We start from the raw sequence: 109,419 nt of genomic DNA, 5'->3' as shown, positions 1-109,419 counted from the left end.
GGGGGGGGGGGGGGCAGAGCGCCGGGGGCCCCCAGGCACAAAAGGCCCCGACATTTAAAAATATATATAATATAAACTATAACACCATATTTTCATTCGGGGGCCCCGACAGTTTTAAACAATAAAAGCTGGGTTCTGATGTTTGACATTTGTTTCTGATTTTGTGGTCAATCTGCTTTGCATTGTATATACGTTCTTAATAAACATGAACATGAACATAAACATGATTTGTTTTTTCAGTATATTCTTTGTATTTATTACATAGAGTATATAGGCCTACTGTAGGCCTATACCAGTTCCGAAAGTTGGCCTATGTAATCTATGTTGGTTTTGTCATAAACTTGTCTGAAATATTTCATCAGTCATTGACCATTCTATGTTCTCTGACAACGAAGCTCATAAATGCCATAAGCCCCTTAGACCCCTCAGGCCCCTCAGACCCTGACCGGGGCCCTACGCGGCCCCTGGCCCCAGAGTCTGTTTGCTCGCTCCGCTCGCAAGCTTAACTCTTTCTTCTCTCGCTTTTTAGGGCCCCAAATAACAGTCACCGCCAGGGCCCCACAAACTCCGTATGTGGGCCCCTCCTTTTCAATCTTTTTTTTTAGTTAATGATCTTTCCTCTATCCATGAGCTCTGTCATTGACATGCTGGCTGACGACACTATCTTTTATGTTAAGGGAATATCACTCGATGAAGTTGATACTAAACTTTCACACGACTTAGAAATAATCACGCAATGGCTTAATTCTAATAAATTAATCCTTAATAGTAAAATAATTTAGGCTTTGTTTTCGCCAGAAAAAAAAAAGTGAATAATCTAATGACTTAGCTGGGTTTCATCACTCCATATCTTGTCCCGAAGTCATATAATAGTTACTTAAAGTTAATTTGACCTCCATCCACATACATAATTTCCCCATTCTCATATCCATTTTTCTTAAAGCCTACTGTTATTTTGTTTAAATTAAAATATATATTGTTATTTACGACGTCATTATATTGCTGTATTAGTTTTATCATTACTACGCATATACTACCGTATTAAAGTATTTATATTGTCTACTGTTATTTTTTTAAAATTAAAATATATACCGTATTATTGTTTACGACGTCATTATATTGCTGTATTAGTTTTATCATTACTACGCATATACCGTATTAAAGTAACCTATATTGTCTACAACATTTGTGTAGAAAAGTTATATAATACAGACAAAACAAGCTAGCGCATACTGCCTTTGTAATACATTTAAATATTTATAATAAATAACAATTATTCTGTATTTTCTCCTTTGAAGATAATTATTTTAGCAAGATAGTCAGTGAAATATGAAGTGTTGCCAACATCGCTTTGACGTTCGGTAAACACCTCCATTACGTCTTTAAGCTCGCGTGGTGCAGCTCTCCTAAAATCAACGATATTTGTCATAAAATCGAGAAGTTCATTTCCCTCTATCGATGATTCATCAAAACAGTTGCTGACGTCAAGAGCAATACTCATACAATCGAACGTGCATGAAAAGTTGTGAGTTTGAAAGTACCGAAAGATGTCATTTCCAGTTAGTTGGTCTGTTCCTCTATTCAAGAACGTTTGCACTTTACTGTACACCTTCCCTACGTCTCCTTTTTCTGTAAAATTATTTAAATTATAAAATCCTTTTTTAATTGAGTATTGAATAGACTTATACAACAGTGTCTAAATTTGCATTCAATGGCTTCTGAATTTTTTGTTTTATTTCTTTCTTTTATTGTCATTGTGTATCATTATAATCAACATCTTTATTAGGTCTTATCAATATTAGGTCTTATCAAAGATGATAATGATTGCAATTACACATCTGAAATTGAATGTTTTGTCAGATATTGTAAGGATAATCTTCTTAAGCTTAACGTTTCCAAGACCAAAGAAATGGTTGTTGACTTCCGTATAAAATATAAAAATGAAACTAGAAATATCGTAATTGATAATAATCCAGTGGCTGTCTCTTATACACATCTAGATGTGTATAAGAGACAGATATATATATATAGCAGAGGCTACTTAGCTTCTTTCCAATGAAAAATAATAAACATAATGACAATGATTATTTTATCGAATGGATAACGATGATGTTTATCAATTTTTGTAATGTTTCACGATTTATCACTTACAGGCATACTGCTATACAAATGTATTTGACTTTAAACTAATGTTTTCGGATGGTTCAGAGGTTATTTGAAAAATAGAAAACAATTATTGCAATACCACAAATAAAAAAATCGATACCACAAGAGAGTGTACCTGCAATAATATTTATACTAATGATAAAAATTTGGAGATAATTTATACTATAGTTAATAATTAATGTATCAGAAATAGCCTGTTCTATTGGTAGTCCTAAGTTTTGGGTTTATTTTTTTATTTTTTTGTGTGTAACCGTATCATATTTTGGAAAGGACAATTGTACATAAATATTTATAATAATATAATAATTTTGATTTAAATAATAATAATAATATTAAATATTTAAAATTTTTATCCTATCAATTTTTTTATTTCTGACAATTGTACATGATTAATTATTATAATTTTTCTGTCTGTCTGTGATGTTTGTGTTTGTCCTTCTGTGAGCATAACTCAAAAACTACTGAACCGTTTTACGTCTTTCACGTTCCCGATTTTGTTGCTCATCAGAAGTAGGATGTAGATTTTAGAACGTTATTTATTTTATAGTTTTGTCGCAACTGACCGAGCCAACTCGAGCGGATCGTTCGATTGAGTCATTTGGCTAGGCCGGGTTGACTCGAGCGGATTGATTACATACCGACTCGTTCGGTGTTGTTGTATTGTAGCGGTATAACATTACTAAGTATGTTGATCAGGTGAAATGTAGCCGAGCGGTAAAGATGCACGTTTTGTGTGTAGAGAAAATAAAGATAATCGAAAGTATGAGGTTCGAGGCTCACTCTTGCTTGTTTTTTTTAAATTTATTTTTTAAAATTTTTATTATTTGTGCATATAGGCCTATATTTAAAGTTAACTAAATTGTGAAAAATAATGAAATAATAATGATAATTTTGAATGCTCCAGTTAACTTTAAAAAATAACAATAATAATAATGACAATAATAACATAATCGAACGTATGGGGTTAAAATCTTACTCTTTTTATTATTATTATTATTAATAAAAAGAGGAAAACTAATCACATTGTTGGTGGACTTGCAGGACTGACCAAGGATTGAACATCCAGGGGAAGTTTATTCTAGAGCTGGAGCAAAGTATTCAAACGACCTGAAACCGTCAAATCGTTTGAGTGAAGGGTGAGGTGTCAGCTAAATGTTGATCGGCGTTCTATGCAGTACAGTGGCGTAGAAAAGTCGTTTTCATTGGTGGGGTTGGGGGGGGGGTGGATTGAAAATTCTTGGAATTGACATAAAATTACTGATGTCGTACACACCCTTCAGTGTGAAAATGTGGCTTGCTTTGCAAGTACATCTAACATCTAAGGAAAGAAGAGCTTAGATTGGTACCAGATAAAATAATTTTGTTATCAACATTAATCGTTATGCTAATTTTCATTTTCATATGCACACAAGAAAATTAGATAGATGAGGTTTTCTTAACATTATTCTTGAAAATTATGAAATAGATCGTAAATTTGAATCTTAAAAAATATCTCTTTTCGGGGTTATCTCACATGTTTTATTGTATTGTTTAAAACTTTGAATTGATCTATACTTGATCATTCTATAACCGTTTTAATGAGGGGGCGCTATATAAATCGACGCTTCCGCATTCTACGAAGACTTGTAGGGGAAAATTTTTTGAAACATGATTTAACGATACGAAAGCCTTAACGCCCTTCTTAATTGTGTGTGGGCACCTGAGAGCCTCCATATAATTTTAAATAGGTGGGTCAATCAAGCGGAAATTTGACGCGTCCATCCTGCCCTGCACAAAAAGTAGGTACCTGTAATGGCATTACCTTTAAAAGTAGGGCACTTTGTGCAGATTTCGACTGCTGATCGCAATGGTTAGTGATTGTTTGTATAATGTAATCTATTATCTTTAATTGCATTCATGTTAGCGCTGAAACACTACTCGATTGCCAACAAAGTAGTCTGTACAAGAAACACTAGGCCTACTACTAGGCGGTAGGCCTAGGCCTACAGTACAGCATTTCACTGCTGGCCAGACAGCAGTGTCACTCATCTGTCAGTGTCAGTGAGCTGTTGTCGAATGATTAATGTTAAGAACAAACATAACAGCAGAGTAGGCCTACTTAGGCCTCTAATATTATATAGGCCAGTTCAAGGGTGCCATTGAGGCCCCGTACTGTAAATAGACACATTCACTTCTACTACTTCTATGATGATACTCTGCGTAGGCCCTAGTCCAATCCAAGGTTTGGATGCTCCGCAGAGGTAGAAAATGACCTGCATATATTCTCCTGGTACACAATTCTGATTATGATAACGAACCGTAATCCGGCCGCATTTTAAGGTGGTCCATATGTAGTCGATATTTTACAGTAACTGTCTCTTATACACATCTAGATGTGTATAAGAGACAGCTAGATACCAGTCATGTGATCGTAACTAACAGCTAACACATCATTTACCAATAATTTTATTGAACTTATCAATCTTCTAACATCACTAAAATCAATTAAATATTTGTTATAAAAACTAATTCCTATGTATCTACTAAACATAAAATATCAATTCAAGTAACATATTTAACGATATTTGTCGTTTTAGAGGCTGAAATTCTATCACGGTCTAGGCCTACCTAGAATTATGGTATACATGACGTCGCGATCATTAGACGCCATTTTACACAAGCGATCGTAAATCATAGCAGATTTGCCAGCTTACAAAAACCACTTGGTTGTCGTCAGAATTTTTTCATATTTGGTCAAAATGTTAATTAATTATTTCTCTAAATTACTATTATAATAATTAGAAAAACCATGTACCGTTTTGACAGCAAAAGTTGATTTTATTCGAGTAGTAACTTCGGACGTCAACTGCAGCGGAAATAAACAATGAATGAACACAAAACAAATGCGTGACTGTTCTTTAACCTTTTGTCTGCCTAAAAATGCATGACATAATCGATTTTTAATCAGAAACGTAATTTTCACGATTTTTTTAAAACCCAACACCGTGAGCCGGAAGTTCAAGGTCGCCGCGAACGTCTAACCAAAACAATCAAGTGTGACGTCACGCTTTGTAACGTACCTACACTAGTACTAGTGCTAGTATTATGTGGCCAGGGAGGAATTAGCAAGCTTTTGTTTTCAATTATGTGAGAGCAGCAACAAGAAATCACCTCACTGTGAACATAATATGTCAGATATTCACAAACTGCTAATTACTTCCTTCTTGGGTAGATGCCCCCATCTTTTAACTATGCAACTATATTCCACATTTCCATTATTTACACCTATCCACTATCCACCTCTATTTATTAAGTATAAGATTTCATATCTATATATTTGATTAATTTCCGACAGGGTACAGTGAGGAAAAACAACCATATCCACGAAGCGGGCATTGTAGTGTTGCAAATAATGGACATCTTGTAGTCTACGGTGGCTATCATCCTGAATATCGATGTTCATTTGAAGAAGATGATGAAGAAAACATTTCACCAGAGTATATTTTTAATAAAGTCTTTAAAGAGGTATATTATTAGTACTATAGACTATCACAACCAATCTTTCGACAAGGCTTATCATAACAGGCCCTCATTGCTACATGATAATTTTATACTAAATCTTTTTTGAAGACTTGGGAAGTAAAGTTTTTCTTTGGTTATGAGAAAAATGCAGAAGATTTTTGTGCATTCAAGGAGTAAATCTCATTGAAATTATACTCTGTTTGGTAATCTTATGGCTTTACTACATTGGTGATTACACTTTTGAGCTCAAATCAACTTGTGTATTTGCTCTGTAACAAATTCTCCTGCAAGTACCCTTTAGGTTAGGGAATGTATACTGTAGGAAATTATATTCAATAATTTCATGCACTGCATCAATATTAGTACACTATACCTTTAAACCAGCAGATGCACTGACTATGTTTAAAAAATGTTAATTCAAATAATGATGAGGCCATCATATTATGACATTAAACAGTAGGAGAAATGACAACACAAATAATTATAATAATGGACTTATTATTAAGCCCTTTATGTGCTTGACATTATCATTACCACGGTCATTGGATTAAATGCCTATGGAACACAAACTCAAGCTCCCTGGGGGAGTATTCCATAACGTTGCAGCAGGTACATCAGCACATTTTGGCATTTAACCCCACCAGGTACCCACATATACTTCTGGGTGGAAAGGAGCAATGCAGATAAAGTTCATTGCCCAAGGACACAAGTGGAATGCACAGCGAGGGATTGAAACCCCAATCTCGAGGTTGGGAAACCAAAGACAAACCACTTCCACAAATGAGGTGTAATTGGATTATGCATTCAGGGGTAGGGGCATCACTCTGCTAAGGTTCTAGCCTAGGTTCCAGACCCTAATTTTGGGTTACTTTTTATTGCGGTTATTACATGCCATACCTAATTTATTTGGTGCCCCATACTTGATATAATAATATAATATATTATTTCATTTCAGCTTTGGTCATTTAATTTAACAACTTGTGAGTGGCATGAAGTTAGTACAAGTGGTCATCCCCCAGCTGAAACTGCATCCATGTCTAGTAAGCAATTTTTTCTATTCAAAGTTTTGAAACTCTCTAAACCATCTATTACCAAAGTATTTATCTTAAGGACAAGTTTATTGATTTTATATAATTTGAGGACTGGTCTAGCATGCTCAGTTACAAACTAGGCCATTTCTAAAACTATGAATCACTTGCATGTTCGTTATGTAGACGCTCTAAACTAAATTTTTGGTGACGTGCCAATGGCACCCTTGAACTGGTCTATATAGTATTATTAGGGGCCTAGGTAGGTCTTGTTTGATATCATTTTTGTTCTTTTATATTTTATACAAATGTAGTAATACAAAGAACTCATCTAGAATCGTCCTAATCCTATGAATTACAATTGCCTATCACTAGCTTAGATGAAGCGATTTACTTGGCACGTCATCACAAATTTAGTTTAGAGCGTCTACGTAACAAACGCGAATGAAATTCGTAATTTCAAAAGTAACCTAGTATGTAACTGAGTATGCTAGATCAGTCCTCAAATTATATAAAATCTGTAAACTGTCCTTTAAAGGGCATTATAAATTCCATTCTCCCTCATTATTGCTCCTCTATATACTCTAAATATTTCATCCAACCCTCTAAGTGTTGTTTTTCCCAAAGACCAAATAAAACCAATCTGTAAACTAATGAGAGAATAGGCGCGTTCAGACGAGTTAAGCCCCTCGCCCCCTATATATATTTTAGCATACGAGTTAAAAGAGTTTGCCGAGTTAGCAATTTGGGAATTCGGGAAGCTTGTGAAGAACTCATACCTACACATAGCAGCTCTGAACTCGTGGCACTAATTTTGAACATGTTCAAAATTAGTGCTACGAGTTGAGAACTCATACTAAACTCAAAGGACTCGTTGGTAACTTGTAGAGTACGCAGGGTACTCCTACGTAATTTGTACACTACTCTCAATGCTCGTTGTCAGTTTTGTGATCCATGAGTTTGATGCAAGCACCCCGAAACGAGTACGAGTTAAGTACAATTGCACCGAATTGGTTACAATCACGAGGAACATTTGATCGGAATGCTCGTACCTAACTCTATCTAATTCCGTACAAACTCATTATGCTCATAATAATCTCGTAAAGCTCGTAGTAAACTCGGTGCTTCGCTCGGCATATTTCGTACATTACTCCTAACCAACTCTGTAAGGTCATAGCTCACTCGTAGCTAACACATAGTAAGCATGTATAGAGGTCCTTTCCCAAGCAAATTAAATCACAAGTTTTTAACTCGTAGAACTCGTGAGACCTTGGATGAAATCAACCTAGGTGGGAGAGGGGCTTTAGAAGTAAGCTTTAACGTAGCAGTTTACTTGCCGTAAGCCCTGGGTAGTGCCTGTGAAGACGCTCTTTTTATTAAGCTACTTCAACCCTACTACAGGCGATTTACTCCTGAGCAGTCTCAGGAGTAAGTGTGCTACTTCTGTAAGGAATACGCGCTCAGAGTAGTGCCGTGTAGACATGTTTAGTTCAGAGCTCACAAGTAAATACGACCTCAAAGTTTTTTAAAAGATAATTACCTACAAAAAGAGTGCCAAAAATAACATTTCCTGTGATGTTTATACATTTGTAAACACAATTTTTCATAACTGCAAAATAATTGTTGAGAGACAGCAATAGTTACTTCTGCAAAATGTGCATACTTCTAAGTTTTGAAGTAAAATTAACATTATGCCCTGGGTAAGCATCGTGTTGTAACTCATCTGTAGTAATGCTCACATAACATCTGTCTGCTGAAACTTTACTTCAGACGGAAGGCTGTCTGAACATAACTATTATAAAGTAACTTTAGTTTATAAATACAGTATTGGTTTGCTCACAGGAAAATATTAATAATAATAATAATATTAATTATAATAATAATAATAATAATAATAATAATTAAAATTTTTTTTTTACAACGGAAGCTCGTTCACCAAGGTGGTGTTCTTCCACGAGGACGTATGTAACTTTTACATGTACATCATGAAAACTATAAAATGTAGAACTAAACAAGAAATTTTTTAGTAACAGAATCAGATATGAAATAACTAAATATCTACCAACTTCCTAGAAAAAATACTAGATGCCAAGTCAAAACCTATCTTAACATTGAGTTCTAGATAACATTAACTCACGTATTCATTACTCAGGTTTGAGTTATGCAAAACAGGGTAGGATTGTTTAAATTAAGCTGAATTATGTACTAGAATAGAATATGAATTAATGAGACAAAAATTTCACTTTGAACCAAATTTATTCTACATAAATCTGCACTCAGAAAATGAAACCTAAGTTTTGATTCATGTGGATTACATTTTTTGGTGGTTGTGGCTCTCCAATGTAAAAATTACCTTATCTGTATTTATCTATGATGAAAATATGTGTTACTTTAAATTACATGTAACTTACTCAACATAAACAAAGTTTTATGCAAATAAACAGAATTAATAACAATAATATATCTTGTTTCAGTGGCAATATCTGGTCAAACTCTTCTCTTGTTCGGTGGCACAGGATTTCCATGGGGCTTAAATAGCAACGACAAAATTTACATGTTCAACTTGAAAACACAAGCTTGGAATGTTTTAAACAGTGGTGGAGAAAGGCCACAGGGCAAGTATGGACAGGTACCTAATATTCATATCGAATGAATTTTATTATTTTATTCACGTAGTTCTTTGTAAACCTTACCCAGCCTAGAAATCGTAGCGTAGTTCGCAGGTTAAAAACTCTTGTGCATACTTAAAGAGGCTATAGATATGCAAGGGCCTAGGCCTAACATTTGTCGAAAAATCTCTATTTCCCAAAGGGGTCCCATCGGTGGTGATTTGGGCAGTACACTGGGAGATAATCCCCTACTTCATTTCAAAAGAGTATACTGCATTCTTTAACATTATTTTTTGGCCTATTTGACAGGAAATTAATAGTCTTAAAATTTCCATACTTTCTCAGGCCATGTGCTTACACCAAGGATGTATTTATGTTTTCGGAGGGTGCCGTCAAGTTTGTCCAGGAGAATTTCACTTCAACTCAGAACTTCACGAACTTAATCTACATACAAACATGTGGACCCATTTGCACGAGAATCTACCCACTGACTTTTCTGAAGACGCCCTCTGTCGGGGAATGTACAGACACTCAATAGCAATTCACAAAAATAAACTGTTCGTTATAGGAAATAGTTGGCATGAACTGCAATATAAATCACACTTTATGAATAAGGTATGGATTCGCAAGGATCATCTATTATTGGCATAATTTTCATGAGAGTACAAACAATTTGCTTGGGGTGAGGGGGAGAAGGGTGAGAGGATTTGTGTTTTTTTTTTATAGAACCAACAGTGCTCTCGTCAGCTTGAATTATATATTTGATGAACTAAATCCTTATATTAAAATTCTCATCTTTATATATTTGCATGGTGGTATATCATTTATCATTATTATTGGCATTAATCTTAATAAGTAGTACTTCCAACATTGTCGTTCATAATTGATGTATTTATAAATAGTTCTTGATTTGTGGATGTGTAAATTTATGTCTATTAATGTCATCAGGATAATATATCAGTTTTATAATGTAGCCAAATCAAATTTTTCTATTTTTAGCTTCATGTTATTACCCCAGTTATTGGATACGTTGCTGTTGCCTGCCTTGATAAAATGATTCGTAATGATATCCCCTTCCGCATCTTTTCAAAGACCCAATTTGCTGTTCGTCATATTAACATGATATAAAAATTATATTGAATGATTTATTTTTGTTCATATCAAAAAGAGCAAACATCAGACAAATAAAATATATAGTGCCCTTTCTGTATTATTAAAATATCTTAGAGTAAATTGAAGATAATATCCAGTGACTTATGCTTGATTCAATTTTTTGTTACTTTATTCTCTTTGTGTGCTGTATAAGTGCAACATCATTCTTATTACCCTAATTGTTACTAATTAATTAATGCTGGGACCCACTGATACATCTGGGTAGACTGAAGTAATGAAGATCAAGTGCCTTGCTTAAGGACACCAGCAAAATGCACAGTGAAGGATTGAAACCCCAACCTCGAGTTTAGAAAACCAAACCGTTTCCACTGCACCAAACCGTCTCTGTTGTAGTACTCTAAATCATTATTAATGTTGTTATTTATCAACAGATACATGCATATGACCTTGGAACAAGGTTATGGGAGTATTTATCAACTAGACCTTGGGAATCTATTGAGCATTCTTACCCAAAGAGAAGAGTTTACCACACCTGTTGCCAATGGAAAGATAGTAAATGTTATATCTTTATTCCTCTTTATACACCGTCTTTCGTAAAAATGGGGAACCCCCAAAACTTAACATTGAATTGCTTATTTAAAAATTATTTAACTTCTATTTTTATATACAAACTAAGCAATTCCAATATTGAATTATATTCTTCGACACAAGCAGGGTGTATCTTACTCCCTCAGAAGTGACTTTAAATGATGCTATACTTAATATGTATGATTGATTGATTGATTGATTGTCTAATTGATTAATTTATTCAATTATGCATGGAGCTATTATTGCGAAGGAGATCACTCGACAAAACTCCGTGCACGCAGCGCTATGCAAATGGTCCAGGAGCAAAGCTGCCGCAGCACGTGAAGTGCATTTGCGTGATGCCTTTGAAGTCTAATATTATTTCTAAAAGAAATATTTTGCGAAATCTTTTCCTTAAATATACACATAACATACTATAAGTTTGAAAAATCCAATCAGGGGAACATTGTTAATTTTAAAGATATTTAATGAGTTAAAATCAAACAGTTTATTGCACAACTGCCATGTTGAAGCATATAAAGGCATGTTGTTGCTAACAAAAAAAAAATGTTAATAATAAGATAGATGCCCGCGCATGATTCAAAGGTGAGGAACACATTGGTTTGTCGCGTCAAAGAAATCTGTTGCTGCGTGATCTCCTTTTCAATAATACCTCCATGATTTATGTATGTGAAACACTAGTAAGGCTTCATGTTCCAATCCTAATGGTCATAAGTTTAAGACCTATGCCAATCTTTTATACATGTACCTAATAAAATGATCAATGTCTTGGAGAACAGCTCTATTGTAACAGTAGCGGTCCAAGGTTGAGAGGAGCCACTTCAGTAAGATCTGGTTTTAATAAGCTTTCTTAACACATCACATTGGAACTAACTGTTTATGCTGATATCCATGGTCAGCTAATTTATTGAGAAAAAAATGAATTATGAAAGTTAAGTAAAAATTGGCAAATATTCAGAGTTTTCTGAAGATTGGGACAGTTTGCAGATTTTTGCTTTCTCATGGGAGTGTGGGTGCCAATTTCCAAGAGACTCCTACTACTCCAAAACTTTTTGGGACCGCGTAGGTGGAAGTGAGTGGCTGAATCCACCAGTGGAGAGTTCAAAACTTGATGCATATCATCTTTCAAAGCATTTCAAGAGCTACTATACAAGCATTGTAGTTGCACGTGGAAAATGAAATGTATTCAAGTACTCAGACTACTATTAAACAGTGGTTGCATTTTGGAGTAGCCATTTTGGAAGAATCAACTTGGATTTCTAAGCATCAAATGCATTGTAGCCTGCACTCTCACATTTTTTTTTTAATACTCTCTGGTGTCTGCACACTTCTCAAAGGACTCCATAGAGAGTTAACGTTTTTGCCGATAATTGCATTTCTGTATCTAATGCAATCTAAGTGTTACACGTCTGAGTGTATGGGAAGATCTAAGTTAATTTAGAACTAGAGAAATACCACACTGTTCAAACTACTAAAATAATTTGCTTTCTCAAGATTTAATTCCTGCTTCAACTTTAAAAAGCACATAGAATGTAAATGTAGATAGAAGACTTACTATATTTTAGTTATTTATAATCATAATACAAATTGTTTTTACTACAGGTATTTATATGTGTGGAGGACATAACAGTAGCTATATATATGATGACCTGTGGAAGTTGAATCTAGAAACATTACAGTGGTCGAAGCTAAGCGTGTCAATGCCTGTACCGACGTTCTTTCATTCAGCGGCTATAACACCTGTAAGTTGTTTTTTCCCCAGTATTTGATAATGACTTGAATTGATTATTTAAAAATTAAGGTGGGGTTTAATTATAGTAGCATCTGTGTTTTCTTATATCTATTTCATGTAAGTCATTAGCTGTTCCATATATTTATTGGATATTAATTGGACATTAGGTTTAGGACACTAGGAAGACATAAGGAAATGTATATTATTTTTATAAAAACTGAAATTAGAACACTTTTCATACGATATAATTTCAATTCAGATAAATTTGCGCCCTCCTTTCCTGGCCTGTTCCAAGGGCGGTTTGAATGGTTCGGCCAAACACTCGTTCGTGCATAACCCCATCCGAAATGAACCATCCCACCTCTTGCTTCAATCAACTACCATCAAGATGTATATTTTGGCCCCATCTCTCGTTGTACCTCTAACAAGTTAGTGCAGGGAAAACTGGTAATTGTTGAAATTGCACATGCCCTTGCTACTTACAATAGTGGTACGTACAATTGCGATATGACCTTGTAATGCAACAAATGTAACTAGACAATGAATCTGAACACAGATACAGTATACAGTTAGAACTTTGAGGTTTCACATATTGGATTCCCTTCATAGAGAAGCTTTAATCGATGTAGCAAACATTTTACTAAATACAGCGCATGTTTACTCATGAATCTATGATTTAATGGCAATGGTATAAGGTTTCTTATGTCCATGAAGGCATACACTACTCCCCAGTGCGCTTGTGTGTAGATGATTGGTTGTATCGAATTGCTAGAATAGGATTTCCAAGAAAATCACCCTATGAACATCATTATTAAATAATAAATTATGTAATTATATAAAAAATGTATGTAATTGTAAAGTGTAGTGAAGTTGAATATAATGATATTGTGGTCTGATTATGATGTAACATAAATTATGTATTTGAATTAAGCAAATATAATATTTTTTTAAAATAATGCTTAATATATCAAGACTAAATATTTTCATCTGTTTTGCTTATTATTGTTGTAAGACTGTTTAATCGTTGATAAACCAAACACAATCTTTGTGCTTGGTTTATTAATGATTAAACAGTCCAACAACAATAAGACCAAAGTTAACAATTTATTTGATCATTTTAATGAGCTATGAGATTAAATTTTGATTATTAATAAATAGTGAAGATGTTAATTTTTCATTATTATATTTGGCACCAACCAAAATTTTGGTAGTTTGGACTTGGACACATAATACTTTAGTATTGTTATTTTAATTATCTTAATTGTTATTTCCTAAATGCAGGCTGGTTGTATGTACTTATATGGTGGTGTAACGTCACTCGGGGACCGCGTAAGAACGTCAGCCATTTTCAGGATTTGGCTGGAGGTACCTAGTTTGTTGGAAATCGCGTGGAACTATCTACACAAATACTTCAGTCATCTTGATAAACTGTCATACATGCAATTATACAGGCTTGGAATTCCACCTGCTTTATTAGATAGGCTGAAACCATACAATAAATAGGCCATAGATCCTTGTGAATAAAATCTTACACCGGGCACACACTGCGCGTTACAACGGTCGGACGGAGAATCCATCTGCGTTGACAGTGAGCGCTAGGGGATGCGTCACCGTCTGCTGATTGCCGGTGGTAGTCTGAGCAGATTGTTAATAAAAACAATCTGTTGCGCTTCGCGTTGGCCGATGGCTGTCGAGCGCTGTGCGTGCCCGGTTTTAGTTCATTAGTTATGCTGCGGCTGTTTTTATCATAATTTTCCAAAAGTTTGAAACAATACTAAATGAAAAAAAGTGTTCTCACTTTCTCTTTAAAACTCACAAGTGATTTTTTATATATATATATATATATATATATATATAAAATATACATAACCTAGGTGTTATTGTGTTTTAATTAAATTTTAATTCGTTATTTATTTTATAAATTTCTTTATAAACATTTTCTGTTTGGATGTACTGAGGTCATTTTAGCAGACACTGGTATTAGTAGTTTTTATGCCGAAATTGAAGATTACAGTATGACAAGCCACGCAATTATAACAAAAAAAATTTACATAATGCACCCATGCAATATGAACCACAATGCAATCTTACAAAGTTTACAGTATTTATTTTCAGTTGTGTGAAAACATTAAAAAAACATGCATAATAATAATAATAATAATAATAAGTTTTACTTATTCACGGAAACTCAATTCAGTCTTTTTACAAAGATTTAAAAGCAAATGAAAAACAAAAGAAAGTACTAATAACTGTAAAATTTAAACAAAAATTATCTACAACATACTGGAAAGAAAAGTTTGACAAAATTTTTTTGAAACTCTTCAGATCTTCAGCATTTTTTCTTCATCTATTGTACTACTGTAGCTAGAACTGATTCTGTTATTATAATTGATATTTTTAAAAATTATTTTTGTTAATTCCCAAGTAACTCATTGTGCTCACAAATATAGCACAAAAATATAAATATGTCTTCTGAGATTTCTATAAGATCTTAACAACCAGATTGTCAAATATTGATGAAATTCATATTTACACTTTGCTTTACAAAAAGTGAATGACCTATCGCTTGCTTCGTCTCTCAGAGTTAGTAGGCCACTACAGGCCAGCGATTTGTTCTTGAACTTAGGTGATTGTTGGGATATTTATGGCAGTTGGACAAACATCTACAGAAGTTGTAAATACATCAGTATATAGAACGATAAAGTATTTCATTTTGAGCAACATTTAAGTGTCAATTGAGGAAGGGGGAGGGTAGATGAGTGTAGTGAGCAATTCAAAATCCTCGTTTGATAGGAATGAATGATTAATACACAGTACCCTGCAAAAGCTTAAAAAATAATCTAAAAATCTGTTAAATATGACACATTAATATTAATTGTTTTAGGTTTGGTTTTTGTGTGTTGCTGTCTCTCCCATATGCAATTTTCTATGTTTGGTATTCATGGCCATAATTTATGATGGCATTTTTAGACAACTTCTCAGCAATACTATTTAAGAATTTGTTGTCTGTAAAAAGTTAATTTTTTAAAGGGTTGAACACAAATTAATACAAACATCCACTCTCCTTTAGATCAAGATATAATGTGTTCGAAAGTTTTTTGAAAACACAATATTCTTTCACTTTTTGATTGGGAATTTGTAATGTAGTTTAGATGTTTTAATCTTTATCATTATTATTGTAGTGAAGTCTGAAACAGCTAAAATTTAGTTCCTTGAAGTTTTGAGAAAAAAGTAAGCAAAATAGTTTTAGAAATTAGGTGTAATTTTATCATGTAGATTTTTAAAGAGATATTATATTACAGAACTTATATTAATTAATAAACTAGTATAATTTGAAAGGAACAACTAAAAAAAGGATGACCGAAAGAGGATGCAGAAAAATGAATTTAGGAATTGTTCAAAGCAGAGACCTCCCGTTTGGGTGATTATATTCAATGGGACAAAAGCAATACTATGTATGTTACGTATCAGTTGATGGTACAAGCCTTTAGGCTGTCACCTAATCGTATATATTTTTTGTACCAAGTCTGAATTTGAGATGTTGAATTATGTTTAGAGCCCTTTAAGCATTTGGTTTAGCATTAGAAGAATAGCTTTCACCTGAAAAGTTTTCTCGCTAATTGACATTTATGGGGCCATTGCTATAGTCTTTGGATGTACCCTTGGGTTTCTGGACGTCAAGTTTAGAAATTTTTGTAGTAGGGCGTGTGGGGTTCATTTGGGATGAGTTTTTTTTTTGATGTGTGTGACTTATTGAACTCAATGATTTTTTAAATTTTAACAATTCAAATTTTTACTTAGATTTGCAGATGTGTCTTGATATTTTAGGGGGTAGTGTCTTAATTTCTTTTAAATCTGATAATTTAAATATCAAATTTCATTCCTGGTATGCATTAAATTGTGATGTGTAACAAAAAAAAAATGTTTCTTTTTCTAAAATGCCTCCGAGGTAATGGTCAATGTCTTCGAACGCGGTCGTGCACTTTTTCTAGCCCTGATGATGACATCACATTATGACCATATATAGGCACATTATGACTATATACGGGCATACAACAGTTTTTTTTTGTCAATTCAAGAAAATTTGATAGTGTGGTCAGTGCATTAAGGAGCCCACTAGGCTAATTGGAACCAGTGGTCCTGTCAAAACAATCCACTTATGTATTGACGTAGGTTAAATTTCACTTCTGATGAGATTCATAGACACAATTGATTTAAATAAATTTATATTAAAGAAATAAGAATATAAATAGACTTTATCACCTTATATATTGGGAAATTATTTCCAATGTTCATTATTGTTAAATTGTTTGTCTAAACTTGTGCAATGCATTATTGTAATCTTCATTAACTGTTATGAAGTAAAAAAAAAAAACATAAATATTATTTGTATTTTCACCATGTTTAACTAATTAAAGATAACTTACTATTTAAATTGAATAATACTATTTATATAATATAGTAATTAGTTTAAGAATAGGCACCCTGGAAATTGAACTCTACTAACAGTCAAGAATGTTTATTCCTCCAACAACATGATTGGCTTCTTCCCCTATGGTTGTCTAGAGTTCCCCGACGGTGGTCCTGTCTTCCCCCCCCCCACAATGAACCCCTATTGGTGCTGCCACTGGCTATCATTAGAGTCTTTGAGTTTTACATGATTGAGTTTAGGGTGTGGTCCATTAATCCATAGATCCACCAATAATTTGATTTTTTAAATAAATATAATAAGTAAAAGCAATGTTTGATTAGCACACCACAAGTTATAATGTCGTTAACAAGAACCTACAGTATATATTTTAAATAAATTTTGAAAATTCTTTAAACCATTATGTCTGTATTATTTTTGTGTTTATTTAATGGTCTTTTTGAAATTAAAATTTGCTTTAAAAAATAAAACACGCTTTCTATCTTGGTGTGTACTGTAGTGTCTGTCAATAAGTTAAATCGCCCTGATAGCTTTCACATAACTTTCCTGAAAAGGTCCTATAAAAATATTATTAGTTTATCACCCTATCTGGGCAGGAAAAGTGATGAGGGAGGGAGATTTTTTTTTTTAATTTTTTAGTTTGCTAAAGCCAAATATCACCCTTGGGTTGTTTGCTGGTGCATTGAAATTCAAAGTAAAACATGATTTAGATAATGCAAACAATATCTACTAACTATTTAATAAAATAAATGAAAAAAATAAATAAAAAAAATTAAAAAAAAAAATTTTTTTTTCAAAAAATTTTTTTTTTTTCAAACATTTTTTTTTTCCAGTACCATAAAAGACATGCACACAAGGGTGATAAACTAATAATTTTTTTTATTGGGCCTAAACTCAAGTATAGAGATGCAAACTGTCAACTTCTAAAGGCATTTTGAGACAGCAGTTCTGACAACTTTGTGGTAAAAATGCTGGTACACTTACCGACATGGACCTACTGTATAATACCAACCAAATATTGCAGTGGTATTGCCTTAATGTAATGCCTTTCTGTATGAATAGATCATGCACATTGAAAGAACCATTGGATAATCTTTTTAGTCATCACAGACTGAGGGCATGCTTTATTGTTTATTGTTTCTATAAAATTTGCTGATAAGCAAGGAGTAATATTGTGGGAATGTGACCTGCTTTTGTTTTCGACACACTCTGGACCTCACTATGACAGGAATATTAGGTATTATTAGGTCTGAGATGGAACGCTGTTTAACACCAACATTGTGGCTGTGGTTAGTTCTGACCTTTTGATGCCATTTTGACCCATTGTTGGTAATATTACCGGTAATATTACCGCATTAGGCTGGTAATGTAGCTCTGTCTGAAAGTGGCTTAAAAGTCCATGGTAAAAACAATGTTTTGTTCTAAGGTAAACCGAACAGATTATGGATATTACAGTACTGCAATCAAACTAACTGTACAAATTGTTACAACAAATGATGTTGAGGATAGGTTGAGATACTATATTACCAAGGTGTCTCTGAGTTTTTTCCAGCTAATAGAGTTACTTTTGGCTACAAAAGAAAATAGTCTGTCAATTTGCAACGAATCTGTCTAATATTCCAGGTAATGTAAACAATGTAATACAAAATTGTAGCGTTTGTTTAAATGTCGGCGATAATATAATTGTCAGGTTATAAATAGCACAGATGTTACTGAGCACCAAACACGTAGAAAAAAGTTCAAAATCATGCCTTCTGTTCACAACCATTGACCTGACCTTGTCCTAATAGCCACTTAAAAGCATATTATTAATTATTCTCATTACTAATGAATATTCATTAAGCTTGCAGGCAATGAATAATTTATGAATGTTCTATTTGATTTGAATTTTATTCCATTCAGAAATACCCTACCACAACCAGTACATGATTTCATAATAAGCATTTAAACCAGAATCCATGTTAGATACACAGTCATAAAGACTTTTTATCATTTTTTTTATTAAGAAAAGACCTACAGTTTAGTGACAACTAGGATGCAGATGTAAACAAGATGATAGCGTATACAATAATAATCAATATTAACAGAAATATACAAAGCCTAGAAAGTACGGTTAACAATAGGTGATGATAATAATGTTAAAATTTTGCCGATCAGGCTCTCAATCTTGAGGTCAGGGTTGGATTTAAGGAGCACCCCCTGCCCCCACCCCTCTTGTCATCTTTTATTTAAAAAAAAAAAAAATACAAAATGACATAGAAATACTTATTGTTACATTATTGTGTGTAATGGACACGAATCATACCATTATTGTATACATATATTGTATCTGTATAAATCATATTATAATACATATCTGCATATTGGTGTCCCCTCGTTTTAAAAATTTTGTGATCCGCCCCTGGATGTCAAAAGGTCTATGAAAGCTCAAACCCTATCTAGAGTAGGATATGAAATATGAGAATGTACTCCTGTACTGTACAAAAGATATTAAATGTATATATGTGCATTTTATCCATTACAATACTAATTATAATAATACCATTCAAATATTAAATAAAAGAGGCTTATTCAAATTATCATTCATCAAACATTTTATACTCTATTTACATTACAATGGATCAATAAAATTCAGTATCATTTTATGGATAGCTCGTGAACAGAATATTGATTGATGATAATAAAAGTGCTATTTCAATGTGAGTTTGTGTCGGGAAAATATAGGAGTGATGTTTTTGCTCTACTTGACGTGTTATCGTACCAAATACTCAGTGATTTGGGTGGGAATTGAACCCATGACCTCCAGATAACTAGTCTGGTGGCATAACCACTAGCCTACCAAGCTTGCGCAACTAGTGTTGAATCTGATCCCCAACAGTAGTATCAGCATGTACTGCAAATGCTATTTTGATGTGAGTTTCCCATCAGGAAAATATAGGAGTGATACCTGAGGTGTTATAGTACTGAATAGGCCTATTCAGTACGTTCCCAAATACTTGAGAAAAAAAATTTGCAAGTGATCTGGGTGGGTATCGAACCCAAGACATCCTGATAACGGTAACCAGTCTGGCGACAAAACCACTGGACTACCAATCTTGAGCTTAGTGACTAGTGGTGAGTCCAATCCCGTAGCAGCGGGTATTGCAAATTTCGACATGTTTTGCATTATTCTTTTGGTTAACTGGGAGGCAAGACATTAAACTGGATGGGAAATCTCATGCCCCCTGTTGTATCGCCACTATGTGTAGTGATATTTTATTTCAATTAGTGGTATTCAATATTTTAAAATAATTATAAATGTAGTAATTCTGTTGCATTATATTTTAGTAGAAATAAAACTGGAGAATATTCTATATATAGTATATTCCAAAACCATCATGTACTGTTTGAACTTCATTAGACTGTGTTAGACTATGGTTTTGATTATCCCACCAAATCTCTTTTTTGGTACTATTATCATCATATTATACTAATTTGAGAAAGGACCAAAAGTTTGTGACAATTTGCTGCCTAGATGCGTGCATACTGTAGATCTGGAAGAAATATATCAGTACCATTCTTTAATAGGTATTTCACATTATTGGCATTTTTTGAGTTCCTATTTATGTCCATTAAAATATCGTCAAAAATAATTTTACACTAACACTAATCTACAAAATATTTGACGAGGACTTGTCACGCAATGAAAGCAACATATGTGAGAATCAGTGGTCGTGCTAGGGGGCTAGGGGGCTACAGTTCAATGTAGGTAAGTGGAATGTACCACTTCTCAGAGAGTGCAAATTTCAGAGTATGTTCACTAAATATAAAATAATATAAAGTGACCAAACCATTAAAATTAGCCAATACGTGATGAATAAGGAATTTCTACAGCTCCAGCATCACAACATTTTAGCATGTATTGTATAATCCAGTTTTTGCTGCAGCATATTCTTTGTCAGTATCTTTCCTGATTTTATCAACATTCATATAAACTCAATTGTTGGCAGTTCTTTATTTAAAAGGTAATTTGTCTTTCATTTGCAAAGGTCTTTCTAAAGTTATTCAATATATATTATGCTTTAGAATATTAATCTTGTAAATGGCAATACTTGCAGTATTTGGCTGACTAGGCTTCACAGTGGGTTGTGGAGGTGGGGTGTCATTTATGAGAATAATTTTCAGTTTTTAAGTCTCCCAAAAGTTGGGAGGGTGACAAGACAGAAGGCGGTTCTCCACACCAAAGGCAGCCTTTTTGCAAGTATTCTTTAATTTCCATTAACTTATTTTTTTTCTTACAAGTCTGTCACAAAACCCCGTTTCCCATTTATACTCCGGAGTAGCATTTCAATACTGAGAGATTGGTTTCATATGTATAAATAAACTTGACATTTCCATCCCATAAATTATATATACTTGACATTTTAAGATAGAATATCTGAGGTAAGCTAAAATTCTGTCCAGATTATAAAATTTTCTTTGACAAAAATCTGTTGTATGCCCATATTTAGTCATGGTGTGCCTATATATGGTCATAATGTGATGTCATGTTACATGTTTTTGTCAAATAAAATTTTCTGGACAGGGAATATCAAAGTGAAGGAAATAATAATAGATGAAGGCAGTTTAATCAGTTTATCATATGAAATTAAAAAAAATGGTAGCACTTTACTTAAACTCAAATTATTTATTACACAAAATTCATTGAAGCCCTGGGCTTCTTTTTTTGCGAACCTTGGATGGGATTCTTTTTGAGATGGGCTTCTTTACGAGGCCACTTTTGCAAAAGTAAAAAGGGGGGGGCTTCTTTTCAAAATGAATGCTGTAAATTTTGGGAATTAGTATTATAAAACAATAAATAGGTCAACTGTAATATCAATCTTTATCATGGAGTGTATTAACTAGCATTAAATCACCTAAACTACTGTAAAAGTCTAGTTTCTTTGAAATTTGTACAGTGTAAATTTCCTGATGATGACATAATTAATGTCGAAATATTGAATCCCAACACGATGGCGTGTATTTCAATACTTGGAGTATGTATTATACTTTCTTATCTGAGATTTGTACAGTGTATGTACTGTACTTTCTTGGAAGAAGCTTAAAGAAGTCCGGGCTAATTTTCGAGGCTTATTTTGCAAACTGATGAGGTGGGCTTCTTCTCGAGATTAAGCCCATTGGGCTTCAATTCGAGGTTTTATGGTCTCATGGACTTAGGCTTTGCAAAAGTTGTCTTTCCACGAGACGATATACTATAGTGTAAGTATGTAGAGTGAAGCTCTGTCCACGCTATCAAATTTCTTTGACAAAAAACTGTTGTATGCCCATATATAGTCATGATGTGCCTATATATGGTCATGGTGTGATGTCATCAGACCATATTTAGGCATGTCACAATAAAATTTGATAGTCTGTTCAGGGTTAGAATAGAACTAAATGGACCTTTCTGCTAAGCCCCGCCCCTTGGATATTGTTGCTAAGGTCCCATAATAATGTTCCGACAGTGTACACATATGCAAACACATGCGTTGTGAGACATGCGCATATTCCTGGTGCTGTTCTGATTGGGCAGTTGTTTAGTTTGATTGACAATCCGGAAAGATCAATTATTTTGGATCTGTGCCTCATCGTAATTCTGAGATTTGCCATGACACATTTATGCTGTACGAATTCAGTGGCCCAAGAAATTGGAAGTTAAGAACTATTAAAATTTCAATTGAATACTGTAAATGAATTATAAACTGTAATAGTACTATATCTAATAAAAAACACCTAAAAGGCATGCATCAAACAGTGTTTTACTAGTAATCTAAGACACTTCCGATTTTCTGTTATTAATCACAGGTAAATACACTATTTGAGTGCACTTAAGATACACTGTAGGTAGTAATAGTTAATTATGTACTTTACTTAAAAGAAAGTAGATGATGTAAGTACTCTCAGCCAATAACCGCAAGCTGAATTACTGCTGTACATGAGCAAGGTCAAAGAAACATTAGCTACAGTCAGTATACATACTACACAATAGATTGTGACATTTAAACAGCTACCATTCTTTAATTAAATATGTATTTCATATTTTATGCAGGAATTAAAATAATTAGTCAATGTACTTCTTATATATAAAATTAGAACAATTAACAGAAATAAAAAGATGTAAAACAGATATTAATTTCTGGGGTTTAAATGTTAAAAAAAAAACCTTATTTATATTGTTGCCCTTATTTTTTTAACAATTCATCAGAGACATTAAATAATTAAAAAGGATGATGCTAAACTGATTAAAATTAACAATTATTAAATCTAAGAAGAGATACTATAACATTTATTATACAGTGTCAATCCAAACATTGCACGTAATTATCCCCAAATCTCATTACCCAAATGGTCTCTTATTACACCTGTGAAGTTGTTATTGATTATATAATTTATTATCATAATTATAATATAATTATCTATTGTATATAAACAATATTAGGTATCAATGTTTGTGAATGTTTGAAAAATGTAGAAACAATTTGCGCAGGTTCAAAACAGCTCCAGCTTTTGTTTTAAAGATTCTAGATTGTACACTCAACATGTATCCCCATCTAAGCAGAACACAAACCTCGTTGTTCAAAATGGATACTGTTCTTATAAACTAGCGGTGCCTCAGTAATTTTTCTTCATTCGGTTGGAAATTTGTGACAAGTTGATTTGAGTACGCTCGTAGTCAATTAAGGGCACGTGTCAGCCGGCATAGCATCGTGATATTTAATCAATATAGTGATTATCATACAAGCACTCTGTATATATTCAGCTTCCAGTATATATATATATATATATATACACTACCTCTTTCATCTTTAGATTTGTCTCACCTATATTATGGTTTTTTTTAAATTTTTTTTTATTTTATTGCCATCTCACTTTGCTTTGATATACTCTACTATTTGACTTTTCCCCTCCTCATTCACTTGCCACTGACCTTGTCTTGTTGGAAAGCACTGGTTCTCTTCAGGCTATTTAACTTAACTGATTTTAAAAAAAAAAATTTCCTTCATATCCAACAGCAAGTATGCTCGCCACTTACAGGATGGAACAATGCTTTATAAACCAAGTGTCTTATTGAGGTCGAGTGGAGTTGTTTTTAGTCATGAGGAAAAGTGCTGCTGTGACAGGAATTCAACCCAGGACCCAAGGATTAGAAAGCAAGCATACTAACCACTAAGCTATTCAACTCCACTCCCAGGCTCAAATTTTGTACTTACTTAGGTTTACTTAGGTGATGTACTGGATGCAGGACTAATGTCCTCTATGTCCAGATTCAAATTTGTTAATCCTGGAATTCTCGATGCTTGTTTTATGGTCAAACTTAACTGGTTGATCCTTCAGAATTTATATAATCTGTTCTCGAACGCATAGAGAGAGGAAGCTGTTTCAACTTCATTTTGGAGTGCATTCCAATTGTCTACAATGCGATTGCCAAAGGAAAACCTTCTTAAGTCCACACAGGAATGTTGCTTTAGCAGCTTAAGAGAGTGTCCACGGGTTCTGTCTGATATATTTAATTGTAAAAAACTAGAGACTGAACTATCATAAAAATTATTTAGAATTTTAAATGTCTCAATCATATCGCCTCTATATTTTCTGTACTTAAGAGTAGGTAAATTTGTTTTTATTTTTTATTTTTTTTGTATTATTGTGTTACAATTGCTTTAAAGTACCAAGCCCCATGTGCCTCCCCCATTGGATCCGCGCCCGTTTATTATTGTATTTAAATGATTTTAGTAAAATTCTAAAGCTATGGCAAGAGATATTTTTTTAAATATAGCTATACTGTAGACATCTCACTCACAAGAATTACTGCAGAGTTCACACTCTAAACATTGTTGTCTAAACAAAATTCAAATATGAAACATGTCATTGAGTAAGCATAGAACATGTTTAATACTAAAATTTATAATAGCAGAGGAAGTAATTATTATATCCAAAGTAGTGATAACATAATGTTTGGGAAATAGTATCAACATGGAATGTATCCACAGTACTAATGCAAATTGTTGCTTCATGATTTATTATCTCATCTTGTTTAGTCTCTCTGTTCCAGCCGCAATTCTAAGATGACGTGAGTACAGTATTTAGTCTCTCTCTTCCAGCAGCAATACCAGATTGAGTAATGACTCTGTATCTTAGCATCATCATGGACTATTTTTATACCTCCATGGCATCATAGACTATTTGCACAGCACTGTACATGCTTTTGTTACACAAGTAATTGAAAGTGCTTTATTGTACATGCATCTTCTGTGATAAGAATATCTCTCAGGTTTTGTGGGGTTTTTAACAAGAAAAATTAGTTTCAAAAATTAGACTCAACATTTTCACAATTGAACCAGATTCCAAGAACAGGCTAAGTTTCAAGCATCATGATTCATTTCCTATTTTGATTTTGTTTAAAATATTCGAAAATAATAATTCAGATTCTGAATTCCAGATAAAATATAAATTATACCATGTTTATACTTGCTACCACATTAAATACAACGGATCTCCATTGAATTTAAAGAACTATAGCTGCTTTTACAAACGGAACTATGAGCTTTTATACCAAGTTGGGAACTCTTTCTTGGATTTTCCTAGGGAAATGTAGACATTATTATGTGAATATTACTGTGAAAAATTGAAAAAAAACACTTGTACTATACAAATCTATGAAATAAGGTTTTCAACACTTAAATCATTAATACATTATAATAGTACATACTGTGGGTATATTTAAAGGAATTGTAGTAAAATAAAATAATACCTTTAGAAAATACCCAAAGTATATACAGTTATATTAACATAGCAATGAAACGTTTGTATCGGAGTGAAAAGTTTGTATCTGAAAAGTTCATTCTTACTTCTGCTACATAATAGTACTGTTGCCCCGGTAAAATATAATGCTGAATATTACATCATCTTATACTGTTAAATAACTCTTTAATCAACCTCTAAAATAACACATTAAACATGAATATCAATACCTACAATAATGTGATAATATTCAAGATGTCTTTATTGTCTATAATAATTAGGGTGGAAAATTAGGCTATGGTGAAGTACCTATTGATTGAACATTATGTTCAATGTAGTAACAACATGCTAATAATAATAATAATAAAAGTAATTATAATCATAATAATAATATTTATAGATATACTGTTTGTATTAAAATTTAATTCAAACATTGGATTGTTCATTAAAACATGTAAAAGTCATCAACTTCTAACATCTGTAAATTTATCCTAGCAGATATAAGGTATACAGCTATTGAAAACGTAAAAGGAAAAAAAACCTTGGAAAATAAAAATAAAAATGTGGATTGCTCATTTTAACGACTGTATCAAAGAGTAGAACTGTAAGTGGTCCGACTCTCAGGGTTTCGTTGGAATGCCATCGTATTTTCAAAAAGTACTAGCTTGAATTCTATTATTAGGGCATCCCCTATCGCATGGTAGTACAGTACTTTTTTTTTAGCGTCTCATTACGTGCATAAATAATCAGGGTTTTCGGATCTCTTACAATTCTATACTCTTTGAATATATATATAGTGCTTTAACATCTGCTATTAATGTAGCCAGGAAACTACTGTTCTTGATATAATTTTCATTTGAAATATCGTTTATTAAAATATACAAGAAAAGCAATTCTACTCGTTTTTACACTTTCAACTTTATGTTAGACTTAGCTGGCAGTGTATGTTTTTGGAAAGAAATTTAGTAACTTAATTAAAATCTTGAATTTTATTGTACCATTAGCTCAAAGCAAACAGTGTATCTTTAATTATTTAATTAATAAACAAGTATAAACATTGTGTAGTTGGTCATTATAATTATAATCATAAGACCATAGACCTTATTAATAGGTCCATGATAAGACTGTAAATAACGTTTTAAGAGTTAGCTAACTAAATATGATATGGTAAAAGATAAATAAATATAGACTACACTGAATACCAATATAAGCATACCTCTGTACATATATAAATACTACAATTAATATTTAAACAAACCAATTACAGTACTATAAACATCAATGACAACATTTAAAATCTGCAGTTTATTCTCGAAAGGCAGTAGCAGCAGTATAGCAACAACAATAACAACATTGATTAAAAACATCACTATATTTACAAGTTACAGATTAAATAGTCAAAATTCAATTTTGAATATTTTTTCTTAAAAGTTTGGTTAACTAATTGAGATACACTAGGCATGTTTAGGCGAGGTGGAAATGAAGGCTAGAATTAAGGTTGTCTTGCAAGAAGTAAACTACTCCAAGATTACCTCTTCTGAACATACTTAGTGATGATTTAAAATTTGGTCCTCGTATAAATGACTTTCATGTATTTCTACAAATGTTCCATTCTTCAGCATTGTTATTTGTTCTTAAAATCTGGACTGCCTTCTGCAAAAATGGGACTGTGAAAGCCTCATATTTTTATGTTTTTGCATTTAATGAATGAATATTGTCTTTTCAATTTAAAGACCAAAGCTGCTAATGACCAGGAAAAACTTGGTCCCAATAGCGGTGTTTAATTGGAGGGAGATCTGTACACTGATTCAACTTACGTTTAAGTACAAGTCTCCCTCTAATTAAAGACCACCTTCAATCTTCAATTAACCACCTCTCTAATTAAAGACCACCTTTCTGCAGTGCAAACTGAATACTTGTCTTTTATCAAAAATAAAAAAATTTCCAAATTAAAGACCAAAGCTCCTATTGACCGGGAAATTCCTAGTCCCAGTAGTATTGTTTAATTTGAGTGAGACCTCTACTTTGTTCTGTATGTAAGCTTATAGAAATAGCAATTTATTGAACCAAAATTCATCCTTTGATTGTATTTTAACACTATTTTAATTTGTTCACAAGTCAGCTCACACCTATCCAAGGATAGCTTTAAATCTCTCCACTCATAATTATCCACAGTGAATGCTCCATAACAGCAACTTTGGTGCACAAAAAAACAGTAATATTATTTTAATGAATTACGTAAATATGCTTTGGGCCTTTACATGTGTGGAAGCCAACACGATACACTTTATCTTTGGTGTTCGCAAGTGAATGGGGTGGCAGGGCAAAGAACGAGTACAATTTTACCTCTTCCAATTGTTGTACTACACAACAAGATTTAACATTATCAAAACCTAGATTTCAAAATTCTTCACCATATATATTTTTACTTCATTTTCAGTTTTCTTTTTTGTTTTTGTTTCTGCATAGTTGGATTTTTATGACAATTATTCACATCCAGAATCAATAAATTGGTTAAATTTAATAGGAGCAAAAGACTCCATTTCAGTTGGTATATTACCGTAATCAAATGTGATTATTCCAAAATTTTGCCATATAAAATTTCTTTCTTGATGTTTACTTTCTAAAATAATGCATTGATTTATTTTTTTATATGATGAAGTGACCAGCATTTCAACATCATTGATGCTTAACCGTTTCTATCTGGAATGATAAAACCTCCCTTTTAACATTCGGGAGTATGAAATTGCTACGTAAAACGATAAGCAGAAATTGCACAGACACAGTAACTCCTCAATCAGTTCCCTTCATCCACCCATCTGCGTGTTCAGGCCAAATGCTCCGATAAATACATTAATTATTAAGATGACAAAGATAAGAGCAGTAGCCCAGTTGTTCAGTTTATCAAGACGGCGTTGGTGATACATGTTGTTGAGGTTGTCACGGCCAAGAAGCAGGAGAATAACGCCGACAGCAATTTGTAAGATAAACGAGAGGATCAACATGGTCATGACAAAGCCATAAAAGTGATATGAAGGGCCTTGTATGATCAAGACTTTGAATTGTGATGCATTGGCAAGGAGTAAAGCGACGTCCAACAAACCTTCTGCAATCGTTTTCTTGGTAGAGTAGGCATTGTAATCAATCGGGCGTGGCTGGGGATTCTGCAAGAACAAGACAATAAAGTGACAGTGAAAGGTTTGGTGTCAATGGTCAATGGTCATCCATGTATTTCTGAAGTGCCTTCCACATAGCTGTCTCAAAGCACTTTTTAGCCACTAAGAAACTACAGTAAATTTGCCAATCTTGTTTAAAACAATTCTTTATTTTCTTTGTAAATTAATGTACTTTATGAATTATGAAGTGGCTATAGCTTGGTGGTTAAGTGCTCAACTTCTAATTATGTTTCTGGGTTCAAATCATGCATTATTCCAAGATTTGTTCTCACAACTAACAACTCACCAAATAATGCGCATATTCAGACAATTACTGTTTTTACAGAGCATTAAAAATTCCTGTAAATGTGGCAAAGGGGGGTTGAAAGACAATGAAATATATTCTGTGAAATATGTTAAAATAAAATATTTAAAAAATACCTCTGAAAAGCCAAGAAAAGAACGAGCTTCCACAAGTCTTTCATACAACACCATGGCTTATGGTTTTAGATACTGCGGAACATTTCCACAAATTCCTCAATGCCTCTCTCTCCCTCTCTAGGCAACATCCAAGATAACTCAAGTTCAAACACACACTAATCGACTGATTAATCAGAAATATTTAAATTCCAAACCACGGCAAATAGAATTAACTGCAGACAATGCAAGTGATTAAGTTGAAACGAAGCAAACATAACAAGAAAACAACGGATGCAAAAGTAACGCCGACCTTAATGAGATCCTATTTACTACAGCCTGATTGGTTCGCAAATCTGATAACAAAAAAGCTTTATTAATAATCAGACAGCTTAAAGACCAAAAGATTCATTAACAAAAGCACATTATTGGTGGTCTGATAATCTTTTAGCGCCCTGCTCTAACTTCTGTACAAAACAACTTTAGCAAAACCAGAATTTTACTGCTGGCACGTATCCCACACAAGGGAAATTAAGCAAATTTCACCTGAAGGTGCTTCATTATTTGCCATTTCATGTCATAAGTTGATGTCAAAATACTTTACTATTCAACCTCAGTGCACTAAAGAAACTTTATTGCATTGTCATTCTATATCACTACTCAGTACATTACCATTATAATCATCACCATCATCATTATCACCATCATTATCATTAACATTAAAATTACCATTAACTTTATCATTAATATTAACTTTATCCTAATAATTTGATTAAATTCATTTGTGTATCTCACCAGCATTTCACATTTCTTTTTAAATTTATTTTATTATTTTTGCCACTTTACGACTTCTTGTCAGTCAGTCAGCTATGTATAGAATATCACGAGATTTTGATGGATATTGGCGCATTAAAAATTCAAATATTCTTATAAGTATCTATATTGTTCATAATATTTACATTTAACATTGTAAAATATTTAAATATATTATATCAGAATGTATAAGGTTGGTATAAAAAATGCAATGTTCTCAGGATGATGGATTTTCTATAAAAATCTGAATTATCATTTAATTTACTAATGTCCGCTCATGTCAGATTTTCAGTTCTTATAAAACAAAATCAACAAACCGGGAGTTGTCACTGTAGACCCAAGAATTATCGGCCCAAAATCTTGAAAATCCAGGGTCCACTTTGATTTCTGCAGAAATACATATAGGCTATTTTTTTTTTAACTAAGAAGGAACCCAAAATACTAAAAGGACACTTTGATACTTAAGCTTTTATTTATCAGCATGCTGTAGAAAGGTTGTATAGTTGCAGCTATATTCAGTGCAGCACAGTGGCAGCTCCAGAAATTTGCAGACAGCTGGGGTCTAACAAGGTCGACTGGGGTCCAAACTAAGTGGGCCTAACACAGCTTTGAACAGGGCCCTGTAATAAAATCTGTAGGGGGATTTCTGGCCACCAAAACTAACCAGGTACCCATTTAACTTCTGAGTGGAGGAGCAATGCAGATTAAGTGCCTTGCCCAAGGACACAATTAAGTAACTGGCCTCAGATTTGAACCCCTAAGCTATTAATTGGATACCAAGAGCCGTACTGCTGTGCCACCTGTCTGAATGAGTAATAAAATAAAAATTAGAATTTCTTTTGGAAAAAAGAGGCTTATCAGCTTTTTGAGATAAATTCAATGTTATGCTGGTAACAACATTTTTTCTACTAGATTCTGGTCTACACAGGCCAATACAGTAAGTACTAGAATATGCAGCTATTCATCAGCAAAATTAGTAAATCACAGAATATTTTGTCTAAAAGGGCTGTGAATTAAATAAATAAGAAAATTAAGGCAGCCGCCAACAAATGGAACTAGCAGTAGGAAACAAATTTTGTTTTACTTTGCCTGTTTATAGAAAATTACATTTAAAAGCTCCAATTAAAAACGACTCCCATTGTGATCAACTCTGAGTGAGAAAACAAGCCGACAGATGGTCTGCAATCTAAGCCTCGTCTTACAATTTCTTATTAAGAAAACCTGAGAATGTAAGTTGACAGCGGTTGTAGTAAGGCATCGAGTAATGCTGCATTCTCCTTTACCCTCTACTAGAAATTTCTACCGGTATAAGAACCAATACTTTACCTCCATGCAGGCCTCGAAGATGTTTGATAGTGACCTATGTAAATGAAGTGACATTACATCCTGTGCACTCTGCTTTTTGAACACGGGTGTTTTTCCCGAATGGAATAGCAATGCCTGTATATGTCTTCCTTTCAATAATGGGCATTGTGTGGATCTTGTCAGGTAGATCCAGCCGCATTGATTAAAAGCATTAGGCCATAATATAATTCGTGCATGCTCAAACAATACTATTAATAATTTTGTTATCAAAATAGACCATACCATTTTTTTTAAAGGGTATCCGTAATATAGATGATGGTATCTGCATGATATTAATGATTTCTCATCATGAATGTCGTTCTCATATGATTCTGGAAAGTTCTTTGTCTCTCAGCATAATTATCTTCGAACACAATTAAACATCATTAGCCCAGAATAAACACTGACAGTTTGAATAACAGGAAGCCAGAGAAATGAAAATGGATTGAAGCCTAGTAATAATACTTCTATGATAGTAAAAAATGTAATAAATGATATAACGATGCAAATATGGCAATAAGCCTAAAAGCAGCACGTATGTTCCTAACGAAATATAAGTAAATATAGACATTAATACGATAAAAAAAATCATACATCATACACAGTTGACGTATTATAGGAACATAATTTTATTAGGCACGAATATCTCGTCCTGTCCCCAGGACTTTCTCAACGTTGATATAAAATCTGTATTCTATTTTAATATATCATAGATCAGGAACAAAAAGTCATTTTTCAATTTTTTACAGATGTTAAATCTTATAATTTCTCAAGGAAATTTAAAGGTAGCTGTATTATTGAAGTACCTGCATTCAACATTAACAACTATGATTCATTTTTTGTATTTTAAGTCGGGCTGCATCGTACGACGCTGTCTGAGTTGGTCTTAACTGACAACCCTCCATCCAAGATAGATTTTATTTATTTATTATAAATTTGGCATTTACAGAAAACATTTAACACATCCTTGTACAAAAATTAAAAAATGCAAAACAATTTATTGTATTATCTTATAATATGTCATATTTTTGTTAATGATAATAATATTGTTCATTGTATAATGCATAATTATATGCATGTTATATATTTAAAATATTTATTTTTTAGAAGGACCAGCCATTGAAAGTTTGCTTGTATTTCTCCCTTTTCCACCAATTTGAAAATTTTGTGTTATTTGTAAGGAAAACAAAAAGATGTGGAATAAAGATTGATTGATTGATTGATGATGCTTTTTATGGAAAATAAATACATTTGATATTTAATTTGACTGCTTTCTTCTTCATTTAATTGTCTTTTTTTTGTTGATTGCTAAATTTGAAATCATTTATGTACAGCATCATGTTTTATAAGCAGCCTGTCAATGATTTATCGTTGTTATTGAAATAAATGATATATACTTGACTCATTGTCCATTAATGAAATGTTAATAGCATGGAAGCTACTCTATAAGTAGACATATTTCATATTACAATTATGGTCATTTCAGCTATTAATCAGGTGCAACTTTGAAAACTGTGACTATATTCTTATAAGATTTTCCATTAAAAAAGTAATTACTATATTAATAAAATTGATTATTCATATTTATAGTAAAATGTGTATTAATATTACATATAATTAGCCCACAAAAATGATTTAAAATTTAAATAAATGAAAAAAAAGTCAGATGTTTAAATCACCGCTAACGAGTAAATAAAAAAAATTTATATAAAATAACCTACCCCTGATATTGGTGTTGCTGGAACTGTAGTGACATCATCCTGAGGAGACATATCTAATACTTCTAGTTTTCTTTGCGGTTTCCTAACGCTACCTTGGTTAGCTATCACAGAGAACGACCTCTTCTTCTCTTTTACTGGTGAATCGGAAGTTTCAGAATACCGGCTTCTGCTGATGTTACATGGTGTGGAAGGACCGTGACGTTGAATAAGGGGTGAGTTCTCTGGACCGTGGACCTCTACTTCATCATCTCGAGGATTTACCAGAGGATGTAATTCTCCAAGTTCAAAACGTCTTCGAATATCTAATGTGGCTCTTCCAGACTGATCATCAGGAAGTTCGATTAGAGGACTGCCGTGACTGCTTCCATGCCCTTCACTACCTTCCATGTTAAAAGGATCTGGATGAGATTCCGAACAAATTTTAAAAAGAGTAAACTCTTCTTTTTATTTAAACTGATATTTACTAAGAGTTAACTTTCAAGCAAATTTCCTTGAAAACCTAGTTACTCCATATGCTGCTCTACTGAATAAGCATTCCTCATATCAAATTGGAAGGTCAATAATTTTTTCACAAGGAATAACCAACGATGCATTTAAAAATAGATCTGGTTGCTTTCTAAAAACTGAAGTATCGTTTCTTTGCGATCCACTGTAAACAGACAATTTCACAGTAGGCCTATTCCTGTTACTGTCTCCTTGCGAGCCCTTGCTACAAACACAGTAGCTCCACAGTGTGAAATCCAATAACACCGAATCAATTTCCACCTCTATGCTCTCGTAAAGCTTGACACATATCTCCACTCTATAATTAACACTTGTGTTTAGCAGAAGCTTAGGAATCTGTTTGCTGCCCTCTGGAGTTTTGAATTTGAAGTTAAATACGCATAAGATATATTCAAATTAGTCTGGCCTGTTGAGCGTTGAGTGGAAGAACAATGCTTGTTGGAACAATTCATTTGTGCTAGATTATTAGAGTGAACAGCTGCCACAGTTAACAAATTGTTTTTACACTTTTGAACACAAGAATACTAAAATGCACTGCATTCAAGTACAGTAAGAAAACCATTATGCCAAAAAATTAAGCATATACTGTACACAATATTTCATCCATGCATGCATTCGGATCCATCGCACACACACCCCACAACAAAACATTAAAATAAAGGCAATTGTTTAAAAAAATTAACAAAGTTTCAATTCTGAGTGCTTTCATTGATCTGGCATCCTCTATTGCCCTTATGCCAGAAAAAATGACGTTCTATATATCGTCCATGGTGCAGATGGAATATAATTCTAGGTCGTAATATTGTTATCTACTAAAAATATCATCACTCTGAAAATTTAAAGTTTAACTCCTGTTTTTACATTTTATTGCTTGTATAATTTTTACTTCACAGTTAACTGTATATTCAAAAGAAGTTTACATTGATTTTCTAATTACTTTTGTAAATTGAAGATTTTAAGGTAAACTTCTGTTTTATTTTGACTTTGCATGTAATGTTAAAATGAAGTTTCTACTTTGAAATTTTCATCTTACTTTATGTACGTTGTACTTAAATTCTGAAACGAAAATTTCTTGTTTTACAATAATTAACATTTATTAATTGGGTATTTTGTTACTTTTACCTAACTGAACTACTTTGGAAACCAGTACATTGTATCGAAAGTGTATTTCAGAATAAAGAAAGAATAAATAATATGTAAATAATTTTATTATGATCTGGCGTCCTCTATTGGACTCATGCCAGAAAGGATGACATATTATAACATCCATGGTGTGGATGTATTACTTGAATTCTAGGAACATCAATTCCAAGAAAATATTTAAACTTTAACCTCTAAAATCTTACATGAAATAAAATAAATTATAAAATTTAATATTTTATTTTTTTTGGAGTAATTTTGAGAAATATGCCCTGGATTTGGAGATAGTTGCACAGTCATGCCTATCAAAAATTGCAGAAATGAGTGATTGAATAATGAATGAATGAATAAAGAAATACATGAATGAACAATCAAATGAACAAGTGAGCAAACAACTGACTGTATCACAGAAAACATGCATTCATAAGAGAGATAGAAATAAATGAATAAATAAACAAAGAAACAAGCAAACAAATGAGAAGGTGAGCAAGCGAGCAAACGACTAAATGAACCAACCAACTTATTAATATAAATAAAAGAACGAACGAACAAATCAGGCTTAAGTGTGACTCTGTAATAGTTTCATTGGGTCAGATGTATCTAGATTGATTATAAATATCATTAATCAACACCAAAAACACAGTAATAAAAAAACAGACATCATCCATAAATCACAGATTTGGATTTATTTTATTGTCATTGCCATTTCAAAACAAGCAAACTCTGGACATTTACTTTATGAAGTTTGATATTGAGGTTGGTAGAGGTGCTTTCAAAACAGTGTACAAAGGTTTAGATTCAGACACTGGTGTAGCTGTGGCTTGGTGTGAAATGCAGGTTAGTTAAATATATTTTATATTTGACATTTCCAATACAATTACAGTAATTTTATTTAGTGAAACATATTAAGAAAAGACAAATTTTGAAAGTGTAAATGAAGGTATGAATGCATACTGGTGATCGAAGATTTAAAAATATCAGTGGCTATAATTACTGCAGCCGTAAGGGCTAATTTGTAATGTGCTTCTGCACACCATACAGTAGGGTTCAGTTCTACTGTTTAAATTATATTTAATACAGATGCTGTAAAACAACCACTATTTTTGTAAAGGAAACGGTGAAGACTACATCTTTCATGTACTGTAATAAATAGTTTTGAGACTGTCTCTTATACACATCTAGATGTGTATAAGAGACAGGTCTAGAGCTAGGTATCACTCCGCAAAATTGCTTGTCCAGACGACAGAGGGCCGAATCTGCGACACGACGATCGCGCTGCAAATTTCAACGTACGTTGGTAGAAATTTATTGTCTTGTTGAATATAGGGATACGTGAGCGGTTGTCAGGAACAAATAAGGAACACGAACAACCGCTCCCAAAGCGGGCAAAGGCGGTAACCGCCCTTTTGACTCCAGTATTTTGGAAAATTTCAGCTAAGTTGTATATAGGTTAATTTTATTGTGGAAAATCAAAGAATCGGAATAAGCTGTTGCCATTGTCAACCCGGAAGTGGAGGTAAGGTCTAGCCTAGATACACGACCTACCTAACCTAGGCTAGGCCTAGGCAAGCGTTAAACATTCATCATCTGGTGCTGTATACAATTATTGTTCAGTTCCTTTGCTCTTCGAATGTGTAAATTGGAGTTTCTGTGATACGGAGACGCAGGAAGGAAGGTTTAACATTGTGTTTGATACAATTTTCTGTGGATTTTTCTTCGTTGAAATATTTTGATATCTGTTTAAACATGTCTTGATTTTCGTTCTGTTTAAATATGGCAGTGGAGGTAGTTGGCTGCTTAGAGGTCAGCACGGTTCACCGTGTTGATAGTGGACTCCCACGTTGGCAGTCCACTTGCGCAAGAATCGTCCTCAACGTTTAGGATTTATTCAGTGACGACTCATATTTTGAGTCTTGTTTTCACGAACGTCACATAGGCCTAATACCAAGACATACTCGAATACCACCATGTTTAATAATATTAAAAATTCAGTTTATTGAATTATCAAATACTAGGCCTATAGGCTAGCAGATAGGCCTAGGGCCCAAGTTACTCTAGACTCTTGCTCTTCTTTTACAAGAGGCAGGGTTGTCATTTTGCCTTTATATTATTAAACAAAATTTATTCTGGAAGTTTGGTACCCAATAGACTTAGTCAAACAGATATAAATATAGTACAGTTATGAATAAAAATCCTATAAAACAGCAAGAAAGTAAAAGCATGTCGAATGGCATTGCTTCAGGAGAGGAAGGCGACATTATTGGGAGGGATCGGAAGGAAGTACCGGTAGTGAACCAGCTACCACGTTTGAATGGCAGTGGAAGTGCACATCATCATTTAAAACTAACTGAAAGTAATGGTGATTCAACGATGGTGCTAGAACACTCAATAGAAAGTGAATTGAAACGTGTCAAATCTTTAACAATGGTGACTAGTGCTCTTCGGAGTGAAAATGGAGCGAGGAAGAATAAATCAGTTATGATAAAAGAGCCTGAGGAGGTAATAGCTAAACGTCAACAAGAAAAGATAGAAAAAGAACAACAGCATTTGAAAGATGCAGAAGTTGAAAAACAGTCTGAGGTTAATTCACTTGAAGAAAGATCAGACAAAGAAAATGGGGAATCAGTGAAAGGATTTGAAAAATTTGTAGAAAGAACTGCATGTCAAATAGATGAAGATGGAACAATCAATTTAAATACTGAAAACAATGGGCAAGATGGGCAGGAGATTGTGAAGTGTGAAGCGGAAGAGGAGGAGGAGAAAGAAGAAAAAGCTGTCGGGGTTTCTCCTTGTGGACGCTTTATGAAGTTTGATATTGAGGTTGGTAGAGGTGCTTTCAAAACAGTGTACAAAGGTTTAGATTCAGACACTGGTGTAGCTGTGGCTTGGTGTGAAATGCAGGTTAGTTAAATATATTTTATATTTGACATTTCCAATACAATTACAGTAATTTTATTTAGTGAAACGTATTAAGAAAAGACAAATTTTGAAAGTGTAAATGAAGGTATGAATGCATACTGGTGATCGAAGATTTAAAAATATCAATGGCTATAATTACTGCAGCCGTAAGGGCTAATTTGTAATGTGCTTCTGCACACCCTACAGTAGGGTTCAGTTCTACTGTTTAAATTATATTTAATACAGATGCTGTAAAACAACCACTATTTTTGTAAAGGAAACGGTGAAGACTACATCTTTCATGTACTGTAATAAATAGTTTTGAGACATGATTGGAATTTTGGATGTGAAATGGGTGTGGACATCCTATACCCAGTAATAATAGAGGTTCACCATTTCTTATTAAGTTTTAATCAGCATATTACATTCATTTCCATTTTATATCATTCCCAGCTTTGGTCAGTTGGAAGTGGTCAGATACATTTATTATAGTCCAACCAAATAGACCACTACGAGAACTTCAACCCAAAGCCACATCCCTTTTGGAATAGAAAGACTTATATTTATACTGTACAAAACCACATCCCCTGCCTGTGGAAAAAGCCAAGACATTTGAACCTAAAAGTCATGTTGTAGAATATTTTTCTGATTTCAATTAATAATATTCACTACCATCAAAACAGTGTGTTAGTAATTTATTTATTATTGTATGATCTTGTGACTTGGCACAAGCTTCCATTTTGTTCCATAATTTCAGCAGCTTAAGGCATTCCACATGTTACATTGTTGGCATATTTGTGGATTGCCTTTGTTTCCAAATCATCAGTATACCCACATTTTTCTCCTCAGTACTTGTATCAAAAATACTTTTATGAACTCTTTTTTTTGTAGGGTTTGTTTTTTGCCTAAAAATATATCTTGGTAAATATGTGTTCAGTCATTTACCAAACCGTATTTTTCTTCCTACAGTATGTTAAAACAACCATGATAAATGTCAATATTGTAAACAACTAGTTACACATGCATAATAAGATTTAAGTTTATTGATGTTGGTCAGGTCATTTGAAGAATTCTGGTGACCTTATTTACCAATCTTATTCAAATGATCTTGAGTCCTAAACCTGGCATTTTTTGTCCACACTGCATCTTTTAAATTGTCATTTACTAAACTATCTATGCATCAATGTAGGAACGCAAATTATCAAAAGCAGATCGCCAACGATTTAAGGAAGAAGCTGAAATGCTGAAAGGACTGAGTCACCCGAACATTGTAAGCTTCTACGATTATTGGGAGGCAGTGTTTGAAACTTCTTCTGGTACGCGGCGCAAGCACATTGTCCTCGTCACGGAGCTAATGACATCTGGCACACTCAAAACGTATGTAGAATAATTTGTAAAAGTTCTTCAACTAATTCCCAATGCTTTAGTTTAGATTTAGAAGAAATTTGTTAATGGTATAATTGTAACCACAAAAATACAATCAGTTTACATTTTCTCATATGGATTCTGTTTAATGAATGAACATATGGTTAATTATAAACAAAGTTTTTTTAAAAATTCTAATTAGAAATACTAGGAATATGGGTTTTGTTTGAGCACTAAAAATATCCAGAAGACAATTAAGCTAGGCATATTCAATCAGATTTGTTTATTTAAGGTGGGCATACAGTAATTATTCTGTTATCAGATTTTCTGTTGGACAACTTTAGCTGGTCATATGTTATCAGATTTTTCTGATTGTCAGATTCAAGAGATGGCCATATTGATAACGTAATGCTTTATTCCATTTCAGCAGACATGTAAATTAGAATGGCAAAATATGTTTGATCAGATTTGACTTAAACTCTGGCCACCCTATCAGATTTTCTTTGAAAAAAAATCTGCTGTCTGTATGCCCATACTGTATATAGTCATGATGTTTCTATAGGCCTATTTGTTCATGATGTGATATGATCATGACCATATTTAGTTCTCACATGTTTTTGTCAAATAAAAATTTGATAGTCAGAACAGGGCTTTAAAAACATTTTCCTCAATCTTACCAATTGTATCTCAAAGAAAGTATCTGCAAAGAAAATCTGATTGTTTATGTCAAGATTGAAGCATGTTCAGCAAAATAAGCTTAATACTACATCCATTTAGATACAAAAGCAGTGATTACTGTAGTTGTCTTTTACTGTACTATCAACATACTAAGCATTGTGTAATATTAATTATTTCATAGATACTTGAGACGATTTAAGGTTCCAAAACCTAGAATGTTACGTGGATGGTGTAAACAAATCCTAAAAGGACTTCACTTCCTGCATACACGACAACCACCTATCATACATCGAGACTTGAAGTGTGACAACATTTTCATCACCGGAACCTCGGGCTCGGTAAAAATCGGTGACTTAGGCTTGGCCACTCTCAAGAAGAACTCTTTTGCAAAAAGTGTTATAGGTAAGATGCTATACTGATTTGTTATTGGATTTGATTTATTCAAAGACATTCAGTACTACTTTAACATGTTTTGTGTTTAGAATTTCCTATATCAGTTACAGGAACATCACCAAAATGGTTATTCTCCATCAAAATAAGAAGGTATGCAATTAGTCCACTAAATTAGTGGTGATTTTTTTTCCCCTCACCTGTAGATTTTAAAGAAATGCTTGGGGGCCAATAGAGTTTGCAAAGTAAATGAATTGTTTCAAATTCAGTAATTTTAATTACTGAATTTAATACAAATTAGCGATTCAAATTCACATTGTAAAGTTAAGTCTGCCATTATCACTTACAACCAAAACAATGTAGTAAAATTTTTACTATATAATTGTTTGTATATTTTTAACAATTTTGTTATTTATTTATTTATTTCAATATCCGTATTCTCGTAGTAGCCCGAGAGTATGGATTTTGCCTATGTCATGTGCGTAGTCTTGCTATTTTGTTTTCCAGCATTTAAACATGTTTTTTAGTCCCTGTCCAAGTTCATTGAGGTGAGTCAAAAAAGGAAGAACCAGGTAGGGATCAGGGTTAACTTCTTTAGAGCAGACAGCTGTACATTGTAGGTGTAGTCTCACAGCTTCAAAACTTACCACAAATAAAGTTGCAGTCCAGATGAGCTGTTTTTGGTTCTTTTACTGGCAATAAGTATTTGTATTTATGTTGTATGTAACCTTTGTATATTCTTGATGAAGGAAATAATTTTAAAATATTCTGTCACTGCCAATTTAATTCATCATTTGATATTTAATCTACTGTAATGCTGGTTAATACTTAACCATTTATAGAAAGATATGTGGACTGTAACTTTAATGATACATTGAATGATGCGGTGATGATTATCCCGTAAGTGTTCAATGATAAAGTTTCAAGTTGAGAGCTAGACCTGCATACGTTGACCACTTCCAATTTAGATCTGTGACAGAGACAGCCGACATCTTGCAAGACTCATCCAGTACTAACCCAGCTCTTTCCTTCTGGCTTCCTGCCATTTCTCTCCCCAGCACTCAAAAGAATCCCACCAATCTTTGTATTTAAGGTACCCCAGAGTTCATGGCTCCTGAGATGTACGAAGAACACTATGATGAGTCCGTGGATGTATACGCATATGGAATGTGCTTACTGGAGATGGCCACCTCTGAATATCCGTACTCTGAGTGTCAGAATGCCGCTCAAATTTATCGCCGCGTAACAACAGTAAGTATTATTATAATTATCTTAATTATGTTTTTTTTTCATTTCTTAAGCCTGCTGCATGCTGCGAGGCAACTCTGTCATGTTTGATCATTTCCGCATGAATTTCTGTAAGACACTAGTCCCCATGGGACACTTAGGAAAAAAAACGTGTTTGATATTTTCTATCACGCGAGGCCAAATCTGAATCGTTATAACACACTTGGAGAAACACCTCATATCTCAGCTTATGTAAACAATCGATTGACCAATTAAATTCCCCCGGTTTCTTTACATGAGTGGTCAGAATACCCATATTAATCACATAATTGCTGTCGTGAGAAACCATCTCGGCACATACTAACCATGTGTAGTGAAGCGTGCAATTAAGTTTCTAGCTAAGCTTACTTTCCCATGAGGTATGCAGCTAAACTTAATTGTCGCACATGGTACCGACTAGCAAAATTCATTTTAATACTTTTTTATTTATATAGTATATATTTGTACTGAAATTACTTTTTCTTCCACCTCAATAGGGCATCAAGCCAGCGAGCTTTGAGAAAGTAAAATATTCCCAGATTAAGGAAATTATAGAAGGATGCACAATGTCGGATCATACGGCAAGGTAAATAAAAAAATTAAAAAAAACCCTAAATACCACACATTCTATACAGATTATTGACATATAAAGCTCTGTCTACCTATCAAATTTCTGTTGTATCAAAAAACTGTTGTAGACCCATGATATATAGTAATGATGTGCCTATATATTATAGTCATGATGTGATGTCATCATGACCATTAGGAATGTCACATGTTTTATCAAATAGTGTGAACAGGGCTTTAGTCTTTCTATATGCTTTGTATGTAGTACAATCTAGGCATGAATTTACATGTTGCATCATACCCAATCACAGAATAGAGATCTCAGGATGTTTATATTTTCAACAGTCATGATTATGAATGTGGACTCACCTAAAATGGTGATGTGTACATGTGGGACTATGATGAAGTAAGCATGCATGACCAGGTTCAAGAACTGCAAATTAGTAGATTCTGATATTATTCCTTTGTAGACAAGCTTATTTTGTCCGTCGTCAACCTCTAGCTGCAAATATTATTAAAGCCGTTACACAGAAAAATACACTAATAAATCTGTTGCCATACTAAGAGAAGTAGAACATCCGTTCACATTGATACATTTATGCAACGATAAATTCAGTTTGTCGGTAGTTCCATGTTGTACGGTCATTCATCTGTAAAATACTCATGAATATTTGTAACAAGTATTTATTTTTGTCTTTCATCCAAAAGCTAGTAATAGAATTACACAATGGAATTGTTTGTTGCTTAGTAAACTACCATAAATTATTGTTATGAGCCCAATTTACATAAGATAAAATGTTACATTGGATGCATGTTAAATGTTACATCAGGAGTTTAGCCAGAAAAATGAAATAGGCTGTCCAAAATTGAAGACGAAGAACTTGTTGCATGGCAACAGTTGAGAGGCGTGACACTGAGAGGTGGTGTGTTTGTTAGGGGGTGACTCCCACCCCCCTTTCTATCTGAGGAAAAAAATAGAAAATTATACTCTAGGTCCTCCAAATTGAGATTTGTTGACTACAGTATTAAAATTTGTGATGTTAACAACAAATCTACTTTACGGTATTTTATGAATTAATTATAACCAGGGGTTACGAACAAGAACGATATCTCGGAACCGAATCTCAAGTACTGTATTTGCAAAAGCCAAGTGCGTGCTTTGTGGGCGACTTAGAACCGTCCATTTTCCAGCGGGGCTTGAATATGTTTATAACACGACATATGCGTGTTGTAAGTGAAATTTTCACCAGATAGACAGTGGTTTAGCCTTACCTTTTTGGGAATCCCCACCGAATATCGTTATGAAAACAGCGTAAATTCAATTAATAAAGGTTGTTTTATCAGACGTAAATACGATTAGCCTTTAGTTGTGATGGCAACATTCAATAGATTCTAAGAATATAAAGAATTTTTTAAAGGTAGACCAAGCTGAGTAGGCCAAGCTGTCCAAGACGTCACGGTAAAAGTGGCCCTTTTGTTACATAGACTTAGATGTTTATTCTGAGATACCATCTTCCTGGACCTTAAATTAAGTCTTTGCCAAAAGTCTGTATGATGTACTGTAGAAAGTGAATATACACGTAGTAGCACCTGAGTAAAAGAAAAACTGCTAGGGGTTGGAGCACTGATTTCTATTATAATAGCTGGATTGCCCATTGGCTGGTTTTAGTGAAGCCACCGATGCCATGTTGGGGGGGCCGAAGTGACGTATCAGTTTAGACAAGTTTCTTTTAGCATTTGTTTAAATTATTGTTAAAAATAACGATTTTTGCAAAATTTTTTAATAATAAATTTGAATTTCACATAATGATTATTTTATGCAGTTTAAGAAAGCACAAGCAAAGTTATTTTGCGTTGTTAGGGATCGACGTCACTATATCGACGTCACTTCGCTCACGCTTTTGAAAACTGCATAAACAGTCGCATCTAGTGGTTAGATGGTTTGGAAAAAATTCCTACGTTAATTATTGAAAAGTTTGCAAGAATCATTATTTTTTAACTGTAAACAGTGTAATTTAAACAAATGCCAAAAATTTTTTTTTCTAAACTGGTACATCCTCCATCATGGCGTCAGAATCTGTACCAAGATTGGCCAATGGGCAATCCTGCTATTATAGTAGATATCAGTGGGTTGGAGGGGTGTCCAATCATGAGAATAATTCTACAGTATATGTTTTATATATGTATATGTTTTTGATTACTGGAATGACTTGACACTACTCCCAATATTTTTTATTATTCTAGATCTCAACAGCAAATTGTTCCATAATTTTGCAATATAGTAAATTGCTACAGAAAACCAACTGTTGATACCATATATTTTAGATGGAAAAGTCATATGATGATAGCAGTATACATTTCCTACATATATACATAAGCTATTGGACAATTTTAAGAATGACCTATAGAGTTCAAGTAAAATCACCTGTTCCAAAAGTACTAAAATTAAACGTACAATGCAAACAATGCTATAGCATGTACAAATTCTAAAATACAGATAACTGTAATGACGCTTCACTGTGTACAGTATGCACTCGAAGCTGCCTCGGAAATTATTCATATCGTTGACATTTATGTGAATATATAAGACAGTATAATTCATTTAATAAATAATGATGGTAATAATGAGTAACTTATTTCTAAAGCAGAACTTGTTGATATATTTAATCTATAAATCAACTGTATATTTAACTTGTGTGTTATTTATTATTTTCTGGCAAATATGATGTTGAAAGTACGATTGCCTTGATAACAATGCCATTGCTCATCTTGTTGTGTATGGTACATGTTGGATTAAACTAATATATAGCAGAGTGACCCTCTAGCTTTATGGCCCAGTTACTCACCTTTGAATCGCAGACCCTAGGCTCAAGTTCACAAATTGGGCAGAATCAGGATTTGTTCCAAAACCTTCATTAAAAAAAGTAATTCTTGTTTAGTTGAACATGTGCCATATGATTAACGGTTTGACCTCCAACTGGATAGTTATAAATTCGAGTCTAATGCTCATGAGGTTGGTTTTGTCTGTAGGCTCGACACTTTACTGTACGTCTTTCCACCCCACATCTCTCTCTCTTCATCCATGTGCCTCTACACCCACGTGTTTGTCTCTTCACCCACATGTCTGTGCCCTCACCCATGGGATTATATTGTAATTATCGTTTAGTTTTTGATGCCAAGAGATGTTTTTATGAAAAAGTCATAAATCTTAAAATCAAATTTGTTTCTTGCTAAAATACTATACTTCAATATAACTATAGAAAACTCGCAGAAAACAGAAGAGGTTCATTCTGCATGATTCATTGTGCTAGCTATACAAGAAAAAAAAAACCAATTCAGATTTAGTCTATAGATTACCTTTTAGTTCTTATGCTGCACTGTTGGATGAGAACGAAAATGAAAGAAATCTTATTAAGTTGCAGATTACCTGGACAAATGAAAAATCAATTTTCTTTTCCTATAAAGATTGTCATTACCTTGCCGCCATGTTGGCTATCTATATGAATGTATGGGTCTGCGTGAACAGCGGTATTTCAAAATTAATGCCGAGCCAGTAGTAATGTTAATTCCGGCTTCAATCAATTACTCAGTTAAACACAACAATGAATGGCTGTCACATATTACACAATGATTTCCTACAGTCTATTGTTTAATAACATTTATTTTCCCTTGCGTAAATGCGTACTTCTCAAAGCATCAAACATTTTAAAGAGTTTGAAACATTGAGAATTCCGAAATCTTGAATTGGAACAATAATTAAGTATGCAGCTCATGCATTTGATGTCTCGTGGCCGATATTCTTAATTTCTAACATCGATCCAGGCAGTTGTGAAAGTACAATTTCAATTGGCTTTTGATGGATATTGCAAAGTTGGTTATATCAGATTGCTATGTTCTGTGCTAGGCTTGTGTCGGGCATACTCACTCACTGATAGGTGTCATTCAATTATGTTGTGTGTGCTACGATTAATCGAAGGTCTGTGTCTGTTTCCAGTGGAAATATCTGACTGAAAGAAATCAATATTTCTGATGAAGGTGTTTTTTTATTACAAATAACAAATAATTAGAATAGCATTGGAATGTATTAGATATTTATGTTCCTGCTTTGTTCAATTGCAGAATTGCAATTCTCCTATTTTTTTTTTTATAAGATCTCAAGTTAAAATGCTGTAAAGTTGGGTTAATATTAGAGTGTTTGCTGAAATCTCAAAGCTGATTTTTACCTTAATTGAAATCTTCTAATTTGTAGTGAAAATACAACCCAGTTGTATGACAGAAGGTGTCTAAGGGTTGTTGTATCTGTAATAATAGGGAACTGTTAGTTGCATCTTGCGGTGTGATGTAGTAATGACATCACTAAAAAGTCATCTACCGCATGCAAAAACGTTGAAGTTCTCATCGCATGGATTCTTCAGTAGGACACAATTTTACTAAATCTAAGCTGTTTTAAGAGAAGGTAAGACGGTCAAACATGAGTGAATCCGTTCTAACGATGGTCGTTGTGCAAAATGAAAGCTTCCTAATATCGTGTGCATCTCTGGTCTACTGTAGCTGTTTACTGTACATGTTACTCGATTTCACATAGAGATTGCTGGCACTATAAATAGGTTTAAAGTTTTTGTGTTATTCTTGTGTTTCCTGGAATTGCATAGTAGGTCTATATTGTTGAATTTTAAATAAACAAAATAAATATATAAAAAAAAAAAACGAGAAGTAGCTATTTTTGTGCTGCCTATCATATGCAAGAAGATTGGTGAATTTGGCACTGTTCCAACAAAACAGCTAGGCTAGTGTAGGCTATGTAGCTCCCAAATGAATTACTGGACCACTGTACAGTGACTGCTTCGAAGTCTAAGACCACAGTGATTGTAAAAAATAAGATCATCAAAATTAAGAAAGATAATTTTAAAGATGTGATCTTAACCCCTCATTTGCTTTTAGATAAAATTCATTATTCAAACTTTTTGTGTAATCATGTGAAATTGTGTCATTGTTTTGTATCATTGATCTTTCATTTCTAACTAACTCAGATCGTCGTTTAGAATGACACAAAAGTGACACATGATGAAGGCAGGAATACGAACATTATGTGCAAAACTCTGCATGACATTAGTGTCAATGTAATGAATGTTAACCCATGAACTGAATGCTAGCTGGAGTCCTTGTAATATTCAACATAATACTATGCTGCAAATTTCAGACTGTATGTATGCCATCTAAAAACCTCAAAAATAGAGACGCTCATTCATCAAATATGTTACTAATTTCCGATGAGGCAGATCAAAACAGTATAGTTTTTTTTTTAAGAAAAAAATTTGATTACATTCCAGTGTGTGAGAAATACAGAAACTGTTAAATGCATCTCTTGCCATAGTATTTACTAATGTTAATTTTCAATTTAAAGCTAATGATTGAATATGTTTTTAAATAACTTAAGTTATTACTTGCTCAAAATAGACTTTATTTAAAGGATTTATATATAGAAGTCTTCAAGGCACTTTTTATATTTTGAAATTCTTATTTGTAACAGAAAGGAAAGGCATACAAATTCTTATTAACTTAACATTAGTAGAGTATATAGGCATACTAATAAACCATGTATGATTGATATTTCTCACATAATTTTAACATTCACTTTCAGAATACAACATGAATAAAATTGTTAGAGAGTAGACATGACATGAGTATGACGCATAATGGGCTCAGGAACATGAGTATTATGTGGAGAACACACAGCATAAAATTACTGTCAAAAGTGATGGATGTTAACCCTTCAACCGAATGTTAGCTAGAGTATTCATTTAATGTTTAACATACTAGGTTGCCAAAGCGTAACATGAATGCTTGTAAAAAAAGCAAACATTGGATATTCATGTAACATAATGTGCAGCTAATGCTCAACATGTGGTGTTTGCATGGAAGTGTGTACTGTAAACCATTGTCTGTGGGATATTCATTAATGCTTAACATACAGTACTGCACAACCCAACGTGATTGTGAAGCACTTGAGACTTTGGACATTATGTACAAATGAGATAAAGCCAAGTAAAACTACCTGATTGGTTGTTATTTGCATTATAAAGCTATTGTGCAATTACAACTGTAGGGTGTTCATTAATGTTTAGAACATACTGGCATGTAAAATTGGCTTGGGTGTTTTGAGCGTGGGAAGCGCAACATAAGTTATGATATAAAAGAGACGAAGCCTAATATAAGAAATTTCACATTAAAAAATGAAAGGAGGAGAACAATTTTAGCCATTGGCAAAATGTCCACTCAATACTATGATTGCCCATGTTACTTACTACTGAATCATGTTTCATCCTAGTTATCCCTTGAACACATACTTATTTGAAGATTTCTGTGAATGTTGACATAGCAAAGTCGTAATTAGTACTCGTAGTATGTAATCAACATACTTACTGTAGCTTACACAACACTATGTACCATCATGTTATTACCATAGCATAGCCTTGATTAGTAGGTTTGTGTGTCGCAACTCCAATAGATATGCTATATTAATCATTCTATGAGTATAAATGTACAGCATGCATAGTCATAATTAAATGCAAAATGTTCTCTCATTATAGTATCTACCATATTTTAGAATGCCAGTTGAATATATTATTTCTATCAACACCAAATTTTAAAATGTACATTTTAGGTGAAATGCTCAACGTTGTATTTTCTTAAGTCTAATTTTCCAGCTGGTCCATAGGAATATAGTGACAAACCTTAGGAAAAACCCATGTACATTTGTTGGCATTTCAAAAATTAATTGTAGCAGACTAAACGATTGAGAATCTGCATTTTAGCCAATTTGTTTATGGTTCTGATCTCAATTCCGTTTTTGGCTTGTCTGTTAAAACTTATCGATGTCCTAAATCTGTTGGTTCCTTATTTAATGTTTAATTTTCTCGAGTTCTACTAAATTTACTTTAAATTTAGTTTTATTGTACGATTACCTAAATTTTATTATTTGCTTGTTCATACAGATGGTTCTATTGATAGTTATTATGATTTGTTTAGAACATTTAAATGTAAAATTAAGTTATATATTTCGATTTTTGACTGTTTTTTATGTGTATTGTACGGTAAATTGATTTTTCTTTTATTGTTCACTTTGTTTTATGTTATTCCATTCTGTAAGTGGTGGGTTCCCTGCTGTTGGATGTGAAATGAAATAAAATAAAATGAAATAAAAATCTCAGGATTTTGCATAAAGAAAAATGCAGTACTGCTAAATATCAAACTAAAAAGTATATTGAAAGCTGTTGGATGTGAAATAAAATAAAATGAAATGAAAATCTCAAGTTTTTGCATAAATAAAAATACAGTACTGCTAAATATCAAATTAAAAAGTATATATTGAAATTATTTTTTTAAGCATAGGTACATGATTTTACTAACTGACTTTAGGAACCTTCGGGAGCTGGTTTTTAAAATGTACTAAAAAAAAGTAGTAAATAACTTCACAAATACTTAACAGGAATGAGCAAACCCACTTACCCGATGCCCGAGACAAGTGTTTTTTACGGTCAAACAACAAGAATTTTAGGGACCACTTGTCCGTGGACAAGCGCTTTTAGAATAGGCTACTTCACCATGTACTTATAAAAAGTCTGCCTCTTGACAATACGCAGCATATTTTATTAACAAATTGTTGGCACACAAAGAGATATCAAACGGAAAACCGACCTGGCCATGGTTAGGCTGTGTGCATCAACTTTGAGTCACAACACCAAAGTAAAAATATAGGCCTAACTCAATATAAAATTGTTATTTTCTGCAGTAAAGATTGAAAATGAATTCCTAATTGTTAAATGTTAGCCAGATCTGTCATAAAACCTACAGCAGGCACACATTTTCGCACGATATCATACCTGTTAGCCATCAGCCGTCTGGGCCTGCTGCACGTTGTCTGTTTACAAAATAAATTCGCACTTTTCTAGTCTATAAATACCAGACATATTTTAGTTGATTAGTTGAGTTGGACGACATGAAATGTCTGGACTTCAAGACTAGTAATTACTTTCGCGTATGAATATGAACAGCAGCCATTAGGCCGACTTAAAAAAAGGCCTAGTCTATTTCGTGTGCGCGTGTAAGGAAGGCAATCTAGACAGGGTAGTTAAATTGGGGTTTACAGTTGTTAAAGTAATCAAGAAATCACTCACTTCTAAGTGATGGCGACAATGTGCATATAAAATCCAAATCTTGTAAAACTGGAGTTAAAAATTTAGGGGTTAGGGCCTATAGTATAAATGAATCATTTTCCCTTCTCAAAAATTTCGCTGTCTGGGAGGGATTCGTCCCCTCGGCCCATCCTCATAGTTATATTAGGCCTACAGTACAGTACTTGTCTTTCATGTGGGGAAGGCAATCTAGACAGGGTAGTTAAATTGGGGTTTAAAGTTGTTAAAGTAATCAAGAAATCATTCACTTCTACAGTAAGTGATGGAGACAATGTGCATATAAAATCCAAATCTTGTAAAACTGGAGTTAAAAATTTAGGGGCTACAGTAGGGCCTCTAGCATAAATAAATCATTTTCCCGTCTCAAAAATTTCGCTGACTCGGAGGGATTCGTCCCCTCGGCCCATCCTCATAGTTATATTAGGCCTACAGTACAGTACTTGTCTTTCGTGGAAAGGTAAGGAATTTTATTTATTTTGCAATAAATGAAATGAGGATGTGTGAGGCTGTAAAGTATTTCCCGCATAAAATATTAGGCTCAGAAATCCTTCGCCGCATTTGGAAAATATGAGCCGATTTCGACAAATATTTTGCAGAAAATTGAGGCCTTCATAGTAGGAATATTTATGATTCTGCGCATCTATTTTTCTAGATGTTTTCCTGTGCAATTTAGATTTGTTTGTATCCTCTGGAATAAAAAAAAAAAAACATTTTGAAGTTAGTATTAGAATTGATTAAGATCTGCAAACGGGTACATACGATATGGCCACCCCCTCGCCCTTTCTCCAAATACCGTCATAAAACACAGTCCTCTCAGCCTTTGGCTGAGAAATCGTGTATCGTGGGAATCAACCATATGCTTGAGAAATGCTTACTTGCAGTTGTCGTGACGACAGCTTTTAAACACGCAATAAGAAAACGATCAACACACTCCTACATACATAGAATACTATTAATAATGTTTATTTCATTGAAATTCTCCATATTATACATTATTGAAATTTTTGCAAATTAAAAAAAGAAAGAAAAACATTTTTGAAATGAAAGCAGTATGCATGTAGGCCTATTAATGTTGTAGGGCATTAGCAAAAATACTTCACTTTTATGTTATTTTTTATGATTATTGCACAATAATATGAGGACAAGTACAATTATCTTGTCCGGGGACAAGTGAAAATTTATGAAATTCCCTCATGCCTGACTTAACCAATTCTTCTTAAATAGAGCCTCATACAGTAATACATTTGGAATATAAAATCTTTAAAATTAGAATTTTAAATATTAATTGGTTTTGTCAGAGCTGGTCATAATTTTTTTATTGATAATTGGCTTTAGGAAGATAATTTCTGTACCACTACCAAAGGCTTCAATTTTCATAACCACTACAATTACCATACATTGTAAACAAGATTACAACATAAGTAGTGTGTGACTACTCATTGACCAACGCGCATGTTGTATTGTAAACACTTTCAGTACAGTTACGTCTAATGGTTGTGTAATGAACATTATAGACTAATACACAGTAATATTCATAAGAGTAATGGAAGCGCATATGATGTCATAATGTATGTAATACAGAAGAACATTAAAAACATGTTGCATGGTGACATCATAATACGTGTCTAAAGCAAGGCATATTTTTCTCAGATAATGCCATAGGTAATCTTTATTAGTCACACTGTGGATTACTTTCAATATCTATGAAAAATTACTATATTTTATAAGACACCATAAAAAAGTACTAAATGAACTTATACTATAGGCCCTACATCATATTAAGAACACAGTGATAGTTATACTAAACACATGGTAATAATAGTGAGCTGCAATAGGTTAGAATTTGAAATGAAAATAGAAAATGGTAGGTCTGTAACAGAAAAAAAAAAGAAATATTAAAAGAGATAATGTTTAATGTATAATATTTTGCATTGTCAGTATCGATGTTTTATAATAACAAACAAAATTTTATGCCATATCCTGTTATGGACGCTGTAAAGTCGCCGTTGGATTTTGGTGAAATAAAATTTAAAAAATTAACATAGTAATCACATTGCATGTAGTAGTAATTGACACAAGATTCTATTCAAAATAAGAGAACAACTTTGAATTATAAATGTTTTAATAGATTGGATGTTCATTTTAGTCTACAGCATTGATTTGTTAATTCTGCATTATTCATTCCATAGAATACTTGCTTGTCAAAACAATGTGATAGCAAGTCTTGCCTAATGTATTCAATATAATGTAACTTCTCGCACATTCGATGCGCATTGCAGGAATATGTGCAGTACTGAAAATTTCTGCCTGGAAGGGACAGAAAATAAATGCATGCTGTCAAAATAATATCCAACATAAAATCTAGTGATATTGAAGGTCAGGAATTTATGAAATCCTAGTGAAATACCTTAAAAAATGTAGTGCAATTGGGATTTGTTCATGCATGATACTTTATAAATAGAAAATTCAAAAATTCATGGATTTCTGGTAAAATATTAAATGTAGATATTGTGGAGACACTGATCTGTTTTGTAGTGAACTATATGAAAGAGAAAGAAATTTTAGCACACACACCACACACTGGTGTGTATAAAAAGTGTGGTGAGATTACCTGCTGGTTGCTTAAAATTAGGTTATTTTCAACAACCTTTCATGACCAACTTGTTGATGGGAATGCTTGGAATACCTCTATCCTGAAAGAGAAATGCATTCTTTTGCCAAGTAGTGGGTATTGACATTGTTATTTGAGGAGAGTACAGTATCTATAAACTGAAAAAAAAAATGATTAGCCCACCTTCTGGTAAATTCTCGCACCTAAATTCTTAACTATATTAACGATGCATCAACTCTGATATGATAATTTTGTATGTCATAAGTCTGTTATACAGAACTGGAGTGCATTATGTCAAGGATTATGTGCTTCACATTTTAATAAGCTAATTTAATAATAATTTAGGGAGCTAATAAACATTAAATTCAATATTTGAATTGCTTAGTAAATAATTAGCTTTAAATTAAATATTCAAACAAGAAAATTTAGCAGGATGCAGTGTATTGTTATGAAAAAAAACTTTTTTTAAATATTTGGATTGTACATTTGTCAGATTATTTTACACTACTAGCCAATAACATTAGGCCAAAGTACAGCTCATATTTTTTGTTGAATATCTGAAATGAATATTTAATAAATACTATGATTCCTAAAATTCTTACATTGTTCTAAATTCTTTAACAGAACCTAAAAAGTTTTTAAATATGTTGTTCAATGACAGTTTCGGTTGATGTACCCAAATACCGTATCGGCAACCAAAGCATTTTGATATTTTTGTGCGTTTTTTTTTTTTTATTATTTGTTTTAAGACAGTAATGGCCTGTTTTATATTTAAATAGAAAGTAATTGATATTGATTCTGAGTTTAACATATGTTACCCAGTAGAATATGTGACACCTATCTAAAGGGCTTATTTCATTATATAATTTGGATATAAGGCTTGTCTAACCATAGTCCAATAATATGGTAATCCCTTATCTGCATCTTGTGAGGGACCGTCTTGAAAAATTTAATTCTGCTTAGTGCCAAAAATAGTAAATATTTGATATTGATTGAATCATTACTTCTTTTATAGAATTTAGTTTCAAATGTTTTATGCAACTTTGAATTCAAAGTCATATCAAATTGTTTGTAAATTATTTAATAAAAGAATTTTTTCAAAGATTATCATGAAAAGATAGTAAATCTGTTTTTGGAAGTTGTTATGGTATAACAACACCCTGTACACACAGAGGCAATAACACTAGCCAAAAAATAACCCAATCCCATCAAAACCCACTCCACCACCTAAAAAAAAAATATAGCAAGAAAGCATAGCTTATCACACCATTTCACTAACCTGCCAAAATGGATAGAGCTGTATTGATTTTACAGTGTCAGAATGATGTGGGCATCCCATGGAGCTATTAAACAACTAGAGTGCTGACAAGATGGCGAAGCAATGCAGAGTTGTATATGTGTACCATCCAAGATGGCTGCCATAGGAAAACGCCACCTTCAGGCTTGCTATACATATTGTTACCATAAATAAGCCCTCTGACTGACTCTTATTTCATTAATGATAATTAGTATTGATAATAACAAATTATTAAACTATCGTAGCCAAAAAGAGGCCAAGTAGAGCAATTATTCAAAAATAATACGAAAATTAAAATCGTGTACATTACACCCATACACCGCAACGCTCGAGTTTCAAACATACGGGTAACTAGCTGTACTGAACTTTCTGTGTAAATTGAGGGCGCCATTGAAAATGATAGTGCTTAGGCGAAATTTGATTGGCTGAATCTATGGCAGCCATCTTGGATGGTACACACACACAGCTCTGTGTATTTCGAACATCGGATACATTGCAGTTAGCGCTCTAGTATTCTTATATCTCTATGGGGCATCCAGAATAACTAAATGAATTAACATTAAGCCTAAAAAAACCAATAGTTACTAATGTAATGTTTCATTGAGGTAGGTTTTTATTTTAATGGATATAAAACATTTTTATTTGGTTAATTATTGTATCTAAAGCTAGTACACACTATATCAAGATTCATTTAAAAAAACTATCAAGATTTCATTTGCCAAATAGCTTTCAAATTCCTTATTTGGGTGTAGTATGACATCATCATGTCCATATATGGGCATATATAAATTTGTCTAATAAAAGTTGAAAGTGTAGACAGAGCTTTAGTTGTTTTTCTTAAGATGCTGATTAGACCAAATAAACAAAACTACTAGTTTCTCATTCCCTTGTGCATCCATTTTCTCTGCCTCACCAAATTTGTTATTTTTAAAAATTTTTTATTCCCATTATTTTACAAAATGTATGAAAATCTGGCTCACTCACATCAGTTTGTGGTTGGGGATACATATGGTATGAATCATGTCTAGTGCTTCTTTTATTTTCTTTCAATGTGTCCACTTGGTAAATGTGAGAAAGTAACTGTGTCCCATCGACCATCTTGGATTTACCATCTCTAAATTTTAAAAAAAGTGCCCTTATTCTCCTTTTTTCAAAATATTAGGACAAGAAACTACTTTTTTTTTTTTACTTGGCCTTACATAATCTTTTGAAAATCAATATTTACTGCAAGGTTTTGATTTAGATTATTAACAAAATTAACAGCCAGATGAATTTCTTTCAACAAAATTATACTTTATTCTTATGTCATATGTCTTCCAATTTGCTTCAGGTATTCCATTAAAGAACTTCTAAACCATGAGTTTTTCGATGACACCGGATTTCGAGTGGAGCTCGTTAAGGATGACAATATTGGTAGTATCCAATTACAATTGAAAATAGAGGACCCTAAGAAGAGACGCGACAAGCACAAAGACAATGAGGCGCTTCAGTTTGATTTTGACCTAGAGAAAGACGACCATGAGAAAGTTGCGGCGGAGATGGTGAGTACTTAAGTTAAGTGTTCTGTACCATGCAGGAGTACAGGGGTGAGGTCAAGCTTGAACACACATTATTTTACTCTTCTTTTCCACCAAAAGAAAAAAACAAAAAAAAAACAGATAGTAATATTCTCCCTTCCCCCTTCCCCCCCTCCAAAAAAAAAAAAAGTTTACAACATACAATAGCATATTACAAAAAATAGTTGCCAATTATAATTCAAACAAGTTTTATGAAATTATTTGAATTTTTAGTGGTAAATAGTAGGCAATGCCACAAATCCTTAATCTATATAAATGAATACTGTACAACCTTTTTTTTTCGCAGCCCTATTTTTTTCGCGATTTTACAATTTGAAATATTTTACGTCCATTTATTTTCACGATTTTACAATTTCCAGTGGTTTTGTTTAACATGATACAGAAACTTACCATTATGTTCTTTTAGCCTATATTATAGCTAGAGCTCTCGATTTCGGTGGATAGCTCCCGATTTTGTTGGATTTCTCCCGATTTTTTTTTAGCAATCTCCTAACCTCCCGATTTTTAGACCAGCTTAGACAGGCCTACAGTACTTCAACTATTCCAATTTGCCTGTGTGGAGGTTTGGCCAAGGTTTTTTAAGCGACATGTTATTGTTAGAAGTGTTGCAGAAAATGTAGATCTAACATTGATGTTTTATAAAAAGATTGTAATAGTTAAGTTATCAACTAATGGGAAATAGTGTAATGTAGAAGAAATACAATGCTGCGATTTTTATTCCAGCTTAATGTAGGCCTAGGTATAGGCTTAGCTAGTAAAATAGACCACCACTGGTACCACTCTACTCTGGCTGTGTGTAGCGTGATGTACTGGCCTAGCAAAGACAGCATATTCCAGAATAGGAATATGAGAGTCTGTGTTTAAGCTGTCATAGCCAAATAGCCAAATCCTAATAAAAGCTCAATTTGGCTAAATATTTTCATTCTAAATTAGCCAAAAAGCTAATGGAATAAAAGCTGTAATTCCTTATATTCTTTTGTTTTTGCTAATCAAATTTCTATTTGGCTAATTATTTTCATACTGAATTAGACAAATTGCTAAGTATTGTTTTTGGCCAGCTTAAACCCTGACAGTCATTTATATAACACTGTATTTAATTTTATAATGTGATTGAATGGTTGAAAAATACTGCACAAAGGAGCAAGAATGTTTCCACAAAGTATTTATTGAGGGAATATCAGTTTTATATTAGCTATGGCCTGACATTGCTATAGAGGGAATATTAGTTTTATATTAGTTATGGCTATGGCCTGGTATTGCTATTGAGGGAATATCAGTTTTAGATTAGCTATGGCTATGGCCTAGCATTGCTTTTGAAGATACAAGTGTCATTCAGAATTTGTGGTTTTTGCGTGCCCTTATTTTTCGCGATGGTTGTTTTGTCACAAAGATTAAAAGGTTATATAGTACATGAAAAATGTTTGTTATATAACTCAGCCTATAGAATCCAGTTCATGGGAATAACCTGTAAAATAACAGCCAATATTTTCCTTTTGTTTTTGGCTCCATGAAGTTGATTTTAAGCTCTTAGGCCCCCTGATTGACTCTAGAGGTTTATGAAAAGAAATCTAATTGAATAACTATTCTGAATGACCTGATGAGAGCCTTAATTCACCCTGCTTTTATTCATTACTGAGATTCCATTGTAAGGCATTTTATTGTGGAATTTTTTGAGCTCACCATTCATAAATACCTTTGGCCTTTTGGCTCGTACGATTGAATCATCATTACAAGTTGGGATTGTACTGTGAATCAATGTAATATAAATTTTCAGAGCAATTGATGAAGGTAGTGTACTTCCTAGGCTGAGAGACCAGAAATCCCTTTACAAATCTTAATTTCCTGTTATTTGTTATACAACAGCATCTTTACTATACTTCTGCAGGTTGGAATATTACTATAGAAATATCTGAAGTAAAGTAATTGCCTTCCCCAAGGTTTACAACTTATTTGGTAGAAGAAGCATTTAAGATGTTATAGTGATTCAAGCAGCTAGATAAAATTCGACTGACAGTATTTTAGAAATCCTAGCAGTAAATCTGATCTATAGATCCAACTTTGTGAGAAAGTTACACTAAGCAAGTAGCACCTTTCTGGTAGAGGTGTACTTTAATACCTAAATATTAATACCAGTTTGATTACAGAAATTCTATGCATCATCATCATTGTTATCTTCATCGGTTCTTCTCATCAGGCCTATATATTTTTTATTTGAATAACATACAGTATTTAACGGGAAACTTTCCAGCTCTATGACCATCATCTGTGTTATCATTATCTTATCATCATTATTGTAATCATCATCATCATTGTCATTATTATTCTTGTCATCTTCATTATCATCATTATTATATCATTATCATCATCATAATCATCATTATCATTATTATCATCATCTTTGTGCTCATCATTTATACTCATCATATATTTCAATCTAGAAAAGGAATTACTGGACACACTTTACAGTTTATAATTAGAACACTGATCAAGTGGATATACAGTAATACCTGCAGCATTAGCTTGACATTGGTTTGAACTGTTTAATCATAACTTGGCTTGTTCTAAACCCTACGTAACTGGGGGTTTAAATTTCTGCAAAGGGTATTTTTCATGGAAATTCTGGGAACTTTTTTTCCATTCTGCCTATTTTCTGAAATTGAACCTGATGATTATAAATAACCTGTAATTTTGAAAATAATTGACTGCCAGCATGTCATATCCAGATATCAGTATTAACTTGTTTATAAAAACCATTTATTTATAATTGAAATTTTATTCTTCTGTGCTGATCTGAAGCATTAACCTCCTGTCGTTGTGGGTCATTTCTCTTCGGTAATCTAAAAGCTCTGTTAGCCTCGTTAACACGTGACAAGAAATAGTTTAATTGTGATATCAGGTGTTATATAAGCTGTGTGTAAGCTTTTATCAAAACCAGCCAATATATTATTAACTCAATTCATTCTAGTTGAGCAACTTGGAAATTTGAGGTGTTTTAGCACCGGAGTGCAGCGCCACGCTTTGTAGGAATAGGGAATGATTTTTACCGAAAAGTATCCTGTGCCCTTTGACCTCAGTCCCAAACCAACTGGAATCTATCTAACGTGGTATAGAAATCAAGAAAATAGCTTTGAAATATGTGATTTCCAAATTATAGTCGCCTCTCGTTGAATTTGTCAATAATCGTCGGAGACAACGGTTTCCCCCACCACCTTGCTCTAATATCTAAAGACGTGACAAGCATGTACATGCGAGTATTAATTAGGTTTGACTTTGACTTGACACTTGTGACATTGAGAACTCTGAACTGGTTAATGGGGCTAGAAGTAGTTATTGTTTTTAATATCAGTTTTTAAGTTTGAATGCATTTGTTTAAAAGTCTTCAAAATTGCTAAAATTCTTTAGAATAGATTTGAGGTCGAGTTAAAAATCTACAAGTGGCTTCTTATGATTATTATTTTGCAAAATTAACTTCCATGAAAGTCATGGAAGTTTCTGGTTTACAGTAAAGTTGTGGTTGCACATTTGCATGTTATAACAGTTCACCCAATTATTGGACAGATATCTCAGGATGTCTCTATTTAAAAAAGAAAGCAGGGCATTGAATTAAAACTAATAAAAATGATCACAAAATCACTATACCATGAATCTGTTGTTAACATCTGTAGGCTTGTCAAGTGAAGGTTAATGGTTTAATTAATTTAATTGGTGATGACAACCAGGTATCCGTTCTTATCATTAAATTTCTAATTTGTATCAGGTGATAGTGTGCAAGATGTGTTTGCGTCATGATGAAAATCAAAACACTATAATCTGTTACAATGGGGTTATTCTGTATAACTGAAGAATACCTAGTTAAAACAATTTATAGCATTATATCTAAACTTTCCCAATTTTATAAATTAATTTGCTGCCACCGATACTATGTTGTTTGGAAATTATTAGTTGAAATTTAGAGAAATTTTGGGAAGACCAGTATTGGAAACCAGCTTAATCCGGAATAAGAAGAGAAAATTGCATCTAGGAATATTAACAGGCATGGGCGAACTAATAGATAAAGGTTAGCAGTAGGTTGAAAGCCTGAGGATTACACTGTTGCTGAAGTGGTGCTAGGTTGGGAAATAATGATTACAGAAGGTAACTTTTTTTAGATATCCCATTGATCAGAAGAATTCATAATAATAATAATAATAATATTTTATTCAATCTCAAATGGCAGCATTAACGCTGAATTACATGAGAATACATTGAAACTCGGAATCAAATCAAATCAACATTTGTGTACTTCCTTTTTGAAGAATAAAATTACAACAGAATTTTCTTTAAAATATAAGGTAAATGCAAGGAATTAATTATTAATCTTTATTTATTACCACTATAGTTGGAATGAATAAAGATTTGTCCACACTATCAAACTCTCTTTGACAAAAAAAAAACCTGTTGTATGCCCATATATAGTCATGATGTGCCTATATATGGTCATGATGTAACTTCAATAAACAAGTGAAAGGAAGAAGGTAAGACCCAAGATATTTCCAGTAGATGATTGATGCTGGGTGATTCATTCTCATATCCATACAGTTAAAATAAAAAAATAAAAAACAATGCTCAGACCGTGGTTTAATTGAAATTGCACAATAGACACACAGCCTACATGCTTTCATATGAATAAAATATATGATTGATTGCAAAACTGCCGGTTTTCTGGTCATGTGACTTAATTTTCTAGAACTTGGTACTCAGAACTGTGACTTATCTACCGGGGCATGCCTTGGTGATTCATTGCACAAACTTTTCCACTGTGTCCTATTCTTTTATTATTTTTTTCCCAATATATTAAGTTCCCTTTCTTTGTAGCCCACAAAAATAGGCGTTGCGTGTTGGTATGTAAGCGTTTAATCATCCATGATGTACCATAGAAATCTTATTAATATCTCTGTGTTGGTTCATTTGATTCGTTGATTATTGTGCAAAATAAAAATAACAACTTTCATTTTTTTACGTTTCACTGCCTTGATTCCATATTAAAAAGATATTGTTTTTGAAATTTTCAGTAATTATTGTGACAAAAATTATGTTTTTCCAAGGTTTTCTTCAAGCACATTTACAGTACAACAATGAAAAAAAATATACTTCTACTCCTATAGTTGTAATGAATAAAGAATTGTCCACACTATCAAATTCTCTTTGACCAAGAAAAACCCAAAAAAACTGTTGTATGCCCATATATAGTCATGATATGCCTATATATGGTGATGATGTGATGTTATCATGAGCATAATTCGGCATGTCAGATGTTTATTGTCATTGACAGTGCTTAACTGTGTCCTAATGTCATAGAATATACTGTACACATTGTGTTGTAGAGTTAAAGCTAAGTAGAACTTTAGTTGAATCTAGGGGCTACCACATCACCATGGCGATTCAGACACCCAGGTCAATGAATGCAACATTAAAAACAATGTCTTAACAAAAGAACTCAAGTAGCCTGGTATAGTAGTACCTTCAAGCACACAGCTCTTTAATGACGTTTTCCTACACTCATATTTCCATCTGGTGTATGATATAGAGCCTCTACCAGCATTACTTACAAAGCTTTTTCACCAGCCTAGACTGAAGCATACATTATCTATTGATTACAATCAAAGCATGTGGTCTTTTCGATTGATCGTAAATCGTTCTCAACTGATAGCTACTATTTCTGGTTTGAAAATCTAAGGTTGGCTATTTCCTGATAGCCACAGAGGCTGTCTTTTCCATTTTGTTCTCATCATAACAAAATTTAGGACTGTATCGCATGTTACTACTATCAAGTAAATTGTTCATAATTCTTCTCACTTCCTTGTACAAAGTTATATGAAGCAAAAACAAATGTTTCAAGAATGTTTTGAAAAAATATGGTCTTTTAAATTTATTTATTTATTTATGAAAATTCAGTATACAACCTGGGGAGGCCAGGTAGCCACATAGTCGTCACGACTATAATAATAAGCTTTATTTAAAACACGGAAAACTTGGCTCAACTAACACAGTTGTTATTCTGCAAGGCCGTGTATACAACAATTTAACCAGAAAATCAAAAGGAAAAAAAAGAATGACTTAAAATAAATAAATCAAACAATTGTTTAAACACACAAATATCTAAATTAGATTTAAATCTTGAACTAACTTAATTACACTAAACAAACTTGAACAAAACAAAAATACTGTAGTTTATGTAAGAAACTACCATAAGAAACTACCATACAGGTGTTAAAAGTTAATTATTAGTGGCTAACCATTAGCCCCCCCCCCCCCCTTAATCTAAAGACGTACATCACAAAAAAAAAATAAAGACGTACATCACAAAAAAAGGTAACATAACATTCAAACAAGACAGCAAAGGGATTAACTTTCAAAGCATGCAATTAAATTTTCTTTTATGTAAATATAGTTTTCGAGTCTACCACTGATTATGGTAGTCTATTCTATTTAAAACAATTTAATAATTTTGTTTCACCCATCTAAGAAATGCTTGTACTATAATTGGCCAAAGTATTTCAATAGTTTCTTTATTAGTACTAATATATTATCAATTATTAACTACTGTTTTTTACAAAGATGCATTGGTATATTATTACAGCATTTCCATTAGTAGTTTACAGGATATGGATTTATCATATTTGTTTCCTCCATTATTCCGGTGGAAGGATATTATTGTTGGTTGAGGAAAAAAAAACATGTCAAAAAAACCCTATCAAACTGTTGTCAGTTATTTTTATAACTGGTTTGATAACCATTTTATACTTCACCGGTCTGGTGACTTTTTTTCTCCATAAAGGTCAAATCAGGCTTTCTAAATGAGGAGGATCAGAAAACTGTTGCGAGAAGCATACGTGAACGGTTAACACACCTGCGGAAAACACGTGAAAAGAAGGACAAGGAGAAGCAGGATAAACAGGAGAAGCAGGAGAAAGAACGATTGGAAAAAGAAAAACACGACCGCGACCGTCAGGAAAGAGACAGGCTAGAAAAACAGGAAAGAGAGGTTGAAGGTATGTCGAACATTTACTGAAGTCATCAATTCAAATTAACAGCATTCTATCGTTTGATATGTACATTAATAGATGCAGTAGCCATTAAAGGCATGGGTATACCTCATATGTTTGATGAAAATGGTTGTAAACTGCGCTAAGTCTAGTTTTTTTAAACATAGGCTGTCACCAATGTGTATTATTAGTATTATTTATATTTCTTTGGTTCATAGTATGTTCGATATATGATCAAATAACAATACAAATGTTTTCTGGTGAAGATCCACATACACACGAGCAGCTGGGGTTGTAACTCATCAGTTATTATTATGTTTTTTATGATTCATTACTGCCACCTACATGTCTACAATAGTGGCCTGGTTTTCATCAACTGAAAATCTATTTGCAGTGTTTCCTTTTTGGAACTATAGATTTACTATATATTTTTGGCTGAAAAAATGTCTTCTGAAATTCTTACCCCCTTTAAGGCACTCACTGTGGGCGACGGTCGTCGGCCGACACGACTCTGGAGAACACAACACGCGATTAAACAGATTGTTTTTAATGAGGTCCGTTCAGACTGCCGTTGACAGTCAGCAGACGGCGTTGCGTTGCCCAGCGCTCACAGGGAGCGGAGTTGGATTCGTCATACAGCGCAGCGAGTTCCGAGCTTTACAGCCATTAGGATTCTACCATTACATATAGGCCACGTTCAGATTTAAACAAGGCTTACGTTGAGTTAATGTTAATCCCGGCTTAACTTTGCCGGTTGTCCAGACTAGCGGAATTAGCCAGGCACAAGTATTTGCATACTTGAACCATAACCAGGAAACGACTTTCGAAACATTACGCTAGAAACGTACGCTCGCTCACAAAACAGGTAATTGAATGCTGATTGGTCATTTTTTTACCTGCAGTCAACGCATGACCCCCCGCAACGATTAAACAGTTTAGAACAGTTAAACACGGTGGTACGCCAGGCCTAGTTACTATAGGAACACAGCCCGGCTTGAGATAAACCACCTAGTTCAGATTGGCAGGTGGATAAATCCGGTGAGTTGAGCCGGGTTTATCCACCTAGTCTGAACTAGGCCTTAGATTTATTGGTTCATTCTTTTATAACAGAACACTACTACAAGGAGAGGTTTGATCCATACCAAACTAATCAAAAATACAGATACATAAAAGTTACAATTATAAAAATATAAAACATATCAACTGAAAATATCATTGTACTTGGAAAAAAAACAAATACAAGGCATAGAAGCAACAAAGTACATTAAATTTCTTTCATTAATGTCCAATATCTTTATTGTGCTGATGAAAAGGTGATAACTTTACTATTTGTCAATCTTTGTCACATATACTCTACATGATTACTATCTTTTAAAACAGCTAAAAGTCTCTCATCTTATTCCTACCACAAGTGGGTCGTTTAGGGTGTCATCAGGTATCAGGTCATCATGACGATCCAGTGGATTATGTTTCCACAGGCACACTGATGATACTCGATGTCGTATCCACTTCCTTTTATTGGTTTTTTCTTGCATTATGGTAATTTTCTTTTTCCATCGAATAAAGACAGCTAATATTATTTAAATTGATTGCCAAAATATGTATATCATTTCAATCAAATCATTTATTGGTTATTGTAAAATATTCAACCTCTTAACAACAGTGACGTTGTACATTGTATGTTGTACACTGAATATGATAGATCCTGAATAAATACTTTGCAAATAAAAATTTTAATTGTAATTGCATATTCCAACTCAATGTAAAAAATCATATCTAAATACGCCACTGTAAATGTCTTCGTCTCTCATTAGGAATTCTACTTTTACCAGGGTACTTCCCTTCCCTTTAATCATCATCCTTAATGTCGTAGGTTGTTGTAGTGGTTTACATTTCAGTCTCTCATTGAACCGTAAAATCAGGTGCAACTCTTGCCTCTTGCACTTTGTCTAGAGCTCTCCCTCTCTTTTTTTACTCCCAGATATAAGCAAGTATTTGTAAGTTTGAATGTCAATGTACCGATTGCAAGCTACAACATTATTAAATACTCCCCAGGGAACTGAGTATGAGTTACATAGACATTTGTTCCAATGACCTTTGTACAGACATAATGTGAAGCCCTAGAGAACTTGGCAGTATTTAACTATAAAATGAGACAGACATATTTAAAAATATCTCTTACCCTTCAGTACTACTTCTTAAAATATCCTTGGTTAATTCCCTTCTACTCTGTGATTTCACCCTAAATGTTGGTTTACTTCTTTCTCTTTTAGTTGTCCTGAAAGAAACAGTGTTTATTCCCTTCATCAAATTGTATTCCTCAAAACCCCCTAGATTATTGCCTTCAAGGGTCCTCCTGGCATTGATTGTTGAAGCTAGTGAATAATCGATATGAATTTACACAATTTAGGATCCCTTGCTTGTTCCTTTACATCTATGACAAGGCCAAAAAGGGTGTTGGAAGGTGTTTTAGATTTTTATATAATGGAAATATACCTTTAACAGACGGTTGTGAAATTCTAAACAATCAATTAATAAATCAATATATTAAACCAGGAGCATACCTTTAGATGCAGAATACTGGATGCTATGCAAAAGTCAATATTTGTATAGTTCTGACCTACAGTATTTGCTTTTATTGTTAATAAGGATATTGCTTTAAATAGGAAATTGCAAAAATATGAAATTGCAAAAAATCAAAAATAGCAATGCTTTACTGAGAAAAAAAAGGACACAGCTCAGTTCAGGTAAACTAATGTATAAACAAAAGTTAATATTGAAACAGCCATACAATTAACCAGGGCAGCTAAGAAGCCACGTAGTCTTGATACTTGATATTGTTTTCCTATAAATAGTTATATTGGCATAGGAATGAATTTTATGTACTAATAATAGCTAGTCTTAACTGAAATTATTTTCCATGTATAAGAAGGATCTATACATTTAAATGCAATATAACTGAAAAACAATTGCTTGACTTTTAAGATAAAAAAAAAAATTGATTAGCGCCTGCTTAAATTTAAACATCAGATAATCTACAGAATAAAACTGCTAGATTAATAACTTGTTTTTGTCAGTAATAGGGAAACTTTATCTACTGTCATAAAACAATCTTAGCTAGACAGTGTCAATTATTGTCAAATGAACAATAAACTGTCTGTTTTGATTACTACAGGTATACAAGTATTAATTTTTATTATAGCCGTTCAATGTTGCATTGTGCACATTTATTCGCACACGAGCTAGTTGCAAAATCATTTAAGAATAAGTAACCAAGTTTGTTTATCCTTTCGTGAAGCAATGACTTACTGCAAAAATTTGCCATGCCTATATAGCGTGGGTTTCTATCAAACGTAAAATCGGTTTTTTATAACCATTGATTTTCGTGATGTTCATAAAGGAATCCATATTGATAGCTTAGAGATAAATTATCATCTCTTCCGAGGAGGCAGAACAAAAAAATAGCCGTCATAAACAACAGTATAGTAATGGTATAGATATTATCTACAATAGAGACTATGCATAGTAACTGTAGCAATTTTCCCGAGAGCTTTCAGACAACAGTAATCCTTCAGTATTGATCAGTAAATGACGGTTATGGAAGATTGTCACACCAAAAATAGGGTCAAACCGGAAAGGGTGAATTGTTTGTGGGGCAAGCTAAATTTAAACTGATTGGAGAAGTAATAACAATATAGAAGTAGACCTAATTATAATGTAATGTCTTCTAATTTGATTATTTTACAAAAAAATATTTCAGCCCCTGTTGTTGTGGAAGATGTGAACAATATTCTGTAGCTACTTAAACGCCTCTTTACGGCGGCTAGGTAGTCATGGACCCTGCCCATACGCAATTCAGCACAATGACACTGCAAGTTATGGGTTATTCTCTTACCTTTACTAGACGTAGGTGATGTTTCTGAAAATGTAAAAATTAAATTTCTTCCAAAAATTTCAGATTTTATTTTCTATATTGTATTATATCTATTTCTTATATTGATTTATTATTTTGTATAAAATTACAGTTTGATTACAAAACTTTAGTGTTTTATACCCGTGGTTTTTAATAAAAATAAATTTAACAAAAAATGTATGAAAAACAATTGAAATATTCCCAACTTAATGATTTAGGTTTTTTTCCAATGTAATATTTCTTGTTGCACTGTTCAAACTAGGCATTTAAAGATTCTTTTTTATGTCATAGACTTGTTTTCCCAAGTCTATGAATTTGTTAGAATTTAATTTATTGTTGTGTGGTTAAATGTACAATCGGGGTAAAATAACGCTGGTCATTCGTCAACGTTGAGTCATATGGAACTTGAGTCATCCCTTCAGACAGTGGCATTGTTTGCTACACTATGCATACCAATAAAGTAATAGCGTACCCAGTAACAGCCACTCTAATAATTAAATGTACTCGACGGTGCTGTGTTCATCTCCATGCAAAAATAATATTAACTCTAATAATAAGCACTACACTATTAAAGTCAGTTATATTTCATTCAACATGTGTGGTAGGCATCATTGCTATCACTGTAATGCAGAATATTTATCTAAATCTTTAAATAGGCTGCTCATAAAAAGATTTTTTTCATCTTTCCAGTGTTTTTTGTTCATTTATTTTATTGTAATACCTAATACACTGATAAAAATGGTCATTTGTTTTAATTTCATCTTCATCATTTCAACAAACAGAATGACATAAATGACTGCTATTTCTATATAAAAATTAATACAATTACAATGTCAATTAAAATAGACAAACACTTTCATAATTTGATTAAAATTATAAATTAGCTTAATTTGTATGAATATATGTGAATGTCTTACGTGCATAATTATGCATCACCTCTCTGTTACACAATTATAAATACTTCCCTTTCATTACGTCAGTTCGTTAAATGAGGAAGTAATTAGCCTTTGTAAAAAAAACTTGGTCAGCGGTCACTTTCGAGGAATGCTGTGATAGATTAGACAATAGAAAGCGCAAATTAGATTTATATCAATTTATTGTAATTAATAAACTTCAACACAATTTTAATTATTGTAATTAAAAACTTAATTTGTTTCTCATGTGACTTGTTATTTTGTTTTTGTTTTTTTTCCACGGCATTTACAGTAGATTACGTCTTATTTTCGGTGGGTTTAATTCAAATTTCATATTGTATTGAAAACAGAAGGCCAGTTATTTAGAGAATAGAGTATTGTACATAAATACTATATTAACATATGTCTATAGAAATGTTTAATATAGACTGGGATGATCCTAGCTTACTTTACTAAAATGTTGGCTATCAGATAACATGATTAAAAGAAATAGAAGGCTTGTAGTGAGCCAACAAAATTTGAACAATTCAGCCTTAGTTCTACTCTCATGACATGAATTGGCGCTGTAACCAGATGGTTACCTTCCAATCCCACAGTTCTTGGTTCAAATCCTGTGTGACATAGATTCTTCATGACCCCATAAATAGCGCCATAGAGAGACTTGAGATTTTGAACATTCGGCAGACCAGAAAGGAAACAATCAATTTCTAAACTTAATGTAAACCAGCAGTTCATTCCTAAACTTGCTTTTCGAAACTCTGTGTTTGTTCAGGTAAAGATGACAGATAAGCACAATGTACTGTACCATCCACTCTGCATATACTTTAATCCGGGCACACACTGCGTCCATCGACCGACGCGATTCTATGTAGAACGCAGTGACACAACGCGCGCGCGCGCAGCAGCAGCAGATCGTTTTTAGTGATGATCCGTTCAAATTGTCACTGGCTTTATCAGCAATTGGTGTCGTGTTGTTGTTGGGGTCGTCGTATAATACAAAAGTCGTGTAACGCAGTAAGTGCCTGGCTTCATATATTGCTGTCTTGCATGGTGATGATTACCAAATAAGTATTGTAAATGAATGCATTCAATTGAATGCTTTTAATTGTAAACTCAGGCACACACTATGTTTAGGGCGTTACTCGTAGAGAACTTATCTTCACCCTCTCTGATTGTCGGCAAGCTTTAATAATAACGGGTCATTAACAAAGATTCTTTGCACATGGCTCGTCGCTTTGCATTCATTATGGAAGTGGGTCGCCTAATGACTGTCAGTGCAGTATTTGCTAGGCTTAAAAAAACATGGTTAGAAATAAAAGTATTAATATCCTCTTGGTTAATCAGGCATGAAATTGTTTGCATCATCTTTGGCTTTATTTAATATTTGTTTCAAAGTTCAAGGCATTTATTTTGACAATTGATATTTCTGTCTCTGATAGGAAATTGGATCGAGTGGATGCCAACCCCAATGGAATTAAGCTTCCAGCCTTTATTGGGATTATCCTGAAAAAACTTTTTATGTTTCATGTATTTTTATAACATTTATTTTCTCCCTGTGGTAGACGAGCATTTGTCCCATCGGCGCCAGAATAATGGAACCAATTGCCAGAACATGTCAAAATATTGTCGTCTCTCAATTCATTCAGAAAAGCACAAAAAATCCTTTTCCCTTTTAAATTGCATGACGTTGACTCGTTGGCCAGGTGTTTGTTTGGCCCACATGTTTTGTACTACAGAAAGTGTCATTGTCTCTGCAAAGCATTGTAGTTGAGGGCTTATCCTGCAAGCAATTTACCTAGAGACATTGTACCAAAAAATAAATGAGAAAAATGTTTGCGTAAAATTGATGGAACATCCGCCCTTCTGCAACTATTTTACAGAGTGGAGAAATTACATGAAAAAAACATACCCGAGACTTATCATCCAACAACCAATCACTTCAATGATGAAAAGTGGTGGCGTCCTTTATAAGTAAGAGCGCCACTGTGGGTTTGGGGGACTGGATACCCAGACGTCGTTTTACTGTTTTTGGTTTCAGCTCTATCTCCTTCTATTACTGTGTCTTTGATTTTACTGCCTAACACAGTGTGCTTTCAGGTCTGACAAAAATCCAGTCAACATTGGCCTAAAAACACCTAATACTTATTTTATAGTATTACAGATTTGTTACAATTATTTATTTCCAAACCAACAGTGATCCTTCACACCAATTAATAGGCATACGAACATCAAACAAAAATTCAAGGTCACCTGTAAATGTGCCAATAGTCCTTGAACACTGCTGCATTATAAATATCCATTGATTATTATGCTTCCATTTTGATGTAATTTTATGTATAACGATTTTCCAAATAAACTTGAGTCACTTACCATAACAATCACCTTTTAATTTATTTCATGTCAGCAGGTGAGTCGATTACTACATCTGATAGCGGTGTAGGTGTGTCAGCGGTGTCAGACCAGAACAGCAAAGGTCATTCATCCTCTCAGTCGTTTGGCCCAACATCAGGACAACAGGTATATTCAAGCTCACAGTTTGCTAATCAGTCCTACCAACAAAACGTGCCCCAGAGTATACAACAGGTAAGCTGAAGCTAAGTAAATGTTATATATTTTTAGTTATTTATTTATTTATTTATATATTTATTTATTTATTTATATATTTATTTATTAATTTATTTGTCCGTTCATTGATTTATATACATTTATAGTTTTACATACATGCTTGTTTATGGTTTAATTTTTTTATTATTTATGTTATATGTGTTTTAGAATATAGAGTAAATACCTTAAAACAAACATTTGTTGTATGTAATACCAGCCACAGCCCGGACAGTCTCAACATTACCAACAGACGACACCCTCTCAATCAGGCAACTACCCACCGACATGTGACCAAGTGCAATATGGGGAACAGAGTCAGCAGTTTCAACAGCAGTCGCAGCAGTTTCAACAACAGACACAGCAGCAACAACAGTTTCAACAACAGACACAGCAGCAACAACAGTTTCAACAACAGACACAGCAACAACAGTTGCAACAGCAGTTTCAACAACAGCAACAGCAGCAGCAACAGTTTCAACAACAGACACAGCAGCAACAACAGTTTCAACAACAGACACAGCAGCAACAGTTGCAACAGCAGTTTCAACAACAGCAGCAACAGCAGTTTCCTAATCAACAGTTTCAACAGGTATTACTTAATGAATTATGTTTTATGACAGTGATGATGATCATAATAATACATATATAATGATAATGATGGTGATATTTACTAGGCTTAGGTTTTTGTTATGAAATCAATATTCTTAAAGAAGGCCTCTGTTGATAGGCAGTGATTGATTCATTATCATGGCATAAATAAATTTTACCCCCTAATTTGCCATTACAACTAAACATTGTATTTGTGGCAAATGTGAGAACATTTTTATGTATCAACCAGTCAGTTAACAATAACATAACATTGCTATAGGTTAATATAATAATGAAATGAAAGCTATACTATAGGTGAGAAATCATTATTCTCATGTGGCCTGATCTAATCAACATATATTCATAACAATGGATATTAATATTAAACTATAATGATATTGTTAGTAATTCTGGATTTATATTAGAAGTGGTTTAACAATAAAGAGGTAATATAGAAGTATATTAATTAAAAGGGAAACTTCAAATTTATAAACATCAAGTTACTAAATTTCAAATTTAATCAATTCAATTTTAACACAATCAGTTTATGTCTAAGTTTTCATGCTTTTTCTTGTGAGCCTATAAACACATCTTCATTAGGCTGTGTGAGAAATCATCAGTTTAGGAACATGACACAAGCTAATGTAGACTACACATACATCTAACACATTATTCCCCTTTCCCCCTCCTCCTATGGTTTAATGCATGGATGATTTTCCCTACAAATGCAATTATTAGGCAGCTGCTGTTCTCATTCCAATTGTTAATTAAACAAGCATTGTCACGATATACTTGCTATAATTATTGTGATGTCTCCTCTAGTAGAAAATTAAAGGAAAATTTGATAAAAACTAAAATTGTAATTATACCAATAATCCACAATTAACATACTGATTAGCATATTATAATCTGTCATGAATCTTTGATAAATTAATAACATTTTCTTAAATGTCATTCCTTTTTCTTGGAAATGTATTCTACATTAGATATTTATCATTTCTGTATTGTTTTTGGAAAGATGAGCTAATACTTAAAAGTTAATGGTTTCCAGAACCCAAAGGACGTTTTTTTATTTTTCAGTTTCAAAAATATTCCTATTAAGGGACACCTTCTGGACCAAAACAAAGTGTCCCTTTGAACTGTTCCATTAATAAGGGTATCCCAAAGGAGGGGTTTTTAATACTATATTAGTAATATATACATATTCTATGGTAATTAATTATATCAATATATTAATTCAATATTTTATTAAGTTGTTAATTTTTAGGTTTATGTTTACGGTCACGAAAGTAGTAAAGAATACCTATTAGCATCGTCTGCTTGAAATATAGGGGAGGGGTTGTAAGGGGTAAAACAATTAGAAAGCAAACAAAAATGTATAAAAAAAATTAATTGCACTTTTCTTCGTTCATTCTGTTTCACAATAGAATAGTTAATATGATATGATTCTTCTAAATTATGATAAAAATCATGGTATGCACCAAATGGGATGAGTAGGTTTAGTGTCCGTTGGGATGAGTACAAGTAACAGGTGAAGTACCACTGCCCTTGCCCCTGTAGAGATAGACACTTAGTAGCAGCTGTTAGCTAAAATGACCCAGGAAATGTCTAGTAATGAGTCACTTTGAAAAAAGACATGTTAAAGCTCATAACCAATCACCTTGTAGATTTCCATTCTTTTACTTTAAATATTTGGACCAGTAGAATATTGGTAGGTAGTTGTTTTTTTAAACATAAAATCATCAAAGTTTTAAATTCAGTGTAATTTAAAATTCCAGGGGGTCCAGATTCTGTATTAGCAGGGATATTTTCTATTTTCCTCTCTGAAGAACATTCAAATTATTCTAAATTTTTTATAGTATTTTAGTTTTTTATGTTTTATTTGAGTCAGTATTATATATTCTACTTCTAGTAATGCGACTTATAGTGAACCTTTCTTGGCAGACTCTTATCTTTAAAATTGATGTGCGGATTATTTTATAGGCATTTTTTGTACCCATACATCTGTGTTTTGCCCTGGCTGAATAAAGGGGTCAATCTGTCAGACAGGAAGTCCTGAAGTTTAACTTTATTCCCAGTTGAGATTTGGTTTGTTTTAGATGAAAAGATGAACAAGTTTAACTGGGTTTATGTACCGACTTCCTCCACAGCATCAAAATGTTAAGAGTACCATGGCATACTATGAAAATATATTGTATATTTTTATAGTAGTACAGCTTATACATTATCATTTATTATTTATTTTGTAAGAAATTCTATTATAAGCCATTTTCTCCAACCTACCCTCTCCTTCAAAAAAGGAAGTAATTTTTTCATTGCCAATTAAATGGAAAAATTTGAGATTTTTATTTTATCTCTTGTAATTTTATATTCAAATGCATACGTTTATCCTCACTGTTCAAAATAGTACACTCACTAACTCAATTATCGAAGACATCATCTTTCAATACAATTAATATATGATACTCTGTTTCTATTCCTCTAAAATCATTGATTAAATCGCTTCAAAATCCCAATATATCTCTTCTTCCTTTTCTAAGCATCATCTTTAGTGTATAATTGTGTAGTGTACTGAAATCTTGTTTTATTGGCAAAATTCCCATCCATTTATTTATCACCAGTCACAAGCGTCCATGTTGTCATATAAGCCCTGTCCAGACTATCAAATTTTATTTGACAGAAACATGTGACATGCCTAAATATGGTCATGATGACATCACACCATGACCATATATAAGCAGATCATGCCTATATATGGGCATACAACAGTTTTTTGACAAATAAAATTTGTTAGCCTTCATTCAAAATATAAACATCCTTAGCTTTTCATCATGCAATTGGCTACAATATTTATATTTAGATAGCCTGCTGAACATGTGTACATGGTAAAAGAACTCAAATATTGCATAGTATATATACCGAAGGACCAATTGATATAACTTAATTTCCACATAGATATTTCAGAATAAACAACTGTTAAATTACCAAGTTTCTAACACATCCAAAATATGTTTCTAAAAATTCATTTCCTAATTAACTATCAGATAAAGATCTCAAATATTGATAAATGAGTACTAATAATAACTCAAGGAAAAGATAATAAAAGCAATGCTATTAAAAAAAGATAAAAAAATGTTCCCCTAAAGGTTATTTAATATGCATGCTCGCATTAAACATAAGACATGCACACATTTTTATACATACTTGCTTGTTGCATCTCGGTTTTTCCCCCATACTTTGCCATATAATTATATTATGCTTTGTTCCTGAATCTATAAATATTTATCCATATAATTTTAGTTACGATTTCAAGTTTCTCTTTAGTTGGTACTTTATGTTGTCATAATGTTTTCAATATGAAAGTGAGATAGACTTGTGCTTTCCTTTTAATCCCTGGGTCCTGGGATTAAATCCTTGCATATAGAAAAATACTAAAGCCTCAAAATGAAACTGTGATTAGGCCAAAAAAAAAATTGTGAATTTATCTTTATTTTTGCCAGATGCCCTACAAATTTGTCTAAATTTGTTGTCTGATGTTATATTACCATTCTAGGCCTCTGTGGGTTATTTTTATTCCATCTGACGAGTATTTAAAAAAAATAAATAAATAAATAAAAAAAACTTTTTCCACCCATCCTTATTTATCATATTACAAAAAAAAAAAAAGAAAGGGCAAACAAACAATTTATTTTTTTTAGCCTTATAATGAGCAAGCACTGTAATGATATTTTTTATCACAAGGTTTCGCAAATTTAAGTAGGAAACAAATAAAGTAAATCACTTGCAGAAATTAGAGATTCATCTGTGTACTCTGGAGTCTGAGTCATGGGTCTGTCTTTCATTAATTATCTGAGTACTTAGCATTGCTTGTATGTTAGTAAGCTGCATATCTCACGTGGCTATACTGGTGGTAGCCACTGCGTGTGCACTGAACCGTGAATTTTCTTTAGATTCCTGTGACCTTTCCACTAAGCCCCGCCCCTTGGATATTGTTGCTAAGGTCCCACAAAATGATGGTGTTAAACCTTAATAAATGGGTGTGTTTGTGGGACAACATGTGTGCTTCATAGACACATGCATATTCCTGGCTCTGTTCTGATTGGTTAGTTGTTAAGTTTGATTGACACTCTTGGAGGGCTAAAATGAAAGATAAAGACCGAAGAGGGACTGATAATTCTAGTATACATGCACTGATAATTTTGTAGGCTTATTGTTTCACACAACACACATCAAAATCACTCACAAATCAAAATCACACACAAATCAAAATTTCCCACAAATCAAAATTTCCCACAAATCAAAATCACCCACAAATTAAAACCTAATGGCTATAAATAAGCTTGTATAGCGCCACCAAGTTGGTAGACTAAGTACATTTTTTTAATGTTTTTATCAGTTTCTTTTTCTAATCCCATATTAATAACTAATATTCCCACTATTCAAAAACATGACAAGCATTAACACATGTTTTTATTCACATTCTACAACTACATTATTTTTATTTATGGCTGTGCTTTACAAATCACACTGCTACGAATTGAACATTTGTGCATGTAAATCACAGTTAAAAATATTTAAAAAAAAGCACAGTAGGATTTTGTATAGTATTCTCTTTCTCTTTCTTTTTTGTAGTCTTAATAGTCAGTTTAGATTTGACAATTGAACATTTGATAATAATTTATCATTCTAACATTAAATCCGCAATTAATGTTCAGACAGATTTGTGAATCAAGGTCCCTGTGTTTAGTCATTTTGTCCAGTCATGGAATCTCATTGAAAAAAAATATAAGTGCAGTAGAACATAGATTTGAATATATTGTACAGTATATTTTCTTCCCTTTGTTTTTGGTAGTCTAGGGATTTTGTTTGGATTTAACAATTGAATGTTAAATGACAGAACATCAATCTAACAACACTAGATCTGCAATCAAGGTCCCTGAAATCAGGGCATTCACTGCTTATTCAACAAGAAATGTTGCTATCATACTACTATGATGCTGACCTGTACTAATTCCATTACTATTTTTAGTTCCAGAAAGAAAATGTTTATAATAATGGATAGGGTGATGGATTATGTTAGTACATTCACAGTACATTCACGTTTGTGAATGTGTGACTACTATTGCTTACAAGTCCTGGCCATACTATCAAATTTTATTTGACAAAAACATATGACATACTTATGGTCATGATGACATCACATCATGGCCATATATATGTACATCATGACTAAATATAGGCATCCATGTTACATTTTCATGTCTGTGGTTGGTCTTTGTAGAAGCATATGACATCTTATTGTGAATTCAACCAGTTCTGTTATTCCTGCACATTACATCAGCACAGTGCTCTGTTTTCTTGCATTTGTTTTTGCATGTTTCCAGCCTTAATTTAAAATAAGAATATTCATAATGACAATTGAAACTTTGAGACATTCTCAACAACAGTTCTTTTCAGAACTCTGTACATGTTGTCCCACAAACACTTAAAACATTATTAGTTCACTATGCAAACCTTCAAACAAACAATAGTTACATTCTTATGAGTCATAATCATGCTTATTCATACATTTATATTATGCATATTTATGATTTTATAAATATTCATTCAAATCCCCTGTAGTTATTATCTTTAAAATAATATTCCTGGTATTCTTGGCAATTGTAAATTAAAGAGGATCTGTTGGTCGAACAACAATTATGAATTTATTATTCATTTTTTCCCCCAAAAGTATTTTTGTAATTCCTGGAAGTATATATTTTATAAATAAATGTATAGTAATGTTTTATTCATGTCCAAAAACCATGATAGGTATAACATCATTTGGTTGTTTGTCTCTCAACATTTCCTGCATTGTCTCTTATTGGCTTAAGGGCACTCCATGATGACTCACAAAACACAGTTTCAATAACTGCAGGCCTGAGTCGTCATTTGGTGTAGTATAAATTGCCAATCAATTTGTGAAAGAACGAGATGATAATCACTTAACCCTGAAAGCCTGAGTAATTTTAAGTTCTGTCCAGACTATCAAATTTTTATTTGACAAAAACATGTGACATGCCTAAATATGGTCATGATGACATCACATAATTACCTTATATAGGAACATCATGACTATATATGGGCATATAACAGATTTTTGTCCAAAAAAAATCTGATAGTATGGACAGAGCTTTAGAACGTAACCTATGAACCTTTAAAGTGAGTTAATTTACATATTCTATGCCAAAAAATTTATAGTAAAAAAATACTGATTCTGCGACAATGCCTGTAGATATTACCTGTACACTTTTTCTTTCATTGTGAATGTTGAAAACATATTTATTTAAAGTCATCAAAGGAATGATTTATTAAAATTTAATAGAAATTTCATCCAATTTAAATTTTTGGTTTTAGTTCTTAAAAGACATCATCGAGGATGTCAATTAATTTTATGGCATATACTTATAGAGGGCATCCTTCAAACAGTATTGTTTGAATGCACCAATATCGTTTATGAAGATTATTTTGGTTATTAAATACTGCTAATAGCATTATCAATATTATTATTAAAGTAACAACTTCTGTAATTTTTAAATTATGAATAATATTTAGTTTTACAAATACTATATATATATATATGTCCCAAGGTTGTATGATCTTCCACATAATCTATTATGAGCACATGTTTAATTTGGTCTTTAACTTTAACACTCATTAAAGCTGGTATAATTATATTCTGTTCACATCTAATCTTTTGTTTAAGAAATGTTCAATATCACCCACACATGTTAAATACTGTATACCTTGTGATTAGCTAATAATAACGGAATGATGAAGCTGGTGCACAGCTGTGCTCAAATTATTAGAAATAATTAGTTCAGTATGCTTGTTACCTATTGTAGTAATGGTAGTTCTAAATGGTCATGTGATCTCATAAACAAACCATGTGATTTAGTATGAGTCCATACTAATCATGTTGAAATACCCTGAGCTTTGCAGTGAAAATGACATGTTGTGAGAGGAGACATAATATTTGCCTTTTCTATGCCCGTATATATAGTCATGATGTGCCTATATATGGTCATGATGTAATGTCATCATGACCATATATAGGCATGTCACATGTTTTTTCAAATAAAGTTTGATAGTTTGGATAGGGCTTTACTGCATCTTCTGACATGACCAGTCACTAATGTCATTTTGCTCACAGCCGATACAGCCAATTTAAATATTTAAAAAAAAGACACTTAAAATCATGAATTATATTGTATATGAAGATATATTTATAAATTTCTGATCCATTTCTGAGTAAATATTTAACTAAACACAAATGATATTTATTATATTTATAACCATTTTTTAAAAAGTCCATGCTAAGGGGGGAAAACCAAAATCTTGAAAATCAACTTTTTTATTTTCACTTATTGTATGATTGCTCAAAAGCCACTTTTCAAGCTATAATGATATAAAAATGTAAATTAAATAAATGTACTTATATTTATACACAACTATTTAATATTTATCAAAAAATATTTTTATATTTACTTTTTTCTTTTCAGTATGTCCAGGGAAACCAACCAGGTCAACAATATATTCCAACCACTCAGCCTGGTCAACAGGCTGGGGCAATGGGTCAGCAGTATGTTGTTGGTCAGGTCATAGTTCAGCAACAGTCAAAAACTGACGTCCAACAAGTATGTGTTTTTTTAAAATTATTTTATTCATTCCGCACGCTAAATGCATTCTATTAATGCAAAGCTTTTAAAACATTTATTTTGGGAGCTACTGTACTTTAGATAATGAACTGAGTTCCTAACCTTTGAAAATGTATTGTACTCTTAGAGGAATATAAATACTAGGGATACGGTATGCCTTAAGCATTTTCTGTTTCTAAAAGGTAGTAATATTGTCAGTCCTTATTGGAAAGTAAAGGTAAAGGTAGGAGAATAACCCATAACTTGCAGCGTCCGTGACTACCTAGCAGCCGTAAATAGGCACTTCATGGTAGATACATGTTCACATCATTCCACAATGAAAATGAACCATAACATCGAGGTAACCCCCCTACTCAATGGGTTATTTAAAGTGCACACGAGCCAGATGTATATACTTAAGTCCTTATCCGAGAAGACTTGGTTCTACCAACCGAACCATCGGCGAGGAGCGGCTGGAACCAGCGCCGATGTTAAGGCTGTAGCTAGCGGCGCCCCTGCCTTACCGCTCGGCCACTCGATTCGCCGAATTAAGTGCCTTCTAGTGGTTGATGTACTTCTGAAAATACTAGTCTTTTCTTATTCATATTTTGGTGGTGTCTTAAAACCCGGGGCTTATATGTAATGCCTAGCCTTTCTTATCAACTACCGTTACTTTTCCTCTCCCCCTGGTAGCGTCCAACCATAGGCTTAGCCAGCGAGCCGTCCGGCCGTCTTTTGGACAGTCTACAATTATTTTTCGGACGGCCTACAATTATTTAGGACTTCACTTTTACCGTGACAGCTTGGACGGCTTGGCCTAATCAGTTCGGCCTAGCCTAATTGGGCCTGGTATACCTTTAGCAAATTCTTTATATTCTTCAAATCTATTGAATGTTACATTAAACTAAAGCTAAATCATATTGAGGTTTGATAAAAACAACATTTATTGATTGAATGTACGTTGTTTTCGTACCAATATTTGGTGGGGATTTCTCTTGTTTTGTTCTGTATATTTGGCTTTTCTTCAGTGCACCTGCACATAATTATCTTTATGATCCTGCCTTGAAATGCAGCTATTCATTGATTTTCAGACTAAAGTCTTACTCGCATCAAAATAATAACCAGCAATATGGGCTACATGTACAATTATAGTGTTATCATTTCTTAATTTCAAATACGCAATTTAATAGACTGACTTAATGTAATAGGCCAAATTATAGACATTCTCATTGAAAATGTATCCTATTCTAATTTCCTGCAGATTATTATAAATCAATGTTAATAGTTCCATTAAGATGTAGTAAAGAAATTATTCATGGTTATGTTATTGCAGGTTGACCCACAGCAAGCAGGTAAATACACAGCCACATCGGAGCCTAAAGATACTATTGTTTCTTTTGACAGTCAAACAGTGTTCGCCGATGATGGGTAAAATTTTATGGCTTTTAATTTTACAGCAGATTTAGTAATAAAGATTAATATTAAAGATAAATTTATTTTGTCCTTGCATTAAAAATGCATATTAAACATGATACATCTTATATACATCATGAAAATATACTAATACTAAATACTGTTTCAAGTTAACAACAGTTTGGTTATTACCTTGCAATTATTTAATGACAAAATTACCTTCACAGAAATCAACAAGGTGAGAAAGAGAAGAGAGACAAAAGCAAGGAAGAACGAAAACAAAGGAATAAAAACATAAAAAGAAACAAAGATCGTCCTCCGAAAGTATCAGTTATATCGTTTGATAAGGAGATTTTAGAGTGCGCATTCACCAATCACTGTGGCCAGCAAGTTACATTTAGATTCAGTTACGAAGATGATAACCCTGAAGAGATGGTTGCAAACTTTGTAAGTCCTTTAATTATAGTTTCATCAATTTAAAAAAAAATCTAGACTTGATGATACTCCTCCCCCCCCCCCCACAGTGAGCTGTGTATATACATATTATGCATTTTATCCAATGACTTGGTTAATAATGAGAGGTGGATAGAGACTTTCACAAGTGTCCTTGGGCAAGGCACTTTATCTTCATTTGTCTCTCTCTCTACCCTCTACCAATACATGCACACAACTAGATATGTTCCTTGTGGAGCAGAGACGGTTGCACTTTGTGCTGGTTTGCTGTTGCATGCTATAGAGTGACCAGGAGTTATAACGCTCAGCGCCTTTGATCATTGATTTGGAATTGGCACTATACTCATCTTGTCTAAATAATTTCAATTGAATCTTTAGCTGGATTTCAAGATTTTAGCCAAAGTGAATAACGTTTTTTTTTTTTTTTACTGTTACTGTTTTCCCAGTTAAAAATTTTTGTTTTTAATCATACAAAAAAAATAACAGTATAGTATGTCATAAATATTATAATAGAAAAATATAATAAATACTGGAAACAATTAACTACCTCTCTGCATTCTAAATTTGATTTCCCATAAAAATATATTTTAATCTAGATTCAGGGTGAAGTGAAGTTTCCTACAAAACTGGATCTGTTAGAATAGTTACATGTTATTACACTTTGCTGTTTTGATAGATTCAGAATGGCATGATCTCGCATACCTATGAGTCTATGCTGATAGATCAACTCCATAAGATATGTGAGGAATCTAAACTGAAAGGACCAGCAGCGATTTCACCACCTGGTGAGCTAGAGCGCCCTGTACCACCATCTAGTCCTAAATCGTTGTCTCAAAGTGCGCCAGCAATACAAAGTGATGTTGATCAAGATGATACAGGAGCACAGGTACATCATGTGTAGTTTCCCACTATATAACACTCTTTGGTTCTTAAGCTTAACAGAATAGCGAGCAATGTAATGAACTGTATGTATATAATGTGTGTGTGATTTTTAAATAAGCAAACTCAAAAACTTTTTTACACACGTTTCAAATTTAGTTAATTTTGGGCATGTTATTGATTCTGGTTTTTGTAATTCAGTTTTTGATTAGTAGTATTTTTTATACCAAGCTATATGGAATTGTGTATCTAATTGTCAACATGCAACACATTTTTGCAAACTATTTTAAAATTTATATAATTCTTTATTAAAAATTCAGATAAAACATAATACAGTATACTTTTAATCTATACCTTAATAATGTTAACATCTAAGTTAAAAGAAGATATTTATTAAATTAAAATTTTTCTTCTTGTTAACAACAGACACAGGTAGTGGAAAAGCAGTCTGAATTTGTTTTACCATCACCTAAAAAAGAGCCGCCTGGAGATCTGACGTCCAACACTGCAGCTTTAAATCCAGAAGCATTTACAGATAGTCCAGTTATAAATGTTAATGTAAACGTAAACGTAACTGCAGGTTCAGCTTCTGCCGTCGAATCTGGGGCTGAAGTACAACAAATACAGCCGGACCTATCATCATCAGCTGGTTCTGTTACAATGAAGCCAGCATTTGATCAACTGTCTAATCAAAAAGTAGCCTCGTTAACCTCTGACACTCAAGGTCCTCCTTTAGGCAGTCAACCAAATATGGTGTCTCAACAGTATTTTGTTCAGAACACCATGGCCAATGTAGTATCAACAATTGGTAGTAGCATTTACCAGCATACTCCAACCCACCAACCTCAGGGCACCACTGTGATGGCTGCTCAGTCTGGTGCTACAACACAAGCATACATCCAACCCCAAATCATGAACTCTGGGCAGATGGATGCTAAAAATCAAGTTATTTTTGATGGCAAAGGCCTAGATCAGCCAGCAAATATTGTCCTTGCCAAATCTGGTAATGTGATCAAGCCAGTTGGTGTTCACCAAGGCCAGCCAGGCAACGTCCTTATAGCAACGCCACAACCAATGTATCAACAGGGGCAAGTGCAGCCGGTGACTAGCGGACAGGTTTTCCAGCCAGTTCCACAACAGCAAGGGCACCAGCAGCAAACTCATCAAATGTTTGCTCTGCCGCCTGGATATCAACCGTCAACTTCGGTCCAACCTGTTGCTACTAACATACCTGTGTACCCCAGCCAGCCTCAGCCTATAGCACAGCAGCCCAACCAAGTCTACCAGCAAAGTACCCAAGAAGGGTCCAACCAAACTTGGATGTCTGATCAAACAGGCCAACGGGTGCCAAACCAGCAGCCTGTTAGTCAGAATCAAGCAAAGAGTGCGCCATCATTAATGGATCTGGATCAGAAACTTGCCAAAGTTTCCAAAAAGCCAGGCAAAGGTGGGTCTGCCTTTGTACCTCCCACAACTAGTGTGCATGGGCAAATTCCTATTCCAACCCCTCAAGGGTCTCAGGCTGGAACTAATATTATCCCTCAACAGGGTCAAATCATGTCTGGAAACATGCAGCATCCAATATCTAATGTTTCCATGACTCAGTTTACAGCACAGCAGCAGCAGCAGCAACAACAAATGTTTCATAATTGTGCTGTGTCTTCCCAGCAACAATTTTCTGGTGTACCGATATCAACTCCTCTTGGACCACACACTGTGCCTGGTACCACTGGAGGTACATATGTTCAACAAATTCCACCCCAAAATGCAATGCATCCCAAACTTGAGAGAAAAACTTCTGATCAAGCAAATAGAATGATGAAGAATCAAGCCAAGGAACGCCCTTTTAATGACCAATCAGGTGTAATGACCATAGAAAGGAGAACATCTGACCAAGAACTCATTGCATCTATATCACCACCTGAACCAAATCTGAGTACTCAAAGTTCTGTTGAGCTAGAAATTGCAGAACAGACATTGAAAGACAAAACCAAAGATATTGAGGATGCTCGCAAAATGTCTGTGGACCTCGAGCCTCATGCAGATAATGTTGTAGTACCAAGTGCAAATGGTGTTCCGTCAAGATTCTCTGTAAGGAAAGTTGATAGCAGCCAAGTAATTGTTTCAACAGGCAAAGTAGATGATAACATTGTGCAAGAAGCAGGAGATACTGCTGCAGCTGGTCAACCTTCTGCAGAAGAAAACTTAATTGAAAAGCCTGTACATGTTGGCCGCTTTAAGGTTTCTCCAGCTGCACAAGGTTCAAAGGAGAGTCCTCCGGAGTTTCAGCCTCCTGTGGTGGAGGTTCCAGAGGAAGATAAATCCAGTCCAGCACAACTTGATAACACAAAAACTATTACAAATGTAGGACGCTTTCAAGTGCTAAATGTTGGCACACCCAAACTGCCAGATGACACATCAGTGGATGAAAAACAAAACAGGAGTGGGAGTCTGCAAGAAAAAGAACCAGTACACACCACAACAGCAGTTGAAAGCCTGAAGAAGTTTGAATCTGATCAACAACACAGGCCTCTACCTGCTTTCAGCCCACAAACATCAGTCAATGAAACTGAGAGATTAGATTCCATACCACGAGAACTGGTGGAATCTGTATCTCTATCTGCACCTTATCCATTTGATCGTAAAAGTAGCATCTCTGGAAGTGAGCGTGGCACACCAGACAGCATCACAGCAGAGATGGCCCATGCATCTGTGGCCAATGTGAATCATGTGATACCTTCCCAGGCTGATTCAGTTTCAACAGGAATGTCACCGGAAACTGCATCAAGTACTCCTGAACCTAACCAAATGAATTTTGCACAGGTAAATGTCATGAGATTAAATGTTTGCCAAAATTGATTGAAGTTAAGGGGCAATGATGAAAGCATTTCTAAATGAAAGAGTGGTCAGAATGAATATGCAAGAGTTAGTTATGAAGTGGTAAATGTGGCCATTGGCAGAATAGTTTGTTTTTAAATTGTGAATGTTTTCATTCAGTGTTTGTGCAAGAGGTCCTCAGATTGGTGTCTACAATATCATTAGTGAATTTCAAGATACTATAACGAACATTGTGGGAAGGCAGTTCCTTCCATTAAATTTGTTTACAGTCATATGGGGGTGTTTATTTGAGGAAAAAATAGGTGCCTGGAGTTTATTTGAGGGCGGCATTTATTCCAAATGGTGCCAAAAAAATACTGATTATATTACAGGTATAATGTAACAAAAGGCACAGTTTATGTTTCTTCAAATTTGGCTGACATGTTTGAAATGATAGGGATGAAACAAGTTTTATAGACTTGAGAAAGTTCTAACTTTCAATTTTTTTTTTCTCTACAGGCCAGCCAGTTCATAGATAACAACGTCTTACAACTCATGACCAGGTATCTTTCCTTTTCTATCTTTGCAAGTGCTAAATTATTCAATATGATACACTATCAAATTTGCTAACAGGGTTCGTACATGTCCTTAAATTCCTTAAATGTCCTGAAAAAACAAATGAGCATTTTCCAGGAAAGTCCCGGAAATTAAAGTTGCCCTTGAATATCCTGGAAATTTGATCATTTACCATTAATTGCAGTACTACAAGTTGCCTAGTAACAGTAAATTGAATGAGAAACGTTCCCACAAGTTGGTTCCCACAATACTCTTGAGAGAATCAGGTCAAATCTTTGTACGCCGTCAATTCAGGAATGTTGTCAAAGACAGAAAGAATGTCATTGCTGAAAATGGCCAACTGGCTGGTTCAGACAAACTTGTGCGATTCGGTGAATGGAGTTGTTCGCCTGTGTTTTAGTAAAGGCGGTGCTTTTTTAAAAATCTTGTATATTAATTATGTTTGCATTTAATTTTAATTCAGACATTGATAATCATAATCGTTTACAAAATCATTGAAAAACAATGCTGGTCGGCAGCAGATCAGTGCCGGTAGGATGGTACCGTACGTTAACATTTTGATGTAGAGTAGATTATAAAAGTTGTAGGCCTACAACTAAGGCCTAGTAATAATAGACCTAAATATTAATAATAATGTTATGCCCAATAGTAACGAATAATAATAAATAATACAGTATAGTATAATGATGTGTTGAGAATAGAGCATAACCATTAAATTAATTAATAATATAGTACATCATTCGTTTATACAATATTTATAAACACCTAAATATATATGAAATGAGATGCACGTCTCCGCAACATACACCCATCGAAGGCTATGTTGTTTTAATGTATATACATGTCAACTTCGCCACAGCTGTTCGCTGAACAACGACCCTAGACAAGCGGTAACCCACCCCGCGGCGCCACAAAAGAACCGAGTTATTCGGGTGCGCACCGGTACTACAAAAGACACTGTCAAGTTTAAGCAAAGATAAGACCATTGTTGTACGCGCACATTTATGTTGCCGAGGGGAGAATTCTACTACACTCTAGGCGATCACCCCTGCCTTACTTTACCGGTACTTGCCCATACTCGTGGGAATTCCTTTGCTTACAATCAAATTCTACATGTGAGAAAAACTTAATTTTCCACGAGCGTGAGAAAAAGAGACAGGTCCATCGTCTCCGAATTAGAGTTTGATAAAACTTAATATACACTCAACTAACATGCATTTAAAAGTAGTACAGCACATATGTTTTATAATTATTCGTAAAATCGCCGATATTTTACTGTTATGCTATATATATTGTGTCCTTGAAAGTTGGAAAATTTGACCTTGAATGTCCTGGAATTGTCCTGGAAATTTGCTTGTTTAAAAACGTACGAACCCTGTGCTGAACTATTACCTTATAAATAATAATGTAAATCACTGTTTCTGCATAGCACTTTGAACATGTATTAACATATCTTATATTTTTATAGCTTTTTATTATTGGTGTTTAATGTTTAAAGAGTTTGAGTAGGAGGGGCACACCCTTTCTTGTGGTAGTGGTTGTTGTACGACTTTTGCCCTTATCATCCATCTTTCTTTGTCCTTGTCTTTGTTCTCTGTTGTACTGCTGGATTTAATAAAATAAACCCAAAAACCTACCAAAATTTCTCATACAACCTCAATTCCACAAAAACATGTGTATGGATTTTTCTCATTGTTATTTTCACTTTTTTATTGCAGGCAACAAGATGAACTTGATAAGCTACACAAGAGATACATGGAGGACAGAGAAAAATTATTAAAGAAACATAATCAAGAATTCAGTGAAGTTTTGAGTGCTAAAGGTATTGCTCTTTTTCCACAACTACTAGAGGCCTTGCGCAAGAGCTTGGCACCGCAGACATCAAAGTCTTCACAAGGTGTCAGTTTTCAGCAGCTTCCATCCAATTTTGTACTTAATGACTATTTACCTGGTCACGGAAGCCCACCAGTCATCACAGAAAATCGATTGGATCACCATGTGATGCAAACGATCCCAACACAACAAGTTTATTTACCTACTACTCATTCTGCCATCAACACCACAACTATCCCGTCGCACAGTCAGTCATACAACGCAGCTCTTGTAGACTCAAGACTGTCAGGGGCTACCCAACCTATGCCTGTGTACCCTGTTGTACAACTGCCTTCCATGAACAATGTACCTGTACCTACCAGTTTGGTCTTCAGTCAGACACCATATCCATCTGTTGCTTCTATACCTGTAGAGTCGGACATGCAAAGATTTCATTCGTTAAACCAACAAGGCCAACATTGTGACCCCAACCTTCAAGGTATAACTGCGCGTCCAGGCCTTATACCAAACGCACAAATTGTTGGCACACAAAGCGGTGACACGTTAGATCAGGTGCCATCAGTCGGTCAACAGATGCCGTCACTTAGCCAACAAATGCAGTTGGCCGGACAACCGATGCTGTCTGCCGGCCAACAGATGCCATTAGCAGGTCAACAGATGCCTCAGATGTTTCAAAATATACAACCCAGTCAACAACAGCCTATACAACCCAGTCAACAACAGCCTAAGCATGCTTATACGAGAAGTATAAGTGAAAGTTAAGGCACCTAGTTATTGTGCTATATGTAGAAGCAAGCCTAAGAAGACTATCACATTATTATTAATGGCTTCTAGTTTATCAGGAGCCAACTTCAATACACTCCTTCAGTGTTTAGGTGAATGCCTATCAATGCAAATGTCAACTTGGCACAAGCTAAATAGTTTTACTTGGCTATAAAATTTGTTACAGTGTAAATGATAACAGATTCTTTTTGGCTTGTGATTATGCACAATGCATTTGTAGATTTGCTGTAAATCAATCAATTATTTATTTATAGGCATAATCAATATTGAAGCTTAAAGCTTTACACTAAACATTCAAACTTTCGTAATGAGCTCAGTAGCAGCTACGGTATGCAACAACAAAAGGATGGCAGTAATATTTGCAACATGAGAGAAAAATCGAGCTACAATAATTTGTACTCGTGCAATAGTATGAAGGAAAATGTATAGTTTTTATACTTACACTTGATTCACATGAGAAAAAATGTACACAGGATAAATTCAGCAAGCATCCCCTTCTGCATCATGTTTATGTGAAGGTGCATCAGTCTGAGAATAGAATGGATCCCATAAAATGCCCATTTTAAGACAGATATCTCAGAGGCATTTAACTCTCCTGAGAATGGACAGGGATAGCCCCTTATCCTACACTGTGGCATTGCTTTTACGCGCAAAAATTATTCGGCTTATCTGTTCTACTCAGGAGGAAAATCTGTAGACGTCTGTCAAACATAGATATCTGTCAAACATCTAGTAAGATGCTAGTAAGTAGCATCCCGGGTAAAATTTTGTCTTGTGTGAATTGGGTGTTAAACCTTGTCCACACTATCAAATTTTATTTGACAAAAAAAAATGTGTCATCCCTAAATATGGTGACATCACATCATGACTGTATTTACATGGGTTTATCATCATGACTATATATGTGCATACAACAGTTTTTTGTCAAATAAAATTTGATAATCTGGTAAATCCCTGTCCAGACTATTTTGTTTGACAAAAACATGTGACATGCCTAAATATGGTCATGGTGACATCACATCATGACCATTTATAGGCACATCATGACTATATATGTTCATACATCAGTTTTTTGTCAAAGAAAATTTGCTAGTCTGGATTGAGCTTTAGAGCATTAGTTGTTTTCTCATACTGTACATTGAAGTTGAGTTTGCCTCCAAATATAAACAGTGTAGAAGATAAATTATTAACATATTGTAAAACATTTAGCACGCAGTCTTTGTGCAATTCAATATTTACCTAACATCCATTCCATCAAGATGTGTTAAGAAGCTTTAAGATATTTGAAAGACAGGAATGTTAGACAACTTAAGAAGCAGTTAAGGAACGTAATAAATTTCATTCATCGGAAGTTGTTTCATGCCGGTTTTGAAGGATCTCAACCAGTGAAAGACGAACAATGATAAGAAAAATACACCTCAATAAATTTTGAATTGTTAGTTTCAGTATAAAAGGATGCATTGGCTGTACAGTATTCTATTGGTACATGCTTTCTTGTGAATTCAATATCAAGAATTGGAATATAGAATATTTGTTAGTACGAACTGGCTGATTTTTTGTTTAACAAGAGTGAGGAATAAGTACTGTATTGATGAGTGTAATTTGGAACATTCAAATCAACATCCTTTCACTGTGAATCATATATAGAACAGGCTCCTAATATATTGCAATGTATTTGTATTAGAGTATGCTTAAGAGAAAATAAGTCGCATCTGCATTCCTTCACTTCACACAGTACCCATGTTACTATGGATGTATGCATTGATAGTCTTGTGTGCCTTTGTACAGATTAAGCTGAATGTTTCGGATAAATAATTATAAAATTATAGAAATTAAGAGGAAATAAGTTTTCATCAAATTTATTGAGATAACCTTTTTGTTATTAGTATAAATTTTGATTTTATTTTTTAAACTAAATTAATATTTAAATTATATGTAGGTTAGAAATGTGTGTTTATCTAGTCTAGTACTGTGAGTAGGAAACACATTGCAGTTAGTATACCCAAGATTTTGTCCCAAATTCTCAAATGTGAAAGGGGATGATCTTAGCCTAGTTTGGCCTCTTTAACTTAAATTGGCATCCATCAAATTTAAAAGTAACAGAATGATCTCTATAAATATTTTTTTTTAACAGTTGCTAAATTTAATTTGGGCATTCAAAATAATGATTACAAAACTAAAAATCTATCTAGTGTAAATTTTGCAATAAGTGAAGCATGGACTCATTCCAAAAGAGAATAATTCTTGCATTCTAAGTATGCAAACTTATAAACATTATTATAATAGAATTATAGATAATCAGATAAATGTGTAATAAGAATAGGGCACACATCCATTATGTGTGAGGTTGCTATTAATTGTAGTCACTGGTTCGCCATGCTGCATCTAAGGTATTAAATCTGTTACTCATCCTGTTCACGCATAAGAGCTTATAAAATCATACAAATTCTAAAAAAGTTTGCCTTATTTTCAAAACTTCCTAAAAACCAATATTTCAGTCCTTTTAAAGCAGCAACACCAAATCATATGCATGATAAATGCTTAAGAATGATGTTTCCAAAATCAAATTGGAAAATGTTTATGCTTTGTTAAACTAAACATCAATTATAACTACTGGTCTATAATACTTTATTTTTACCTATTAAACATATAGTTTTTGAACACATTCAATTAAAAGACAGCTAATCTCACTTTTTAATTCTTTCCAGATTTAAATTAACTAATTTACTTATTTATTTTCTGCAAGAAAAATTTGTAAATCGTAAGACAGGCCATATAGATGTGCTTGTGATGAATATTCCCAATTTTGATAAATGTATTAGCACATTCAACAATCTTTCCTACACTTAAAATTTGCTCTTTTGAATTTAAATGTCAACAATATCTCATGGTAGGCTCTCGTGTGTAATATGATACTGTAATTTGAAAATAAGGGAAATTGTTCACAACATGATGTAACTGTAATGGGTAGATGTAGTTTACTTTCGATTCAGTGTTTGTGGTAAGGACCAAAAACGTATGATAATGGGCTTTCGAAAGAAAATGATGGTGAAACGTTTTTGTGAGAAATGTAGGCATTTTAAGACCGACTAACAAACTAAAGTGTAGCTATCATTTGAAAGAGAGTAGAAAAGCTTTGTGGAATTTAGTAAAAGTAGATGGTAACGTAGCATTATTAATGCAGTTTATAAGTTATATATTTGAAGCCCCATGCAACCTGTGGTACTGATTGTACATTGTAAGATATGTAAATATTACCAACTTGTTACTAAACTGAATTCACGTGCAAAATATTCCAATATTCTTGGGTTTCTTAGTTATTACAAAAAAAAAAGTGATTGAGAACGAGAGCTTGTGATTACGATAATTAAAAACTTATTTTTTACCTTATCCTGCCACTTGAATAATATCTGCATGCTGTATATTAATATACTTAGGGTAAGATTTGGTACCCTCACTACTACTAATGCTTTGGTATTTATCTCCTTCTATTGTACCTTTTACTCATACCAAAAAAAAACAAACTGAGGTATACCAAACCTAGATAGTAGGCTGCTCATCAATTCTAACAAAATAAATATTTTATTTTTATAATTGTCTGCAAAGTAGGCGGCATTGCATAACAAAATCTGGATATGCAGATATAAGAAAAAAAGCTTTGTATGTTAGTAGTTATATGTGTTTTAGTCTGGTTTTCAATTGAAACTTGGTAAAAGTTGCATTGATCATTATAAAAGCAAGATTGCTAATGTTTTGGAATCCAGAATTGTATAATTGGATAAATATTTATTGTTCTCTTTTAAAGAAAGTTTTCTCTGTTTATAAATGAAAAGTTTTATTTGTTTTTTTTGCAAACTGGTTGCTTACTGATAAAGGCAATATGTAATTAATACGAAGCTAAAACATACCAACTAAAAAAAAAATTCATGAAAATTCATTTGTGTTGGTAGAATAGTGATATAATTATAAACTTTTGGTCCAACAAGAAGTTTCAAAATGTCATACTTCAGAGTTTTCAGATGGTACTTCATCCTTAGTCAGCAAGTGAAGCGAGTCAAGTAGGTTGATACCAATCAATCATTTCACTCGCTGATGAAGGATGGAGTACCTTCTGAAAATTCAAAGGTAAGAGTTACAATTGTGTAGTTTTCAACTTTATATCTTAAGATAAACTAAAGTACTTATAATGCTAAGGTACCTGCACAAACGTAACAATGGTGATGCTAATTATCATAATCGCATTTCATGATTTTTGCAAATCAAATTTGATGAATATTCTATTCCATATTATTTGAAACCAAAAGGTGTAAAATTCATATTCTGACTTTTAATATATAATTATCAGCATCTTCAAAAGTGATGCCAAGTTGCTTTGACTGAAACTATACATTTTCAGTTTTGTTGTCTTCCAAGTATAGTTAAGTTTAATTTTCTGTTGACCTTTCACAGTGTAATTAAATATGTAAATTAAGCTGTTAGTCTACTTTCATCGGTAACATTATTTGCAAATGGTATGTATGTAATTAAAAGGAAATAACATCAGTGATATAAAAGCAAGATTTTCTGAGCTTCTGATTTTGCATAATTTTGAATATTATTTGTAGAATAAGGAATTTGTCCATGCCCCTAAAAAGTGAATAGATAACCATGAAATTTACCAGCTGTTAGACGTTACAAATCAGCTAAAGATTATTAATATTTAAGTTATTACTAAAATTTGATTATTTAATTCAAGTTCAGTTCAGATTGAAATAAAAGTTAACATGACTTTATTAACCTGCAAATTGCAATGTATTGACTCACAAATTAATTTAACCATTCTTAACATCGATTTTTCAATAAAATAGCTCATGTAGTTTTACCATGGTCAGTTCGTTTTGCAGAAAACAATTTCTACAAAAGTGTTAGACAAAATTACCATAGCCCAATAGTTACAAAATTGCTGACAGGTTGGTACACTTTGTATAATATACTAGGTACACTGTTCCCATGGAAATGTTACCATTGGTACACATTTGGTATAGTTTCTAGGTACATAGGCTATATAAAAATGTTTCCATTCCTACACTTTGTTAGTTTTCAAGGTAGATACTCCCAATAAAAATGTTACCATTGGTTTTCTATGGTTTTCCAGGTGGACACCTTTGATTAATATAATGTATTACCATTGGTATAGTTTTCTATGTAGACAACTTAACAATCATCAAAATGTCACCATTGGTACACTTGGTATGTTTTTCTATAGGTACACAGTTCCTAGAAATGTATGGTACACTATTGATATCATTTTTAGGTGCGCGGTTCCTATGTAAATGTTACCATTGGTACCTTTGTCAAATACACAGGCCTTTTTTGTCTCCACTTCTAGTTGAAGTCAAGATGTTATATCAAGTTGAGACAAAGTGCAATCAATTGTCACTGTATTGTAGCTACAATTTTGTAGAAAATGTAAGTTTGTTATGCTATAATATAGCATCGCTGACTTAAGTTCCTGGAACTCTGAAGTTCAGTGTTATTCTCTAAACTATTATCATTGGTGTGAAGCAATGTAGTGCATAGCAATTAATAACTACTATGGTTATACAAGCTCATTTAAATTGATCTCCGACACAGGCACTGCAAGCAATTTTGTTCATTATTCCAAACGATTGAGTTGCAAATTAAACACATTGCACTTACGGTTGATTAAAAAAAAAAAAAAAACCCGGTTTCATGAAATTTCCATTAGTATCTTGTTAATACAATTTCCATGTATATGTTTCAAACTACGTCAAATAGTGGTGTTAAGGTTAAAGCGTTTGTTGTTTCATTAAGTAAAAAATGATATACCCATCCAAAGCCTTATTAATAATTGAATATAAAATCGATGAAACGTCTATGTTTGTTTTATTTAACTGTCATTTCAAATATTCGGCAAAAGTGAATCAGAGCTGCTGAGAAGAGTTTGAGATCCGTGGAGTAGCGTGGGAAAAAAAATCTTTTATTACTTTACAAAAAAGATTGTATTTTATTATTTTTAGCAATGTACCGTACCGCTAAGCCCCGCTTATTGTTGCTAAAGTCTAAAAAATATATAAATAAATAAATCATAATAATAATAACTATGTTCTATATACTCTTTAGAATAATGGCATCAACTTGTATGTGGGACATGCTCGTCTTCCTGGTTTGAATAAAAAGGAAAGACAGTAACCCAAAAACAAACATTTTGAGGATTCAAAGTTCCTATTTAATCATTTTCAAGAATACTGGATATTATTTTTTCTGACAGTACTATCTTACAGCCTTTTTATAATGTTCAAGCAGTACTTACATCCTACATTTAGGTAATATATTTTCACAAAACTTTGCGTATCGAGCATTACACATTACAGGCAACATGCTGGTACACTGATGGTAGGGCATACAACTATACTATATTTTGTATTAAGAGACTTGAATTCAATCGTGAATACTTAACTCTAAGCCTAGTCATAATAGATTTGTGCAGTATTTTTATTTATATTGCACACTGGTTGATGAAATTTACACCAAATCAGGAAAACAAAAGAGCGTAGTAAAAAAACAACTCAACCCTTACACAAAGAATGTACTGTACTGTATTCAATTTATCAATCCATCTTCCTACCTTTGAACTTTTTATGTAAATTATATGTTTGTCTTCATACAAATGAAAACAAACGCTGGTATATAAATATACTAAGCTTTGTATTGAGGCTTAATGAAGCTGACATATTTTATTTGTCGTGAAAGAAAAAACTGTTTGACAAGCATCCTGTTCATCAGTGGCGGATTCGTGGGTGGGGGGGGGGGGGCACAAATTCTTCAATTTTTTTTAATGGAAATATAAAGAAAAGTATCACAAATGTTCTTACCTTAGCCACAGTCATGGTCGAAATGAACTCGGCTTGACGTTTTTGTTTTTACAGGATCATATAAATCTTGTATTTTATCTAATAATATTTGATTGCATAATGCAAAAATATGCTGGTTTATAAAAGAATATAATTAATACATTATCACGATGGTTTGCAGGGTTTTTTCAGTGTTTGTTTCGTGCATATTGTCTCATTTACAAACTTAAATATTGCGCATTTTCTAACTTGGTTCGATATCTTTGTCAATAATTTGAATTTTCTTCTACATGTATAGGCTACTATCAGCAAAAACAATGAGTTCTCATTCACGGGGCTTCATATACCAATATAATTTCGTTGGATACTATTTCAGGCCCTTTCTTACTTTTCTTTTTATCACAGACCCTATAGTAGGGTCTTTCCTTTATTATATTTCGACTTACCATATTATTTATATTTGCAATCTATATGCTGATAGATAAGAAAGTATAATACATACTCCAAGTATTGAAATACACGCCATCGTGATGCTGATAGTTTAGGAATATTGGAGATGTATAGTATGGACTCGAACTAGGAAAATACAGTATTCCTTAATTTACATAAGTTCAAAGTTTAAAAGATATGTAATGTAAATTGTAATTTTCGTATTACATCAGTGGCCATATTTTAGGAATAGTGAATTTTAACCATGACCTCTGCATTACCGTGAGCAATAGATTAACCTAATTAACATGTAAAGCTTGTTTGCTTGCTTTATTAAAAGTAACCAGGCTTCATAGATCATCCTTAAGACATTAATTAGTCTCTTTTTTTCTCTTCTGTTAATAAATTATATTATCCTGTAATTGTATGTCAGGTACACTTCTAGCAAAAGTCGATATAATTCAAAAAGTTTCACTATTTTGTTGCCTTCTGCGTTGTTTTAGTAAGATTTCGAACACATTCTTGACTTGGGTTTTCTTCGTTTTTGTTCAATATTTTAATGTGCAATTTCTCTTTTTTGTTTTTAATGACAACTTTACAATTGAAGGCTTTGGTCCGAGCTTTATTGTTGATCAAGAAACTATTGCTATATTTTTTTTTGTAACTATAATATTTAGCACTTTTAAGCTAAAATGGTGAGCCTTGAATTCAGACTTATTTATTGACTTGTCCTCTTGTTCTTGAGAATTGTTTCTGTATGCTTTACCTCGTCAGTATCTGAAAGACATGTCATCCTTATCAGCCTCCAAAAGCCAAGGATTCTCAAAATCATCTCCTGGTTCGAGACTTGTGTAACCTCCAGCCATCACTATCCACTCAGTCGGCGCTTTAGAAGGATGTTGAAGACCTCGGAAAACTAACGTGTAAACAAGTCCGTAAAGTCCCGACACTGCTCCATATACGATTGGGAACACCACACATTGGGACCATTCAAAATTCTCAACAGTCGCTACGAGAGTTAAAATTGCAATACCGGAATTTTGGAAGACTGTCCCGATGGCAATTGTTCGACAGCGACTCGGGTGTTGTTTAAAGACGTAGCCAGTACAATAACCTACACCAAAGCCTACGATCGGTAGGACCAACGCAATGAAGTACACGTTCCAAGTACTGTGGCGAACACTGGTCTGCAAGAATATGTGGAATAGAGCACATGCGGAGTACCCAACAATTCCAATTGTGGTTCCAATCTGAAAGATTAGAACAGGTAATAGAAATTACTTGTATTGTCAGTATGTATTATTGAAAAAAAATAGTTTTGGCGCAAACCTATGAGAATATATATTTCATGTAACTAGTAATGATGACTGCTAAAGAAAAACCAGTCATAAACGTAGTAATTAAGGTCAACATTGGAGTTTTAACTTTTAATAACAATGCATTCGTGCAGTATTTTTCTTACTATTGCCAAAAGTAGGCCTACAAATCCTTACCGTTACAATAACATTTGCGACTTTAGGTTTCCAAACACGCAGAACCATTCCGAGGAGAACTGGGGAAATAATGACCAGAAGCATTGCAGCAATTGAAAGGTATGGAACGACTGCTGTGTAAGTTGTCCAACTGCGAGTGTAGATGTAGAGCAAGGCCGGTAACAGTCCAATGGACAGTAACGTAGAGAAAGCTGTTGAAAAAACACTGAAAAACAGAAATGTAAAATGCATGTGAAAGTATCGTGATTAAGCTCCTAGGATATTCTTGCCGCTCCGCAGAAAACATGGTTAGTTCAAAGGGAGACGATCTCGTACTCCTTTTGAATTATTCTTTTTCGTCCCGGATGTGTTATTATGCACATGGGACCATTGGCTTAACATCCAATCCGAAGGACAAAGTAATTAAGGCAGGTGTGCAAACATTTTCCTTATCGTTTTTCTTCATTAATAAATCTTGGTTAATTCCATCATAATTATCTATCTTTACTCAAATTATTAGGCTTAAATATGTTTTTAGTCATCAGAAAGCTGGTATTTACATTACCGATATTTAAAACGATAACCCCGTGATTAGAAGGCGAGCATCTTAACCACTATTGAAAATAAAAATTGTATGGAATTGAATTAAGAGCTCACCTCATACAAACATCTCCATCAACGAAATAAGTAAAAAGGCTCGAAACTGAACTCCCAGGGCAAACCACCATCAAGATGACACCGATGGCGTAAGGACTGGGTATCTCAAGAAGATGGTTTAATGCAAACGCAGTAAAAGGATACATCAAAATTTTAGAGATCATCCCAAGAATTATTCCACTCGGGAACTTCCATTGTCGTTTAAAATCATTTGTCGTCAGTGTGCATCCCATAGCAAGATTAATAGCAACGATTGTCATGAAGATAACTACTTCTGTCGTGATTTCCATTACTTTTAAATTTGAAGGCAGGTCATCATCAGTAATTGCCATGATATTCTGTACATCTGTAGATTGTTTAGCCTGCGTCGTCGAAAATACATCGAGCAGGCTTTTGACAGGACTTGCTTGCGCTTCCGTCTTCATTTTCGAGTATCTGTTAGGTTCACAAAAGTGGTATCAATTCTATAAACTCTACTAAAAAGATGGCAACAATTAGAGGTTGTTTGACTTGTTGAGATAAAAGACCAGGCTCAATCCTTAGACTTTTCAAACGAACAGTTGTCTATGTTCAATAAAACTATCGTATGGCCTCAAATTGATCAGTATCAGAGTCACACTGCTAACTTGTTTTTGCATTGTTAGTATAATACATACAGTATACCTTGTAAAAGTATTGTTCTATTTGACGACACTGTAATACACAAATAAGCTAACCAGCATGTTCCTACACCACAGTATTTTGTGACTGTGTACCAGCAAAAATATACTGTACTCGATATTTAATATGTATGCTAATTCCTTGTCAGCAAAGAGTTCAGTGATGGGATTGGTCAACAACACGAATTACCTGTCCCAAGCAGAAAACGGATTTAAGGCTTTGGCCTCTAACATCCAGTTACTTGAAAAGGACTTAATATTTCTTGGTTAGGATGACTACCCTGAGTTTTTCTCACGATTAAAATTAGTATTCACTAAGCCTTATAATGGGCTTTAGTTTATAAAGCATTGGCCTGTTGCTGAAATGTAGCTTGCTACTAACCAGGCCCCAGATTAAGTCAAAAGCAAATAAAATTAATGTGCTGCCAGGGTGAACACTTTTTGGCTACAGACGCTCAGGTTGAGCAAATAAAAGACTAATGGTGTTATTCAAAGTAGAATTTTCCAACTAGGGGAGTGCCCCGACGAGAGCGTAAGTGGGCCTGCCAGGGGTTGCTCAGAACCACTTTGAGAGCCTCCAGGGGGAAAATCTTTTTTTCTCTCTCCCCGAAAGGAGCCCCGCCTGACCCCCACACACTGGCACCACCTGTGAGTTGGTCACATGGTTCAATTTTATTTCATATTCATTTATTTCATTCCATCTCTCCTTTTTCTTTCTATTTGTCCCATAGAAATGCCTATACTGTAACGTCCATAGTACCTTGCCGTATCATGTCCAAATGTTTGCTTCTCGCTGTTTTTCTACACTTGGTTATTGAGCAACATATTCCTTTCCAAAGTCTACCACTTAGTTTTATGTAAATACACTATTTAACTTTGGAGTAGTTAGCTGCCAATTGAGAGATAGCTGATTTAAATAATGCAATTGACAAATAAATATTTTCACTTCATATCATTTATTAAAAAATCAAATCTACTGCAAAGGTTTATTACAAATTCAACAATTATCAAGTCATGTTTAACAGATTAAATTTCAGTCCCATATTCATTTGATTATTTTCTGCAATTTAAGATGAAAAATATTTAAAATTTAATCATAATGATAACTGACTTCTATAGTGAAAAGACCAAAGCTTTTCAAGCAAAGTAAATTGATAGTATATTGTGGGTTTACACACAATTAAAATACTGTTATAAAGTAACCTACTAGCAAAATTTGAGCTGTGGCAGTTTCTTGCGATGCATAATATGGTGCCCTTTCTTAAAGAGTGTACCTTCTTGATTTGCACATTGCTGATGTTGTAAACATAACCAACAGCTTAAATGTCTCTTCTAAAGAATGATGCTTTATAATACCTAAACATGTTTAATGTTTCTCCAGCACCGAAGATTAGTTAATATTTCTTGCCTTTTACAATTTCATCGCAGAGATTTTATTTTTAATCTCTGGGGGATGCACTTAATGTACGAAACATCCCCTTAGGAATATAAATACTGTATTTATTTGAATAAATGCCCTACAGCGTTTATTGTTCAGAAGGGTTTTTGAGGGGAGTTTATTCGAGGGAGGCGTTTATTCGAGGAAGGCATTTATTTTTTTGTTGTAAAATGGATACATATATGTGGCAAAGACAAACAAACCCAGTCTCTCCTCACAAATCGTGTTTCGGCGATAATGGCCAAAACATGCTGGAATGTCAACATTTTTAAAATCTATTTTATTGCACTAAACTAACTTTTATATACCTATACATCATGCTATGTTGTTAATTTCCCCATTTCCGATGTTAAAATAAAAATTTTTAATGATTTAGTAATGGTTTCTGCCTGAGCAATGCCTGAAATCGTAAACTTTGAAGGCTGATTTCTCAAATACTGTCCTTTAAACAGTTGTATGTTTAAATTCCTGTAACTTCATAATGAAATGTCAGATTTAAATGATACTTTCACCATTTTATAGCTCTCATTTTATTGTTTAACCCTGTATTAATAACTTAATATCGATTTTTGCGAGTGACTGGTTTGGCTTGTCTGTGGAACATATACTCAAATAAACACACCTGAACTTCACTGTAAATGTGGAACTACAACACACAATTACCGTCAAAAGGTGTTTTTGCGTGATTATAAGGACTTTTTGATCACAACCAGGTTTAGAAAACTGGAGTAGAACATTAATAGAATGTGTTGAGAATAATGTTGCTTCAATTAGAATTGTTTAGTCAGTTGGGGGAATTTATTCAAAGAAAAAGTAAACGTCCCGGGGTGTTTATTCGAGGGAGGTGTTTATTCCAAATGAGGTTCTGGTGAGGGTGATTATTCAAGAGGGAGAATTTTATTCAAAGCGTGGCATTTATCGAAATAAATACGGTAGTTGCGCAAATAAAGTGCTTCCCCCAGACCATATATACGTATAGTAGGCTGGTATCATTTGAAAATTTCCAATGAATCGGTGTGAACATATTTTGTTCAACCAATCAAAACGTTTTCCAAATATACAGCAAGTACTATGCTGGTCACAGACACGAATAACAAATACATTTTTTTAAATAATCTAATTTAAACTAAATGAATTTTAATCTTGATATGATATGCTGCGGTAAACCTAACTGCATGAGTTGAGACTCTGGTATCCGGCAGATGCTTGGTATGTAATAAAGAATTTTCTCCCAGCAGAGTTCTAAAAGGTTAGGTACAACCAACCAAATTTTGCTTAATTTCAGACTTCTTTTGTCCCCAGTGAGCGTTTTGACTCCACCATGGATGAACATACACCCCGACTGAAAGAAAATGTAAAAAAAACATTATGCTAATTTTTAGCCTACTGTATTTTGTTTCTCAGATCGGTTTTGCAAGTTCACTCAGTTTAGTTTAAGTACAACACTTATGGGGCGGATGTAGGGGAGGGAGGAAGATTGCACCCCCTAAATTGTATTAAGAAAAATAATTATTGTATTGTATTGTTGATATGAACATAGTACCGGTAAGATTTTTTCAAGGTATGAAAGTGCAATTTCCGATCACCTACAGGTCCATATTCTCAAAATGTTCTCACCATAGCCCCACCCATGATCAGGCTGAGGTGGTGTGGACACTCATGCACCCCCTACTGCATAATTCTGTATCTGCACCAGCACTAAGAAGTTCTATGATGTTAAGTAGGCATTTACTGACCCATCATTATTTAGTTCCCTCTTAGTTTCCTCTTTTGAGGTTGTATCATTTATTCACTTTCATGACTCTTTCAGTAGTTGTATTGTCCATCATTCATTTTTATACAGATGTGGTCATTCTTTTAAGTTGACCCAGGATTTATTGACTAATGATGTTATTACTGTATTATTCTTGTTTTTAGTAGTATTATTTTTATTATCAAAGCAAACATATTAAGTACTGATATTCTTCTATATCCAAAATCTTACTGGTGTCACTGCAGCAGCATGAAAATAGGTTGGAAAGAGAAGTTTTGCATTGAATTTAGTCCACTGAAGGTCTGTAAGTGACAATCTCCAAATGTCATCAAACATCATTAATTCATTCAGTCCTCCACTAATATACACATCTAATGGATGATAATAACAACAATAATATTAGAACGCCATCGTAATAGCATTGCAGTACCTGCTGCTACTTGGGGATTGGATTCCTCACTAGTCACCAAGTGCAAGCTCAGTGGTCGAGTGGTTAAGACACCAGGCTAGTTATCTGGAGGTTGTGGGTTCTATACCCAAACTACTCCTGAGATTTTTTCGCAAGCATTTCGGAATATACTGAGCATTCAGTACAATAACTCGTCAGGTAGGGTAAATAATTTTTATTAGATTATTTCTCGTGACACGCTAAAAAAACACATCGGAATAGTAAATCATATTAATAATATTATGACAATGATGAATATGATGATATTTAGCAATAATAATAAAAGCAATAACAGTCTTGTTGACTATACTAGTACTTCAATAATTGAGTATTAAAAAAAAAAGTAGGTTAATCTTACTGTCACTAAGCTGACAGCAACCGAAGCACCTCCTTCGTCCAGGGTAGCCATGCTTCTTATCTTTTATACTTTGACGTCTTTCCCAGGATTTTGATTGCAAATTTAAAATATATATCTAAAGAAGAGTATCATTCACAACAATAAATATTAATATGCACAAAAATATATGTATTAGTATATGTCTAGTCCTAAAGCTTGGAATCCATAGTGATTCTGATTGGCTGGTCGAATCGGGGAACCTTCCCGATTGCGTCAGGGACTGCTACACAGTAGAACGATTGCACTGAAAACACTGTAGCGACAGTGTAGAAATTTTAAGAAGACCAGGCTTAAACCGTCCCCACAACTTTTAGTTTATAATTGTACTCTTTTTGTCCTACAACACAGGTATTAAATAACCTCTAGAAATTTACACATTTGTCCATAACCTGTCCCCAATAATTTTGAGGTATGCCAGTGATTATCGATGAACCTTCCCTAATGCATAGTCCACAAGGACTCTTTATATTTGTCCTCCCTTATAAAAATTTTATTATATTATTTTTTCCTATGTAAATAACAATTTGTTACATATGTTAGAATATTTGCCATTGATTACTGCAATAGCTCCCACAAAAAGAGAAAAGTAAAGCAAAACCGTAGTAAAACATACTGTTTCTAGCTCAAAAGCCACGGTAGCTCTACCCCCTCCAAGTATGTACAAATGTTCACGATCAGACACCATCTCATGTCGATAACGAGGCTTTGGGGACTGAACATAATCATGAGGCTGAATATAGCCCGGGGGCCAATCTATTGATGAATCGTACACACTGCTCCAAGAAAGAGAGTCCATATTGTAACAATCAACATTAGAAGTGTAAGACCATCCTGTAGTACCGCCATAAACATACAAGTTTTCCTTGTTGACACATATTGCCTAGAAAAGACATACATAGTTAAAATGGTGGCAAACAAGTTGTGGTGCCAGATACACAATGTGGCATGATACCGAACACTGGATGCAATGGATCAGTAGATTGTTTTGCATTTGTCCACTGCTCCCAGACACCTGAGATGAATTTGTCGGTCAATGACGGTCAATTTAAAAAAAAAAATTATTGATTTATTTCTGTATACATCAAATACAAAACAGCAGCCAATGTCTGAAAGTGTTTTTTTACAATAATATCAGAAATATTTAAAAAAAAACTATGGTACTGAAAAATATATCTTAATTAATGGAACTCACTACCAAATTTTGTTGTAAATGCTAAACCCATAAATCAGTTTTAAAACCTTTCTTGCAAAGGCTCACAAAAACCACCCAAAACTCTACAATCCAATGAACTTTAATGCCCATGCATAAGGGGCTCATAAGCAATGTGCTTCTAGAATCTCTACTACCAAGTAAACCAAGTTTAAGTGAAGTAAAATTAATAGGTCTAATGTAGGTACTATAAAACATAAGCATGTCAATTTATTTTCTTAAGCATACACAAGGTAAATAATCTTCTAGATGAACGCGAGTAAATATCGTTAGAATTGAGTTCCCATTTCAAATCACATTAAATGATGACACCTAAAAGTTTCCTGTGATCAACATCAAGGATAGCGTCATTCAGTAAAAAATTGTCTATGCTACAACATCACTTTTTGTTATTTTATGTTCCTTTTATTATTTGCTTTGTTTTATAGTGATTAATGTATATAATTTATTTTTTATTTACTTTTATTGTAATGTTTTATATTATGTTCAGGTGGTTGAACTAGTATAGGTCTACTTTTTTTTCCTCCACCTCGCTTACTACTGCCTAATGCTGTGAGCAGAATTTGAATTGAATAAAACAAAATAAAAAACTTTCATAATGAGGTTTATGGAGTGTTTTCAGGTTTACTAAAAATGCAAGTAGCCCTCTTGTTCACTACAGAGTCATCTACGTGAGTTACTTACAGAGCCATAGGTTCGAATGGGGGAATACTCCTCTTCAGTCACATGCTTTTTCCACTTCAGCGACCTCAGGTTCAAAGTGTAAATCTTGTTACTAGATGTGAACCCAAATGGAAATCCTGGCAACAAAAAAGTAAGTATGACTCTGTCTGTATTAATTTTGTTTAAATTATCTACAGGGTTTAAATATTTTGTAGATACACAATCCATTTTCTGGTACTAAACTTGAACAATAAAATTCAATGTCAGGGTTGTTCAGTTTGTATTTAAGCTTTTGAATAAGGAAAATATTTTCTAAGAGCTTTTGTTATACAATTTAGTGTAAAGTGCACACATGCACTGTGCAATATGTGCCATATAAATGTGAAATTTATCATAAGATTAATACTGCAATAATAATAAATATAATAATTTAGAAAAAATAATTTTATATAATATTTCTGACTTCTGACAATTTCTTAATTTGTATATAATATTTTCAACTATGTACCATTTTATATTCTGAATGTAATCTTCTTGTTCTTTTTCATTGTGTTGATTTTATGATAAGTAATTGTTAAAACTTCAATTTTGTGTACAAAATTGCAATAAAGAATAGAGAATATACCTGTCCCTCCATAGACAACAATTGTTGAGCCAACTAAGAGCATAGCCATTGAGGCAACTTCAGTTGGCATTGGACCAGATGTCTTCATCTTCCTCCAGCAACAGGAAGCAAAGTTGAATTCCCAAAGCTTTAAAATCAGTGAAAACAATCAATAAACCTGCAACTTTCATATTACATCATGATCATTTGTTAAATTGCCAGAAAAATTACAAAACAAAGACCGAAGACCAGAAAAACAAAGAGCCACATTTTTTTTCTCTCAATCGTGATGAAAATAATGTTTTAAATCACTTCATGCTATGTATATATAGTACTCGTCTTTTTAGCACATTACTGCCTGAATCTGAGTCAATTTAATGATTTACTCTTTATTCCAGTTCCAAAGTGGCAACCGATTTTGTACGTCCATGGCTGGTAGCAAAGCGCGTCTTGGCGCTGCTACCCTCTAAACGAAAGTAAGGCTTGGCCTAGCGGTACGCGTATTTTGGGGGCCTAATAACAATGTTTACCTCATTGAAGAGTGGAATGATGATGTCCAGAGCCTCAAAATCACAGTCATCGTAATGCCTTTTCAGTGTGTCTAGATTTGGGTTGTATCCTCCGAATACATACAGTCCCTTTTTATCAGCAACACAGCGATGGCCACTTCTTGGACATGGTTTTTTACCTTATGGAACATGATAAAAGTTGGAAGTGTAATAATAATAGCCATGATTCTTTACTAGGCCTGACAAATGACATATACAAATTTACACTACTAATATTATTATAATTATTATTATTTTTTGTTACTTTTTTTAAAATTTACCATTTTATTCATTTAATCATACATTACATTCAAAATGAAAATAAACAAAAACAATTATTATTATTATTATAGAATACTTACAATTTACATTTAACAATAAAACTTACAATATCAATACATTATCAGCTTGCATTGTTATTGTACATAGTGAACAATTTTATTAAAATATATAATTTTATAGTATATCTCCATGATACAATATATAAAAAAGGCTAAAGGTCAACGTACGGTACCGTCCAAAGGGTCAAGATAAATCAAAGTACCGTTGGCCAATGGCCAAGCCTAGGGCAATGACTTTTGACAATGAATGTCATTGTCAAGATAAAAAGGTAAGTCAAAACATACAAATACAATACATGATGGTATTCTAGTAGATTTGCATAAAAAATATAAAATATGATTTGCGTTATAACTAGGCCGGAAGGATAGGCACACTCCATACTTTCTAGAGTAGCTAGCCTATGGTAGCACACTTCTGCTGTGCTGTTTGGTATGGCAGACCAGGGAGTGGGTAGGCCTACGCCTACCTAGGAGGCCTCGGCTAGACTAGCCTAGACCAATCATCTAGCCTACACAGCTAAGCCTAGGCTAGCATAGAAGACCAGTATTATTACAGTACCGCCTTTCTTCTCGGGAAATGTCTTCAATTCAAATAATTCTCCGATCCTGTTCATACGGAAGTTCTTTGCAGCCATTGGTTCAGGCCTAGGAGGTCTACATAGGGGCCTAATCATAACACTTGAAAGTACAATATTTTGATTTGTTGTAAAAAAACAGATACTAGAAATACAAGATAGAGCACTCAGCTAGCAAAAATGAGACGGAAATTGGTCCTGACGTACGCGGCGCCCTATTTTTAAATAATGCAAATTTTCTATACTTGGTCCAGACGTACAGGGCGCCCTTCTGTCGCTAGATATAACCAGACGCACAGGGCGCCCTTCTTTTTCCACTAATGGAGGAAAACTTTGTCACTAATCAGAGTCCGGTCATACGAATCTGCGCTTTTGTGTCTGTCATTTTATTGTTTTGATTTATTTATGCATACGTGTTTGTATATTTGACAACAATTTCAACCTCCGCAAAAGGAGGTTACGTATTCACATTTATGTAAAGGTGGCAGAAGTTTTTTAGATCCAGCCGTACGCGGCGCCCTATTGTTTGTATTTCCACCATGCATTTCGGTGGAACAGTTTTTTCTGTGGAGAACTCTATCTTGTGTTTCTAGTATCTTTGTTGTAAACTCAGCAGTGACGACGACACCGATCGTCGATGTGATCAATCGCGATCGATTCGTGAATTATAGAAGAGAGCCCCCTAGCGTCTGTATGATAAAGAATCTTCATCAAAACCATAATTGATAGTTCAATCGAATAAGTTATTGGTAAGTTTTGTATAAGTTAAGAGCACACTGGTATACCTCCTACTACGGCGAGTACGTCGAAAGTTTTGTGCATGCATAAAACTTAATAAAATACACTTATCTTTATCAATCTTCTCAAAGATTCTCAAACAAGCACATTCGCAGGTAAACAGATCATACGTATTGACATGGGTGCCACCCCAGTTTTCAAAACATCTGTTATTTGTTTTTAATAGACATGGGGCGGATTGCTATAAGCGGTCTTCAGACGGTCTTAACGGTTAGCCGGCTATAATCGTGACGTCTATGATTTTAGACCATTATACCACGGTCTAACCAGTTAGCCGTCTTAAATTTTAAAGCCTACTCGGAGGAGGCTTAAAACGGTCTTAAATAATTTTGATCATGGCGTTCTGCTGATTTATTCAACATTAACAGTGCAATGGCAAGACCCAGGCCTAGATCGTCAAAGTCGGAGAACAGAACGACGAATATTCCGTACGCTTCTCAGCGTCTGTCAAAATAGGTCTACGTTTATTTACGTTCATTTCGATACATTTGCGTGCGTCGACCACGCATGGCGTCGCTCCCAATCTTACGTTATTAGGGAGTGCTTGTTTGCGTTTCAATACTCAAAGGGACTCTTTTTTAGCAATGGTCTTAGTGGAATGACTTTAGTAAGACCGTCTAAGTCATAAATCCGGCTTTATTCGAGGAGTTAAGACTACCAGTTAAGACCGTTTTATAGCAATCCGCCCATGGTTTGATAGGTCGATCAAATTGTAAAATTACACTACTGTATGTAAATGTACTTTTAAGTTAGGCCTATTGTTAATGAATTGTTTATATGTGTAAAAAAAAATAAACATTGTCTCTATAGCTTTACTTATCGACCAACAACTTGTTACTGAAACATTTTATTAAAAAATAAATAAAATTATAAAATAAGATAAAAAGATAACTGAAATACATTTGCATAATGGTAAATCTTGGCGCTCAAAATGAACACCAACAGTGATTTTGTCAACGTATCTCGTCAATGCCGGCCATGTGTCTTCAGAAGAAGACGGCTACAGCAGCAGTAACAGTATTATATGCCTAGGTCTACACATGATTATTTTGTCTACTTGTTATACTAAAAATTGCATGGAATTGTGGCATCTACAAAACATTCAGTTTCCGGTCTGTGTGAAGGCTTGATTAAGAAACGTCTATGACAAATGAAGACAAGACAAATGTACATTTGTTATTATTACTCTTATATTGGGAATTCTTTAAAAGTTAAGTTATACTACGCCCTCTTCCGATGGTGATGGCAGTCAACGTAATCGCAAATTTTCTACATCTCTGATTATTGAAGTAGATACAGTATGTAATGGTGTTACCAGAGAACAGTGGAATTTCTGGTGTTATTGTAATTATTTATTTAGTATTATATATAAATCATTTCATTTAATTAGACCTAATCTAATTAGCTCAAATTATGTACACTTACTTAAGTTCATTACGCCATTCCGAACATTGTATTTTGCTGTGAATGTAATATTTTGATGGAATATCCCCTTCCCCTCGTTTTTTGTTTTTTTTTTTACGAAAGTCTAATCTTATCCATTCCTAATTATTTTGTCAAACACCGATTCCGAGAAAATCTGTCGTAGACCTACAGCATACTAATTTTCCTCCGGAGCCTGGCATTAAAGATAATGAATGAGTATGCTTATATATTGTTGTCTATAAGATGTATTACAGGCTAAAGATTAATATTATTAATGAATATATGAATAACCAGAGTTAACCATGCGCACAAATCAAATAGCCACCAAATTAGTTTAGTTTATTGTCAATTTATTTGATCTCATTATTTTTATATCAGATATAAACAATAACTAAACATGTAAAAAATATCTTTTAACAGATAGAATTCGGAGACAGCTTAAATAAATACACACATAACCAGTTTACAATGTTCATTCAAACAAAACAGAGCACCAATAGTGTACGAAACAATAATACATGTTCAGGGAGCATGTATCCCATAAATCATCAACGGCAAGTCAACGACAACGTTAAAACCATATCATCTTCTAAAAAATAATAAGAGAATAAAATAAACTTATAAAATGGTACTTGCATCTTATATAACATTACAACATTTTGTTTAATTGCTACAACACTCAAGTAAAAAAATAATTACAATATACAGCAACTATTAGTAAGAATAATAAACTTCTGTAATAAAAAAAATTGTCATACAGTATCTATACTTCGTCACATTGTTAGTAATGATGTATATAATGAATACATAGTTGTTGATTCTAAAGGGGGAAAAAACAGAACGGTTGTGTGTGAGATCATTTTACTAATTGATACCTGTAGTTGGCAATGCAAGCCTATACGCATATAAATATCTGTGCTTAAATATTATACAATACTGCAATACTAAATATTTGTTTGATTAATTGTATACAGTATTTAAGTTAACTTTTTAATCATGGATTAGAATTATTTCATCTGCATGCTGATATTTGTAGAAATAAATCACTATGAAGTTTATATAAAGTGTAATTCTGTAACAGAAAAGTTCGAATTTTTTATGGGCTTCCTTGATTTATAAAGAATATGATGACGATAAAAGGGCAATAAAACAGCAACAGCAGCAACAACAATAATAATGATACAATAATAATAGTAACATGAATGACATAACAATATCTGTGACAATAATATTAATAATATACAATTATTATTATTATTATTATTATTATTATATTATTATTATTATTGTTATTATTATTATCTAATGATGCATATACAGCTCGGCCACTGTGGCTTTCGTGTGTATTTCGAATTCGATTGGAGACAATTGATTTCACATCATATGTAGAGTGTTGTATGCAGATAGAACACTTATTGTATTCGACATATCAATGAGATGCGCCCTCTTAAGCACTCTCAACAACAAGACAGGATATCCGAAGAGATACATTTATTCATAAAGCCTTATCGCAAGAGTTAAATGTTTATGCGTATCTTTTCTTAATGATATATTTAATATCGTCCTTGGAAATCACCCCTTAATAGCCGACGAGACATCGACCTTTGACAACGGCTAGGTAACTGGATGGTTGCTATATATATTGGTTAGAGGAATGTGTAAAATTCAGAATGTGTGCTAAGTTGTTTCTATTGCAACTGTTGGAATGAACAAGATTAAATCAAGTGTTATACAAAACCATATATATATATATATATGTATGTATATATATGTATGTATATATATATGTATATATATACGTATATATATACAT

At 33.4% G+C, this 109,419-nt stretch overlaps 5 protein-coding genes across 8 annotated transcripts; 2 read left to right on the top strand and 3 right to left on the bottom strand.

Moving 5' to 3' along the window:
* Nucleotides 1-3,863: 3,863 nt before the first annotated feature.
* LOC117108575 (kelch domain-containing protein 10-like) lies at nucleotides 3,864-17,566 on the top strand. The gene is made up of 8 exons (XM_033250637.1): nucleotides 3,864-4,015; nucleotides 5,501-5,670; nucleotides 6,623-6,707; nucleotides 9,170-9,324; nucleotides 9,650-9,919; nucleotides 10,849-10,969; nucleotides 12,608-12,747; nucleotides 14,019-17,566. Exons 1-8 carry the CDS (start codon nucleotides 3,958-3,960, stop codon nucleotides 14,238-14,240), a joined length of 1,221 nt encoding a protein of 406 aa, XP_033106528.1. The 5' UTR covers nucleotides 3,864-3,957; the 3' UTR covers nucleotides 14,241-17,566.
* A 7,484-nt stretch (nucleotides 17,567-25,050) lies between these two features.
* On the bottom strand, nucleotides 25,051-34,400 carry LOC117108572. Of its 2 annotated transcripts, none has more exons than XM_033250630.1 (2): nucleotides 33,374-34,400; nucleotides 25,051-29,087 (listed from the first exon to the last, which is right to left on the bottom strand). In XM_033250630.1, exons 1-2 carry the CDS (start codon nucleotides 33,758-33,760, stop codon nucleotides 28,731-28,733), a joined length of 744 nt encoding a protein of 247 aa, XP_033106521.1. In that variant the 5' UTR covers nucleotides 33,761-34,400; the 3' UTR covers nucleotides 25,051-28,730. The 2 variants fall into 2 exon arrangements, 1 of the variants encoding a protein (XP_033106521.1); XR_004445384.1 differs by lacking the exon at nucleotides 33,374-34,400 and adding an exon at nucleotides 31,635-32,169 and having other exon boundaries at nucleotides 28,954-29,087.
* Nucleotides 34,401-36,261: 1,861 nt separating this feature from the next.
* On the top strand, nucleotides 36,262-88,253 carry LOC117108534 (serine/threonine-protein kinase WNK1-like). Of its 3 annotated transcripts, none has more exons than XM_033250574.1 (16): nucleotides 36,262-37,918; nucleotides 39,105-39,292; nucleotides 40,140-40,360; nucleotides 41,442-41,599; nucleotides 42,112-42,200; nucleotides 55,615-55,825; nucleotides 62,679-62,892; nucleotides 70,121-70,296; nucleotides 70,535-70,906; nucleotides 78,447-78,581; nucleotides 79,915-80,009; nucleotides 80,222-80,441; nucleotides 81,124-81,333; nucleotides 81,753-84,149; nucleotides 84,663-84,706; nucleotides 86,438-88,253. In XM_033250574.1, the coding sequence occupies exons 1-16, from the start codon at nucleotides 37,199-37,201 to the stop codon at nucleotides 87,312-87,314; spliced, it is 6,327 nt and encodes a 2,108-aa protein (XP_033106465.1). In that variant the 5' UTR covers nucleotides 36,262-37,198; the 3' UTR covers nucleotides 87,315-88,253. The 3 variants fall into 3 exon arrangements, with proteins under 3 accessions (XP_033106465.1, XP_033106464.1, XP_033106466.1); XM_033250573.1 differs by having other exon boundaries at nucleotides 70,118-70,296; XM_033250575.1 differs by lacking the exons at nucleotides 36,262-37,918; nucleotides 39,105-39,292 and having other exon boundaries at nucleotides 40,224-40,360; nucleotides 41,407-41,599; nucleotides 70,118-70,296.
* Nucleotides 88,254-93,204: 4,951 nt separating this feature from the next.
* On the bottom strand, nucleotides 93,205-97,485 carry LOC117108535 (ileal sodium/bile acid cotransporter-like). Its single transcript, XM_033250576.1, has 3 exons — nucleotides 96,748-97,485; nucleotides 96,112-96,316; nucleotides 93,205-95,868 (listed from the first exon to the last, which is right to left on the bottom strand). The coding sequence occupies exons 1-3, from the start codon at nucleotides 97,170-97,172 to the stop codon at nucleotides 95,389-95,391; spliced, it is 1,110 nt and encodes a 369-aa protein (XP_033106467.1). The 5' UTR covers nucleotides 97,173-97,485; the 3' UTR covers nucleotides 93,205-95,388.
* Nucleotides 97,486-99,374: 1,889 nt separating this feature from the next.
* Nucleotides 99,375-105,579, bottom strand: LOC117108604 (kelch domain-containing protein 10-like). The gene is made up of 8 exons (XM_033250681.1): nucleotides 105,368-105,579; nucleotides 104,450-104,607; nucleotides 103,941-104,067; nucleotides 103,337-103,452; nucleotides 102,056-102,322; nucleotides 101,404-101,518; nucleotides 100,829-100,968; nucleotides 99,375-100,186 (listed from the first exon to the last, which is right to left on the bottom strand). The coding sequence occupies exons 1-8, from the start codon at nucleotides 105,480-105,482 to the stop codon at nucleotides 99,971-99,973; spliced, it is 1,254 nt and encodes a 417-aa protein (XP_033106572.1). The 5' UTR covers nucleotides 105,483-105,579; the 3' UTR covers nucleotides 99,375-99,970.
* Between the last annotated feature and the right edge of the window lie 3,840 nt (nucleotides 105,580-109,419).

Source organism: Anneissia japonica, unplaced genomic scaffold, assembly GCF_011630105.1.
Source record: "Anneissia japonica isolate Jap-2015-1 unplaced genomic scaffold, ASM1163010v1 scaffold287727_len1644234_cov201, whole genome shotgun sequence".
NCBI lineage: Eukaryota > Metazoa > Echinodermata > Crinoidea > Comatulida > Comatulidae > Anneissia > Anneissia japonica.
This window is presented reverse-complemented; position numbering and strand designations above follow the sequence as displayed.

Bases quoted from the DNA above. Each gene is read 5' to 3' on its own strand.
- LOC117108604 (XM_033250681.1), bottom strand. From the start codon at position 105,482: ATGATTAGGCCCCTATGTAGACCTCCTAGGCCTGAACCAATGGCTGCA. The intron at 104,068-104,449 runs GTAAACATTGTT...CTGATTTTAAAG, and splicing joins TCATTCCACTCTTCAATGAG to CTTTGGGAATTCAACTTTGC. The intron at 100,969-101,403 runs GTAAGATTAACC...ATCATCCATTAG, and splicing joins TTGCTGTCAGCTTAGTGACA to ATGTGTATATTAGTGGAGGA.
- LOC117108534 (XM_033250573.1), top strand. From the start codon at position 37,199: ATGAATAAAAATCCTATAAAACAGCAAGAAAGTAAAAGCATGTCGAAT. The intron at 39,293-40,139 runs GTATGTAGAATA...ATTATTTCATAG, and splicing joins ACATCTGGCACACTCAAAAC to ATACTTGAGACGATTTAAGG. The intron at 84,707-86,437 runs GTATCTTTCCTT...TTTTTATTGCAG, and splicing joins GTCTTACAACTCATGACCAG to GCAACAAGATGAACTTGATA.
- LOC117108575 (XM_033250637.1), top strand. From the start codon at position 3,958: ATGGCATTACCTTTAAAAGTAGGGCACTTTGTGCAGATTTCGACTGCT. The intron at 10,970-12,607 runs GTAAATGTTATA...TTTTTACTACAG, and splicing joins CTGTTGCCAATGGAAAGATA to GTATTTATATGTGTGGAGGA. The intron at 12,748-14,018 runs GTAAGTTGTTTT...TCCTAAATGCAG, and splicing joins ATTCAGCGGCTATAACACCT to GCTGGTTGTATGTACTTATA.
- LOC117108535 (XM_033250576.1), bottom strand. From the start codon at position 97,172: ATGAAGACGGAAGCGCAAGCAAGTCCTGTCAAAAGCCTGCTCGATGTA. The intron at 96,317-96,747 runs GTGAGCTCTTAA...TCTGTTTTTCAG, and splicing joins GATGGAGATGTTTGTATGAG to TGTTTTTTCAACAGCTTTCT. The intron at 95,869-96,111 runs GTAAGGATTTGT...CTAATCTTTCAG, and splicing joins TCGCAAATGTTATTGTAACG to ATTGGAACCACAATTGGAAT.
- LOC117108572 (XM_033250630.1), bottom strand. From the start codon at position 33,760: ATGGAAGGTAGTGAAGGGCATGGAAGCAGTCACGGCAGTCCTCTAATC. The intron at 29,088-33,373 runs GTAGGTTATTTT...TTGTTCTTGCAG, and splicing joins CAGCAACACCAATATCAGGG to AATCCCCAGCCACGCCCGAT.